General features: G+C 32.9%; 6 protein-coding genes and 1 pseudogene across 13 annotated transcripts; all 7 read right to left on the bottom strand.

Annotated features, from left to right (window-relative positions):
• Window positions 1-50,386: 50,386 nt before the first annotated feature.
• LOC112127611 lies at window positions 50,387-51,176 on the bottom strand (annotated as a pseudogene).
• Window positions 51,177-52,366: 1,190 nt separating this feature from the next.
• On the bottom strand, window positions 52,367-53,646 carry LOC106665156 (venom serine carboxypeptidase-like; the record flags this gene model as incomplete). Its single annotated transcript, XM_014391378.2, is given in 2 exon segments — window positions 52,367-52,851; window positions 52,854-53,646. Coding segments are annotated over 2 exon segments (1,278 nt in total), but the record flags the coding sequence as incomplete, so codon positions are not given.
• Window positions 53,647-55,991: 2,345 nt separating this feature from the next.
• Window positions 55,992-56,598, bottom strand: LOC106665212. Its single transcript, XM_014391473.1, has 3 exons — window positions 56,562-56,598; window positions 56,315-56,498; window positions 55,992-56,252 (listed from the first exon to the last, which is right to left on the bottom strand). The coding sequence occupies exons 1-3, from the start codon at window positions 56,568-56,570 to the stop codon at window positions 56,080-56,082; spliced, it is 366 nt and encodes a 121-aa protein (XP_014246959.1). The 5' UTR covers window positions 56,571-56,598; the 3' UTR covers window positions 55,992-56,079.
• A 2,449-nt stretch (window positions 56,599-59,047) lies between these two features.
• LOC106665210 lies at window positions 59,048-67,853 on the bottom strand. 2 transcript variants are annotated; one of them, XM_014391470.1, is made up of 3 exons: window positions 67,790-67,853; window positions 59,400-59,619; window positions 59,048-59,319 (listed from the first exon to the last, which is right to left on the bottom strand). In XM_014391470.1, the coding sequence occupies exons 1-3, from the start codon at window positions 67,829-67,831 to the stop codon at window positions 59,063-59,065; spliced, it is 519 nt and encodes a 172-aa protein (XP_014246956.1). In that variant the 5' UTR covers window positions 67,832-67,853; the 3' UTR covers window positions 59,048-59,062. The 2 variants fall into 2 exon arrangements, with proteins under 2 accessions (XP_014246956.1, XP_014246957.1); XM_014391471.1 differs by lacking the exon at window positions 67,790-67,853 and adding an exon at window positions 59,695-59,737.
• A 6,165-nt stretch (window positions 67,854-74,018) lies between these two features.
• Window positions 74,019-77,173, bottom strand: LOC106665301 (programmed cell death protein 6-like). The gene is made up of 4 exons (XM_014391628.2): window positions 76,946-77,173; window positions 76,761-76,867; window positions 74,339-74,607; window positions 74,019-74,268 (listed from the first exon to the last, which is right to left on the bottom strand). Exons 1-4 carry the CDS (start codon window positions 76,996-76,998, stop codon window positions 74,167-74,169), a joined length of 531 nt encoding a protein of 176 aa, XP_014247114.1. The 5' UTR covers window positions 76,999-77,173; the 3' UTR covers window positions 74,019-74,166.
• A 6,646-nt stretch (window positions 77,174-83,819) lies between these two features.
• LOC106665236 (protein kinase shaggy) lies at window positions 83,820-124,240 on the bottom strand. Of its 6 annotated transcripts, XM_014391512.2 has the most exons (12): window positions 123,993-124,240; window positions 123,688-123,777; window positions 123,169-123,392; window positions 123,056-123,094; window positions 93,554-93,744; window positions 92,515-92,598; window positions 92,339-92,449; window positions 92,007-92,244; window positions 91,536-91,729; window positions 88,563-88,749; window positions 88,244-88,452; window positions 87,908-88,121 (listed from the first exon to the last, which is right to left on the bottom strand). In XM_014391512.2, the coding sequence occupies exons 3-11, from the start codon at window positions 123,200-123,202 to the stop codon at window positions 88,247-88,249; spliced, it is 1,284 nt and encodes a 427-aa protein (XP_014246998.1). In that variant the 5' UTR covers window positions 123,203-123,392; window positions 123,688-123,777; window positions 123,993-124,240; the 3' UTR covers window positions 87,908-88,121; window positions 88,244-88,246. The 6 variants fall into 6 exon arrangements, with proteins under 6 accessions (XP_014246995.1, XP_014246998.1, XP_014246999.1 ...); XM_014391509.2 differs by lacking the exons at window positions 87,908-88,121; window positions 123,056-123,094; window positions 123,169-123,392; window positions 123,688-123,777; window positions 123,993-124,240 and adding exons at window positions 83,820-84,358; window positions 98,161-98,680; XM_014391513.2 differs by lacking the exons at window positions 123,056-123,094; window positions 123,169-123,392; window positions 123,688-123,777; window positions 123,993-124,240 and adding an exon at window positions 116,800-117,215.
• Window positions 124,241-125,082: 842 nt separating this feature from the next.
• On the bottom strand, window positions 125,083-142,893 carry LOC106665263. 2 transcript variants are annotated; one of them, XM_014391583.2, is made up of 18 exons: window positions 142,461-142,892; window positions 139,076-139,251; window positions 138,844-138,915; window positions 138,288-138,323; window positions 137,842-137,898; window positions 135,945-137,780; window positions 135,596-135,740; window positions 135,267-135,320; window positions 135,037-135,090; window positions 134,460-134,516; window positions 134,350-134,397; window positions 132,704-132,875; window positions 131,503-131,546; window positions 131,184-131,433; window positions 130,875-131,123; window positions 130,668-130,796; window positions 127,895-128,012; window positions 125,083-125,392 (listed from the first exon to the last, which is right to left on the bottom strand). In XM_014391583.2, exons 1-18 carry the CDS (start codon window positions 142,535-142,537, stop codon window positions 125,256-125,258), a joined length of 3,711 nt encoding a protein of 1,236 aa, XP_014247069.1. In that variant the 5' UTR covers window positions 142,538-142,892; the 3' UTR covers window positions 125,083-125,255. The 2 variants fall into 2 exon arrangements, with proteins under 2 accessions (XP_014247069.1, XP_024084562.1); XM_024228794.1 differs by having other exon boundaries at window positions 125,371-125,512; window positions 142,461-142,893.
• Between the last annotated feature and the right edge of the window lie 1,286 nt (window positions 142,894-144,179).

Raw genomic sequence — 144,179 nt, 5'->3', positions numbered from 1 at the left:
TTTTCCGAGTAAACTGTTTGAGAAACTTGGCTTTTGGGTTTCTGTGTACAATTCAAATTTTTCAGAACTGTAAACGTTCTGCGACTAAGATTGGTTATTTTCCAAGTTCGGCATTTGTGGCTGATAGCAACATCAATTTTTTTAGGTATTCAGCAAAGATATAATAAGTAATAGAATGTAAAGCAATTTAAATAATTTGAACAAAGCGGAATACTTTGTTATACAATGTTTATAATTTTTTTTTCCTTACCATAGGTATTAGCCATCAGCCAGATAGTTTGTTGCTTATTTGAGCTATACTTATTATACATAAATACATACGCGTACACACACATGTATATGTACACTTATACACACATACAGCTATTGCAGCAAATTAACATAATTTATATAATATATAAATACACAATTCAACACATATTCACATATATATACAAATTATACCTACATATGTACAAACGTGCATGTACATAAAAATACCTATTCACATATAGACACACTAATATACACCTGTATATATATTTACATAATATAATTTAATTTTGATTATTCATTCTGCAGATTATTATTTATATTTAATAATTGATATTGGAACATTTCTTTACATTTATTGTTTAATTTTTTCCTAATTCAAACCGCGATGTTACTAGCTTGTAAAAACGAATATACAGGGTGAATTGCTACTCGTGCTACAAACTTCTCCAGTAGATTCTTCACCCTAAAATGAACAAAAAAGTTCATATTGTCCATGGTCCGATTCTCAACCATTTCAGAGTAATTTCGCTTTTTATCNTGGCAAAAATGTATTCCGTCTTAGAATTCACACTAAAGTTCTGGATTTGATTAACATAACTTAGATTGTCTGTTAAGATGCATATTTTTTGTGAATCCACAGATTTACAATGCTCTAGTGCTCTGTGGAGAGCGACTCCTTCAGCAGTATAAATGCTGCAAGAATCAGGCAGAAGAAATATTTCCTTGTGCTCACTAAAGGTGTCATAAAAAGCACAACCCGTTTTTCCATCCAATACCGATCCATCAGTATAAATGAGTCGATGATCAAGAAATAAATCCTTTACATCAGCTTGAAACATATTTTGTGCCAGATAGGCCGTAAAGTGGGAATAGTCGTTGAGAATGCAGCAATTCGATTTATTTAAGATAGCCTCGTAATCCATGTCATACAATGGCATAGTTTTATTGGAATAAAGTCTGTATATGCTTGGGGCTAACTCGTGAAAGATATCCACTAGGAGTGGAGTTCTCTTCCTTTGCCAGTATCTGACAGTGAGAACTTTCTGAGATAAAAAGCACAGTTTGTCGAAGGACGGGCTTGCTTTACCGAAGAACTTGTATAAACACTTTGCAGCAAGTTTTTCCCTTCTAAAATTTAAGGGAGGTTCGCAGGATTCTGAAGACAATGCAGTGATAGGAGTGCTGGGGAGACACCCTAATATTCTACGTATGCATTTATTACGAAAATATCTAATCGTTTCAACTGTGAGTTAGAAGCCTGCGAATAAAAAATGGAGCCAAAATCAATTATAGAGCTGATTGTAGAACGATAAAAGTGCATGCCCACAAAGGGGTCTGCTCCCCATTTACTATTTGTGAAGCTGCATAAAACATTGAACATTTTTTCCGCTTGAATCAACATCTTCGTGATATGAGATTTCCACGAGAGCTTAGAGTCTAAGTTAAGGCCGAAAAATTTTATCTCCTTAACCACTGGAAAAGAAATTGTTCCAATGACCTCCGTGTGTCCAAGTCTTATCATATGCTCCTTGGATGTCCAAAAACAGCGATAGGATGGAATAACTATCTGAAAAGTCTAAGTTAATATCCAATATTAATTGCTCTTGAGCGTCGATTACTGACCTACCTTTTCTAAATCCACGTTGGCTTAATGGTAACTTGTCATTATGCTCCAGCCACCATTGAAGTCTATTTTTAATAATTCGTTCATATGTCTTTTGGACACAGGACATCAAAGCTATTGGACGGAAAGAAGAGGAGGTGTTAGGGGGTTTTCCGTTTTTATGGATTAATGTGATAATAGATCTTTTCTATTGCATGGGAATTGTACCTTCGAACCAGATATCGTTAAAGAGGTCTTTAAGCATATATTTATTTTTCGTGGGAAGAGAGTTTAGCATACTATAGTGGATTTGATCCAACCCTGGAGCACTGTTATTTGAAGATTTTAACGCCCATTCAAGTTCCTGTATTGTGAAAGGAGCCAATAAATTCTGAGTCTGAATGTCTGTTTCCGGACTTGAATTCATGGTCAGAAAATTGCATTCAAGAGGTGGACCAGGTGGATAAAGCCCATCAATAAACTCATCTATCCATGGGCCCTGAGAGATAGTGGGAGATGGGGGGTAAATAATTTTTATTTTTTTCCATATACAGGGTGAATTGCTACTCGTGCTACAAACTTCTCCAGTAGATTCTTCACCCTANAATCGATAAAAAGCGAAATTACTCTGAAATGGTTGAGAATCGGACCATGGACAATATGAACTTTTTTGTTCATTTTAGGGTGAAGAATCTACTGGAGAAGTTTGTAGCACGAGTAGCAATTCACCCTGTATAGGAAATTGAGGAGTTTCCTTGGAGAGAAGAGCAGAAGGAAATCCATGCCTCTCTTTTAGCTAACCTGATAATTTTTTGAGCCTTCTTTTCGAGTTTTTTGTATGCATCGTAATTTTCTCGAGAGGGGTTGCGGACAAAATTTTTATAAGCCTTTTTTCTGTTTTGAATGCTCTGATCGCACTCTGAATTCCACCAAGCTTTGCCACTCATCGTAGGTTTGGTTGGATTTTTTAGGGTAGGTATGCATTTTTCGCATGCTGTAAGAAGAGCTTGTTCAAAGACATTGTAGTTATCGTATCTAGACTTATTTGAGGCATGTGAGTCTTGCTCCAAGGTGGAACAAAATTTATCCCAATCAGCTTTCTTAATATTCCACTTCCTCAAACTTTTTATGAGCTTTACGCAATTTGGACCTGACAGAATAAATTGTATGGGTAAATGATGGGAAAGATAATGGCGGCCTTCAATCATTGTCGCCAATAAAAATATGTAGAATAATAAATAGAGAAATAGGGAAAATAGTAAACATAAAAAAAGTTGTTACGGTTTAATATATATCGAAGCGTTCAATGAGGAACAAGGTAGTAGGAAAATGCAAATTAAAAATTTAGAAAGTTTACCGGTAAATGTTGAAAGAATATAAATTTAACACCTTAAAAGGTGTAAATCCTTGCTGGGAGTTAAAGAGTGTACCGATGAAGAATTAAATAGTTCTAATGTCATAAGCATTCAATTTGGTTTTTATTGGGTTTTTAATCGAAAGTTCATAGGCTTCTCATTTCGTTTAGGTAAATATCAAAAATAATTACTAACACAATAACATCGCAACTTCTTAATCTATTAGGGCAAATAATAAATTAATTCGACAATATACGTGCAGACTAAATCCAACAATACAATTAAATATTAAAACGGCTGATGTATTTAAAAACATATACTAAGAGCTAAGCACAGTAATAAGGAAAAGTATGGAAGACAAAAACAGAAGCGAAACAAAAACAAAACTATGGAAGCAAACAAATGATTCACATTTACGTACTCTGAGAAACGTACGAAGTAAATTATGTGTGTAATAAATTAGGTGTAAAAAGTAGAAACATTACAGGAAATCTTCTGGGAGAAAATATTGACGGGCCGCCCCACATGAGAGAAACGGTGTAAATACAACCTGCGAGTGGCAGAAAAGTAAACGATCAGATAACAAACATTTAGAGACAATGGCCTAAATACACAACATATCTCACCCAAAGCCCTCAACAATTAAAAAAAGTTTAATGTTGTTTCTTGAGTTTAAAAAATGGACGCAGAGACATATCACATTTACCATCCCATACTCATTTACTGAATAAAAAAGCAAAACGTTAAGCAAAAACAAAATAATTAATTAACAGACCCGAACGAAAGTTCTCTCATCACATCAATACAAGCGTAGACTGTATAATAAAATTCAAATTAATACAGAACGTGCAAGTTGCTCAAACCTGCATTTAAAGCCGTGAAAGCTCCTCTGATACAAGCATATTGGAACTGCACAAACTTGTTGACGTTGATGTTTTTCATCAGAGATGAAACCATTAATTTTTTAAGCAATGCTAGCCTTGTGTTGGCACAATCTACTGTCAAATAGGTAACAATGGCTTGAACTAAGATATGTCCACAGAGAGTAAAGAATGCTCTCTTCTAATTCCGCCATGATAGATAAGTTTCTGGTCCAATTTTTTACCTTAAAAAAACTTTTTGGTTTGTTTTAAGATAAGAAATTGTTGAAAATAATGTCTAATTGACAATTCAAATCAATCCTGGGTGCTCCCGGCCGTTCCGGTCAGGGACGATCTCGACGTATCTGCCAAGTCGACTAGTCCGCTAACTACATTTAACCGAACTAAGTTCTTGGAATTAAATGAAATGCATTACATGCATTACGCCGGTTTCACCCCCTCTTGAAATACGGGTATAGAACCGTCGAGGGGGTGAAGTGGTTCTATACCCGTTTGTGCTTTCATGGTCGTTCCCACCGCAATGTAGGATTTGCACGGCGGATTGTATGCAATTTGGCACGCTCTTGAGAGGATGATGGCTGTGAATACCTAGTCTGCACCGACTCCCCTCAACGAGGTTACTGCTGTCCATTGCATGTTCTCCGTCGACCCTCCCGTTGTGCACTTGTTGGAGAAATACCATGAAGTGGAGCGTATTGGCAAAACGGTGGGTACATGCCGAATACCCACAAGAAAAATGACACAACTCAACAAAAAATTTTTTTCAGGATGGAAGTTTATTTTTTTCACTTATTACGGTTGTTAGCAATAAAGCCTGACTTAAGCCTAAACACAAAACTTTAAAAATCCAGCTATACTACCCCTAAAAGAACTACCAATTTTTGAGTTGTGACACGTTTTTTCCTATATTGGCTCTCAGTAGTTTAAGTTAGTTTGTTTACTCTAACGTTAATGGTGGTCAATGAATGACTGTAAGTGTATTAATTTTTTGTGGTAGTAACATGCAAGCCTAAAAAACAAACTTAACGTATGTAATAAGTTTTATCAATATTATTGTTGACCCAAATGTTCTTTCCTCCTGGAGTATTAGTTATTTCAAATACAAAAGTAATTATTGAAATAAGGTTTTTTTTAATTTTTTTAATTTTAAACGAGGGTTCGCAACAGCAGATGTCGTATAAACCCTCAGGGTGCCGGTGTTTTTGAAAAAAATCCCAACTATTGCAGGGCCGCTGGATTCGAACCCGGGACCTTTACCTTACAGTAATGAGCGCCGTGTCAACGCCTAAACCGCTGCAGCCACCGATGCCTCCTTTATTGATTATTAAAAATGTTGTAATGAAAAACGTTAAAACATTATGAAAAACCAATATTATAATTAAGAATTTTATTAAAATAAAAGAAATGAAGATAAAATAATTCACGAACACTCTAATTCAAGGCACGGTCTTGAAGAAAAAAGCAAATTCATTTGTCCTGACAAGCTTTCGACCTATTTTAAAGTCACATTACAACAAGCATATTAGTACAATTGAGTTAACAACTGTTTTTCATAATGTGAAAATATGACTCCGGCACAGTATAAAATCCTTAAGTTAACAAGAAAAAAACTTACGTAATTCGAAATGTGCTACTTTTCCTGATAAATTTTCACACCGATGCTTTTAAGCTCGAACAGGTACACTTTTCCTGTACCGTGACAGTACCTTCCCGCCAATTCAAAAGTGACACGCCTAGCAGCTAAGAGACCAGCTACAGTTGTGTTTTCCTGTCTTGCATCTCACACACCCGCATACTTAAAAACCTTAAACTTTTTGACTTGTGACATTTTTCTTCTGGATGTGCGATATGTCTGGAGGCTAAAGAAAAGGCGGACGTTGTGACTAGCCCCTGACACCACAACCTATACCCATAACTACCGCGATTTGGCTCTCTGACGCTAAAAATGCAATAAAAAACCTTGGAGGAAACAGGTTTGTTCTATTGTATATAATATTGATAGTTTTGTGTCCCTACATTTTCACAAAACCTACTCAACCTTATTGTTAGACGTAATGTAATCGGAAACGTAGAAATTTGCCAACACTGTCAATATTCGTTCATCGATAAATACGCAATTTCACACATTATTTACACGATTAACGAAAACGAACTGAGGGTATCAATAATCTCATTAGAACATGGATGACCCCAAACGTATTTTCAAATAAATCAAAGTGATCTTGAAATAACAACAATGCGGCATAAAAGTTTTACTCTTAACAATTTACTAATTTAGAAAAATAGGTATCTATTGTTGAAATAACAAATGGGTGGCAGCATGCAAAAGTATTTCAATCTATCAAGCCAGCAGACCAACAACTGAAGACGACAAAATGAAGAAACGAATGACCCAAAATCAAAAATAACACTATTTTAATCGCAGCAATATAAATTAATGATCAATTAATCAATATGAGGGCATACGTTGGACATTGCGGACGAGAGAACAAATGGAACAACACATTTTTACAAATTAATAAACTAAAATTTCATGTGCTATGCTGAGTTTCGAACACAGTTCCGTTAGCGCGTTGAAAACAAATTAGTCGGACGTCTATTCGGCTACCGGAGTCTCCCCAAAATTGCCTAATATCCTTTGAAAATATTCCCCTTGATGGACGACAATATAAGTCTTGTAAAAAGACTCACACGCAATGAGGTTAAAGTTAACGAAGTTAAGTTTGTAAAAGGAATAAACTCGTTAAAAAGTAGAAAAAGGAAAAGGGTTCTTTCTTCAATAAATTACTAAAAAACCATACGTAGCCAAATTTTAAGGATATACTAGAATAATGCGATGTACTAAAGTACCTTATTTTCCTTATTGTACATAGAAGAAGTAATACATTTTTTTTTACATAAGGTTAAAAGAAAAATAAACTTTTATTATTACTCCTTAAAACGATAACTGCTTGCTGCGAAATATGCCTATACATTTTATATCTGTCACAAACAAAATTAAACTTCTATTTTTGTTTGAAGTAGGTGTCTATCGACACTTTTCTTGTGTGGAAAAAAGTCAGCCAAGTGATGCTTTCAGACTTCGTTAAAATGTTGGATTCCAGCTGGGAATTGTTAAACCCCGTCTTTCTTTATTCTTATTTTAATCAGTATTGAAAAGTCGGCGGCTGAAGAGGGATGAGAACAAGGCCCGCCACGCCAAGGGTATTGTCGGCGCAAATGGACGCCTGTTCCTTTCAAACAAAGCTTTCTCGGCCCTGGCCGAATTCGATTTAAACAAAATTCGCAGGGCGACGAGATCCTACGATTACATACAAGGGTTATTTATCAAAAAGAGAAATGTGTAGGCAGGTATGAGAGGGAAAACGAAGAGGATCAATGGAGATTCATTTTACGAATTCAATGCGACTGAATTTATAAAAGTTTACCATTATTAAAGATTTATTCCCACGAATGTGATCATGAATACTAGTTCGTTGAAGAAATTTAAAACTCTTTGTTATTGTTGTTTGTACACGATAAAACGTGGAGAATATCAGAACAGATCAATTTTTTTTAAACGAGCAGAATCGTTTGGATACGGATATTTTTGATACATTCTTTGAAGGGATCAAATTTTCATTCATTAAAATCCGACAATTCAGATCTTATATTGTTAATAAAATATTTAATCAATTAATGAAACGTGCAATATTTTGTTATTTATACTTAAAATTTACAAACGTTATAGACATACAAATCTAAAGTTCTAAGTCTATACACAGGTCAAAATGATCGGAAACTAACTTCAGAATAATTTATTATAAATATATTTATAACCCATTACAGTTCGTGGTCCGATTGGGCAATTAACATTTTTCAATTAATTAATATTTATGAAAGGTATTGGTAGAGAGTCAGCGGGATTCGAACCCACGATCTTCGGCTAACTAAGCCGCTGCTCTACCATTTGAGCTATCGTGACTTCGATCCGCTCGGGCATTACTAACCAATAGCTTTCATAAATATTAATTAATTGAAAAATGTTAATTAGTCAATCGGACCACGAACTGTAATGGATTTAATAATTAAACTGAAATATATCTTCACGGAAGCTCTCTGTGACAATTTCATTCGTCGCGAGAATCGAATAGATTACACGACATTTGAAAAACGGCAAAAAGGAGGGAAAATTCGAGAGGTGAGGTTGAAATGGGAAGTTAGTGTCCGAGTGGATCGAATTCACGATAGCACAAGTGGTAGAATAGCGGCGTATCTGGCCGAAGATCGTGGGTTCGAATCCCGCTGACTTATTCTATCTCTACCAATACTTTTCATAAATATTAATTAATTGAAATATGTTTATAACGTTAATAAATTTTATATATTAATAACAAAACATTGCACTTTTCATTCATTTTCTGCTGAGTCAGAAAACAAAATTAGAAGGAATGAAATGCGATAAGGAAAAGAAAAGGACAGGAAAAAAAAGGCTGGTGATGGCTGATACGTGTATGTCATAGATATGTCATATTGACATATTGTTGGGCATAAATTGAGAATGCCTGTTAACTGTCCTACTCGGTTATTACTTTTCAATGAGGATTAATCACTTGATTTTCCCATTAATCATTGATAATCTTAATTCTTCACTATACCATTTTCACTGATAAACTCTCCAAGCTTACAAAATTTATCTTGTGGTCTCTAAAAGATAATGAACGGAAATTGAGTGCGAAGACAAAGGGTTAGGAGACAAAAGGGGGCCGGCTCTAGGATAGACCGACGACAATCTCCAGCTTGAAATAGAACATCTCAACGCACTTAGCCCATTCCGTCTGCCCTATTAACAGCTCACATCGTCATTTATTGAATCTATAAAAAAACAGGGAAAACATGTTAGATTCAGAATAAAAGCACACTTAACCCGTGGTTTTATTTATGTACGGTGTATTTTCAGCCATTTAAAATGACAGTTGTGAGTTACGCATTATGATTTTTTAAATTATGAAATAATAGAGTTAAAGTTTAAATAATTAAAATCTGCATAATTGTTTAAACTTTGTGATAGACTTGTATTTTAATATTTAAAACGCAAAATCGGCTTTGTACGGTGGCCCATTGTGGTGGACGGTCGAGAACATAATTTAAATTGAAAAGGAAGTTATTTTAGGAACTTTAATCCTTATTACAAACATCTACAAGACAGGGTACGATGAAAAAACTTTGTTCTGCGGCTTTCCGCCCTTAAATGAACTTCGTATGAATCTAACTCAGATGACAATAACCTTACGTTTGCGCTACGACGTGAAAAGTTCAACATGCAATATGAAATTTGTTCAAAGTTTAATATGAACCTCAATACCAGTTTATTTATATCGTAAACAATTAAAACCCGATAAATGTATATTATATGTTTATAGTAAAAAGGTTTCTTATATTGGAATTGATATATTTTTTATAAAGCATGTGAATTCGTATAAATAGTATTTTGATTTCAGTCAACAAGTCAGCAGATATTTTACATTCTTAGTGAAAATAGAGCCTCGGAAAACCACATAGGCCCAAATGTATTTTGTGAGATACTAAAAGCAAAATTAAAAAAAGAACTGTAATCTCGGTTTACTTAAAAATACAGCAACAATTCGGAAACGTATACAACTACGTGTGAAGCAAGCAAAAAAAAAATATATATTTGCAACAAAAAGGAATGAAAAACAACACACCCACTTACACAGAGTAAATCTACATACCACACACATAGATATTAAAGAAATTGAAGTTTTCCAGGAAAGGTTCATTAACAGTTTTCGGACACAATAGACAAATAATTAATAGGAGACAAGATCAATCTTTTCTATACTGGAAAAACGCCTCCACATGGGCACATTTCCCTCAAATACTGTTTGATCTATTTGACTCAAATTTTATACACGTGCTTGGGAATGAATATCGAACAATGGGAAACACAATTTGTTTAAGGCAAAAAGTTTTTATTCATAAGAATTTCAATTTTGGAAATAATGTCAATTTTGTCAAGCGTGAGAGAACTTGAAACTTTTTTTTCTTATTTTTAAGCCTATATACCCCCAAATCTTCCAAACATCTGTTTAGTGACTCCAAAAATTTATTATCAAAATTGGTTTATAACATTCTGAGAAAAGAATTATGCCTGAAAACGTAAATTTTTTTAGGAGAGGAACAGTAGAACCTGGCTACAATGTATTCTGAACTCAGTTTTCGTATTAACTTCTGCATCTATTTAGTTTTTCTTGAGGTGGGTGTAAAACAATTTGTTCAAATTTAAACTAGTTATCTGCCGGAATTAATTATTCTAGCCAAAATACTGTCAAAAATGACGTAAATGAAGCTCTAAAACGAAAAAGAATTTAGAAGATATGCAGGGTGAGGGGTCAATAACTGGGCCCCCTCTTTATTTGTGAATTTGTGTGCGTGGAACATTAATTTACTATTACAAGATAAATTAATAAATTGGTTTTTGGATGAAGAAATTGGAGACGATTTATTCTTTTTAAAAAATCACGTTCAAAAATAGGTTTTTGCGAATAACTTGAGAGTGGCTACTCCAAATTAAAATCCTTTTGTACGTTAAATTGAACGTCGAAAAATCCTTTTACAAAATGTACATTGATGAATATTTTGTCATTTGAAATGCTTAAGCTACCATTTGTATATCACTATCCTGGAAAGTTAGATTAAAATCTTTTGGCTTACGAGAAGCTATACAAAAAACAAAATTGAACTTTTTCGGTGTTTTCCCCAAAAATGTCATGTTAAAAAAAAGTAAATAGGGGAACAAAAGTTAGGCTCACCCTGTCCCTGTACGAGAACGCTGAAGGTGTATAAGCATATACATTCCTGTGAAGAGCTTTTTTTAAATATGTATAACACCAATTCGAATTAAATTTGGTATTACATTTTTTGGGCGAGGGCTCTTAACTCTTCCTCCAGCGCCATGTCAACGCCTAAACCGTTGCGGCCACCGACGCCCCATAATATGGTATTGATCACACAATAAAACATTTATGACTTTTATAATTTGTCTTTGTGATTTTTTAACATTTTTTCATTACATTCTGTAAACATTTGTATAAATGTTGGTAAATATTTATAGTTTTTTAATCAATTTTATCTTTTTAATTATTGTATTGTGTATATTATAAATTTTGTTTGTTTATTTTTAATTTTTTAATAGCCTTAAAAGATTCAAAATAAGGTCAAAGAGAAGGAAAAAAACGTGTTGATACAGAGGAAACGATTGATAATTCTCATACTCGCTTTTTCCGAAGCAATGAAAGCTTATTTTAATATTTAAAAAAATACATTCGGTGCTCAAAAAATTAGGTGAAACCAATGATAAACGGAGAAAATCATGAAGTATTTTTTTTTATAAAATAAAGAAATTTGCTTTTTCTGTTGTTTTACTTTTGGGTCTCCATGAGTTCAAAACAGTAGTAAAATTCTGCGACTCGAAAAGAAGAAAAACATCGTTTCTTAATATGTAAAAAATAAAGCCATTACAACATTGTGAGAGATAAAACGATATGTGCCGATTATAAGCAGTCCAAGGTTAATTTTTATTTTAGTTTATAACTTACCGTAGATACTCCTTTATTGTGGTTTAAATCACTGAACTCGAAGGAATTTTGTTCGGCGGCAGTCATTTAACAGATGACGGGCTTGCAGCAATCCGCTTTGATCTTCGAACCTTTTACGCCTGGGAATGTGAAAAAGCAAATTAAACTAGGTTTTATATCTAACCCCCTTTTTTTTTGTTTCGTTAAATGAGATCTTCAGAAAGAAACGCCATCTATTTCCTGCGAATGTCCGCCGTCACGCAGCCCTCCCAGTCAAAGAGGTTGTGAACAGACGACGATGAAATAATGGATAATAACGTCGTCGGTTTGATGTATTCACTTGATTATGCAATCGTGTTAGCATCAAACTACTTAGGTAATTGCTCCCTGGTGGTAATTCAGTGGGCATTCAATTGCAATCTTCAATTAAAACAGGATCATCTTGGATCACAGTTAAAACAAAATGACAAATTCGATCGATAATTTAAATTTGAGTGTGTGATTTCAGCCCAATTTATGAAAATCAACTAACGTTTTAATTAAAAAATATTTATATTTATTTTTTTACTTTAAGTTAGTTTTTTATTATTTTAATTTTAAGATCCTTGGACGAAGAACTACGAATAATCCTAGGACCGAGATCCGTCTTGACCGTCATTACCTCTTTGGACATACGGACTGGAACTGTGGGGTTCTGCCAATGAAATCCAGGACATCCATCAAATCCTTCCAATCAAAGCTCCTTACTATATCACTAACTTCACTATCCACAACGACCTCAACATTCCTTTTGTCAACTAACTGATCAGTTCCCGATTCTAAAAATTTCAGACCAACCTCTCGATCCATCCTAACCCTACTGCGCGAGCTTTCTCCACACATTCCCATCTCATGAACTCGCCAGTCGCGTTATTCAACTATGACCTTTAGTCCTTCTTGCCTCTTAATTCTTCACACCGAGTGCCAGCAGTCAGAGCATGTGTCCTCCGGGTGCAACGCTGGCATTAGTGTTACTGCTGTGACCGTGTGATAAGAAAAACGTAGAGATCACATTTTTAATATATACCAATCTGTATAGGCTACTGATAAATTAAAAAAAAATTAAGATAAACAACTAGTTATAACTTAAACAAAGCAAATATCATCTACTCATTCTTAAACGTGCCTTTTTCTTACTTACCCACCAATAAATCTATATCCAAAGAACCTCACTTCCTAAGCCTGCGGAAATTTGTCTCAATTATCATAACCCCTAAATTCACCAACCATTGAATGATGCCTTGATGGGAAAGATTCTTCTCTTACAGCGGTATTAAATACTTAATTCCCTTCATTAAATCCCTGAACTTTGTGTCCGAAATAAGCACTCCAGCCCAACAATGCCACTACGTTATAGACCTTATGTCTCCTCCTTTTAGGGGGGAAAAACCACAGTATTTCCCGGCTCTCTTTCCTGATATGGCGCGAGCGTCCAGTCGGGTATGGCATGCTGGGATGTTGTATAAATGCATCTTCCCTTATCCCTACTATTTTATCTTTCTTATTACTCTTTATCCTTCTCTTCTCACGACATTCAAGTCAATCATATTACTTTATTACCATAGTATTTGTTTGTTGTTGTTAATTCTACGATAAAACTAAAAACGGAACTTCGTCTTTATTTTCAACAGTACAAATTTTGAATTATATTAACAGTTCACTGTACGTTATTTATGGAATTTCTATATTTGATTGAGCTTGCTAAACACTCATTTATCAATAAACATATAATACTTTATGTTCTCTACTTCTTATACGCTAATTGAAGTACAACATGCAGTTAATAGTACCTAAAAAATGTAAGGAGTATAATGGTGATAGTAGATAATTTAATTGTAAAATGATTGCCTCGTTCATTGACAAAACTAAGAAATAACAATTTTATAACAGCATCGGAGACGGAGAACATTAATGTTGGAGTGAACAGAAAAGTCTTAACATAAGGCAACAAATGATTTTCTCTTTACTGAAAATTCGTAGCGGCGTTCTACCGTTACTAAGTTTATTTTTTCTTCTTTCAAGCTTTATTGAAAAGCATAAAAACCGATGAAAACCTCGTAAAAAGGTAGACCTCGAAAATATTCTGTTTAAAATTTTTTACCAATGACTACTAAAATGCGTTTAGATGCCCTGAAATTATTCACAGATTTCATCTGCTGTTTTTTTTTTCTTGAAAGCTGAATGGGAAAATAACGAGTCGTATGTTTTATTGCAAGAAATGTGATGTTTTTATTAAAATCTGTATTAGACTTATTATAAGACATTCCACTTGATTCTGAGCAAGGAATGTCTAGTATGATGGATATCTTTTCATTATTTCCTGCTTTTAAGATGAATATGGCTTTAAATTAACTGGATATATTATTAAGGTAATTTATTGCTTACAGCTGTCAACCGCATTTTTAATAATATGTATTTACGTATAGCCGACTTTAAGAATTTTGTTAACTTATTGATTTCAAATGTACACAAAAATAATAATGAAGCGATTTAGAGCAATAAAATACTTTACTTTTAACAAAATTGTTATTCAAAATATATCCAAATAATTTAGTGTTTCATTCACAGCGCATTAACCTCTGTCTTTTATATAGCAATCAATTATAAATAATATTTTAATAAATTTTTTCTTACTTTCAATGCGCAATGTATAGCAGAAGGGATTATGAGTTGCGAAAGGCTGGTATGCTCAGGTAAACTATCTCAAACAAACTTTGCGGTTAAGGAAGTAACCAAGTTTGAAGGGACTCGACTTAGATCCGATGGGAAAACTAAACTAATCAACACAAACACTTTTTTCACCAGGACAAAAATTGTTAACAACTTTAGGGTTTTGGGCGGGAAAACAGTTTTGTATTAAGAATTAATGGAGTAAACAATTTCGAAACATGCGATAGGGTAAATTGTATTAAAGTCATATCTCTTTAGCCTCAAAAATTATAAAGACCTTCATTGATTTTTAACATGGCCGTTTACAACTTTTATTTAATGTCATAATCTTAATTTCACTAAAAACGTATTTAGAATGTTATATTCTTGAAAATGTCATTTTACCCTAAAATATATTTTATTTTATATAATGTAATACTCATCCAATTATATGGGACTAATTTAATTACCAATTGTTTTGAATTTTTATATTTCTGTACTTTAATTTCTCAAATAATGTTAATATGGAGAACTTTACAATTAATTCTAATAAACTTAGTTGGTAACATTAAATTGCTATTATAGTACATAGAGCAAACAAAATAATGAGTTTTTTACCTTTTATTAACAGATATAAGCAAATACCTCATTAAACACATTTATTATCAAATGGTAAATAAGGACAGGTTTTCTTTCGCAAATTGCAATTTATTTTATTACCTTTTCCTCTGAAAGCATACTTAAAAGAAGCTTGTTTTTATATATTTCACTTTTCACAAATTAAATACAAAACTAGTTTTAAAAAATTTTCATGTACTTTTAACCATTCCTCTCTATTTTATATGCCGTAGGCCATGTGTGAAAAAAATAGACAAAGCGTTTTCAAAAGCGTATAGAATAAAAATGATTACATTTTTTTTGTCTTTGATACCTAAATGCCTCAGGTCCAATTGGTCAGGGACAAATACGGCAGTTTATACTTACATCTCTGCCCCAGGGTACTTGAATTTTTTAAAAACCTCGGAGGGTTTTATTTAAGAGATAAAAACATTTGCAAATCTGTATCCGAGAATTTCAACAATTGTCTGTTCTTTATTTTCAGTTTTTTAGCCAACCAAAACATAGGAGACAATTTTGAAGAATCTGTCAATGTATAATAAAGCATCTAACGGCAATGGTGTGCAAGTATCAAATCATTTGAAACAAAGCCTCCTTTTTCTGTCTATACGTAATGACCTGTAAAACCCCTAAATACCTTTCAGGGAGCTGGGATGAAGGCGCTAACGTGGTTACTTAATTTTTAACTGAAATTGCCTGAAAACGAGGAAAAATGTAATTACCAGTCAAAGTTAACTTATATCTCGGTTTAATGTTCGCTTTATTGCCATTAGTGATAAAATGTTCGCTCCGCGCTTTAAAAAGTCATTAAGGACGATTTGACACATATTAATTTATGATTGTATAACGGCAACAATAATCAGGAAAATGACGGGTATTCTTTTCATTAAAATATGACCCTTAAGGAGCAATTTTAAACCAGCGTTTTCTCAGCAGTGTAAATTCTTATGAAAATCAATAGTCTGCATAGATTTGTCATTTTTTTAACGGACTGCTTTCCCTAAATAGCTGAAAATTATTAATTAATTAAACAATTATTTAGTACGGCTTTAACTCACCGTATTAAACGGCGTACTTGTACGACAGTTCGAGCTTGACCGTTCAAAAATGCTGGTTTAATCTACGCACGGCGCCGTGGCAGAAAATTCGTCAAATCTTTCTTTTATGACGCTTTTTTTGTACAAAATTTGTACTGTATGTGGAGATGCAACAAACAAATCATACATATAATCTTGAATAAAATAAGCATACATTGCATACTGCATCAATGTAAGCTTACAAAAGCATGTATACAAACATTTTTATGAACCTAACTTTAATATTTTCTTGGTAGATCTAATTGATAGACATAAATACTACTGGTCTCAATAATTATAACTATTAACTTTTTGATGAAATAACACTTTTAAGATATTATTATACTGCATTACGAAAAGGCGCACGTTTAAATTTTTATTTACAGTTTTTCTTGATTTGTAATTTACAGCTTAGTAAATTAGTTTTACAACAGTATGTAATTACACTGTGTTAAATGATGTAATACTTATTTGAAGACCTTTTTAGAATTTTTCTTTTAACCCTTTGATTGAATCAATAGTTATGTATCATGCATCCTGTTCGGAGTGACGCCATCTAGACACTAATTTTAAAATATAAAAACGGCGGAAAAGTCAACTATAAAAAAATGTCTTCGAACGAGGTGAGGGATGCTTAAAATATGCGGCTTCCCCTGTATAAATACAAACGGAATACATTTGGCCTTTGTGAAAGTAATGATCCGCCGTACTAGAGGGCATCCTTGTATACATTTCATCATCTCACTTATATTCTCATCCCTCGGGGTACGATATAAACCATTTATTAAGTCCTTTTGTTTCAAGTTCGATACAAGTTGCTTTTAGCCAGTTTATAATGTCGCTTTTCCGACTAAACAGTACATAGTTCTCGTATGATTATTTCAGTACGGATTGAAACGTTCAAGTTCATTAAATAAAACTGAAACCTGATTTGTCATAAAATAGTGAATTTCTATTTTATAACATGCATATATTATACAATATTTCCGATATATTCTCATATATATATGTGAGATAGAAAATGTTTGTCCCAACCTTTCCACCTGGTTAATTTTTTTATTTTCTCAGCTCGTGATGGAGATGGAAATATCCGTAAAAATCGACTGGACAGTGTAAGCTGAACTCAGATGGGTTAGAGGTAAGAAATTCGATCTTAGACATTAGTCAATGTCCAGGAGCTGACAGGTTCGTAACGTATAGACAGTACCTCTTTATTTTCGACCTATTACTTGTCCTCCTTTCACACTATTGGCGACAAGAACCTATTGTTAGGTAAAACTTAATTCCTAACAAACGACTTAATTATTATGTTACGGTTCTAAATATTATATTTTTTTGAAAAACCTGGGGTACCAAAAGTTGAGACATTTCAGTCCCCCTGTTAAAACCTTTTATAACTGTTTAAACGATGGGGTACACGATATTCCGACATCGGCCTTCTTAGTAATCACATGCAATAATTTGATTACTTACAAATTAAATATTACCACATAAAACACAAATAATACTATATTACAATACTATATATTTCAAATTACATATACACATTATATATATTACACGCCAACAACACGCCACTACATTTATGTCCAGGGCTCATTCCTTCTCGCTCTCGGTAAGGGGCTTTGACACGGCAATCTTCTACCCGATGCGACACACTGAGCAACCTTCCTCTACAAACGGGATACCTACACTGGTTTTGACCAAAAAGCAAGAGTCCGGGTGTCAGACAGCTCTGGCGGATCTTCAATCGGGTTAGCACGATCCTTTCCTTTCTTTTCAGACTATTGTCTGTTATGATCGTACAGTGTCAGTGCTGCAAATACGTTTTATTTTGTATGTTCTCACTGTTTTGTACGTTATGCTTAGTTCATTATTTGATTATTTTAATGTGATTTAAATACGATAACAGATATAAATAATGTATGGAATGTAGGTTTTTTTTTTTTTTTTTTTTTTTTTTTTTTTTTTTTTTTTTTTTTTTCCCGTTATGAACTATGCATATTAGCCATGTGACAATTCATATATGTGTGTTCAAATTTTTGGGGGGTTATTGTGAAAAAAGGGCCAGAGGCGACGGTGGGAATCGAACCCACGACCGCGGCCTGAGAGTCTCTCATGCTAACCACTCGGCTACCGCGGTCCTCATGGAATGTAGTTAAAAAACATCAAAAATTCAATTGTTATAATCAGCACAATAATAATTGAAAAACAAAAGCTTTATTTGATTCCCATTGAGAGGCGCTTAGAAAAGCCACGAATGCTTTCTCATTTTTTTCGCACGTAACAATATTGCTGACACAAAACGTTTTATAAACAGGCCTATTCCTTTTTGTCGATTGTTGCATTTACAGTAAGTATAGCTTGTGTAATGGTTGTTCATTTAACTTCCTATGTACTACTTACTGTTTAACCACGTGACTACTTTCTTTTTTGACGTGATGGAGGATCATTCGGATGCGTGTTAACAGTTGGAAGATAAGAGGTTTAACGAGGGTGGAAATGGTGGAATTTAATTTATAAATTTGGATTCTTTAGAGTGCTTGAACAAATGAAAATGTTAAGATAGGTTTGATCTTTTTGAAATATACAGATCGATTCTTAAATAATAGGTCAAATTTTAGAGGGTGTGTCTACACTAAAAATAGTACAAAAAAGGGTTTCGTTTTAATCCCTTGTCATGTTCTATATAATAAGGCTGATATGTCTTATTTTGAGGCTTCTCCTTACCACTTGAATTTTTCCATAAAAATAGGCATTTATTTTACATCCTATATAAATTTTAACACACCTCTATAAGCTGATTACATTTGCATTAGGAAAAGTTTTACAATTTTATTTGTTTTGTATTTGCACTATTTCTGTTTCAAATTAAATGAAACAAGAACCTCGTATGTTATGTTTTTGTTTCAATCGCTTATGGAAAAGGGTTTAATACAAATACACAAATACCAATGTTTTGGAGAAGCTCATGTTTAAAAAAACTACAAAATCATAAATATCATTCTTATTATCGTGAATGAAATAGTTCTGAAGAGAAAATTTTTAAATTTCATTTTAGGTGTAGAAACATCCTCTGAAGTTTATTACATTACTCTTGGATCACCACGTACATAGAGATGAGCATTTTCCCAATAATCTTGGATTGCTGAGTTCGTATTACTTGGTTGTCGGGTAGACCTGAGTAGTGAAGTAGTTCGTACGACATTGTGTTGCGTATTTTATAGTTTATCGGCCAAGTAATGAGGAGAAATTACATTATTTAACCTTTAATATTTTTCGAACAGAAAGGTTTCACTTCTTGGCAATGAATGTCCGAGATAGTATCAGACTATGGTCTGCAGTAATAATAAGGGAAGTCTAATTTGTAAAATGGTAAATATTTCATATTTATATTTAGATGCCTTAATATATATTTCTATTTTTTATGCAAGTCAAAAAACAACATTTGTTTTAATGTGCTCACGTTTCTTTAAATTCAATGTAGTTGTGCTAGTAAATATGTAGTGTTATTCGAGTTTACCAATAGACAAGCAAATGTTTTGGCGTCACTTGTTGAGATTTCTATAAAGGAAACTGCGTTTAAAATGAAATATTATCCTTATCAACTTTACGAATTATACAGTCTTTCGGGCCTAAAACCTCACTGGAAAATGCATTTATTTCGTTTTCCAAAATTTGATATATCCAGGTTCGCAGAATAAAAACCTATTGTGACGTATCAAAAGTTTGCGCTACATCCGGAAATAAGAATTTAGATTCAGCAGCACTTTTTATTTCTATGTTTCAATTTGAAACTGTTGTTGAAGAGCGAGAGTACAAAAAAATTAAAACAATAAATTAAAAAAAGCTTAAGTCTATTTTCTTCGTAAATAGCTTTAAAAAAGCAAAATAATTTTATATTTACTTTTTTATAAACAAATTCAGGATCATACTCGATGGAAATCTGTAATGCGCTTACTTCATTGGTTTTCTAGATGGATAACTTCGATATGAAGCGGCTGACTGGCAGCAATTTCACCATTGATTTCTCAAAGACCAGTAAAACCTGCCAGCTCCTTTTTGAAAAACGGTCTTCCATATAAGTGATAAACCTCGATAAGGAATAAAATAAGCTTAAATTCAGTATGGCCAAGAATAGTGGCTAGTAAAAGGCAAAAATTTTCTATACAAATATTTTTTCCTGTTAAACGCAAATTTGCTATTATTGAAATGCAGCTTTTTGTCTTATTTAAAGAGTTTGAACATGTGGGTCAGTACTAAAACGATCATATACGTGCACTACGTAGATTATTCGTAAAACAGACTTTATAAGCTGGTATTTGTATCGAACATGAAAGAACAGGATTTAACAAAATGGTTTTTAACATACCCCGACTGATGAGAATATAATTAAAATGAAATGTATACAGGGATGCCCTTTTGTATGCGGGATCATGCCAAATGAATACCGTTGTGATTTATTGAGAGGAAGCCGCATATTTTAAGCATCTTCATCTCGTTCGAAGACGTTTGTTTATACTTGATTTTTTTTTGCCGTTTTTATTATTTAAAATTAATTTCTCGATGGCTTCTCTCCGCTTCTTTTTTAAAATAGGATGTACATATTCAATTTAATCGAATGGCTCTAGGAACATTTAAAACATTTTCTAAGTGAGCTCTCAAACAAGTTTACTTCATTATAGAATGTACTTACAGAATTTTGTAAAATTAATGTTACCATGTTGTTATTTACAATTAACTACTTAAGTGTAGGGTTTATGCCGGAACTTTTACATTTAGGATATTTTTAGCGGATCAGAAAGAATTTTTTACGTTATTTTATTTATTGCTATTTGTACAAAATAAATATAGAAATAAACAATGGGGTGTGAGCATGAAGGGTCCACATCGTAGCACATTTTTCATAAAAGATATGTGTAAATAAACAATAAAAATAAATGTGTGTTTTTTTACAAAATAACAAAATAATACTTGTAATGGCATGATCTAGTCGTCTGCCAGTTGACCCTTACATATTTACATTCAAATAAAACTTAAATTAACATACAAATTATAAACTTAACATAAAATTATCTCTGCAATTCAGCGCATCTACAATATATCTATACAAACTAAACCAATCTTTCCCATTTAACAGTTCTATATATTCATGTAATGTCAAACGACATCTGTGGAACCAAATTAACCTAACGTTCTCCAAAGTTGGACAAACTGCCAAAAAATGAAGCAAATCTTCCACAGTTTTTAGTTTACATATATAGCATACTTGGTCTCTTTCCTCCGGCCAAGGCTTAAAATTTAAATATAATAATTGGCCTCTCGCGCGAAAAACAACCTTGATCAAATTCCAGTTGTATTCCTTATACAAGTAATTGTTGTCCCCAAGATCGAAGTTCAATTTCTTGTATATTAAATGGTATGTAGAACAATGCACTTTTCTTAAACATTCTTCTTTATGAGGAGTTTCTACTGCCTGCAATAATTGTACTGCCCAAATTTTGAAATCTTTCGCACCTAACTAGAGAACTACAGTTCAGTCCGGAAGACAACACTTCTAATTCTTTAAACCAAAAAATGTTTTTTTTTATTATCTCCTGAGCAAGAAGGTAGGGCAAACGATCTTGTTTCAGGCCCAAAACCCGCTGTATATAATTTAAATGACTCCTCAACGTATACACAAACAAAAGGCTTAAGCCTAATTCCAAATAAAGAAAATAATTTGATGTATAATAGGGAGCGCCAAACAACTTCTTAATAAAAAATCAAAGAAGTTTTTCTACCACTTCATACTGATGGTAGCCCCATACTTGTGACGCATAACACATCGTAGCCCGAGAGACGGAATTAAAAACTTTAAATTTACTTTTTAGAGGAACATCTCCTCTATTGAGAATACCGTTCCAGGTTATATTCAATCCTTGTTTAGCAACCCTAAGTTTATTGGCCAAATGCATATTGAAGGAAAGTAGAGGAGTCAACGTTACACCTACATATTTGTACTCTTTTACTACCTCTATTCTTTCAATAAATGTGTGTTATAAACCAAGTCAATCTAATAAAATGTTAAATTATTTTCAACCCACTCGAACTTTACTACTTATGTTATAAATAACTGCATGAAACGAATTTTACAAATAAGTGAGGTATCATAGAAACAACTTAAAAATGTTAAAGGAAACGTTAAAACAAAATAATTATGGATCAAAACGGAATAGTATATAAAATGCGGAGTGAATGTGGTAACACATACGTAGGAAAGAAAATTCAATTTTTTAAAATAGAATTAATCAGCAAAAAGTTATAAAAAAAAAGAGAGCATGTTTAGCACAACGTATAGTTGAAACTAAACATATTGCGTTATGTAAATTATGATAATGTAAAAAGAACGTAAGAATAATAAATTATATTGCTTACAAAATACAGCAGCAATGTAAATGTCAAGAAAGACAATTACAATCTTAGTGATCGATACAAAAGCATAATAAATAGTTGCAGAAGATACGTTTTTTTAAATATCGCAACGCAATATAAGAATGGCTTATAAACAACTTATATGTAAACAAGTGGAAGATAAAAGATATGGAAAACAGAATGTAAGACGACACATCATCAGATGAGCATTCTATTGTAGAAATAATTATGTTAATTGTGACATAAATGTACAAGTGTAAAAGTAATTAACATGTTGATAAATGAAGAGGGGCTTAGCTCCAAATGCATCCATTTTAATACAAAGAAAAAATACTGGAGTTTTTCAATAATGTCACTAATGGATGTAATCAATGGATAAATGCAGTTACCATTTAGGTTCATTTTCCTTGTTTATTTTCCGGCCGATTTTAATGTTTTTAGCAACCTGAATACAACGTTTGTACCATATTGATGCTATATTTATTTTTGTTTTTAAAATTACCAGGAATTAAATTAACATTGAAATTAAAATAACATAAAATCGTACAAGAGAAAAGTGACAACATGTCTTGTGGCGGACCACTTGCAAGTGCTGTTTATGTAACTTAATTTATTGTAAAAATTTCTTCACCTTTTATTTTCACTCAATGAACTAAACCTTACATTTAAATGTTTAGTTAGAATTGTTTTAAAACAATGCCAATTTGCGGTTCGAAGCGGTCTTTTTTGGCTTTTTATAAAATATGCTCAGCATTACATACTATAATAAAGGTGAAACTATTTTTTCAAGGTGAGTTGTACTGAGTATTATAATGTGATATAAAATCTGCAAAGTCTTTTGTGAGAATCTGTTATTTTGAATTTACTATTTTTATTACTTACTTTACGACATGAATTACATACTAATAATGAAGTTGTAGAATAAAGATAATTATGTTTACTTAATTTTTAATTGAAATTAGTCAAAAACGAGAAAAATATAATTACAAGTCCAAATTTAATGATCGATTTATCGTTACAAGCGATAAAATGTACTTTTCGAGCTATTAACATTCGTTAAGGACGCTTTGGAGTATTTTAATTTACAATCGTACAGCAATAATCGGGAAAATGCCGGGAAATTTTTCTTTAAAATATGACTCTTAACATATCGTTTTAACCAGAATTGTACAAAAAGGTAGCGTTTTTAACCGTAAATTCTAATCACAAGCATTAGTTAGCATGTTTTCAAATTTTTAACAGACCGTATACTGCAGCGTGATATTCAATTATTAATTGCTAGAAGTCTATAAATTTATTCAATGTAATTGTACGTCAATTGAACGGCGTTTGTGTTCGACAGTACGAGCCTGGCCTCTAGGCGTTGCTGGTAAAGTATAGCCGAGGCGCCGTAAACAAAATTCATTCAGTACGAAAAAAAATCTTCAGTAAAGTTCAGTAAGAAAATCTTTCCATTCTTCTACAGTTGAATTATGATTGTAAAAAACACAGACTCTTAGAGCACTGGGTACATACCATTTTGAACACCAACCCAATTTCGATTTGAACAATCCGAAAATATTACACACAGTACAAAACAAACATAAACGTAACTTTTTAGAAATGGTTTACATCAACAAAGAAAAACAGAGCATCAATTACAGAACAGACACATGTAAACTCAGCCGCAGCTACGCTAATATCATAAATCAAATTCAAAATCGATATCACACAAAACATGTAAAACAATCATTACACTCCACATATCAAACAATTCTAAATAGTCTAAATCCTCAACAATTTACCGCTCCTTTCCCTAATAATCCTGTCTATCCTGAAATGTTAACTAGACCTGGACGACAAACCATTACCATATTTCTTCTCTTTTTTTTCCATTGTCGCTCCCTTTCAACTCAAAGAAGTCGATTCCTCATAGAAAAACGAATTTCTATCCATACTTCCTTACCCAATCTTTCAAAATCAAACATATATTAACAAAAAAACATTAATATCTCATTAACATACGACACAAAATACACACTTTGAGTAAGTATAAATACTTTGATTACTTTGATGTTTTTCTAAACCTACATCATTGATGCGGTCTATCTCACGATCTCTATAATCAGAATTAACGATCACTAAATACTGCATACTAGATAGCACAATTACATGGAATCCACATAGAAGGTAAAAAAGACAGGAACTTAAAAACAGAAATGGACTGCTCAGACACCTCTGACCTACAAATCAAGACTAAGCATACACAACAAATACTCGTCAGACCGATTTGAACTTACGGAGTCGAAATGTGGGGCTCGACCATATCAGATAGCAGTAAATAAAATCAATTACAAACAGATGTATCTCCTGAATTTTTAATGTCATATCATAAATATTTGAAACGCTTTTTAATAATATCAATAAAATAACACACTTGTCTATAGATGAATGGTAACCAATAAGAAAAGAAAAAGCAGAATTCGTAAAATTAATTAATTTTAATTTAACTACTTAACGATTTCCCAGGCGGATGTAAGGAAAAGATTTACAAAGTGAGAAAATAAATTTAAAAGTTAAAGAGAAGCGGATTAACTGCCCAATAAGATCGCACAGTTACTAAACAAAACTCCTTCAGATGGCCGGTTTAATTGATCGAACCGTCTCCAAGTAGTATTCAAAAATAACATAATGCCGAAAGAATCGTTGAAGATTTATAATCCACTGAATCCAACATCTACCGTAATGCGGTTGCTGAATGCCGGAGCGATTTTTAAAATAACTGCCTACAAGCCCTTATCGACAGTTTAATGGAGCGATGTATCAGTCGGTAGGTACGGGAAGTATGCCGTTTTAGCTTGCACAATGGGGACAAGCGTAATAATTTAAAGCTCATCTCTGATCCTAGAACGAGAGAAATTGGAAAATCTGGATTATAACAAAGCGTTTTGATTCGATTGTTCAAATCGAGAGCCATAAAACTATTAGCCTTTTTGATTAACGGCCCTGCGCCGTTTTACACAGGAGAATCTTGTTTTACACAGCGCTTTGTCTTCATTAGAGGTTACCTCCTTAATGACTGAAATGTCAATTCAAATTGTTTATTATTTGGGTAAAAAATTTATTATTTGTGTTTATAAAGGAAACGCATAAATAAATAAAAAATTCAAAGAAGTGGATTTGGTAAATCAGCTTAGGCAAAGAGTAAGATTTGGGTTACACACATTGAATCAATCCGTTCATACCCTTTACCTAAAAAAAACCTCATTATTTATTAATAATTGTTATACTCAGTTGAACAAATTAACTTACAAATTTAAAAAGTCTGACATAAGATAAACCTTAAAAAAAATAGTTTTTAAAATAAACTTCCAATCTACAAAACTTTGCCTTTAAATTCTAAACTTTTCCGATCTGATAGAAATATTCTCTTTGTTTAAATTGAGAGAGAGGAGTGTATTTTATAGACGTGCACTATTTTGGCTCCGTACCGGTTAAAATTCCTTCAGCATACAACTAACTGTGTATTTTATTTAAAAATATTTTTATATTCAAAAATACTATTTTATATTCAAGAGTTTAAGAATAATGGGATTATGATGATTTTTTTGATTTTAAGCTTGATATATTTTTTTAATGTAAAAAAATTATCTTAAACTTTAATAAATTATAATATATTTATTAACGCCTTTATAATTATTGTGTTACCAGCATATACGTTTTTCCGATAGTTTAAATATATTTGATAATCAATTCAGGCAAAAACTGGATGCCTGCGTGTTTAAAATATCCTTTTCTCCAACAAAGTAAAATTCAATCAATTACTAACATTTCAAATATTTCTCATTTTAAGTACTTAAATTAAATGAAGCAATAATAAACAAAAGTTATTGTTATTTGTTAAATAAACAATTTTCAACGTGTTTCAACAACGAAGCATTTTTTTAATTCCGGAAAAGGGCGTATCAGTATTTTTGAAGGTCGTAGTTGGTACACAGCAGTGAATTAGGCCTTTGCTAATAAATCAGCCTGAGCTTCTGGTTCTGTTAATTAGGGCGCTCCAAAGGGACTGACAGCCTACCAGAATTAAACGCTGACTACGAACCGCCAGGTTTTTACAGTGAAGCTTTTTAATTCTCTACAAGGGAGTTCACAGATCTTTAAATAATTGAAATCGTTAGCGAGGGCTTTATCAACGTGTAATTAGTGATTGTCAAGATTTTGTGATAGATTAATGACAAGCATACTAAGCTATTTTTAATTAAAAAAATAAATATTAAAAAATCTAAGCTATACAAATCACTAATCAAAATCAACCAAATTTTAAAGATTTAAACTTAAGAAAGTAAAACTCAAAATTTTGACTACTATTTCGTAATTAGTTCTACATTAATTCATATTTTCTCTTTTTACAACACTATTTATTTTTATACTATAAGTAAAATTGTTGACATGTACAAATTAAGAAAAAAAATTAAAAAACTAAGACAAAATCTGAATCTATGCGGCATTAGGGTATGAAGAATTACCCCGTGGTGACTCTTCTACTAGTGCCTACGTCCTACGACTCGCTGCCCACCAGGTCTCGAGGCCACATTCGCTTCAACCTCCTTGGAGGATTATTGGGGATAGCTCAGGATGTTAGGTTTAAAATTAAAGGATTAGGGCGTAATGAAAGGAAGTTGTGGAATTTTATGTGTCGGGATTTTATGACATCTGTGATAAAAGGCATTTTAAGGGGGTGGTTTAGGCATTGACACAGCTCTCATCACTGTAAGGTAAAGGTCCCCGGTTCGAATCCAGCGGCCCTGAATTCGAACACGACATACTTACGGATAGTATTTTTTCAAAAACACCGACTTCCTGAGGGTTATATGACCTCTGTTGTTGTCAACCATGTAAAAAAAAAAAAAAAAACAGGTCATTGTGTGGGTAGGTACGTAGAAGGGAGCGTTTATTTTGAATTAAGACACCTGGATGCGATGATAATTAGAATGTTTGGTGGAACCCCACAGTTCAATGCCGTCTGTTCAAATTGGTTGTCTTGTATATCAGTGTTTGTTCTGAAGCGTCAGTTTTTATCGTTTGTCTAGGAATCGTAAGATTGTTTTGTAGCGTCTAGTCAATTACTGCTTTTTCAGCCTTGTATGGGGATTCCAAGTTAGTTTTTTGTCGATGTGCAGCCCAAGGTAGCGGACGTAGTTAACTATAGGAAGAGATATTTAAAGGTTATATGTTGGCTTTTATCTACATTTATTTTTATACACGACTTTTTTAGCCAAAGTTTTAGTTTGGTTAGGTGAGCCTGTAATGGGCGATGTGAGAAGATGAAATTTTTATTTGATGATAGGATAGCAGTATTATCCGCAAAAGTATGAATGGAGGTGTCAGGATGGGTAGGGAAGTCAACAGAACATGATGAATAAAGGATCGGACCGAGCGGGACTCCGGCGATAACAGTAGTCAGAGCAAGATGTTCCCAGGCTGATCTGAAATAAGTAGTCAATATGATCGGAATATGAGGAAGTAGGTGAAGGGAACGATGCTGTTGAGCTTCCTCAGCAAACCCTATCGAAGGCTTGAGCCGCTTCCAGGAAAGCACCCGAGCAGTACTGTTTCAGCCCAAGAGAGGAAGAGATAGCGTCCACAACACGGTGGTATTGCGGATTTTGCTTTTTCAAATAGAAACTGTATTGCTAAATAAAATTATACAACCTTGTTATTTAAATGGGCTAGTTAAACTCAATTGAAAACAAAGTCACGGCCATCGTCTCGTAATTTTTATTACGTTTTAGCAACAGTTGAAAGATTTAATAAACAAGTACTTTTATTTCAGTAAATGATATTTTAATTATAAACTACCTGCGTACTTCTTTTGTTACTTTGTATCTCGGATGTATCTTAAATTATGTTTTTTCATAGTAATAATATTTTAATGAATTTGGTCATAAATTAAATATACCAGATTACTTTTGAAAGTGTATACATACTTGTAGCGACGTACTTTAATTAAGAATAATTTATTATGAAAAAACAGTTAATTTTTGATAAATGACTTTATAGGTAAAAAGATTCTTCATTACGCATTACATATCCAACCATTCATCAGTATTTTTTTAATCAAAGCTGAATTTTCTACAAAGCAGAATCTTGTCTATACTCCATAGATACATTCTGTTTTTACATCAGAGTACGATACATTGCTCATGTTTTCATGGTTCCGATTTTGTAAACTCAATATGAAAAAAAACAAAAAACAATGGCACAGACAGCTGGAAAACCCTAGCTATATATAGTGTGTAGTAAACTGGAGCGATTATACTCAAACTTGCCGCACCCATGATTATGATCTAAGCGGCCTTTGGAAAAAAAAGTATGGCACATAAACGAAACAACAAAGATTCGTTCTATAACCTAAACATTTTAGTACGTCCAGTTTCATGTACAATTATCTTGTATTAATAAAACGGATTTTACATTTTTTATTTGTTTAACATTTTTTATCTAAATCATTAATTCACTACTTTCGTGGTTCGCTTGACCAATTAATATATGACAATTAATTAAGGTTTTTAGTTGAGATGAAAAAAGCTAATGGCACGAGTGGGATTCGAACCCACGATCTTCGGCTAGATACGCCGCTGCTCTACCACCTGAGCTATCGTGACCTCGATCCACTCGGACATCAACTCCCATCTCAACTCCACCTTATGAGTTTTCCCTCCTTTTGCCTCATTTTATCAAAAGCTTAACGAAATGTTTGTACATTATGACGCGGTACAAAAACTACTTGTTTATCTTAATTTAACCGTGGGAAAATACTAGTTTTTTTATGATGTCGATTTTTTATATGTAGTTTTAGTTTTGAACTTTCAAAGAAGCTTGTATTCACCTCTATTGACACATACTCTTTGTTGGGTGTAAAACAAAACGTTGAATGAAAACGTCGGTCAAAAAATTTAAACCATATTTAAGAAGTTGTAATGATCGGAACTTTCAGTTTTCAGCACGACTAGATGCTTCATTTATCAATTTTAATTTCGTGCCAAAAGTTTTATTGTTTTGACGTTCGCTGTTAATTGCAAGGGTTCATTTTATAGATACTTTTATTAGTTAGTATGACTGTATTCATATGACCCTTTCAACGAATAGGCTTGCACTGGAGAACAAAATGTCATAAACTAACGAAAGAAGGATTATATAAGGCATAGATTATGGATATTAAGTGAAATGATAATGATCCATCGGACGGTTTGGGACAAAAAATTACATTTTATTTTCAACCTGCTGAGAAACGGCTTTTGACCTGCGTATAAAAGCTGCTACGATGTAATAAAAAGGAATATTTATTATTTAAGCTTGTTTAATTACAATGTTTATACAAACAAAGCAAATTGAATTTGTTAATTAATGATCTGACAGAAGGGTTTGCTTTTTTGTAATATCTATTTTTTGTCAATCTGAAATTTATAAAAGTCATAGGTTACAAATGTAAATTATTGTTCGCTGTACAATTTGACTACTTTTTTGTCGGCTGGCTACCAAGGCGATTGCCAGCACCTTGCGTTTTTTAGATTTTAGTATTTATTTACGTTCTTTTAGAACGAATGGAATGACTCTCCTGACATCTTTCTAATAGAACTTCTGGGACTTGAATTCTACTCGTAATGTTTTTCGCCCCTCTACAGTGGTGAAAAGGCTGTGAAACGATCCATATCACGCACATCCGACCGGCAGTTTCACTTCTTTTAATTTTTCGATCATTGTGGCCCAGCATGTCTGCCAATCTTGCAAGCATAAATTTTTGATGCTCGCCGGGCTCACAGGGGTCTCCGTGTCATGTGGCATTTTTGCTGTTCGTTTGGTAGCCAGGTAGGCATTCTCATTACCTTCTACGCCTTATTTTCTCCGTTTATTTATTCTAATTTTGTCTTGTATTGCCAGGATGAGTGGATCCATGTTCAATTATTTGACTATTATTTAGTAAGATTGTAATATTTGTTGTTTAAATTCTCGTACACTCTGAGACTTGGTACGATTTAAAAGAGAAAGAGAGAGGAGAAATTTAATACTGGGGTTAAAAAGCGTAGAAGGGCAGTGGGGCGTATGTCATAAAAAGCAGCGCACAATCATGATTTCACAGTAATGAAATAAAAAGTTATGACGTTAACATTTCTCAAATCATGTTTTGCCGGATGATTTCGAATCGGATTCGTGCAAAAATTATCAAATAATTCATATGGATATTAATTTTAAATAATTATAATAAAAATACACCTAAGATTCAAAATACAATAAAACAAATTGCAAAGTTGAGTTTGTTTGTGTAATGCGAAATATTTATATCGTGAATATGAGGTTTTTAAAAATATAAGTATGTTTTTCTATTTAGACATAAATCTTGACTGCTTTCAACAATTTTATATTTATAATTTAGAAAATCATCGTTTTCAAGATTTATACTTACGATTTTTTTGTTTTCATGGTTTTATAAATTCCTAATATTAAAAATAATAACTAATTGTAAGGAGGAATGGATAAATAAATTAACAGTTATTGTTTTATAATTTTTGGTCATATATCTCCGGATAGAAGATCTATTAAGGGAAGTAACAAAACAAACAGAGTAAGCTCTTTAACAAATATTATCCTTCCCGACCTAATACCACTTCAAGTCTTTACATTAAGACTTAACTCGAGCTGGTAAATTACATATTATCTTCATATACTGTAATTGCCTTTATTCAAGAACAACTTGTGTTTGACTGGAGACTCTTTGTCTTAAGGATTCCTTTCAATTTGCACTGTAGGGATAACAATTATTTATGACTGATTTGTTTCCGCAACTTTATTAATTGTTACAATCTCCTTTTCCAGGGGTTCGAGTTAACAGGATACTTCTAAAATCAATTCGAAGGTAAGAAAATCACCATTGTTTTAAAATTAACTTCGCCAGTTAGAATTTGTGATTATTTAAAATAATGTTACTTTATTAAAAGAAAAAGTAATACATTTTTTCGAAATTAATTTTGTATGGATCATTGCCGTACTCAGAAGGTGAGACTGTTTTACATTTGCGGAATTAATGTTTGATATAAACATAAATAATCAATGAATGGTACTGATACATGAAAGAATATATTTTTATGTCATGTAATTATTTTGCTTGCCTTTGCTTTATCTATCACGCCTTCCACCCTTCATACATGTTATGTACGTTAATATTTATTATTTAAGAAAATTGACTATTTACTTTTAATTCGTAGGTTCATGCTGCTATTATTGTTATTAATTTCAATAGCTACATAATAGCTTAATAATAGTGTCGTGTTAAATTTAATTTAAAAGACATTTTTAAGTACGTAATTATTCAATTCACTAGTTTCGTGGTCCGCTTGATCAATTAATTAAGGTTTTTAGTTGAGATAAAAAAGTCAATGGCACGAGTGGGATTCGAACCCACGATCTTCGGCTAGATACGCCGCTGCTCTACCACTTGAGCTATCGTGACATCGATCCACTCGGACACCAACTTCCCATCTCAACCACACCTTTCGAATTTTCCCTCCTTTTTGCCATTTTTCATGCCATAAGTACGTACTTACCTTTATTTTTCCATTTGGCTCACTCTTCACAGTTGCTGAAATACAGTACTGTTCTGTCTATCTATCTAGACGTAAATAAACTTTTTAATCTGAAAGTTAGGAAAGAAAAAAAAATAAAGAGAGGAAATGAAAAAGACAAAGGAACATTATAAAAACGGATCGAAAAATGAATTAATCCATTAATTTTTTTTATCTTGTTACCCACGGAACGACACAAAGAATTACACTTTCATAAATGGTTTTTATTTATTAACATGGATCGATTGCTTGTCTTTGGCTGTTTTGAATTTAAACTAAACAAAAATCAACAAACATTAAAAAACGCCCAGTTCCCACTTTTAGTGTTCTATGAAACTGAACATATAAGTTATTTTTGTTAAGTGTTAACATGCCGTTTTTTCATATTTCGTGTTTTTTGTTTAGTTTTAAGTCTTAACACCTGAACAGGGGAGCCGGCAGCACTCGAAATCGATTCATGTAAATAAATAAAAAATACTATGTATGAAAGTGTGTTTTTGGTTGTCTCCGTCTGTGGAATTGGGTGGATAATGAGATAAAAAATACATGTTTAATAATACCCTACTGAAGAAAAATAGGAATAACATATTAACAAATTATGATAATACAGTTTTTTATAATCCATTAAATGCTTCCTAAGTGCGTTTCTAGAAAATTTGCAATTAAAATTATTTTCTTTTTGGCAATTATTCATTTAAAAATAAAAAAAATTGCTATCAAGCGACTACCTGTTCTCCTAGAGAGCTAAACTAAGAGGTGGAATATAATTTTTGACATTACTATTTCTGTTCGTGAAACAGGGCTCCTGTTTAAAGAAAGTAACTCATTTCCGACTTTAAAAGGCTAACGACGGTCTGAGGGAAATAATCCGGTTTACTCTAGAGCTAAAATTAATGAACGAACCTCCATCGTTACTTTGTAAAACAGGAAATTGAACGACGATTTTTACAAGGCGACTAGATTGACAACATGTTTCGATCAGAGATTTCTCTACAAGAAGAGGGATTGTTCAAGTACATTCCATAGAATCAAATCTCAATAAGGTTTCCCAGTGTTTACAGCAATAGCAATCCCAATGATCTCGCAAGATGTGATTCTGGAGAAGCGGTAGTAAAGATAATTAATTATCTTAAATACTTAAATAATTGAATGGGGGTTTGGAGGGTAAATAGAAAAAGTGGGTCAACCGAACATTCAACGTAAACTATATAATTTGTGGACGCTGATAGAATGGAGAAAACCATTTTAATCTATTGCAAAATTGGCTAAAAAGCTTCTTCTTGAAATGGTTTTTCATTAACAACTGTGGCGTTAATAAAAATAAATATATGTATTTATATTACTTTACACCGTCTACTTGATGACCCTTTTAAAAGCCATTTTTATTTGAGTCTATATTCTTTTAACGAACGTGACGATCTTAAGTCTGCACCTAGGGCTTTACGCTTTCGACACCGAACTTGAACAATCGAAGTGTCGTATACATACAATGATACTCTGCGCCTGGATTACTCTAGTACTATTATTCCCGCTGCTCCATTCAAGCTCACGTTGCAGCTGGGCCGCCTTAACCGATTATGCTCGCTACTTACAGCATTGGAGGCCATGATGCCCCAAAATGAGGGGGCACTATGTACACTCCCATGCTTCCCGATGTATCTCATCTTTCGAGAGGCAACATCTGGGTGAGAGCATTGGGGGGATATGGGCATTTGTGTCATGTTTAATGAAACACCTCTTTTCTGGCCGGACAGTGCTCTCATGCGCGCACCCTGTAGTCTATAAGCAATCAACAAGTAAAATGTTGGAAATATTCCTATTCAATAACGAAAAGAGATTCGGATCCTCTGTGTGGATAAAACGAAGTAGGAAGATTCTGTTAAGAATGGCCGAGAGCCACAACTGATCCAAGATCATCCCCCTCAAGGATTAAGACCCAGACTGTGAAGTTCACCAATTCAGGATGCGTACCACATCCCGGGTCGATCCAGTTTACCCTTTCTCTTTAACCATCCTTCACATTATATATCAAAGAAAGATATTTTTGATAGGGCGATCCGCCAAAAATAACAAAATAACACATCATCGGCATATATCGGAGACATTTTATAAAAGTGCCCCTACAGTAGTATCCAAATCAAGAGATAGCGGCAGATTGTCTACTTACAATGAAAAAACAATAGGACTCAAAAGGGCTCCTTGTTTGAACCGGGTCTAACATCCTGAGACCATTTCTCCCCTCTGAAATGGAAGTTATCAACTATGAAAGACTGTAAATTAAGATTATTATGTATTGTATTCATTAAATGTGATAAGCAATAATCAAGGATGTTTTTGGTATAAAACATACCTTGGTTGATCCGCCCAATCTTTTCTAAATATGAAATTTATCTTATAAAACTCTCTTATCACACATAATTCAGTTTTTGTACCTAATTAAATACATTTTATTATTTAAATCTTAATGAAATACTGTCATGAAGAATTAATACTTAAACAATTGAGAAAAAAGAGAAACAAGCTTTTTTAACAAAACTTTGATTAAAGGTTTACATCTGTAATAACTCATTAAACCATTCGTATAAAACCGTGCTAGTGCGCAGTTTGGTGAAAATGACCCAGAAGTTGAATGGCGTTGAAGACCCAACACAAGAATACAACAATGAGGGTGGAATAGAAACGGTGAGGACAATTAGAAAGGGGTGAGAGTGGAGTGGCCCAATTATAAATGTCTACAAGGGTAGAAATAAATCGTATTGCTGCAACTTTACCCTTTGGTCTTTCTGCTTCACTTTTTCTTCCCTCTCGACTCCCTTTCGGTCGCAAGAAGAGAAACTTTGCAACCCCTTACAACGCTCGAGCATCCCTTTCTAACCACTTTTCACCCGTCACTAACTTTCTCCTATCCTTTCTGGTATAAAGGCAAAAGTATTTATTTAAGTTTGAGGGCAAAATAGGATGTCACTAAATGTAAACAAATTATAACTTACCTAACAAAGCGCAAAATGTCAAAAATATGGCTAATTTATAATTATTGACTATTTTGATCAAAATTGACCTAATTTTGACAACTAACTTGTATTACGTTTCTCTATTAAATACTTTAAAATTGGTGTTTTTCAATAAAATAGTGTAATAAAATAGTACTACTGAAGAAGACTAACACATAACCTAAATCTCGAAAAATTTAAGGCATGGAGGAGTTGAACCCTTAGACGAGAAATTTTTATTTTTTATTCTTCCCACAAATTTGTTAAATCATTAAAATTAATGTTGTTTTCATTCATACAAATTAAAAAATTGTGTAGTAAAACATAAAAATTGGAAATTTTGCGCGAAATAAACGTAGTGTAAAAAACACTAAAAAACGTCCTTACCACGATTTTAATAACTGTCTTTGTTTCATTACATTGGAAGTTATCAAAAAAATGTAATTGCTCGGGAATTATGAGAAACTTAGAATGATGAAGCAATGAATTTTTTTCATTGCGGTAACAGTTGTATGTATTTTTCTATCTATGTTTGCTTGGTTTGTAGTTTAATTTTATTATCATGTATTTGATCACTAATACACCCTTGTCTTTACATAACATTTTAAAAATATAAAAAAATTGTTAAACTTTGATTCAAAACGTGTATTTACCGTCAAGATTTACGTTTAATGCTGGGAACTGCAGTAGCCGCCTATTGCGTACCACGCTAGCGATTCTTGGTTCGAATTCCAGCCAAGCCCGTGGCTTTTTAATTGATAATGACATATGATATGAAATATATATGGTAAATGGTTTCGCCTCTCGTCTGCGACACCCAACGCGTAATTAGACGATAAACCGTCCTGTGTGACAAGAATTACTTTATTTACGTAAACTCAATTACTGTGTTTCTCCAATATACAGTTTCTGTCTGTTTTAGTCTTGAATGATCTTACGTGATCAGCGATGACAAAGCAGTGCCAATTTTATTTAACCGTTTAGCGGTTTAACTTGAATTTAATTTTATCACGGTGTTTATTGTAATTTGTCAAAGTCAATAATTTGTCCTTTGTTAGTGGCTTGCCCAGTTACTTCTGTTACTTTCTCCTTTTTGGTTCAAACGTCTTTAATAGAGAGTAACGAATCGTACGAATCGCGATTATTTGCAATTAGTGGAGGATTATCGATCTTGTCAGGACTTCAAATAGCACGGCAAGCCAAAACCACCTCGTCCTCAATTGCAAGTCGTTGCGAGCAAAACCTCATCAACAAGAACTTTATGTATTTACATGTACGGGTTTTCATTCGTATCAAAACCACCTGGACGGTATTCGTTTAAATGATCTATTATAATATTTTATGAAAATATAATTAATTTATAATCGACAAAATATGACAATCTTACATCATCTTACATGTACAAATCTTACATAAATATCTCTTTAAAACGTAAATGCTAGACTATAAAATAAATAAAATTATTAAATATTGTATAACAATTTTTTAAGCTTAAATTGTCAACACTATCTTTATGAGATTACTCCATCAGCATTACTCTGAATAATATGCCGTCAACAGTCTAAAATCGAAAACGGACAGACACTAGATGATTTATTTTGTTCCTACTGCTATTAGTAACAAGCCCGGTAAAACAAAGTTGAATTCTCCCGAGATCCGAGGAAATAAATCACCATGATTACGACTTTTGTTCTGCTCCATCGCAGCATAGGCCATCGTGTAAATTAATAAATATTTAAAGCATGTGGTGTAATGTACAAACAGTAGTCCTAGCCTGAGAATGGGTAACATTTTAAATAAACCATAGTTTTAATTATTCAGAAATCGTGAGATGCGGTCTGGTGTGATAGGTTTCAGAAAAACATTTTCTTTATCGTGCTAACGTTTCGATCTTTATTGAGATCATCTTCAGGGCCTGGGATTTACAAACATTGTTTACATTTAACAAGTACATTTAGGATGTTGAAAAGTGAATTTATACAATGCAAAATATATTTTTTATATTCAATCAAAGTATTTCTATTCAAGATTCAAGATGATCTCAATAAAGATCGAAACGTTGGCACGATAAAGAAAATGTTTTTCTGAAACCTATCACACCAGACCGCATCTCACGATTTCTGAATAATTATCGATTAACGGTCACTAATCACCACACATAGTTTTAATCTACATGAATCTACTTGCAATCCCTTCTCATGGAAGGTTATCGTTATTAGTACTGTAATATTTTTAATTTATGCATACTGAGTGGTTTCCAGCAGCAACTCTTATGAAAGCATTACAAAATTCATCACAAAAAAGGGCTAAATAGATCAGATTGATTTTGATCATATCATATTCTATGTAATTAACAAATAGTTTAAAAAAAGTGAATGAACAGCAAAAAGTATAACACGGAGAGACCGGCGATGACCTCAGGTGTTTGTCAACTCAACTCTAATTTGTATGTGACTCGTGATCACCTGACCAGAGTCACTCAACTCCAATGGACTACTTAAATGCTCCGTTTCGTGCCCACCACTGATCGCGTAGTGACTACCCTTTGGGTACCGACCTTTTGCAAACCTCCCTAGAGGGCCATACTTTGGTAGTGGCAGTATATTTCTTGAGCTTTTTTTTTTTCGAAAGATTCTCGAACGCCCAAAGGACACAAGAAGTGTGTTGCTTAGACTTTTACATATTTTCATTCTAATTGTTCAATTCAGTCAATACAGTAATCTTTACACAATTAATTATTAATTAGTTGCACACTTAATTAGATATAAAAATAGACTTTTCACTGCATTTGTAAATAACTAAAGAATGATAGGATTTACCAAAAATTTGGATAGAGAAGAAAGTTACGATTACAATAAAAAGTTTATAAATTAAATCCCATTCGTTCAATAACAAATCTTTTAAAACAAGTTCCTGGAAAGTTTTCCTTCTTAAAAAATAGTCTTTTAATATATATATTAACAAATCAGTAGTGTAAAAATCCATCAATTTTTATAAAAGATTTAAAATATAAATTTTAACCCAATTCATTTGCTAATTTTTTAAGCCTAACATTAGATAATATTGACCCCTTTTTGAATCGTATTTCTACGTTACCGCCTGCGGTCAATATTTAAAAAAATCTTAGTTCAGATTTTATTTCACTTACAGTATATTAATAATACTTACTCTTTTTCGTTATTTGCATAAGAATAATGAGTTGGAATAAGAAATCTGTTATCTTGAGCAACAATATTTAACCTTTGATGTTTAATAAAAGACATGACCATTCATTTTTTTGCTGCCTACTTTATTGTAAAATTAAGTAATCTAAGTACCCGGCTCTAATTACTCGGCCACCTAAGTTCAAGTTAAACAAGGAATTTATTATAGAAATATTGTGTAGCACATTGTACATGTCAAATGAAAGCCAGTTTATTAATAAAATTACTCGGAATAAGCTTAGAAGGATTCACTAATTTTCGTGGTCCGCTTGACCAATTAATATATTTCAATTAATTTAGGTTTTTAGTTGAGATAAAAAAAGTCAGTGTCACGAGCGGGATTCGAACCCACGATCTTCGGCTAGATACGCCACTGCTCTACCACTTGAGCTATCGTGACCAAGTGGTAGAGCAGCGGCGTATCTAGCCGAAGATCGTGGGTTCGAATCCCGCTCGTGACACTGACATTTTTAACTCAAGTAAAAACCTTAAAATGACTATAAAGCTGCCCTATATTTTATTGATTTTTTATATCCAATACTATTATAAATTGACGTTAAGTTATGAATATGTAAAAATCCAATAATAAAGTAATGTGGTATTAATTGGTAAGATTGATTCCTTAGAGAGATAAATAAATTTAATTGAATGAAAGGTTACATATTGTAGAGAAGTCCACTGGTATGTACTGTTAATTTTACTGATGGAATAGATTTTAAAACTAGAAAACAATGTAAACAATGTTTTAGAGGATATACAAATGTAATTCACACTGAAGAGAACTCATGTCATAATGTCAAAAACATTCTGTTAATCAAGAAAATTCCATGCTGCAGTATATTGTTCAACAACCTACAGTACAAGTGATAGAATTGCAAGTAAACAAAAAAATTAAATATTATTTAAAAAATATATAATGATAAATTTATTGCGTTCCCAGATTTAGAGGTAATCACCCTTGATAATTTTGGTAGTTTCAGATATTCAAAAAGACATATAAGAAGTATGTTTGTTGTACAGGTTGAAAGAAACTGAAAGAATTCTTATATTTTCTTGGAAAACTGTGTTGAGAAGGAAAACACGGTCAATCATGACGGTGTTTTTTAAAGTAATCACAGGCTAAATAATGATTTTAAGTCGGTGTTTTGAAAGGGAAAAGTGGTTGCATCAATTTATCAACGTCCACTTCTGCCATCTATCGCCATCTAACTTGTTATTCAACCTTGTGCGCACAATCACGCCGAGAATATGAAAGAAAAGTCGGCATTAAACTTTCCGAGAAGGGCTGTGAAGACGTTATAAATTTCGGTCCTAATGAACCGGTCGACGTGCTCCCGAACTTACACTTTCGATCGTAATTCTGGCAGTTTGTCTGTGAAATATAAGTTAACTCATGGGAAATAAATTTCTACTCCTCCACGGCGAACTTCGAATACCGCCTCCTTCCCATGTAAATCTAGAGCTTCGTCCAAAACAACTTTGACGATGTCGCCTGATTGAAAAATTCAGTTATCGTTAAATGAAATTTTTATAACATATAAGTTTGTACTAATGTTTTAAAACACATGCCTTTTTTAGTTTTTAAAAATATTAAATATTGTAAAACATTATTATTTACAAATAATAATCCGTCCTCTCTAATAAACCTAGTTTGCTTACCCTTTCTGTTTTTGATATAACTGTATTAATCCAATCATGTTCTGTTATTATTTTATTGAAAATAATAAATATTCAAAAGCGCAATAAAGTTGTTTAAATGACAAAACGTGACTAACAGACGAGAACAAGAAGGACACATAGTTTGGGGTGACCAACAACGACTAAACTAAAGTTATCTAGAGACCGGATTTTTATGCAGTAAAATTGCCAAAATATGCTATAAAAATATGCAGTTAAAAGCCCTGGAAACGAAAAAATATGCAGTAGTAATACGTAAAAACATGATACGCAGTAAGCCAGTAGTTTTACTATCAGTAACTTTAAACAGAAATATAGGTAATTAAACGAAATATATATTACAACTCTTTAAAACTAACAATAATAAAAATTCACAAGTATTTAGAGTTTACTTACATTTAACCAAAATATTTTCTAACTTACATAATTAAATTATATATTTTATGCTATTTGAGTATAATTATTGTTAATAATCTCTAATTCTCTTCCTTGAAATTGTGCCTAAGGCCACTTAAAATTTGTTTATAGACAAAAAAGACCGTTCTACTACAAGGAAGTGATATGTGCAAATTTAGAAAACTTAACATCCAAGGATCTGACATGTCACTTATTTTGGTGTCTTTTTCTCCTAGAAGAACATTATTTATTGTTAAGTCCATTACAGTTCGTGGTCCGATTGACAAATTTACTTTTTTCAATTAATTAATCTTTATGAAAGGTATTGGATGAGAGTAAAAGAATTAACAAAGAACAGTGAGTTTTGATAAATGTTAAAAATTTTACAAACTTGGAATTTTCTATTAAACCTGAGACTTTGTTTAAACTTTAGGCTGAATCCAAAACATTTTTTTTTAAATTGACGAATAACTTCACAGTATATTTCCCAATGTTCCGCATAAAAGAATGCCGTAGTTAATCACGTGCCCCACCTTGTGAGCACAGGTGTGGGAGGTTAAGATTCATTCATCAATTCCTTTTAAACCACAATGCGAAAAGATCTTTTTGCCTTGGTTAATTAGTGAATTTAATTCGGGAAAAGAATCGCGAACCTTTTCGGCAACTCGATTTAGCGCGTGGGCATGGATTAAGTTTTTATAAAATATTTTTATTGTGTTCCCAGCCTTAACCATGAAGGGGCCGCATCTGTCAAAAGCAACAAAACCCGATTTTCTATTTCGAGATCAGTGGGAAAGATTTTTAAACTGGAATTAATAAAACGGCAGACTGTGCCGTGATTTGCTTTATCTAGTAATTTTGACACCAAAAGAAATGGGCAGCCAGCTTTGTGAGAATTCAACTTTCCTATTAAAAGGTTACCAACATAATTACCACTAACGTCTGTGGTTTCATCAACAAAAAGATGTACTGTAGTTGTCGCCAATGTATTCAATCAGTTTATTCAATGTGTTTTTGTAACAAATATTTAAGTAATTTTTGCGGAGCGTGCTCTCATCCGGGATTCGCTAACGTAGAAAGAAATTCGTTGAGAACCGAATTGTTGAGTATGAAAAACGTAATATCGGCTGAAATCAATGCCAGACACAAATTTTCGGGAAAAGGTTTCTCTTTGATGCTGATTGAGTGTTTACGAAATTTGTTATGCTTCTCCCGAAAACCAATATAATATTTTAAATATTTTGCGAAATGCGATTTCCTTCAAATATGCGATATTGTTCAAATATGCAATTTTATGCACAAATAGCTCTATAAAATTTAACCTACGGCTTTCTAGATACTTGATTCGGATAGATAATTGATTTCCTCGTATGTGGTGGCAAACAAAATATACAACTGCATAAAAATCCGGACTCTATCATCAAGTCGACCGCAAAAAATCATATTACTATTGTCGCGCGTTGGCCGGGTATAATTAGAGGGGGCCGAGTTGATGAGGCTTGGATCTGTATGGATACCTTGAATATTTTGTATTCAATTTGTTCCAATCAACTATTAATTAACCTAGAATTATAACTACACATTATTTAGTTTTAATTGTGTTAATCTGTATGCACTGATATTTTTGAAATACAACTATAAACAGTCTTGGAATTGCAAAAATTTGTTTTTGTTTATATCGGAAAATTGCCTAATTAATTAATTAATTTAATTTAATTTTATTATTTTGCATGCAATAAATTTGATTTGATATATTTTTTTAAATGTTTATTTACCCTTTTTAATGGACGTAAAAATTTTAATTTTTTTGTGTTGTACTCATTTTGGGGAAATCGAATTGGGGACTACCTGATGGGCTGCTATGCTATTGTTGTTTTAGTTGGTCGTTTCTGGTCATTCTGTTCTATGTATTCTCATTGAGTTTTGCCTGTCACATGTGTTTTCCTATTTCAAAATCTAGAGTGGTAGGTTTGCAGTTAGTCCCTTACCCTGTTTATTACCGTGACCAACCCAGCAATGATATTCCAACCAGGTTGATTAGGAATGGCCAAACGTTAAGAACATCTCCCATTATCCCTAAAACAGCAAACCGCAAAATAATATCCTACAGCTATTATTGCTGCATTTTGGTAGTTTCAGGTTCAACTATTCTGCCCTCATACAATTAGCCGGTGACGTGCTTTTTTGAATTTCGATATCTTCATTGGCGGTATGGGCTAGTGCCTCACTGTGCTTATAACCGTGAGCAAGTAAGCAAGGATAGTCAAGCCAGTTTGAACGAAAACGACCAAACTACGGGTTCTTTATTCCGCAAACTTCATAATAACATTTCCCATTATGATTGCTTTAGTTTGGTCGTTTCTGGTCCGTCTACTTATTCCATCCCTGTCACTGGTCGGTTTGTGTTGGTGCCTCTTTCTTTCTGAGTTTTTGTGTTTTTCGAGAAAAAAATTGGACATTATGCCGTTAAATCGCATTTTCCCAGCTATTTCATAATTTATTCGCAGTTTTGACTCTTTTTTCGGAAAGAGCGATAAATTTTTTTAGAACTACACCATTTTTATTTCTTCGCGACACGCTTAAACGTCATTTATAACAAAGAAAATGTAAAGCATATCAGAAACCGGAATGTTAACAGGAATCCAAAAATTGGCATCTTTTTTACAATTAATCTTAGAGGCTGTCGAACCACACGAAATTTTTTTATTTAATAACATGTAATGATGTATGCGTTACTGTGATTGATACTTCCTTTGTAGAAGAAACGCTTCAAAGGTGAAAAAACGTGGTCTCGGTTGTGGGAAGGGGTGGAAATAATTTATCATGTTCGCATTCCTTTCCTTCCTTTAAGAAAAAATGCCAATTAAACAAAATAAACAATAATGTAGTCAGGATAAAATTTGTTCGAACTGCCTTCCCCTGTTCGTGATGCACAACCTTGCTTGTTTCCGAACAGCTCCCACACTAACTGAGATGTTTAAATTCTTGTTAAGTTTTTGAGCTGTAGCAACTATTCTTTTCTTTAACTCTTCTTCGCTGTTGACCTGTACCTTGTAGACTTTGTGTTTGAGAAAACCCCATACGAAGGAGTCTAATCAGTTCCCAGGGTGGATAGGACGAGATGGTACCATTGCATGGCCACCGAGGTGCCCTGATCTTAACCCTACTTTGATCATAAGGTACGAGTTTCAAACATTTTATCAAAAGCGGACCAGTAGATTTCCAGATTACTTCTTACATACAAGCAAAATTTCTCTTTTTCTTATATTAATTAGTTTCGATTTTTTATAAAATTTTAATCTACATCGAAAATAGATTTTTACATTAAGGATACAAACAGGTTTTTCATGATAGATATTTAATAATTTGTTCTGTCCGAAATATTATATAATTATTTATGAATAAAGTGCACTGATCTTGCAGTTAAAGTTTTCAAAATGAACAATGAAAACCTCGAAATGTACGAAAAGAAGCAAAAAAACTCCCATTTAACATAGTACATTTTTTATTTACCTAATAAAATTAATTATTGTTCTAAACATTTTTTATGATTGATTGTTTATTTTATAATCAAAAGATTATATCCGTTTATAAATCCAATATTTATAAATATACATTTAAATTTTTGAATTAATTTTAAAAATATACATCTAGAGTAAAAACATTTACGTTGTGAAATTTAATATAAATTTAAGATATATTTTTTCTCATTTTCCTTACGGTAATTAATGTTTATTTGGTTTCAAAACGTTTTGTAGTTCGAAATAAATTTAGAAACAATTCATCGATGACCCGCTTTACACACGGAATTACAGTTTAGACCCTTGCCTCAGGACTGTTAAAAAAATTTGGCCATCGGTTTTCGGTTCCGGTAGTCCCGTAGCCACCTCTCTAAACATTAATTACTACGAAATTAACTTCATGTCTTAGGTGGTTTTGCTTTACTCCTAAGCCGAAGAAGTGATGAGAGCGATCTCGTCCCGAATGAAGTGAGAGAAATACGCAAGTGATGGAACAGAGCACGTCGACAGATGTCGAACATAACATATTTCTTAGAAGATTTAGGAATTGGAAGTTGAAAACTTTGACGAAGCGCATTATGAAAATATTTTATCCTCAATCCGTTTGTTAAATGCTATAAGCCCATAAAAATTAAGTATTTTCACGTTGTTTTTATGAAAAATAAATAAAAAATAGGAAAAATGCAATTTTGTGCAGTAAACCGTAAAAACGTGCTATTTTGTGCAAAATAAGAATATTCTAAAAAAATTTCCATTCCATGATTGGAATTTCTGTCGTGGTTTCATTGCAATATGAGTGACAAATTAAAATTTAAATTCAATTGCGCGAGAATACGGTTTTTATTTATTACCAACAAAATATTTTAATTATATTTTCAGTTTCATAACTTAGTTAACTGCTACAAAAATCAGATCGAAAACAATCGTTTTCGGATTTATAGAAGTCAAAAAGGGAGTGCAACCGTGAAGATCCTTCCCGGGGCAAAAGGGGTTAACGGAATTTTGAGGATTCACAACACTGGGTCGTTGTTCTTTTTCCTTCTCTTTACATATTTATGACACCCCGTTAAATGTTTTCCGTCTCATGTTTCTTACCCGCGTTTTTCCCCAAACTTTTTTCCCCCCTCTCGAGTTGTACACAATAGGTCAGAACAATAAAAGGCAAGTCAGGAAGGGACAAAAGCTTGAACAACGGAACGTTTTCACTTAGTACTTTTATAACAATGAGGACAGACGTTAATTTCGTCGTGGAAACAGTTTCACCGCCCGTGTGTCATACAGTCGTTCGACCGTTAAATTACAACTGAACAAAGTCGGCTTCAAAGATTCTTTTCGGCTAAGAATTACGGAGAAAGATTCCTGTCTCTTGTATTGTTATGCGTATGTACATACTTATTATATTTTAATGAATAATAACAAGTACAAAATATTCCATACTGTTCAAACAATTTGATTCATACGAGGTTATTTCCTCTACTATTTTTGAACTGTAGTATTTTGTACTTTTTTATTATTCTTTAAAATATAATGAGTGTGCATATACGATAACAATGATTAATTATCTGGCAACTAAATTTAAATTTTTTTTTAATTTTTTTTTTTTGCCTTATGATCTTTGCATATTAGCCATGACGAATTCTTATATATGTTGTTCAAATTGGGGGTTATCGGGAAAAAAGGGCCAGAGGCGACGGTGTGAATCGAACCCACGACCGCGGCGTGAGAGTCTCTCATGCTAACCACTCGGCTACCCAATTTATTTAATACAAATTTATTATTGTTTAGATTAAATTAAAAAAACATTGGTTAATTAGGCCAGGAAGGAAGCCACCGGAACAACCAGAAAACTGAATAAATTGGATGAGCGTGAACGCATCTGTCTTAAGATTAGCAAAATTAATTAGAGGGTCCGGTGTGAAAATCGTGTAAGTAGCAGATTATTATTGGCGATGCAAAGTAATGCAAAATCGAAATATTTTCGTTCTTTAAAATCAACAATAGTTTACTCTTCTTTATTAAATTTGCAAGTTGCAACAGAGAGTAAAGTATGTCGCGGCTGGCTCAGAATGTTTTCATTGTCGTGAAAGAGCCGTATAAAATGCAACGTCAAAACGAAAAGGCAACACGTAATTTAATAAAAGGGATGTTTATAAAGTCATAAAAACTAGTAGTTGCATTTTATTGACTGAAAGTTGACGGATTACTGGCTTGGTCTATATTTGTTTTTGATGAGTTCTTAGTTTTCTTTTGTTGACTTGTACTTTTGCAAACAAGGTGTTTGTTTATTGAAGCTACTTCATTGATTTGTTTTGTTTTATTATATTTCGATTGCATTTCGGGTCATTTCACAACATTTCCTCTACACGCTGTGTTCAGCCGACATATTTTTGATTTATCTCACTGTTCCCGAAGACCTATCTATTGATTCTTTTAAAATTTATTAAATAACCAGAAAGATTCGTGCGGTTTTTCATTTGTTATTGTTTTAATACAGTTATTCTATATTTCTATTTACATCACCGTATAACAACTCCGGTGTGATTTGAAGAAATTGTTGAGATTTTTTTCTTTCGGTACCATAATAGTAATAAAATAGCACTTTATTTCCGAAATGAAGGTGAAATACAAAAAAAAGTATATAAATATTTACAGCTTGGAATTGGAAAAAAACGATAAAAAATATTTTAAATTAGTGATTAATTTGTATGTCGAATATTATAAAGTAACTCTTGCCGATGGCCCTTCTACCATCCTAATGCATGCGGTTTGATCCACCAAGTTTTGGAATCATTAAGAATCCATTTTTTGATGTTCCGTTTTTTTGTAGCAAGTGCTTGGCCACAGTAGGGTTAGGGTCCTAGAAAATTCATATTTATTCCTTTTTTTTGCCAAAATGTCTACTTTCTCATTGCCTTTGTCCTGAATGCCTACGCCCGTCAATGGATGGTGAATGTCGTCACTGACTTCTTCTGCCTGGGCTTCTAACACAACTAACAAAAAAAAAAAAAAAAAAAAAAAAACGTGTGATTGAATTGCTGTACTAGAAAGTATCTATAATACCACGCAGTGTATGCACGTTTAATGAGTCGTCGGTAATAGTAGTCGAGCAAGATGAATGAGCTTGGGATTCATTAAGCTTGGAAGTACCCAGTTAACGCTCGAGGAAATCGGCAAGAACGTCCAGTCCGAATAAGTCCTATGTTGCCAAATAATGCAATACGTCTTCTCGTTATAGCGAGAGCACGGGGTAATTTTACGCTTCTTCTTCAGGGAGTAGTTGAGATATAAAAGTTCCTCTTCCAATTTGAACAGCCATCTTGATTGGGTGATTCATATTGATGACGATATGGCACTGGTCATAGCTCTTTCTTATGATTATCGCCGATTTTAAAATGTATTTGAGGGCGTCGGTGGCAGCAACAGTTTAGGCGTTGACATGGCGCTCATCACTGTAAAAATTAAGTAAAGGTCCTGGGTTCGAATGCAGGACAACTGTATTCGAACCCGACATACTTACAAAGATTTTTATCTTTTTAAACCCCCTAGGATTTATATTACCTCGTAGTTGAAATACCCTCTTAAAAACGAAAAAATTTATAAAGTATATATATTGTATACATATATACACATAAAGTATATATAAACACACATGTATATATTTACTGGGATGCCATTCACCTTGCAGTACTTACTAAGAAGCTCTAGTCAAAATTGTGCGGCTTGCCAGCAATAAGAAATGACAGCAACATCATCTGTAAAAAATAAGTTTGAGGGGATCTCTATGAGAATTTCATTAAATTTAAAAAAGGTTTTAATATATAATTCTATTGTTAAAGAGTGATATAAATTAAATCTTAATTAATCGAATTGTAAAATAAAACATCAAATGGATATTCTTATGATCATTTACTTCGAAAAACCCAACATATTATTGTTTTTATTTTGCATATATGTATTTCTAAATTCTTATCATTAAAATTTCATTTTATAGATATTAAATTAGCTGACAAATAAATTAAGAAGTTACTATTACGTTACGTACAAACACAATGTATCATATATGAATGACCTATTTCATATGGAAGCAAATGTAGTTTCTTTTATGGTGTAAAGGTAAACGAACTGTTAACACATTTTGCAAAAGGAAGTGTACCATAGATGATATCGACATTAAACGCTTGTTCTTACCGTTTTATACTTAGAAACAATATCTTACGTTATATAGAACATAACATTTATTTAAAAACACCATGTGTTTTTACCACCAATCAGATAAGTACTATTAAAAATGTATTTGATGTACAGTAATACCAGAAGTATTTAAATTTGCTAAGTGAACAATGAAGAGGAATGCATGTACGGGATATATTTGACTGTTCTGCATTTTGCATTTGGTCAACCGGTAATTTATACAACAAATTATGTTTATTGTCAGTAAATATTTCTTCTTAGAAAACTTTGCTTTATTTGTTTAAATAAATAATAGTTCTGTATTTTTTATTTATTTTTACGATTTACCATCTCTTGGATTCTTTATTCCAATTTATATTGGAAGATTTTGTTTATTTTTACCCCTTTTTTATTAGAGATTATTATCGTAATAAAAAGTTTAATTTAGATTCACTTGACTTACGTCTTGAAGAGGGGAATTTGAAGGGAGGCTTTAATAGCCGCTAACAAGTAGAGCTTTAGAGACGAGAGATCTTAAAGAATTAAGAGGATGGTCGTTCTAAAGGCGGATGCTTGTGGTGTCAAAAGAAAACCAGCCTCCTTTACAAACCTTTGAAAAACCGGTTTATGACGTGTAACCAGCCATTCCTTCCACCTTCATTTGGCTCTTATTTCCTCAGCACTTCCCCTAAGGGCTTTTCTCAAAAATTTACCAACATCGTTCTTTTTATTCGTTTTCCCTTCATTGGACAAGCGGGATTTCATTTTTGTTAACGTAAGTAGGACAAGGAATGGTGAAATATTGGAATGTAATCGTATTAAATCAAATAAACCTAAAGTAGGTTTTTTTGATAAGTATGAGAAATTAAGAATATATTTTTCGTTTGAAAATCATAAAGAGACTACCTACAAAAACACGTTTATTTTCAAAAAATGCATTTCCTTGAAAAATTTTCAAAGAAAGTTATTAATTATATCTCATTAATACAATAGAGAAATCAAACTTTTGTCTAAAATGTGTGTTCGAAATAAAGCCCGGATTTATATGCAATAAAAATCCTGAAGTATGCCGCACAACATACACTAAATAAACTTTAAATAAGCAATATTATACGTACTAAAATACCCACAAATATACCATAAATTTCAACTGAAGATATTAAAATACCCAGATGAATATCAAAGACACCGGTGCAGCAAATGGACTATATGACTCTTCAATTAAATTTTTTTGAAATAATTTCGATACCTGTTGTTCTATTTCTTTTTTATTTTCAATAGTACATCTATATGGTCTTTTACTACAATATTTATCTATCAATAGATCAATATGTGTTTCATAACCCTTCACCATGCCTACGTCATATTTATCCTTAGCAAACAGTGATTTATATTTGTATATTAATTTATCTATTTCCGATCGTTGCTGAATGTCCAGATGATTGACGAAAACATTAAAATTGGCTACTTTTATGTGTTCGTTAAAATTGATTTTATATTCCTTATTTATTTCATTTCTAGGTTTGGTTAGGATATCCGCATCTCCATTATTTTGTGTATTTTGTTTGTTTTTTCAATGTTGTTACCTGACAATACAGGAATTATGTTTTTATTTCTGGGAGTTTCATTCTCTTTCTCGACTCCTTTCGTGAGATTGAGGGTTTTTTGTGTAATTTCCATCTTTTCGTTTTGAACTAGGTTAAAATTTTCTATACAGTCTAATCCAATTAAGAAATTATAATCAAAACTTTCTTCATCTACCACGAAAACCTTAACGTTCTTTTCAATATCAAAAATCTTAATCTTTAAGGTTACTAGTCCAATAGTTTTCTTCACACCATCAATCGTTTTTAAGTTTGCAATTTTTGTTTGTTTGCTATTTTTATTATTACTATTAATTGTTTTTTTTTCAAGTATAACAATTTGGAATTTATTAAGGAAACATTTGAACCTGAATCATATAAATCTTAAAATTTCTAAAGTATCATTTAATAGCAATTTAATATTGATTAATGGTAGAATTGCAAGTTTTTTGGATCCATATCACTTAATTCTGTGTTCAATTCAGAATTATTAACATTATCTGTTCTTTTTTTGTGCCGTACTACTTTTGTCTTCGAACCAATATAAGGATTCTGGAAGATAACGAATACCTTTGTTTCTTTGTTCACAAATTCTGAACGGTTTGCCCCTTCCATTTTTTTTCCTCTAGTTTCATTTTCCAAACAAGCTATTCTCTTTTCCGAATTCTTCTTTTGTACTAAATGTTCTAATCATTTTATGGTATTATATAAATCAGTAATTTCTTTCAATTTATTTTTATCAATTTTGTCGGATATAAAATTTGGTAGTCTTGTAGCGATTAGGTCAATCAAAGCTGGTTTATTCGTTGATTTATTTACTTCCAATAAAAGCCTTTCTTTTTTCAAGGCGCATTCTAACAACGAGCCCTTGATGTATTTGAATAATATTGCATACCTGACTGGCGACCACCCTTTGTCTGAGTTAGTTTCACAAAAATTGTCTCTTCACATGGACAATTCCGAGTTTATAGTATGTTTTATAAGCATGGAACTGTACCAGTCAAGACACGACTCCTCTAAAAATAACCTTAGGACTTCAATTTTCTTGATATCTTTTTCTATTCCCAAACGAGTACATTCACTTTCATAAATATTCATCCATTGGGATACGTTTGAGATTTTTTTTGAGAATATTTCTATGACCAATTTTTCTTACAACGTTTTTATGTTATGACCTTTAGAAATATCTTTCTTTTGTTCTGAAAAACTTTCCAGGATTCTTGTTAACGCTTCTTCTGAGATTCCAGCAATAGAAGCCTCTTGTTTTATTGGTATTGTTGGTGTAATCTCCTCTAATATATAATCCATAAATTGCATATTCCCATTTGCATCTACGTAAACATTACTTCTCTCTTTTGTTAATGAAATCCATACCTGTTTCTTATCGTTTCTCCTTTGTAGAGTATTTTTTACTTTTTGGTAAGTTTGCGTTTCCGTAATCGCCTTATGCATTTTTTTGAACGAGAAAGGTCCGCCCGTCGACTGCTGTAATCGAGGATATACAAATTTCATTTATTTTTTAGTCATTTCCAGCTTTTACCACAAACTCAAATCTTAATTTTTCCATTCTTTTCGCAGAATTGTTGTTTTATAATGTGTAATTTAAAGAAAATGCACAACCTTATTAGGCGTTTGGGGTATGAAATAATAAGCCAAATTGTGTTGCTATAACAAACGGCAATTAGAGCTATCATTTGTATTAGATTTTCAACACTTTAACAATGCACTCCTAATTTCTTATCTACTCTAACCTCCCTCTTAACAATCGAGTGCGCGACAAATTTCAAAATTAGTTTAAACAAATATAAATGTGCTTAAAAGAAGTATGACGTTAATATGTAATGTCGACTTTCTTTTACATATATATATATAAATTATTACTTATATTATAGTTTCATGAATTCTTGTTAAAAGTCGTGTATAAATGAGCAATCTAATTTTAATTCGGTAGTTACAATCTCCAGACTTGAAATGCAAATTAATTAAACAGTCAATTATATTTCCGTACAATTTATTGTATATTTTAATATGATTTTAATATTGTAAATTCACAAAATAATATGATAAAGTAATGAAAAATATAAGTTGCCTTATTTACATGTTTATGTGATATAAAGTGTATATTTTTATATGACTCACTCAGCAAATTTTGATATATAAAGGGCTATGAAGTGCATAGTGCACAAATTCAAGTATATCCTAACAAACAAAACATACTAACTACTTATCGATCTATTCTACATGATACAAAATTAAGGGGAATGGAAGAAAGAAACCAAAAAAAATGTACTTGTAGGTACTTTTATTTAAACATAATTGCCAAATGCATTTTAGTAGTTTTTACACAATAATACATAAAATTTTAAAACGAAACCGTTTTATATTTCGGAGACAGGATTGTGAACAAATCTTGAGACTTCTGACTGTCTACGGATCCTGTTTTTTCATACAATATATTACTAACAACAAAGTATCTTTGCGGTTTTTACGTCACGTTGCTCACCTCAACAGTAAAGTAGTTAGTTAAAATGACGGTAATATTCTTTTATGGCGTTGATAGATTAATCCGATTACTCGGAACATTTCACGGCCTTCGGAGGACAGTTCAAAAATGGAGAAACGTCAATGACAACATCTATCACAGTTTTATAAAAATGTTTATGGCGGTAATGTTGATTGTTATAAAAAGATAGTAGGGAAAAAATATTAACACATCTACATTTTAATTACTTTATTGCATGATTTAAATACTTATTTTTAAAATGCATTATTATAAGTGAACCTGGAAATCATATCAAGGGCCCACAAAGGCTGGTCCATGGGGACCATGTGTCCGGCGTCGCGCACGAGGACTTGTGTGAGTCCTTTGGCGGTTTTGCTGTAGCCTGCCAATTCTCCGTTGACCTTCCACAGTTTCCTCTTCGCCTGCTTAAATTCATCTGCTCCCGACCATTTCACGTTGTTAAGAAAATTGGAGGTCATAGGATAGGGGACGATGATGTCTAGTTGGCCGTTGTAGATGAGAACCTTGTATTTCTCAACTAGAACTTCAAACCACGGTTTGATCGATTGCATGACGTCGGATTTTAAGAACTTTCGCACCTTCTTTCCATCGTGGAATGGTAGAGCCCCGACGTGAATGGATCTCCTCACTACGTCTTTTTGAAGGTATTCTCCCAAATTGCCGTATGGAGTGTAGTCTTTGTTGTGTAAGAAGTTAAAATAAAATTCGTAACCGGTGAATTATAAAACAAACTTTTGTAAGGTGACAAGTCTCCGTTTAATAATAGCACGTCGAAGGCTTCAAATGCCGCGTCGTACTTTTGTTGCTTGATCAAGCTGACGATGTTGTTTTGTAAATTGATGAACTGGTCCCGGCCATTTAAGTCGAGTAAACCCAGTTGGAACAGATAATCACCGTAATCTATCATATTTTCAGGATCGCAAAGTCCGTTTCCTATGGCAATTCCTTTCAAGTTGATTTTTTCCTCTGCCATTGGATTGTTGGTATGAATGGCATAAGCGAGTGCAGGGACGTATTTGCCCGCGTACGACTCCCCGGTGACGAAAAAGTCGTTGTTCTTGTAATCTGGAAATAATTGAAAAAATTGTCTAACAGCCTCGTAAAGATTCTTTCCCACGTCGACTTCGTTCCTGGCGTACCCGGCATCGTCGTCTGTAAAGCTGAAACCCGTCCCGACGGGATTGTCGATGTAAATGACGTTCAAGACCTGAGACCAGTAGTATTTTCTCGACCGTAGTCCTCTCTCGGGACGAACGTAGAACGGGCCGTGTTCGTCGAACAGACCGAAAAGAGAAGAACCCCCAGGTCCTCCCTGCAGCCAGACGATGACGGGAGCGTTTTTCGAGTTATGTTCCGCAGGAAAAAAACAGAAAAACATACTCGAATTGTACTTCGGATCGACTGTAAAAAAGCCCGAGTAACTTTCGACTTTAGCAATCCGTGCTACTTTTGCCGCCAACTGTCCTCCTTCAATATCTCCTTTGTTGATGTACTTGGTCACAAATACGGTTCGCCGTGATTAGCCGACCCTTTGTACTTAAAAGATTCAACAACATTACAACAAATCGCAAGGGCAGATAAAAGCAAACTAGTCGAACTGAATTCCCTCCGAGAAAATCTGACATTTCTGACAAGTAGGGTAGTCATATCAAACAAAACATTTATAAAAGAACTTATCGCAATTTAATGCACTTTCAGCATTGTATGTATATGAACATAAATATTAAAATAATTCAATTCTCTAACAAAAAATAAGAAACAATTTTGTACCATTGACTCATTATCACAATATATGAAATTAGAGAAAATTGTCCAGTATAAGCCTATTATTAATACCCACTCTCGTTCTCTCTCTCTCTCTCTCTCTCTCTCTCTCTCTCTCTCTCCTATATAGAGTGAAGTTTCTATAAAATACATGGCTTTTTATTTGTACGCTGTTTACATTTTTGTAAAACTAAGTATTTCGATTATTTGAATATTTTTTATTATTTTTTTAATCTAACTTTAACGTACAGCAATCAATTGAAATTATCGAGTTCTGGCGGAAAAAAAGGAATATCCCCGGAACGAATTTTGAGTTTCAGATATCAATTATTTTTAAAAATGGAAAGGGCTCAAACTGTGTTAAAAAAATATTCGTTATAGAGATATTGATGTTAATGAAAATGATAATTCTGGTTTTTTTTATGGAAAACTCGAGTTTATCTATAAAACGGGCGTATTTTCTGAACCCTGGGCCAATAACAGATTTGGACACGCCTCCAAAAGTCTGATTAAAGTTCCATTAAGAAAAAAGTTGAAAATTGTTAAATGGATTCCAATTTTAAATCGGCAATATATTTCGGTTGGGTTGTAGCACATATGGGTGTGGAGAGAAATGTGGAGCTAATAGCCAATGAGACTTTATGCTCTACAGTCCTACCAATCAGGTACACCACTCATGTCTGATAGACAATGGAATGAAGAATGGCAGAATTGTGAAAATGACGCTAAAACGAAACTTTTCTTTCCTACCATTGGAACACGACAGCGAACCATTTTCGAACTGCCCTACAAAACGACGCAAATACTCGGCGGTCATTAATAAAAGCCTATGTCCATCGCCTAGCTCCACCTAATAGACAGCCCAGCCTTACGATGTTCAAACCACCTTGTTGAACACATAATTCTGCTCTGCCCCCTGTTGGATCAAGTAAGGACTTCGCTGGTCAGGAGAGTGGTTCTTCAAGGCGAGTGGTGACCTCCAACCGACTTCACTTTTTGTATAAAAAAAAATAAATCTGCATACTCACCCCACGTTTATTATTTTTATTTACCATTTCTAAGGCGACTTCATGTTCTCAAGGAATCGAGAGTCCGCTTCATTTGTTGCTTCGATCGGCTTTGATATGCTATTGTTATGACTGTAGTTTACTATTTCATTCATTTATACGAACAAAAATATCTTCTATTTTTCTCTCCCTTTCTTTTAATTATATGAATGCAGTCACTGCTAAAATTTCATTTATTTATATACATATAAATTTTTTATCTATAATGTGATAAGGAGCACTTACTACTAGGTGCTGTTGGAAAGAAAAACCCAGGAGACAGAACCAACCGACAGCTACCAGAACACCCACCTAATGGAAGCATACTTCGTTTTACAATAAATCAGGCAACATAAAAATAAAACGCCATATCCTTTATAAAACCATGGTAGAGTATATAGTGCAAAATTGCAGAATGATCTTTAAGTTATTTTTACTCAGGGTATTCCAGCTATTATCATTATTTAGAAAACATGTTAAAAATATGATTTCTTTGCTAATTACATGCCCCTTAGTTTATCTTGTTGTCCATAAAAAATATCGGATATAATTCTTTTTCTTCGACGATTTTTTTTAAACGAAACATCTTTTCTTGCTAACTAGTTATTAATTCTTGTGAATTGAGGTAAAATGTAAATATCGGATATAGTTAATTATCAACATTAACACTTATATTACAGTTAATTAAGGTTTTTAGTTGAGATAAAAAAGTCAATGGCACGAGCGGGATTCGAACCCACGATCTTCGGCTAGAGGGTTGAGATGGGAAGTTAGTTTCCGAGTGGATCGAGGTCACGATAGCTCAAGTGGAAGAGCAGCGGCGTATCTAGCCAAAGATCGTGGGTTCGAATCCCGCTCGTGCCAATGCCTTTTTTATCTCAACTAAAAACCTTAATTAACTGTAATATATTAATTGGTCAAGCGGACCACGAAATTAGTGAATTATCACTTATAATTGTGTCTGTTTTTCTCTGGTTTTTCTCCTTTCAGTTTAAAATAATTTTTGAAGTTCTGGGTGTATAAATAAAAATATTATGTTATAAGTGTATTAATGTAATAAATAGTTTATTTTATAAATAGCAAGGATTATTTACATAAGGATTAACAAATGTCAATCATTATTTGCGATTCTAGTTCTACAAAACCCTGTCTTGAGTGCCGGGTTCTTCGATTGGGACTTTTTCGCCCAGGGAGCTTTTGAGGAGATTCGCATTATCGTCATTCTGAGTGAGCAAGACGAAAGGAGTTTCCTGACCCTGCCCTGGTACTACAAACCCTTCAAATTGTGACTGAGTTCGGTTGTCCGGTCCTAGCGATAGAGCAAACAAAAATTGTTAAACGTTCGGTAAAAATGTCGGATGTGATACTCACTGAGAACGTTGGTCAAGAAAGAAGTAACACCCTGTATAATAGGCCGAATGAAAGACACCAAAAGGTTTCCAATTGAGCCATCCGCTTGCCTGGCGGACGGAACCGTAATTTGTTCTTCACTTATCCCTGCTGGAATCGCTAAGCAGACCCCTAGGCAAATGCCAATCACCACGCAAGCACTGAACTGCGTTCGAGAGATCATCAGTTAAAAAAATTTAATGTTTTACAAAATAGTTGGAATACTTACTCGTTGCATTTCTGATGTTTAAAAGCTGCTGTCGATGTTAATTTGACATAGGCTAAAATGGCTAACTGCTTATATACCTACCCGAGATTATAAAAACCGTTAACACTTTCAATTTTCCATTCAGAAGAAAGTTAACCGTTATTCAAAGTTTCCCTATTTAAATAGCACTTTATATATTAATACTTTAATAATTCGTTTTCTATTTACTAACCAAGATAACTTTTTAACCTCGTAATCAATCGTTCGAAATTTTTGTACATATAAAATTACTTTCCGCACTATTTTATTTTTTTTTATGTTCGACAAAATTGACTAATCCCTTTTTCTACAGTTGACGAACATTTACAAATGAGTGGGCTGTATCATTATTGCTGAGAAACATTTTCTATTAATATCCTAGTAGAAACAAAAAGTTATATGTAAAGCTTAATGATTATTCAGAAATCGTGAGATGTGGTCTGGTGTGACGTAGGTTTCAAAAAAGCATTTTCTTTATACTGCCAACGTTTCGATCTTTATTGAGATCATCTTCAGGCCTCAAAGTTTGTTTTCTGCGTAAGTGTGCCATTCTTGCGTGTCGAGTTGAGAGTGAAGTAATTCTTAATCCATATTTGCTTAGTGGTCATAATTGACCATAGTAATTATTCCAAATAATTATTCTTTTTATCTAAAGTTTTTAGCTGTGATGAAAATTTAGTGTATCCCGGTCGTGACACTAATTTTCCATCTCAACCAAAAGCCTTCGATAAGAAGAATAATTAATTGGAGTAATTCTTAATGTGAAACTAAACAATAAGTATATAGTAAATAGCAAATATACAAGAAGTCTTTTTCTTTCAATAAGCATCCCAGTAACTCGATAATTCGTACTGATGTGTGAATTAGGAATGATTACGAATTGCAGAAATTTTTGAAATATCGCTATTACGAATAATCCAGCGCAAAAAAGGATAAAATATGTAATAAAATAAACTAATGAAAAATTGAAGGAGTTTGAAAAATCTTAAAATGTTAACTTACAATTTAAGTGCATATTTAACAAATCTTTAAAAATTAACAAATAAATACAAAGAGAAAAGCTAAAGGCATGATTGGTTCCTACTGGCATCTAGAAACAGAAAACACACTACTGAACCTGACGAATAAGAAAATTATTCACCGAAAATTACGAATTATAAAACATTTAAATATCTTTGAAAAAGAAAACTTATACGAATAAGCGAGGATATATGTACTGGGTATTTTAGGAATAACCGCGATTTCTCCAAGACGCAAACAAAAGCCCATTTGTAATTATGTGGGGTTCGAATCCAGCGGCACTGAATTATAATTGTTATAATAAGACTTTTACGCTAATTACAAGCTTAAGTGTAGGCTTGAGTTATCTGAGGGTTCTGTTTTTACGAGGGATTTCAATACCAGGTGAACCATCGGAGTGCTGGTGTTTTTGAAAAAAGCCCATTTGTAAGTATGTCGGGTTCGAATGCAGGGCTGCTGGATTCGAACCCGGGACCTTTACCTAAAATAGTGATGAATACCGTGTCAACGACTTAACCGTTGCGGCCACCAATGCATATCATTAATGTAACAAAGCAAAAACAAAAGAAACAGAGTTGTTTGTGCCATGAGAGACTCCAGAAGTAATGGGCTGGAGAAAGAATGGGAGCTTAATTACAGTACGATTTTTAAGTTTGTTAAGTTTCAAATTGGTTTGAGTGATAATTTAAAATTATATATATTCCAACTACACATTTTTTTTACGAGGGTTCGCAACAGCAGAGGTTATATCAACCCTCGGAGTACCGGTGTTTTTTGAAAAAAAGTCCATTTGTAAGTTTGTCGGGTTCGAATGCAGGGCCGCTGGATTCGAACCCGGGACCTTTACCTTACAGTGATGAGCGCCGTGTCAACGCCTAAACCGTTGCGGCCACCGACGCCCCTACCAACTACCAACTACATATTCTAAATATAACTATATTCCCAAACCCTTACATAAATATTTCAAAATTTGCGCAATTTATGAATAAGAACAGAAAATTAATAGGTTGACTTTATTGTCTGGAGTGTAGTTCAGTTGCTGTATATTTACAAATGTATCCAAAAGTATGTGTATTTGTGTGTGTGTCTGTGTGTCTGTGTCTGTGAGTCTCTTTGAGTAAGATAGTGAGGAAGAAATTAAGAGAAAAAGATACAAGCAGAGAGGCAAAGATTGAAAGGGAAAAGTGAGTATGAGTAATATACTACATATTAGATACATAATAAAAAATTAATAACTTTGTTTAAAAAGATTTGTTATAATAGAAGAGTAAGTATAATTTACTCGGATATTCGTCTGTTTCGAAAGGTATTTCGGATTGTTCTATTGATTTTAAATAAGCACATCATTTTATTTGCAACATTGATTTTTTTTTTTTATTGTAAAAATATAAAAACAAAAATATATATTACAACTTTAATAAATAATTTATCTTATAAATACTGAAAAATTAGTAATTTTTGTATCATCGCAAATTGACGGATTTCTTCCTTCTTTTCGATTCGATTTCGTCTTCTTGTAGATCATGTTCGAACTTTCCGTCTTCCTCTGATGCGTCCAAGTCTTGAGTTGGTGTCGTGATACGTCTATTGTTTATTAGCATGTAAGGAGTATTCGCACCCGGGATCTGGACTATGTAAGCTTCCAGGTCAGATTCTGTAGTTCTAATAGACGGGTTGTAAAATGACGGCCTGGTCGATAACGTTGCAGAAAGGTTTGTGTCTATAAAATTAAAATTTCAACATTTTTATATATATATATATATATATATCAAAGTAAATTTGAAGAATTGTAGATGTTACTTTGAAGGCCGACGGTAAGAGCGTTGGTAAGACCTGTTGCGATATTCGTAATGAGAGGGCCGAGGATAGTGCCGACCAGTGGTACCAGAGCAGTACCAAGGGTGCCCAGAAGTCCTCCGGCTGGTCTCTGCCTCACTATGACAACGTCGTTTTCATCCAATTCGACCGGAATAGCCAGGGATGCACCGACGAAGGCTAACACCAACGCATAATTTCTAATCTACAAAAACAACAATTATGCTTAATAATAAAAACATTTCTTTTAAATCTTTTATGATATATGCTTGCTGCTCACTTGGACCATTCCGCGCTAATAAATTCTCCGTATGTCTTGCGTTAAACTGTGACGGACGCAAACGGAAGTCACCTTTTTATACTGACAATTTCAACATTCCGTTATGTGCTTAATAATTAAGTAAATGTCATTATGCAACAATTAGATAAATTAAAATGTCAAGTATTTAACATAAATATGCCCAAATTATTATTACAATATGAAAGTAACCTATGTTATTTTTAACCCTGTAACGACTAAAATGTGAAAGGTGCCACGATTCAGATGATAATTGTATGTAGAAACTGGAACGTTCATTTTCTTTGTAAAGATCTTCGTGAGTATAAAACAAACATTATATCTTTGAGAGTTGTAGAGCCTAAAATAAATAAAAATCTGTAATTTTCAGGCACTGTTAACAAACGTGCACTAAAATAAAACTTCAATTGTTCTTAGACTGTTAGACTTTGATCTCCTCGGTCTCTCTATGGTTGGTTCTATCTATCCAGTAAAACCAATAAAAAGGACGTACACCCGCATAAATGCACAGACCAATCGCTGAATAGGGAGGATCGGTAGACGTCACCACAATGCTTCACTCATAGAAATAATGTGAACTTGGGGTGAGTGGGTCGATTCATTTTTGTGAAGGTTTGCTCTTACAGGTTTTGTTGTTTACAACTATCCGGATCCCCTGCATATCTCTGAACCCTCCCGCCTTCTTATTTAAACATTGTCCTGAAACAATATTTGGATAACTATTATTAGGTAATTTGTAACATTGTAGTTGCGTTGACACGGCGCCGATGGTTCGAATCCAGATCCTTGCATTCTTACCAGACAAACTTACAAATGTTTGTTGTTGTTATTTTAAAATCATCGTCATCCTGAGCTTGACATGACCTCTGCTGTTGCGAACCCTCGTAAAATAATGTGGTTACAGTACTGTGTAAAGTGAACGGGCACGGAGCTGGTTTCCAAGTATCAAAAAGATGGTGTCCATAGAGGAAGTCTAAATTATGTCTTCAGAAAGAATCTTAGAGCTTTTTCAATATGTTCATATGGATTACACTACCTGGGCTCCGTACCAAACGAGTAATTCAATTGCGTTTTTTAATATAGTTAATTTGGAAACAGAATACTGCTCTCTGGCCGCGGGAGTACCGCAGGGCAGTGTGCTCGGACCAATCCTCTTCATCCTTTATACTGCAGATATTCCCACTAAACCTACCACCCTACTTGCAGCCTTCGCCGATGATACAGCCGTACTATCTTCCAATTCTGATCCTGCGGTTGCTTCGGAAGATCTGCAGGAACATATCTCATGTATAGCAGATTGGTGTAGACAATGGAAAATGAAGATAAACGAAAGCAAGAGCGTCCATGTCACATTTACACTCCGAAGCAAACCTCCTCTCACTATATACTACAATAACGTCCCCATCCCCAAATCCGACTGCGATCGCTACCTTGGGTTCCACCTAGATTCACGACTTACGTGGAATCAACATACACGACTGACACGACAAAACCTAAACAGACGGTATGGTCTACTGCACAGACTTATAGGACGACAGTCTAAACTATCGACAAAAAACAAACTTACAATTTACAAAACATTACTACAACCGATTTGGACGTACGGGATAGAACTGTGGGGAACCGCTAAACCTTCCAATATCCAACGCCTCCAATCCTTTCAATCTAAAGTCCTCAGATCCATTGTAAATGCTCCTTATTATGTCTCCAATGCTACCCTCCACAACGACCTTCAAATTCCTTATATCCAAAAATTTATTCCCCAAAAATTTACCAATTTTCACAAAAAACTTTCCCACCATCCAAATAGTCTTGCCCAAGCCCTGTCCTATAGAACCCATCCCTACAACCCCATAAGGTGTCTTAAGAGGAAATGGCCCGCGACCTCCTTTCCGAGTGTACTGTAAAAAAAAACAAAGCGAAGAGGGAGGATAGCACTGACTATTTTCTCCCCTCAATGTAAATAGTTGTACATATATAGTTGTTCATGTATCCGCAAATTACATATTGTAAATAATAATTACAGATTGTAATAAAAAATAAAAAAAATAAAAAATTTGGAAACAAACGAAATGTCAGTATTTTCCACGACTGAGGACCGTACAGCATCTGCTTGGCTACTGTGATTTTTTTTTTCGACATGTTTTGTAAAATTACATTTAGGTGTCAGTGATAGCCAAGATATTTAAATTCGTTAACCACCTCTATATACCGATTCGAGATTTTATTAGCGATAAAAATCAATTCACCCCATCTTACAATCATATCTACCATTATTTTTTATTTGATTTTATTATTTGACAAGTTTCATATTGGTAGATTTTTTACAATATATAATGTATTGTGCTTTATTTCTAGTACACGAGACCTACTGTCAATCAAAACACCTTTATGATGATCAAAATTATTATTTATTGTCTTTACGATTTTTACGTTCAACTGTGGTCAAATTTGTTTTAATTTGACTTTTAGTTGATCAAGTAGTCATTTATATTTCTGCAGAGCTAACTTTTTGGTAAAGTACGAACTAATACAAAGATAAACGTCTTCACCTTTTGTATCTTCTTTTTTTAATCATGATCAAATGTTAGTTTATTTCAAATTAAATAGTAAAACTCCGGAAAATTTTCTAATTCTGCCCTTTGCTAAAAGGAAACTGATTAGCCGTGACACGGTTAGCTTGAAGCTCCGGGTTTGTAATGGCATCATCGACATCCTTGAAAATAAGCACCTACGAAAGTTTTTTCAGCTCTCCCGGGCCAAGTAGACGCCTCGTAAACTTCCTGGTCAGAAGTGCAAGACGGCTGGCAATCGTGATTCCGACACGATGTACGGGCACGGTTGAAATCAGAAGATTACATCAACTGTTATGCACAAAATAAAATTAAAAATGCTGGAAACGATGCAGTTTTCCCATGATTGATTTTTTTTTCTTGTGTAAGTATTATTTATATGGTGGATAGTTTATGTATTTGTCGGCCGAAAAAGCTACTCGCTTCTCTTAAAGCTTTAAAAAACATCCCAGTTCTTATTTCATAATTCAAATTCTTAACTTCTTTGAGAATAATTTTTCAAAGTGTCTTGTCCTTTTATTTTTTTCCACTATTCTATTCAATTGGCATTTATCTTGTGAAATTGCAAATAGTTCGAAAATGAAACGAAAACGTATGTGATGGGTCGATTAACGGAATTTTCCTAAGCTAAAAACGGCCTTTAATGTTTGAATGTTACGATTAGAATGTCCATGAGCGGGTCGCTAATTGCATAAGGGCTTAACGACTTAATAAACATGGGTTGACGCCCTAGGAATTTGCTTTCGTCTATAGCGAACCGTCTAGCTTTTATCTCATCCTCCTTTCACTCCTTTTATCTATGGGATTTTCCCCAAAAGAATCGAAGATATTAATAAAAGTAAGTAAAGCTGGGCCCAATGTATTTGCCGTTGAATAATCTTTTTGGACGTTCTAATCCCTTACTGGTTGTCTCAAAAATCATCGCTTGTATTAGAGAAACTAAGTTTGCCGCCTCACAAAAATAGTGGGAAACCAAACTGAAAATTCATCGGTCATTTTAACAAATACAAAAAGAACAAAATATCATCAGAATCTACTATGAACTATGTCTTGATAATAACTTGATACTTTGCCAATTCTCACGGATTTCTATGCCAAACCCTTAACAGCACTTTGCCAATGTTGGAACGTTAAATGGAGATACACGGAAAACGCAGAGGCACCTATGAATTACATGGACAAAGGTTGATTCCAAAATTCATTTCATTTTTAAAAAAATGTTTTATGCGCATACTTATAAATATTTTGTTTGGCGTAGTTACTTTTTACATATTTGGGATCATAAGTTCAAGTAACACGTAAGTTTAAGGTAATGGTGAATATGATGAATAAAAATTGAAATTAACATTTCAATAAACAAATCCGAAGGAATAACATTAGAAGTCGGATAAAAACTATTTGTCCAAAACTAAATCAGTATACTTTTCTTTTCTTATTTAATGGTTAAATTAATTAAATATTTGTTAATAAACACTATTGGGTGTATTCGTTACATACCCATACAAAAACGCGAATTAAAATACTGGGAAATAATAAGCTTTCGATAAAATATGTACTTGGGGTTGTGAAAGCAACATGATTTGGCATAAATCCGTAACACTTAAGCCGACCCGTCCTGGGTCAAATCATTAAACAAGATTCCACTGGAAAAATAGTTCAAGTTCAAAGATATGTCTGTTTAGGATGTTGATGATATCAGGCCACATTTATTATTATTATTGTGAATAAATACTGTTATTTATTGTGGTCTGATGACATCGACCTCCTAAACAGAGTATTAAAACTAAGTCCACAATACCCTCCCCTCTATATCGGATCCAAAGATATGTTTTACCAAACTATTTCTACTTTCTTAACTCAAGTCTGGAAAACAAAGTACATACTACATAAAAACTGAACATTAACATGACAATGGGATTTGGAGAAGAAGCATAAAGGCGCATATTGGACAAAATAGTTGGAGAAATAGTCAAAAATCTGTAGTTTGATTCTTTTTGACATTTTGTATTGTACATCGTTGCGGTTTTCATCTGTTAGTCAAAATACATACTAAATAAAAACTCAATATTAACGTAGACAATGGGTTTTGGAGAACAAGCATAAAGGCGCATATTGGACAAAATAGTTGGAGAAATAGTGAGCACTTATAATTTGATTCTAATTGTCCCGGTTTTCATCTGTCAGCCGCCATTAGGCATTTTCTCCTTCTTCAGTTGGGTTTTTTAGTCAAATAAAGTCAATAATAGTCAAAGTTACCCTCAATTTAAAGCAAACTTACTTTGATTAACGCTGTTATAGATTAAGTTTATTACACATGAAGGGAATTTCAAATAGTTAATCTATATAAAACGGATTCGATTTAATGAAAACCACACAACGCGAAATCATCTGTCAGACCAAAACAGCAAGGATGAACAGATCAAAATGATCAGAACCTATAAAGTTACAGGCCCTGCAGCTCCCAAGATGAAATCATGCAAAAGTCAAAAAGAATAATTACTTATTACAACAAGTTTCAACAAAAGCAGCTCTTTTTTTGATCAAAACAACCAATTCGAAACAATAAAAAACCGTAAAAATTTATTTTTCAGCAATACACATACTTAATCGTAATGGAATGTTGACTTTTGTCGTCTTGTCTTTTCATCAAAGATTATGGACTTCAGGAGAGTACTTTAAGAGCCTCACCAAAGCGAATCCCGAGGGATCGTGTACTCGAGCGAAGCATGTTGTAGACGACTCATTACGAGCACTCGAGGATCGTCCTAACGAGAAGGTGTTCCGGCTTGGCCAAGAATCCGACCGAGGGTAAGCAGCTCTTTCTGAAGTACGGGAGGTGGGATTCCCAGCTTACAGTACAGGCCTAAGACTGTGATAGTACGGTATGGTGATAAGGATACTAGGAAGAAGGGTTTGTACTCCCCAGGCACTGCAACCTTCTAGCTTATTGTACCTTCCTAGTTCCTTAGTTCAGTGCAATAGACTCACTTCTTAGAAGTATCAGGTCATTGACTGTCGCTGCTACAATTTCATTCCCTAAGTTTTTTCGTATGTTAGGTTGAATCTCCATTGAGCTGTTGGTTCGCATTCGAAGATGATATGGGTGGCCTTTTTCATCCTACTTATTACATAATCTGCAGATGGGATCTTCGTTGTATATGCCCTTGTTGTGTAGATGTTTTCTCAGATGTCAGTAACCGATTAGTACTCATTCCTCTGAGTTTAGCCCTCTCCAGTTGCAGCAGTGATTTTGCCAGTCTTGGTGAGGGTTGTTTCATCATAAGTTTACTGTGTCTAGCACCGCTAGAGTTTACCCACTTTTCCTTTTGCTTCGTTTGGATTCATACTGCGATGGAGGATTCTGTTATCCCAAGTATAGGTTCGGGGCCTATGTATGGTCTTGCAGATCCTCCTCTGGCCAGTCTGTCTGCTTTCTCGTTACCCAAAATTCCTCTTTGCCCTGGCACCCAAGATATCATCAGGTTGTTGTGTTTCCCCAGGTTTTGGAAATTTTGGATGCATTCACTGACTAATTTTGATGTAATTCTTTTACATGCTAATGCTTTAATAACTGCTTGACTATGAGATCTTATGAGGATTTTTTTGTCAGTGTAACCTCTTTTAAGATTTTCCAGGGCACAAGCATTGATGGCATGTATTTCTGCTTGAAAGACCGAAGTGTACTTCCCTAATGAGTTTGAGTGCTCATGTTTTGGGCTTGTACAGTAAATGCCCGATCCGGTTCCTTCGTTTGTTTTGGGGCCATCTGTATACCATATCATTGTGTCTGATGCTCTCCTGTGTTCTTTCCTCTATAGTCCGTTGAGACTTTGTAGGATGTTGTGAAGATTGTTTCCGGGATCATATAGTCAGTCCCCATTTCAAATAATGGGTGTCTGATTTTGTTAATTATAATTGTACGCCAGAATTGTTTAATTCCTATCCAATTTAATTGTTTTTGGAGCCTAAATGAGCATTTCCTAGCCTCTCCTTATATGAATATTTCCAGTGGAGGTTTAGCAGTTTCTAGTGCACTTGTAGGGGTTGTTCTCATTGCCCCTGTGATACGTAGGTTTTGCTATTCTTTATATGCTGCGTAATGTGAGTAACTGCTTTTTGTTGAGCTTTGGTCCACCAGATTAAGACTGTGATAGTAGAGCCTATCGAGTTTCTCAGGCGCGTTTTCCGGGCCGAGGAGTAAGCATCTCCATAGAAGATACTTGAACAAAGAAGCGAGTCAAACATTTTTAACATGGTCTCCCTGTCCGCGCACCACCTAAAGTGACCAATAAATTTCAACATTGCAATGGTTTTCCTGCTCTGGAACTCGACGGTTCACGGGATTCAAGGACATTCAAAGAGACCGGGAGATCCCCCTCCATAGATAATTGTATGTTGTATGTGTAGTGTTTTGTGCACAGTGATGATGATGATGAATGGAGGATACTAGGCTCCCCTTTTGCTCCCCGGACACTACAGCCTTCTGGCTTATAATACCTTCCTCCTTCCCTAGTTCAGCGCAATCGACTCAATTATTCTTCTCAAAAGTACTAGGTTATTGACTGTCGCTGCTACAATTTCATTCCATAGGTTTGTTTCTGTATGTTGGGTTAAATCTCCATTCAGCCGTTGCTGCATCAGCAGTCTGCAGATAAGATCATTATATATGCCCATGTTATTAGATGTTTTCTCAGTTGCCAGTGACCGGTTAATGGTCCTATCCTCTTCTGAGTCTGGCCCTCTGCAACTGCAGCAGTGAGCCAGTCTTGGTGAGGTGTTTAGGGATGGTTAGGGTATATATTACGGTGTAAAGAATGAATTATTTAAAAAAATTAATTATGTAGAAAACCCACAAGTACAAACACAAGATACTAGCGGAGTCTTCTCACCCACGGACCCAAAAAGCTGCTGGTTTCATTTGGCTCATAGACCGTAAGGTTGAATTACACGTTCGTAGAGGCGGTAGCCCTAGGGTTTTTATAGTGTTAATGTACTTGTGCCTAAGGATTATTATTATTTTGTCTTTGGAGTTTAAACCAACTGATTTTATACCTTGTTTATATCAATATCATTGCACAATTGAAACATAAAAAAATCCATCATTATGTTCATCTTATTTCTTGAAGAGTCCTGTTTAATTGATTATATTATTTTCGAATCTGTTAATAGAATTTACTGTGTTGGTACATATTAACAGGTTATGACTATGATTAGTATTGTAAAAGCCAACATTTTTATACATTTACTGATTGATTTTCAAAGTTATTGCTAGTTAAATTATAGAGTCGTGACGAAACTTCCTCTGTCTATATCAGTCGAGTATCGTACTTTGGTAATACTTTTATTGCAAACCTGCATTTACCCATGGTAATACTTTGGCTTCCAGTTAGGTTAAAATGTTAATTTTGAGATCAGTCACGCAAGGTCATGAATATACTAGTTTCACCGCATCCGAACGTGAATGGTATTCTTTTCGTTGAGATGATACAGTGTGTTGGTCTTACTTTAGGCCAAAGGTCGAGACGTGGCATTTCAACTGGTATCATCCAGCACTCCCACCCGTTTCGAATCCTGTGCAAACTATGCATTTAGTCACCTGATACAAAAACCCGATGTAGGTGTGCGCCGGACTGAATTTCACCACGTTGATTTATCCGGTCTGAAAGTCATCCCGACTTCGAACGCGGCACTGTTATGAAAAATCCCCTCAGAAGAAAAATTTATTATCGTCAGATTATAAGAGGGCATAATTTAATCCCTGGGGGTTAGAGGGCAATGTTTCCACGAGTTCTTTCCACCAATACTTCCATCCTGGTAAATCGTACCATTTATATTTCGTTGCGTATCCCATTTTGGATTCCATATAAAGCGTGTCCCACTTTCGATGAAAAAGAATGAATTTACCCCAAAAAACGTTCTAAACTTCAAGCTGTCTTTGATCTGTTGTTGTAATTTTAATAATTCAGATATCGAAAAAGATCATAAGTTAAAACTTTAAATAAATAAATATTATATTTTATTGTGTCTATGCTCACTGGTTTCGTCCGACAGAAACCTTTCGGCATTTCGGCATTTTTAGCGTTTAAGACATATTCATATACATATTTGAATGACACAAAAGAAAAAGTAGAATTACCAATGCTGAAACCCGTCTGACAACTGAACCAGCTGGGATATAGAGACCTAAATGGTCGATAATGTCCAAATTACAAATTCATCAACCTGCAGACCACTTGGAGAAATCTCACAACAAATTATGTTGTTTAATATGTAATAATGTTTGGTCGTCCCTGATCCTTTTAAGCAGGTTTTGTCCGTCAGTCGAGGTTCGGCATTTTTACGATGAGAACCTATGTAAAGGACATACATACGACAAAACGCGCAGGCCAACCACTCACCACGATGTTTCACAATGATCAATAACAATAAACAAAATAAAGTTTGTTTGTTTGTTTGTTTTTTTAGAAAAATAAGAATTTACTAAATGCATTCTGGATTTTAAAATTTGAATTTTCTCTATCGAAAATGAGTTTTTTAAATAATAAAGTCCTGTATATTAACAAAGTTAAACTTATCGTTTCTTTACTTTTAAATTATGCCAGGATATGTATAAAATATCATGTTACAATAACATTTATTTACAATTTTTTCTAGTACTGTTTTACCTTTATCGTTACGAATGTCGTTTATCTTTCATAGTTTTACATTAAAATTAAATTTAAAGAAACTTAAATTTTTATATATTCTAAACTACGTGAGAAATAATTTTAGAAAACTGAAATGTTTCAAGTCTTTATGTCTAATGATAGGATTTCTGTACAATTTTTCTTGGTGTACAAATTCCCTGATATTAGTAATAACAACACATCATCATGATTAAACGCACCATTTGAAAAAACAAACAGACACATAAAACTATGTGTGTCACGTCATTTTCCATTTGTGAATTCTATTATCCTGACACATTACAGATTCACAGGTCATCCTTTAAATTTGCATAGCCGAATCCATTTCTTTCCAGGCGAACAATACAAAATGCAATATCCTCCGCATAGTGCATGCCTGTTTAATTAGACTTTATGCCCATTGGAATTATTAATAAAGGCTGGAAATACAGAAAGGCCTGAAGGGCCGACCACGCACTCTTTGTTATGAATATGTGAAATGATGATGCAATACGATGATGACCTCCACTGACACAATCTTTGACCCACAAACAAAACGTTTTACATATAACATAGCCGTCTACAACATATCACGACCTCGCCAACTGTTAGAAGTGATTCAGATTCGTTTAACAGAGACAGACATGATCGGCACTTCATGAAAACCTATAAGATGAGATATATTCTATAAGTGAAAAATAAATCCGAGCTTTAGGTAAAAATTACGTTTTTTTTACATGCAGGGTTGGGTGTGAAAAGTTTGTACTCATAAAAACTATATAATCACCAAGTTCAATAAATCATAAAATATTTTAAAAAATTTCACGGCTGATCTTGGCAATTTTATGTGTTAAATATGGATTTAATAAGAAATTAGGACTTATTTTGTTCTCTCAACAAGTCATAGCAACATTTACCCTAATTGCTTTCTTAGTTATTTTTGTAATGACCAAAGTTTATGCAAAAGTTTCAATATGTACTAAATTAACAATCTGTAATTAAGAAAATATTAGTTAATTTATTTTCTATTATAAAATTTCTAATGTTTACCTATGATGATGATGATGGATACTAGGAAGTGAGGTGTATTGTACTTTCCTAGTTCCCTAGTTCAGTGCAATCAACGCAATCCTTCAGAGGTTTTTTTTGTTTTCTAGGTTATGTCTTCATTGATTTGAAAATGATATGGGTAGCTGTTTCTTCCTTCTCATTGCATAAGCTGCAAATGGGATCATCGGTGAATATAGGTAGATGTTTTCTCAGATGCCAATGAACGTTAATAGTCCTAACACTCCTCTCAGTCTGGCCCTCTCCAACCGTAACACCACTTCCATAACTTCTCCTGAGAAAATGTTGCGGGGATATATCGCTTTCCTGTTCTTTTCCAAACCCTCTCTCGGCCAGCAGAAGACCTCAAACAAAACCTTGACTCATTCAAAAACCAGTTTTTAGTCCAATCTAGGGCAATTGATGAGATTTCTTAGAAAACTTAACCAAGCTGTTTTTTGCCTTGTCAGACGTCCTGGACCAGTAGTAGGCCTTCTCGCGCGTAATCCAGCTTCTGAAAGTCTTCATCTAACAGTGTGTAAACTGACATTAACATTTCTAAGTAGTTGGAAGTCGTCACTTGATCTCAACAACGGTAGAATGATTATAAGTAGAATACTACCATACTCAATTACAGAGTATATTCAAAGCAATAAAATGATCATCTTGGTAGTGATGGAAGATCCTTTGGACAGTTGTTCTTGGAATGTTAAGTACTGCTTGACTTATTCCATCTTCCAACAATGCTCTGATTCTAGCTGAATCTGTATCACTTAAAGCCATTACTCATACAAATTTGAAACTTTAAAAGGCTACAACAATAAAACCTCCGGAATGTTAGAAAGAAGCTTTACAGACCAGCAAAGAAGATTTATTTACAAAATCCAACTGTAAACACAAATGGGAGATTTTTTCTATGTTTTATTTACCTCTAATCCTTTAAAAAGGACCAAATATTGTTGTAAGATAATTAATGATTATTCAGATATTGTGAGATCCGGTCTGGTGTGATGTAGGTTTTAGAAAAACATTTTCTTTATCGTGCCAATATTTCGGTTTTTATTGAGATCATCTTCAGGGCCTGGGACGATCGAATAATCATTGACTAACGGTCACTAAACACTACACATTTCTACAAGATAATTAATGTTGGAATGTCCAAAATCAAATTGAAAATATTAAAGGTGGAGCAAAAATTATTGCCTGCGATATGAAGGGTATAAACACTTCAAGTCTGAATACAGATCAGTACATGGACCCCTCTTGGGGAGCCGAAGGCAAAATGTCCAAAACAATGCATTAAATGTTTAAAGTTATCAAATTGCTCAATAAGGGCGTCATGGAGCTGGTGGAAGATGGAACAACAGGAGAAGATGACCGAGAACAATCCTGAGGTTTTTTGATGGTGTAGCAGAAGAACATTAGGTGATTGAAAATGGTAAACAGAAGGATAGGAAGTTGGTAAGGATTGGAGGAAGGAACTATCCAAACACCAGCCTTTCAGCCCATTTTAAGCCGCCCAGGAGCTAGTAAAATTCTTACAATTGGAACTTGCAAGTCATAAGATGGGAAGGAAAGGTAAATTTGAGAGTCATCTACATAAAGGTGATGGAAGCAATTTATGCATTTAGGGCAGTCATTATTATTTTTATTTTATATTTTAATTGGGTTTGCAACAGTAGACATCAAATGGATGGAGAGAGTGCCGGGGTTTTGGAAACAAAAGCCCATTCTCAGGGCGACTGAGATATTAACCTGGGATCCTTAACAGTGATGTCTGAATTTTCCATTGCAACCATCAGTGCATATCATTAATGTAACAAAAACAAGGAAGCAGAGGTGCTTGGGCCATGAGGGACTCCAGAAGTGATGGACTAGGGAAAGAATGTACTTTATCTGGGATAGAGTCTGATAGGAACGATTGAAACCAGTGGAGGACACACAAAATACAATCAGGAAGGTGACTCAAGCCCAAATGGTGAAAGGTTTCGAGTAAAACCTGTTGATGTCAACCTGCATTTTGAGTTGTCAGGAAAATGATGTAGGTTTATGGTTAGAAAATGAAAACAACTAAATAAATTATTTAAAACATTTTTTCTTAATTAAAATACCCCCATCACTCTCAATACACTTTTCCCAATGTGATGACAACTTCTCTGAATAGGATTTTGGGTCTTTACATCAAATTCTGTAAACGCATTTTCTAACAACTTTTGATCAATAAATTTTTTATATTGTAAAACGTTGCCCAGGTACCTCTCTAAATTTTTTTCTGCCATTGCCCCAGACTTCATTAATGTTATTGGCCATTTGGGCATCATTCCGAACAAGTTTAAACTCATAAAACGAAATTATGCAAAAATCATATGTTGATATCTTACTAAAGACTGAATTATTCCCAAGCGATGATATGAAATCTTGCTGAGGTAAACAACCATTTTTGTTTCAAAAAGGTTAAAAAGTGTTGGCATTTGTACAAAAGAATAATCATTCAAACAAAAACAGTTTAATATACAGAGGGGTAATTGAAAGAAAATATGAAAACCTGCATTATTTTCTGGTCAACCCAATACATAGTCAACAAACATATAAAGTAAATTAATTCTACTTTTTATCTAAGGTCTTAATTGAGATGAAAAAGCTAGTGTCACGAGTGGGATTCGAACCCATGAACATTGTCTCAATACACCACTGCTCTAACCACTTGAACTACGTGACTTTGTCTCAATACACCACTGCTCTAACCACTTGAACTACGTGACTTTGTCTCAATACACCACTGCTCTAACCACTTGAACTACGTGACTTTGATCTGCTCGACCTCCAACTCCTCATCTCAACCTACACCTTTTTAATTTTCCCTCTTTTTGCTATATTGCAAATGTCATTTAATCATGATTCGATTTCATACTAAACTAATAATGATACAAAATGGCTCTCTGTAGACTTAGGATCGGACATACTAGACTGACCCATGGCCATCTCATGGCAGGGAATCACCACCTATCTGCACGGTATGTAATGAGGAATTGACGATAAAACACATACTTACCACATGTTACTGTCATATCACACAAAGAACAGAATTCGAACTGTATGAGATGCTGGGCAATAGTGTCTCTCTTTAAATTTCTAGAAAGAACAGAGCTGATAAAAGAAATAGTAAAGTAGAATTGAGATCGATGGGAGGGGGGCTTGAGGACTTGTGTGTGGGGGTGCTCTTTTGTGGATGGTTCGGTGGGGATGCTTGGCAGATCAGATGGGTAAGCACCTCGGGCAGGTTTGGCCCCGGGTCTGTTGGGAGGGGGGATGTGGACTTTTCCATAATGCAACAAATGTGATGTAAATGGTTTTGGTCCGCATCCTACAAAAAATGCCCATATTATAAGAGAGGACGAATCCTCAAAAAGACGAGTGCTTGCACATCCTACTGATGGCAGCGATGGCTGTCTCTTTGGATGTTGTTCCCTGGCAGGCCCTTCCTTTCCTTCTTCACATTCAATATCTGACAGTGATACCAACTTTTAATTAAATATCAAGAAGCCGGCCTAAATGACCCATAGTGGTTGAAGGCCATTTAATAATAATAATAATAAATATATTAATGACAGACAGACTAACATTGTATGCAACTTTATTCCACAACCAAATCCATTATGAACATAATCGTGTGTTTATAATCATTTTCTTATACCGGTCTATCTTCAAATTTCGTTTCTTATTTGGAAATTTAAACCACAGAATGTTTAATCATGGGGTCAATAAGGATTTTAGGAAGCTTGGACTCGGGTAATAAATAGCCATTTTTATTAACTATTAAAACCCATCACACAAACAAAAATGCCAAATTGTACAAATTTAATTCCAGTGCAAAATTTGTTTCAGATTATTTAAAATAAATCTAGCCAACAGCAATTTAGCTCAAACTTGATTTAAAAAATTAATTAATTACAAACAAGCCAAAGTGGAAATGTAAAGTAGCTTATTCAAGACAATAAAAGGCAAAAGATTAAATAGATCATTCAAAAATAAAATATAACAAGTTTATTTTTGTTCATCTCAGGAGTATATAATACAGGGGAATGTGAAAAATAAGTAGAAAAAGTATCTTCTTCTTCAATTTTGTTGAATGCTGTAATGTTTTGAAACAAGACTGAGCAATTATCCTACTACGATTTTATACTGAAGACCATTTCCACAAATTGTTCATAATGTAGTTGAATAATACCATCCATATCTGTGTCGTATTTTTTAAAAGAATCAGTCAGCGTCTGTACAAAAAAAAAAATTATTAAAACATATATAACAGATAATATTAGGTTTAATTGAAATTATACTCACATGTAAAAGCACACAGCACTGAATAAAATCGTCGAAGAGGATTGTACCTTTACCGAACCTGTCAAATTTGGCTACTATCGTGTCAACAGTAGCGACTGAAAGACGGTAGCCAAAAGTGTTGAGGGCAGACGTTAGCTCGCTTTTATCTATGTTGCCAGATCCATCTCGATCAAAAGAACGGAAGCAATTCTGCCAGTCAGTGACATAACGCCACAGTGCACCGAAATCTTCAAAGTTAATCGTTCCTTTCTTATGTTTATCAAACATACCTAAAGACAAATATTTATACAAAATATTTTTTTTACATAATATTTCTGTTATTTAAAAAATACATTCATAAGTGTTGAATGTAATTATGTATATGGGGCATTCTGTGACCTTCAATTAAATGAAGCAACATGGTAAAAAATTGTCCATATGATCCCCTTAGGGATGGAATTTCAAAAAATACATTCTTAGCAACTATCCATGTCATTACAGGAATGTGCTGTCAAAATTTTAGCCCTTTAGATCCAGCGGTTTGATATGACAGATATGAAAACACAAGGAAAAAAAAATAGATCCAGCGGTTTAGTATGAAACTGTTTTATATATAGAATGTTTTATTATTATTATAATTATTATTATACTATGTTTATAACACTAAATTTATTTCTAAGATAGGTAGGGGTACAAAGGGTACATGTACTAGTTTTTTTAAAGGCAAAAAACCACTGAGGTTCATTCACTGCCTTGAAAGTAAGTTGTTAGCCGCAAAACATGGGAGTCATCTCCCTGGCGACTTCTGGCTTTCTATATAACATTTGAATGTGAAAAATTATATTTTGTCTATTAGGCAGGATTCATAGAGGAATCCAAATAGTTTCTCGATGTTGTCACCTAGTATTGTTTTTATATTATTTGTGAGTTTGAATCTATTTCTTAGGTCTGTGTATTTTTTGCATGTTATTAAAACATGTTTAACATTGATTATTTTTCTGCAATCTGGACACACTGAAGCAGCTCCCGGGACATCAAGTGACCATGCACACAATATTAATAGTGCCCTATCTTCAATCTAGCCTGGGTTTTCGTAAGGATGTGTCCCACTCTTTGACAGAATCCTTAATTTCCCAAAGTTTGTTATTTGCCCCTCAATTTCCCATTGTGACCATATAACTTTTTTTAGACAATGAATTAAAATCTTCATCAGGTACTTCAATTATTTTATGTCCTTCTGTTATAGCTTTCATTGCTGCGCCGTCAGCTTCTTCATTCCCGATCATGCCACTATGACCCGGCATGCATAAGAAGCACACGGACTGATTTTTAAATTTGTTTGGTATCATAAAAAGAATATCTTGTACTTTAGGATTGGTCATGATGAGGTTTTTAAGGGTGCAGATGGCAGAGAGAGAATCGGAACAAACTATTACATCAGGGGACTTGTAGTCTCCCACGCTGAGACATTTATTTATGGCTAGTAGTTAAGCTGTAAAATTACTACAGACAGTTGGCAAAGAAAGTTGTTACAGACAAACGTGGCACCAAAGCCATCATTTTCTTTTGACCCATCTGTAAATACTAAATTACGCAGAAAACAAACACTTTGAGTGAGTAGAAATACTTTGATTGAATATAAAAAATATTTTTTTGCATTGTATAAATTAACCTTTTTATCCTACATGTATTTGATAAATTTAATGTTTGTAAATCCCAGGCCCTGAAGATGATTTCAATAAAAATCGAACGTTGGCACGATAAAGAAAATGTTGTTTGAAACCTACATCACACCAGACCGCCGCATCTCACGATTTCCGAATAATCATTGACTAATGGTTACTAATCTCCACATGTAAATACTAAAGTTGAGCCCTTATAAGAGCTTATTAATTTAAAGAATTCTCTATACACGTAGACTCTATAAATATATGAGTACCTTTACAATAAATTTAAAAAACATCTTCACTTTGGTTAATGAGTTTGCTGTTAAACTACTGACAAGAACTTTGTTTGAAGAATTTGCAAACCATTTAGCATGATTTCACAAGTTTATTGTTGAAATTCAATCTGTCAATGCTAAATTTAATATTACAATGATCTAAATAGACAATTTTAGAATGTGTGGTGATTAGTGACCGTTAATCGATAATTATTCAGAAATCGTGACATGCGGTCTGGTGTGATGTAGGTTTCAGAAAAACATTTTCTTTATCGTGCCAACGTTTCGATCTTTATTGAGATCATCTTCAGGGCCNCAATTACACAGAAGACAAACACTTTGAGCCCTGAAGATGATCTCAATAAAGATCGAAACGTTGGCACGATAAAGAAAATGTTTTTCTGAAACCTACATCAGAAAAACCTACCAGACCGCATCTCACGATTTCTGAACAATTTTAGAATGTTTTCTCTTATAAAATAGCACAAAATTGTTTTTTACCTATCATAAGCCTGACTGTCTCCGGATTGAAAGGAGCCCACGTGCCGTTGGAAAGAGCCTGTTGAAGTTCTGTTGAAGATATATTTCCACTCCGGTCCTTGTCAACCCTGAAAGGACACAAAGAAAAAAATATTTAAAACCGAATTCTACAAAAAAAAAGTAGAAATAAAAAGGAATCAACTTACTTTTGAAAAATATCCCAGAGGAACTGTTGATTCTGTTGCTGGTATTGGGCCATTTCTGTTGTTTTTCTGTCCACAATTCAGTCTTTCCAATCCGAGAGACGAAACCACAAAAACAGGACGCCAAAATGGTACAAAGATTGAAATTAACCTTCTCTTAATGGGTTGACTCTTGACGTTAATACACGTCAGATTTCTATTCTAAGACACGTCATTCTTGGAAAAAGTTATTACAAACAGATATCCTTACTGACCCTCTTATTACGCATTGCACAATGCACAAATGACTAACGGTGACTAATGATTACTGACCGACATAATTATATCCATACAACACTAAAAACCAACTAATAGTGGACACATAATATTTATCAGCTTTATTTATTAAAATTTCCAGTGCCAGCAGGAATTCCCACAACTGGATAGTCAACATAGCATACTATATATCTACAGTTCTCCCCAGTACCCAGAAGAGGCACTTTAATTGATCTTTTAAAGGTGCCAAGACTCCGTGACCAAATCTGTCTCGTTATTCATTGAAAACGTTGGCTGTTTGGTGGGTGGTAGCTGACTGAACATATCTAGTTTGTTTGGTAGGTGGTAGCTGACTGAACATATCTAGTTTGTTTGGTGGGTGGTAGCTGACTGAACATATCTAGTTTGTTTGGTGGGTGGTAGCTGACTGAACATATCTAGTATGTTTGGTGGGTGGTAGCTGACTGAACATATCTAGTTTGTTTGGTGGGTGGTAATGTAAGGTTTGACTTCTGACATTTCTATTAAGCACAGTAATATTAAAGGAAGAAAGGATATCAGGAGCATCAATGGTATTATGAAAGATTTTCCATACAAAACAATACTGACTAGAATTCATGGTATTTTCTTTATGGTAACGAGACGAGGCCTAATAAGATAACCTCACATATTATGAAGTAGTACTTTAGATTTATAATCTGAATACTTAACCTTTTTAAAGGGTTTTTGAGGGTTGATCCTCCACTGAGACATCACTGATCCTCCCTATAGCTTACAACCATACTTTGGAAAGTGCTATTCCTTATCAAACTGAGCACTTTCCTTGGTGCCTCTTTGTGAAACTCCTTGGGTATGAGAAACATTCAATGCATTGTGGCTGTGCCGTAAATATTCTGATGCTTTACAGTCACAGTGATATGTGCCGATGTCTCTGGTTTCTCCTGACAGAGCTGGCAGGTTTTTGTCTCATCCTTGCCCATCTTCTTAAGGTGATAGATAGTGGCCAGTATAGAGGGCTATAATTCTCCTCAAATCCTGCCTACTAAGAGAGTTGTTCTTTCACCTTCCATTTTGAGATTTCTCAGCTCGCCTCATACCTAGTGTTTGAATTTTTCTTTCTCAATCCATTTTACAATTACCATTTTATAATAGATAGATTAATACTGTATTTCAGCAATAGCTACTACAGGGGGGAGCCAAATGGCAAAATAAATATATATACATCATTAAAGATATCTTCCAACTTAAATTGACATGACACTGTTTACAAAAGTAACTAATAATAATAATAATAATAATAATAATAATAATAATTACATGGCACTTAACTTATAATTACAAAATTATACGATGCAGCAATAAAACATCATTCATTTACAATAAAAGCTCTCAATTTAAGTGCTTCATAAACAAAATTGAACACATCAATTGCCTGGTTTCTTGCTTCAAATTTTAGCAAGAACTCAAGTTTTTCTAAATTGTTACTATTTACACCTGTATCTATGTACTTCTTTAAATAAAAGGATCTTCGCGGTTGGTAAACTGGACAATTTAAAAATATATGTTCCAAGTTCTCCTCTTCAAACAATTTACACAAAGAGCACATTGATTGTGTGTCAATTACATATTTGAGCCCATTTACAAAAAAATTGATTTCCTTAGCACTAGACAGCCTTAGTTGTATCTTTGCTATTTATTGACAAATTTAGTTGTAAATAATTTTCATATTTGTACAAGGAGCTGATTTTTCTATAAAAAGGGTTAAATTTTGAGTTTAGCATCTTTTCTATGTCTATTGAGTAAAGATTATTTTTCCACTTCGACAAAATACTTTCTTTTTCGCATTTTAGACGTTCAGGGTCGTAAACATCTTGTTACAACCTATACCAATCAGTAACTTTTGCAATTGAAAGAACCAGTCCCTATAATTTACTTCTAAATCACATGCTGATGAATGAACTGCACGGCCATTTTATAGTACAAAAATATATTTATTATTATGCAGAATGTTTCTTGGTAGTAAAACCTGTATGCTATCTAGTGTTATATGTATTACACATGTGTTGTGAGATTAAACAGATAATGCCACTGTCTTTGTAATATTTTTGTTCATGGACTATTGTTCTTAACATACCAAAAAGGAAGGAAAATTCAAAAGGTGAGGTTGGGATGGGAAGTTAGTGTCCGAGTGGATCGAAGTCACGATAGCTCAAGTGGAAAAGCAGCAGCGTATTTAGCCAAAGGTTGTGGGTTCGAATCCCGCTTGTGACACTGACTTTTTTTATCCCAACCAATACCTTAAACAGTTAAGAGTTCTTAACATATTTTTAATGTACACTTCATCTTTGAACAATTGGTATTCAGTAGCAATTGCAGTGAGACTATTGTAGGTTTGGACAAACATTAGTCGTTTTACATACATATTCTTTTAAATGTATAGTAAAAAGTTTTTGCAAGCACCATTCCCTTGTTTTGCTTGACAAAAACATGTATATTATCAATGTTGTTTAGGCTACATGAATATCTGTTAGTATATTTCTCCATCACAAACAGGGTTAGGTTAGGTTATTAGTTGTTGGCCTCCCATATTTTTCCTACCAATGTTAGTCTATTTTACAATTTACAATATTGTCTAGCGCTCTTTATTAAGCTTAAGATTTTTACAATCCCATATTTTTCTTAAGAGCAACTGATATCCTCCAGGTCTTGGTTCTTCCTCAACCAAGAGAAGTTATCTATGCCTTCATACCAACAGAGGACATGATGCACCGTTTCTTCTTCTTGACAATATCTGCACATTGGTGTTTCTCTAATACACATGCCTCCAAAGTTTGCAATGTCTAGTCAGAAGTTCATTAATTTTTTAGATGTCCTTTAATGAACGTTTGTGCATATTTCCATGCTGGAAAGCGTTCTCATCGAACCAAGGACTTATTCTTAACCCAGTGTGATGGTTTGGCATGCCATAGTAGGGTTCAGAGCTGATAGGCATCCTGACTGAACTTTCCTTGGCCAACTTTCTGCATCCTCATTGCCCCTCTGCCCTTTATGTCCTGGTACCCATTACCTGACAGCACTTTAATGCAATCCCAAATGATTCAGGGTCAAGACCAAATTGTAGGTTCATCATCCCGCAGCCATATGAAGAAATCTCGCAACTTGTGTATGTTGTTGAAGATTCCTCTGAATGATTTCTAAGTGTTTGAAAAAATATTGAACTGTTATATTACATATTATCAGTTGTGAAATTTTGTCGTTTTTAATCACTTAGGGATTTAAAAGATGAACTAGAGGGGCATCGGTGACTGCGACAGTTAAAGCGTTAACACAACACTCATTACCGTAGGATAAAGGTCCCAGATTTGAATTCAGCAGCCATGAATTCACGCCCAACATATGTAAAAATGAGCTTTTTTAAAAACAATTAAGGTTTTTAGTTGAGATAAAAAAGTCAATGGCACGAGCGGGATTCGAACCCACGATCTTCGGCTAGATACGCCGCTGCTCTACCACTTGAGCTATTGTGACCTCGATCCACTTGGACACTAACTTCCCATCTCAACCCCACCTTTTGAATTTTCCCTCCTTTTTGCCATTTTTTTAAAAACACGCACCCCAGGGGTAAAATGTCTCAAGTTGCTCACCTCCATACAAGAAAAAAAAATTATATAATACTCCTTATTAATAAGTTAGATTTTACACTTTTAACTTAGGTTTGTTGAGAGATTTGGTACTTCTAAATATTACCAAATGACAAAACATGACTGACAGTCCAAAATCATGAGAGTAGTCAGGCCATAATGTTTGGGTTCATAACACGTCTTTTTTAAATTTTACTGAATACTTAATGCTAAATCCTTTAAAAAAACCGTTTTCATCAAACTGATATTAGAATTGTACGCTTGGACAAACAATACTTTCACCCATTAATATTTAAGTACATATTAACATGTAAAGTTATTAATACTTGACTTTTAATTAATTCTAAATATTTGTGGAGCACTTCATCTTCATCCAAAATCAAAAAATGTCAATAGGGCCTTAAGAAAAAACAAAAACAAGATACGATCAAATTATTTTTATTCTTGTTTGTCATATTATCTAACACAACTATTTTTTTAATCATATATTAATTCTTAAAATGTATTAAGTATTTCTATAATAACCATAATAATAACCATATTTTTGTTAAAAATCTGTATTGAAGATACTTTAAAAGACAGAAAATATTTCGTTCATTTAGTACCTAGTGTGGTAAGACAGTTACTTTTGAATATTTACACTGCTTTTAATTATAAAATAATTAAAGAAAATTAACATTAAAAAAATTATTGGAGCATTTTTTTTCTCAAAATTAACCCATGATAGTAATGCTTTATACAAAGTGCATAAATGGGGAGGGGGGACTTCATAAATACATGGTGTTTTTTTGTCAGTGAGACTGGCAATTGTAACTATATATACACATAATATACTAAAATGACACTTTAGCTTTTAATTTAATTATCAATTTTTTTTACAAATTTGACAGAAAATACTTAAAATTATTGCTACAAAAATGAAAATTCTTAAGCTTTGTTTTCTGTTTAATTACCCCCAAAGAAAAAGTTGCGACGGACATTCTTTTATAATCTCTAATTTACAGGGATGTTTTATTTATACAATTTGGTCACTGGCTTGGTATAGTAAAAATCTATTCCTTTTTCTTGACTTATAATATGCAACTGGCTAATAAGGCGGAAATAAAATTATAATAAATTATCTACTGCTCCTAGAAAATAATTAAAAACAAATATTACACAAATTTATAAAGCTATATCTAAAATCTGATATACTTTGCTTTGTAAATATTACTTATTAAACTACCTTTTTTACATTGAGATGATGTTTAAAAAAAAAAAGAAAAAAAGCTTTTTGTTTTTTCTTACTGCTTGAGCATTGAGGTATACTTTTAATAAAAATTGTGTTTCATATTTATACACATTTTCATTATTTTTTTTATAAACTAAAATGGAAAATACATGGTTAACCTTATCAGCCATTTTTTTTTACCATTCTATTTAGAAGCAAATAGTAAAAAGCTTTTATTTTTGTTTACTTCATGCTAAAAAGAGAGAATTGTCAAATAATAAAAAGCAAAGTGAGCCTTCTGATGGATTTCATTACAAATATTACATCTGTTTTGGTACCAACAGGAACAGCTTTCTAATTTCCCTATGGGAATGAAAATTTACTTCATTAAGTGTCGCTGTGCATAGGTAATTTTCAATATCAATTGTAAACCTAGTTTAGGAAGAAAAACTATAACTTGAGTGTATATACATTACATCTAACAAGACCCGTTTAAATTTTAGTACTCAAAACAAAATTGATATGTCTGAATGTTTATTTTGGTGACAAGGTGTACTGTTGGTGTTTAATGTATTTTATTTACAAATTATAATCCGACTAGCAAATATTTAAAACAGTTTTTGGATATGTAACTAATTTTTATATTAACATTTTTATATGCAATGGAATTAAGGATCTTATAAAAGATTTATGAGAATTTTGCCATTGAATGCACACATTACACACTCAGTTAAAAAGCAGTGCTTTGTTTAATCCATCAAAACACTCTCACTCTGCTGTATAAAATAAAAAGGAAAAATTATACATATTCACACATATATATGTATATATATTGTTTGTAATGAATCTTCTATTTTTCAAGTAAATATTCTGTATATTATGTGTATCTTATCATTATAATTAATTTTGTACAATTATTAACATTTCTCAAAAATGAAACATTTGCCTACGTCGAAATTTTTTTTAAATTTTATTATTTTTTTTTTTAGATACAAAAAGGCAATCCAAATATATTCAAAATCATAACAAATAAAAATATATAATAATAAATATTGCTGTTATAATAATAAAGAAAATATAATTTCAAATTCAAAACAATACCTCTGAATTGAATGTATATAAAACATATAAGAAAAACAAGAACATCACTCATTAAAAAAAAAATTAAATATAACAAAAATTGAAGGAAACACAAGCTTTCAAGGAACTCATAATGGAGGAAAAAACCTTGTGATGTAATTTTCTTTTTTTTTAACAGTGCAAAAATGAAAAAGAAACAGAAAGAAAATCCTCACAAAGTTTGTCACATACACTGTAATGTAATGTGTGTAATAAAAACTTGTGAATCAATCAATTTTATCATTAACTTCTACACGGTTCGCATTTAAATCTTATTAAAATTTCAGTTATTCTTGTTTTCCTTTATAAAGGACAGTCGAGCAAAAAACTTACGAGTGATTGTAGAAAAACGTTTTTATATTTACAATTACAATCACTACTATAGGATCCACTAGGTTTTTATCTTATTTTTTTCTCTTCTTTTAAGATAGGAATCAGTTTTTGTTTGTTCATACATTTCTTATGTATACATTTCATTTTTTTAATTGGGAAGTCAAAAAATTTGAAAAGCCACTTTTATAAGTTTTTTAAAAAGTTTTTTCTTAATTTATCTGTTAAAGAATTTTTTTTAAAAGAAACTTTACAATTATTTAAGCCGATTTGCACTTCTGTGCATTTTGCTGTGCAATTGTGCCCCTAAAGGGCCTACAGCAATGGTTCAGATTGCTATTAATCCCTCAATTTCATCTTAAGAACGCTTAGTCAATTTTTTTTTTAAATTATACTTAAGAACGAAGAAAATTTCCTATAATCACACTTACTTTTTTATGTCAAGGGCTTTAAAAAAAAAAAAAAAATCAATTCACCTTAACAATTTAAATTTAAAAAATAATTAAAACCACATAAATTCACATATAAATAGGTGTTTTGTAAATATATATATATTTTTTATATACGAATGTATATATAAAACAACAGTCTACAAATCCATTCTTATTCTTAAACAGATCTGTAAACATTTAGGTTTTTGTTTTAAAAACAATTAAAATGTGACATCTAATAATAATTGTTTCACAGTATTTTTATTTTAACTTTTTTCTTCTTAAATATATATACATATACATATACTACTTATGTACATATAAATATATATATATTTATTTAAAGGGGAAGGTCTGTACAAAATGAGGCTATGTTTGGTTACCACCACTAGCTCGTTGCATCATTGTGACAGCTTGAAGATCACGCCAACTACAACAAAATACATTTTGAAAATAAATGGTACTTCCTTCTTTTTAATTCATGGGGAAGAAATAATAACAAATATGAGATGAATGGTTCAGGTTGAAACATTTTTCTACTTTTGCATTCATAAGGAAATTATAACAAGCAATTCACAGGATATAAAACATATTTTATGATATAAAAATATGCCTGAAAAAGCTTCATTTCTACCACAAGGAAGTTTTCTAAACCGGTCTGCTCTACAATTACGAAAACCTCTTTCTTTTTTTTTTTGTTCATATTGCAAAAACAAATAATAAGCAAGTGTTTTATTCCTATACAACTTATTTGAATGTTTTATGTTTTCACAATTTTTTTTAGAAAAAGAAGTATATATTTTTATTTGATTTTAAACAGGAAAAATATTTTATAAATTGATGTTGTTTTTCTTGTTGTTGCTTCTTCTTTTGTAAAGGTAGGGCGGTTTTCCTTATGTTGTATAAAATACAACATATTTTATTAAAATTATTTTTTTAACCTTCATCCAATCGCAGACCGCAGATTGGCCACATTTTTTTCATTTTGGCGCGCACTACCCCCTAAAGTGCTGAGAATGGCTGACGAATGGCAGGTATTCTCAGGTATTGTTTTTTTTTCCACTAATGGGTTTCAAAATTGACAGATGTTGATTTGATGGCCTAAGTACCGTCTCATGAATGCAAACGGAAATATTTTTACAACACTTGAATAAAGATTCAATTACATGTCATGTTTCTTTATTATTCGCTATTATTTTCAATTATTAATGTCTTTAATCAACAAGTGTATGTACATCAATTTGTGTATAGTAATGTATATTGTATTGTATTGTATTTGTATTGTACATACAAAAAATCCAAATTTTTGATCAGAAATAAAAATTCAGTGACAGGTGGCTACAACTTAGGATGCCAATATGACAAAACGTTGATTTGTATGACTCTGAAGAAGAAAGCTGTTGTGATCCTGTCGGTCATCCACTATGCTGATACAATTGAGGGTGTCAAAAAAACTACTCATGTCATCGACTACAATTTTACTTCTTTTTTTTTTAATTGGAACAACACAAAAATAAAAAGAAACTTGAGGATCTGAAAATTAATAACACATTTTCATTCCTTAGAGTTTCCTATTTTATTACAACTTTATTTTCTTACTTAGTACTTGCAAGTTTTGGAGTTTTATTTTAATTATCTGTGATTTTTGTAGTTACCCAATAATTTTTTTTGATAAAAATGTGCTTGTGAAATTGTGTTAGAATAAATTTATCCTAATTATTATGATGCGCGACAAGAAACGATCATACTGCCATCCAAGCGAGTGGGAACGGGATACCAGACAGTGCGAGCAGATGAAGGTTAATTTAAGAAAAAAGACTGCAACGCTTTTGGGGCTCTGTTTCTCTGAAGCAGCTTTTTTTGATACTGGTATTTGTCATAAATTAAAGGAACCCCAAAATATATTGCAATCCTTTTTTAAATACAGAATTATTATAAAATATGCTTAATAAAATGCAAGATAAACAAAACCACCCTACATTTACATATTAGCATGTTTAGGTAAAAACAATTAATCATCAAGCAGGAAGATTTCTTTTTCAATTGACAAAAAAACACATTAAAAAAATAAACAATTAGCATCAATCAATAAAAAAATAATCTGTTATCCTCAATAGAAACTTTTTATCCAAATTAGCTTTATAATTTGTGATTTACATTTAACCTAGATATATCTTTAAAATTTTAAATCATGTTAAGAATCCAAATTGACATAAATAAAAATTATTCTAGCTGGTTTTTCTCCTAAAAAATATTAAATACCGCTTACACGTTCGCCACACTTACTGGAAATTATATGAAAAAAAAATTATACGGTACTATTCAAAGAAATTATTTATTCACCTTTAGTTACTTAGGAATACATAGAATTGCAATACTCTGTATGCCAAAACTTTTTTTCAAAACATTAGTTAGGCGGTCAATAGGATTCGCATTCACTCGTTCAACACGATTCCGAAGAACAATTTATATAATGTTTTTCAATTAATTAATCTTTATATAAGGTATTGGTTGAGATAAAAAAGTCAAGTCTCACAAGCGGGATTCAAACCCAAGACCCTTGGCTAAAAACGCCGCTAAAAGGTTTTAGTTGAGATAAAAAAGTCAGTGTCATGAGCGGGATTCGAACCCACGACCCTTGGCTAAAAATGCCGCTGCTCTACCACTTGAGCTATCATGAATTCAATCCACTCGGGAACAAACTTCTCATCTCAACCCCACCTTTTGAATTTTCCCTCCTTTTTGCAATTTTTCAATTTTATCTCAACCAATACCTTATATAAAGATTAATTAATTGAAAAACGCTATTCGGTCAATTGGACCACAAACTATAACGAATTTGTGTAATGTTATCAATAGTAATCTTTTCTGTATTTCAAATGCAGTAGTTTTTTTTCTCTGTGTGTAATGAGAAATCTTCTAAAGTGAAACCCTTCTACAATGAACAAGCAAGTGGAAAGTGTTTTTGACTGTAAATGAGGGGTGGCCATTCATGAGAGGGTAATTTTAACAAATTAAGAAAAATTCTAACAAAGACAAAATGTGTATATAATACTATATATTTTTTCAATGATTGTATTGCAAAGATAAAATATATTTATTATTATATAACATATATATTCAGTTTTTTACACTTATATAGTCATATTATGCTTGCACATTATTCTGCATGGGGGAGGGATAAGCTTCACCAATCGGTATCAATTGAGTTCGAGCAGAAGGGCAACAATTTTTGTTTGCCACCAAGGAGGAGAAACTTTCAATGATACAAAGTAAAATTATTTTGCAAAAAATAATTTTAAAAAAAGGCAGTCAAAACTTGAACAATTCCTCCGTTAAAGAGAAATGTTTTAACAGGCCTTACGAAGAAAATTATGCATGTACTTTGGAACTTTGCTAAAAAGGTATAAGTTAGAAAAGGACTAATTTGTTAAAAGTTGTACCAACACGAAATTTAAAGAAAAAACTTCTTTATTGTTTCTCAGTAAAACGATTTTTTGTGCCTACCTTCTTAAAACTTTTTTTACATTAATAAAAATTCAACTGATACTAACAATTTATTTATTTAACTTTACATTAAGAACAATAACTCAATAAGTTTGTACATATTTTCGGTTTATAACCATAAAAATTCCGTTATAAAAGGATTTAAATTGTATAAAAGCCTTCTTTTGTGCCGAGGAAAGCAAAAAATTGTCCATTAAGAGGGTTTTCACTGTATGTTTTAATAATGTCTGTCTTAGCATGTATATGTGTACCAAATTTTACTTTAAAGAAAACACTTCATCAAATGTGACAGAAAATTTATTTACCTCTAGTTTTCATACAATTTACATTTTTAAAATTACTGATAATTTTTCTATTCTACGTTTATCAGCGTATTGGTTCAGCACTTTTTTCTTTTCCTTTTTTTTAATTGAAAAATTATAATCATGATTGATATAAGATTTTAAAAAACATTTAAATAATAATAAAACACAATAGTTAAACAATATTTATTTATTTAAAATTTTTTACATTTAAATAAAAATTTCCTCGCATCATTGTTAAAATTAATTTATTCCATTTTTTTTTCTACAAAGGAGAACCCATTTTTTCAGCTATTAGATGATACCGATAGTTTATATATATAAAAGATAATTTTACAGTGTTCCTTCTCTTTATAGTCATAAGTTACGCACTGTAAATTAAATCTAAAAAATAAAGAAAAAAGTGTAATATTAAAATAAATCCTTTTGTATGAATGAAAATAAAAACTAGTATACATGTATTTATTTATTTTTTTAAATGAATATTAAATTCTTTCTGAACTTACAATTCATGCCATATCAGTGGCTGCTGGTTGGGGTTGTGTCCCTTCTGGCGTCAATTCTGAAGCAGGTGGTTGTTCTGGCTGATCAGTTGTGGCATTGGCGCTTGCAACTTGAGAAACTGTACCACTGCCTCCGACGCCTTCAGACGGCGTGTTACCTGCCTGTGATCTCGGTACAAGAATCGAGTTCAGATTAGGTTGAATGCTCAACTCTGGAATGATAAAAAATTAATATTAACTATTAAATATTGAACTTCTAGCCGTCGGTATTCATACGTCAGTATGTTCATAACATTAAGACGGATAAGAAGCCCTTGCTTACCATGTTCAGTGAAGTTGAATAACGGAGGTAACGGCCGACCATTTGGCAAGAGTGTATTTGCTTCTCGTAATTCATCGAAAAATGGTTCAGCACAAGCTTGCAGTGGTGTGATTCTTAATGAAGGTGTGTACTCTAAGAGCCTAGAAACAAGGTCAATTGCTTCGGGTGGCGTTCTTGATCTAAACACCTGAAATATAAAATAATAATTAATATTATTATTAAAACACTCAAAACACTCTCTTCAATCATATTTTGGCGAAATTATCTGGAAGAAAATTGTTATTAAATATATCTTGTTTAATTCTTAGAACTGCAACAAGAAATTAAATATTTTCATAGTCATTGTGTTCCAATGTTTAAACATTAAAAAAAATTGACAGCCAGCAAAACTTTGTTGGTCTGCAAATTTGAAGAGTACACTCAAACAGGTGTGCAGAAGTGGGTTTGAAAATTAGAGTCATTGATGATAACAAATATAAAAGGGGCAAATTGTGTTTCAATTTCAATCAGTCTGTAACAGTTGTTCCTTAAACAATACAACTAAATAATTATTACCAGTGACAATGGATAAGATTCGAAAAGAAGAAACTGGAAAATTCACCATGTCTCGAACTTGGGCTCTTTCTCAACTTCCATAACTGCATTTTTGGAAAAGATAGAACACATCTTTAATTAACATTTGAAAATTTTTTTTAAATTAGCTGCACTCTTAACAAAACTGGATGAAAACAATCTACCACACCCACTCTATTCCTAACCTTGTTTAACTTACCATTTCATGCACTGGAAGCAAACAAAAAATGGGATAAAGACTTTTTTACAATCAAAATACAAGTGGAACAACCAGGAAACCAGCTGGCCTGGTTATTAACCATCGTTGAGGATACAACTGAAAATATGCCGACTAAAATACAGGCTCTCTCTCTCCCTAATCCAAACTTCAGTACTCAGAACATTATAGTAATCTGACTAGAAAAAATTCAAGAAGTGAGAATTTTAAAATTTTAAAGTAAAAGAATAAAACATTGTTTGGGGAATGGTGACGGAAAAGAAGGGAGAGGCAAGATGGAGGGTGTGTGTGTGTGTGTGTGTGTGTGTGTGTGTGTGTGTGTGTGTGTGTGTGTGTGTGAGAGAGAGAGAGAGAGAGAGCGAGAGAGAGAGAGAGAAAGAGAGAGAGAGAGAGAGAGAGAGAGAAAAAAAGAGTGAGAGAGAGCATAATCATAAGAAAGACAAGGACCGGCTAAGACTATGAATTTTTGAGAATTTCTTTAATTCAGCAAATCCCTTACATCCCTTCACTACTGAAAAATGAAATGTTAGATCGTTCTACATTTTTCTAGTGTTGAGTATAATTACCAAGGGGAAACGGAAATTGTACTATACCTATGAAATTAGGAAGAAGATATATGTACAATGAATCCTATACGTAAGGTAAAAATACAAACTATTATCACACATGTAGGAAAAACCGCAGAATAAATTAAAAATTTACGCCCCATAAGAAGGGGGAAAAAAGAAAAAAAGAGAGACCTCTATATTGTAGTTTGTGATGTAGTTTTCATCGGTCATGGTCTACCTATTCTCAATTGTTTTTCTCAGAAGAGTTTTGGTAATTTAACATCTTCTGTGGACAAACTGTGGGACATTCAATAAAGGTTATGTCCATTTTTTTTAGATTTTTTTGGCATATAAAAATAAGCCTACAAGATGAATGGAGGCAATCAAGGTAAAATTTTTTAAATTCCAATAAAAAATTAAAATAGTAATGTCAAAACAAGTCATCTCCAAGTTGAAAATAAAGTTTTCCCCACAAAATCCAGTGGAAAAACACCTTGTCATTAATTTAAAAAAAAAAAGTGCACAATATTCCAATTATGTATCAACTAATAGTAAAACAACAACTAATTAAAACAATAGAAATTTTTTCAACTAAAAATGAATAATTTATCATAGTTCATTATTTGAGTAAAACAATAGAAATTTTTTCAATTAAAAATGAATAATTTATCAGAGTTCATCAAAATAATAAAAACAGTATCATGATACACTTTGAAGTGTGAGTTAAAAGAAATGTGTTCTTTTTTTACTCAATATAATAATTTTCACGATTTTAATTAAGACTGCTGAACTGTAAATAGAAAAGTCTAAACATGTAAAGAAAGATAGTACTTTTATGAGATTCTTGTCCCCTTTTACATAACATCTCTAATGTTATTGCTTGCATTTCTTCATGCAGTTTTTTGTTTTGTTTTATTTATCAGATAAGATAGTTAGTACCACAAAATAACCATGATAACTACCAGAAGCGTAATTAATACCAAATATTTCAATATTTTTTTTACAAATACAAAATATGCATCAATAATACACAGAATTCAACCCATTTCCAGTTTAGTTGCAACAAATGCGCGCTTATATAATTAAAAAAATAATTTATCTCCACAAAATAACAAAAAAGCATTGCCAAATTGTGTACTCAGTTAAAAATAGCCATAAAAAACTAAATTACACGATTGTTAGAATGAATGTCCAGCGGATCATCTTGAAATATGAAGGTATAGGGGGGGATAGAAAAATAAATAACAGAGGGATGCTTTCTTGCTTTTGTTGCACGCCGTCAAATGACTTACTCTAATTTTTTGGTGGTCGGTTGTGTTCGAGTTGACAGACATTTGCTGCAGCATGAACTGCAATTAAAACAATTGGCTAAATTATTAAAAAGGACAAGAACTCTCTAACTATCTTCGTTGAGATGAAGTCCTTAGACAATGGCTGATCCTAAGTTTATTTTATGTTTGTAAAAAAACCTGATTAAAACCCTCTTTTAATTTTATTGATTGATCTAACCATTATTAGATTGTTTTAGAAGGGGGAAAATTAAAAGCAAAGCAGTTCAAGCTGAACTTGTTTATTATCAAAAGGACATATTTAAATTGTTTTTAGAAAGCAAAGTAACTTTTAAAAGAAAATTACCTTTTGCCAGGGGTGCGACCTGATTTGAGGGAATTTGAACTCCGTATAGTTTGGATTCATTTCCCTTATTTGTTCCCTTGTTGGCGTTCCGAGGACCTTAATGATCTCGACTAGCTGATCAACACCAGAATCACCTGGGAAAATTGGTTGGCCCAAGAGAAGTTCAGCCAAGACACAGCCTGCACTCCACACATCTAAAGAAAATTTTTGTTAGTATACACACAAGTGAAAAGAATACAGCCTTTATGCTGCATAGAATGACCCAAATATTTTTTTCAACAAAGACAGGCAAGGCTATATGAGATTCTATTTATATCTGCATGCAATGGAATCCATATTTTTTTATACCTTGCGGAATAACTTCCAAGTTGTTCATTTAAGCGTTTCAATCAACACACATTTATAGTAAACTGCTATTATTTTATCATCCAATAACTAATTATTAATATATTATTTAAAAAAATATTTTACCGATTTTTGTTGTGTAGTCTATTGCGCCAAATATAAGCTCTGGGGCCCTGTAGTATCGAGAGCAAATGTACGAAACATTTGGTTCACCTTTGACAAGATGTTTTGCAGAACCAAAATCACAAAGCTTTAGAACACCTGTTTCAGGATGTAAGAGAAGATTTTGAGGCTTAATATCTCTATGGCATATGCCGAGTGAATGAATGTAACCAAGACTCCTCATTAATTGGTACATGTACAGCTGAAAAGAGAAAAGAAAATACAGCCGTGGTGATGTTTTAAAAATATTTCATATAAATAAAATTATACTGTCAGGAGAAAGAAAAAAAATTCACCTTAATAAAACTAATGGGGACCGTTTGTCTAGATTTACTGTAGTGTCTTGAAACTTTGTACACGGTTTCAGGTATATATTCAAGCACTAAATTCAAGTATACCTCATCCTTCTGAAAAATGAACGAAAGTAGTATATTAATAGTGAGCAATTTATGTTTAAATTGAAAATACTTACCTTTTCACCACCTGAATAGAAGAAATATTTTAACTTGACTATATTACAGTGTTCTAAACGCCTCATAATCTGAAGTTCTCGATTCTGAAATAAGTAACACATTTTTAAGAAAATTAAATAATTAAGAACTAAGATACATCATATTTTTATTCAAAAATGTATTATTTATAGGTGAGTCAAATATAATTTTTAATTTTTCTAATAAATTTATTTCCATTGAATTGAAATAAAACCGTTTACAGTTGCAGAAGTCAAATTTGACCTACAAATCTATATAATAAGTGAATTAATTGATGGTGCAGAGTTTGTAAAAATTCAAAATTACAAAGAGAACAAGTTTCACTGCAACTATCTATTGTGAACAGCAGGGCTCTACAACCACTATTTCGGCTGATTTTACAAAGCACATTCATAAACCTTCAAAAACAAACTTGTTTTTGTTTTTTTTAATTAAGTGTGAATCGCCACACAGACTCAAGAAATTTGGAAAAGTGAAAAGAGCATGGAGAGAAGTTGTGCAAGAGTTCACCATGCAGCCCACTGATTACTGCCTGAAAAAATGTCGTATTTCTTTGGATTTACTGATAATCTAAACACATTAAGACAGTGAGTAGAGATGACGCCCTGCTTTGGAAAATTTATCATAGAGTAATATTTCAACACACAATTGAAAATATAAAACAAATTTAATTTTAAATCGTGTAACAGTCATTATTAGTTTTCACTCACCCTAATAATATATAACTTTATTAAAAGTGCATTTGAAATGTTTTCTTATGGGTTAATTTTAAAAAAAAATTGTGCTAATCAAATTTTCAGACACAACAAAGGTACTACTTAAATTTCTGACGTTGCCAGAGAACAAACCAATCAACACAAAGTTTAATACATATATAACAAAAACTCAATTACAAAATGTATGATTATGATCCATCCTTGTTGAACAAACCACTTAACAATCTATTGTGATTTCATATTCACTTTTTTTTTTTTTTTGGTTAATTTCTCCGATGGCTGTCACAAGAGTGTAGTTAGTTACCTTAAACCGTTTATCCTGAAGAACTTTTTTGATTGCAACCATTTCATTGGTCTCACAAAGCTTTGCTTGGTAAACAACTCCGAAACTTCCATTTCCAATGACCTTTGTGTCCATATAGGACACCTCTAAAGGTCTGTCAGGGCCCCTCCCCGGTGTTGCTACTACAGTTGTCACCTTATCACCATCTTTACCTGTAAAAAAGTCATTCCAATTATTGAAAAATGTGTTCATTGAGAAATATACTGTATAATTTTGTTTGCAATGATGATTTTATATTGTTCTTTAAACAAACAAAAACAAGTTTAATAAATTTTTTCAAACAATAAAAATAATATAAACAAGCCAAAAGTAAGCGATAAAATTATAGCACCAAATAACTTTTTCCCACTTTTATTGCAAAATTAGGTGCTTATTCTTTACTCTTAAAAATAAGAACAAATTTTTTTCAAACTTTTCCTCAATTTTACTTTTTTTTATTTAATCACTAACAGAAAAACATTAGGAATGAATATACAAAGTAATACACCTTTGAATAAGCAGTAAGTACAGATAACTAACCATTGAAGCAAATAAAGATGCATAATAACAGTAGCAAATTAAAATGCTTATATCTGAATTAAAATGTGTTGATTAAAACAGTATTTTTTATTATATCCATGACATTTTTGATGTCTTTGAACAAATAAGTTGCAAAAAGGGAGATTTAACGGGAAATGAAAGGTATAAGAGTGCTGACTCGTAACTATAAAAACATAAAGCATAATCATAAAAAATTAAATTCTGGATAATACTATTAATTACATGCATTAAGGTAAGGTACAATTAAAGCATTTTAAAAAGTGCAAAAAAGAAGATAAGAGGGTTGCATTAAACAAATAACACAACTTTGCACAAGAACATCGAAACAATTACACAAACTTTATATTAAAAAAAGGCATTTATTAGAGGCATCATTAAATATTAATTTTGTCTGTAAGTAATTTTTATAATGATAAAAATTGTTTTAAAAAATAAATTCATTCCAATGTGCATTAGCATGTCTTTCTGCCAGAAATCTGTTCGGTGTTTAGACAGTTAAAGGTGTGTTAATTATTTGTAAAAGCAGGTTCAAAAGTTAGAAAGAAAAAATTAAACAAAAAAGTAAATTTGAGTGGTTTTAACCAAAAATGTTATTTCATTTCATATTAATTTGTTTGTTGTTTTTTACATAAAATTGGAGAAAAAAAATTAAAAGCTGAATTCAAGTTTAAAAAAAGGTGGAATTGAGGAAAAATTAATAAACAATAAATTAATAAGGAGATAAAGGAAATGAATATAGAGTTGTTGAAATTGTATGATAAAAATGGAATTGCAAAGGTTAATCTCTTTATCAATTAAAAAATATAAATCATTGAAGCTTCTAGCTAATAGGAATATAAAAAAAATCTAACTAATAAACCCTTCAATCACTTGCACAGCTTTAATAATAATATGCTTAATATAAAAGAACAATAATATCAAGAGAGAAATAGGAAATATATTTACATTAAAATTATGGAGTAACTTATAAAAAAAAATTCCTATTCCATAAAAAGGAATTAACTATTGAAAGTAGTTTATAGACAGATCAGGTCTGTTTTCAGTTAGTCATAGTTCCCGATCCAAAATTAAACTTTTCCAATTGGACCTGTTCAATGTCCAAGTTGAATACCATTGATAACATAAATATTATACTGACAAGAGGAAAGAAAATATACTGAATACACACACCTAAAAAGAAACATCTCCCGATTTGGTAATGGCTGTAATTAATTATCCTTAACAATGCCAGAATTTACACATGAACTAAGAATTTTATTTCTTTGATCTAAAATTGACACAATTCGTCACTTAATTCTATTCTTAAATTTTAAATGTGATGAAAGTTAATACTTATATCTCTTTTGTTGTTGTTTTATGACACTATTAACACGAACATGCCTTTTAATTTTTTCCAGTGAAATAAGATATTTTTTCAATGATAGCAAACACGAGACAACAGTTCTTATTTTTCAAGAGTTGTAAATTTTATGACTTCAAAGCAAGTATTAGCCAACTGAGATAAAAAGGCCTGAGTGTGACTTTTTTTAAACTTTATTCACAATGTACAAATTCTGATTCTTTAAAGATAAATCGCACTGATGAAAAAATTCTTCTATCCATAAATTAAAATTAAAAAAAAAATGAATATTAAAAGCCACATTTCTTAATATTGTTAAAGAAAAAAGTATAAACACGAGTTACTACTTATTTACTACTTTAATCTTATTTTAGCAATTAAATTCAAAAATATAATATAAAGCGTTGACATACATTTTCCAAGGTAACACAAAACTGATAACGGTTTTGTGTTTACTTAAAAAATTTATCACATGATTATTAAAGAAGTGATTATAAATCCCTTACCTAATTTAGGAAAGCTAAGCTATTATGTAAAAAAACGGATGCGTCAAGATGATACATTAGCAAACTTAACACTCTTTACACCTTCAGGAAAACTGACATTGACAAAACGAGAATAGCTTACTTATTAGATGAATGAGTGAAGAAAATAAACTATTTTATTCACCAGGCCATTATTTCCTATTTTGTAAACATAAATGTTGAAATCTATAATGGGTAGTACGTGGATGCAGACAAATAAATCACAATTTTTCCTCTCTAATTAATTAAAATGTTTTCCAAAAGATAATCGCATAATAATTAAAAATTAAATTCAGGGATTTTTTTATGAGATGCATAAAAACTGATAAATGATTTTAATCTTTTTAAATCTAAATAAACTTAAGATAACATTTTTAAAACTATTTGGACTGAGTTGTTCTATTTGAAATAATTTTCCATTGGGCTTGCGATATTTTCATCTGTGATCTCAACAATTGGTGCTCAAATCGATACTGACTTTTTTTTTTTTAAGTGAATACAGTGAGTACCCCTCTGAAAAATATTGGTTAAGGCCATTTCTATGATATTTTTATTTATATATTTGCCCTTAAATAAAAACGATGTAGCACAATTTACCGCAGTTAGAAAATAATATGAAATAATCCTTTTTTTCCAAATTAAAGCTCACAGTAGAGTAACAAAACGTAGTTTTCCCCCTAGACTTTATTTTTTTTTTTCACAATTTTTGTAGGTCATATGACGAAGTTAATTAAAATTCTCAAAATACATAATTTGGACTATGATAAGGCAAGTTGAATTTTTTTAATGAAATTGAACTGTTTTTGCTCTTAATTTTGTAAAATACTTGGCTTTGTGTGTTTTTGAATGTGTGGATGTGAGAGTGAATGAGTGAGTGAAAGAATGCATGCAGTGAGTGTGTGTGCAAGTTTGTCTGTTTTTTTGAGTGAGTGAGTCTTGTGTGTTTTTATGGTAGTGTAAGTGTTGTGTGTGAGCGTTTGAGTGAATGGTGAGCATGTTTTATATGTGTATTTGTGCGTGCGCGCGTGTGTGTATGAGTGTGTGTTGTTTGAGTGAGTGAGCGTTGTGTGCGTTTTTGTTGTGTAAGAGCGTTTATTTTAGTGAGTTGTGCGCGCGTGTGTATGTGTTAGTTTTTGAGTGAATGAGAGTGCGTTTGTGGTGTGCGTTTGAATCGCGTACATGCGTGCTTCTGCGGTCCATGCGTGATTTTCGTTCTTTAAATTCCTTTAACGTAAAAGTGTAAAAGTAAATTCTTTACAACCATGGAAAAATTAAGTTTCTAAACGAAACAATACTGTTCGAAGAGAAAAAATTTCTTCAAAAATTTTTAAGTGCTCGTTTGACACGTTTTTCGGCACGATCAACGCGCAATTTCAGATAAACTTCAAGTGCAGGAACGATAGAATTTTATCACGTTATCCCAAAAGCGTAGAAAAGAGCAAGGAAGCGAAATCGTTCAAATTCAAATCGTTCGAATGAAAAATTGCGATTAATTTTAATCTGGCGTGATGATAATAAACATATTAAAATATATAAGCGAGATAAAAAAAATGACACGAACGATTAGTGTTTTATACTGACAATAGTTGCATTTAACAACAAAAAAAACTTAATTTGGCTGACAATTTATGTTAGAACAAGAAAGGAACAAGACAACAATGGCGGAATGAAATTTCCTTCTTAATTAATTTTTAATTTTGATTTGGTGAAAATCTCCGGTTATTGTACAGTGTCAAAAGAATTTTAAATTATTTCTATTTTTTCTATTGCAGGCATCAAGATTCCACGTGAAATGTCAATCCATCGATAATGGATGTTACTGGTTAATGTGCATTTTGGTTTTTTAAACAGGGTCCGAGGAAAATTGTAGGTTATTTAAAAACCCAAAAGAAGGGAGTGAGTGAGTGAGTGAATGTGTGTGTGTGTGTGTGTGTGTGTGTGTGTGTGCGTTTTTTTGAGTGGTTGGTGAGCGTGCTTTTTCCTGTTATTTGTACGTATTAAAAGAATTTTCAATGATTTCGATTTTTTTATTGCAGGCATCAAGATTTCACGTGAAATGTTAATCCATCGATTGTGGATGTTACTGGTTAGTAAATTTTGGTTTTTTAAACATGACTTTAAACAGGACACGTTACTTTTTGTTTGCCCTCATATAAGAAACTTACGAAGTTTGTGTTTGATAGATTTTAAAAAAGACTGAACGGAAAAGTTCGGCGTTTTCTCCGAAGAGGAGGCGTTCTGATGGGGTCTCCTGTTGGCACCCATCTGTACACGTACGTGCACTCCCAAAACAGTCGCACAACACAGAGCCCAAACCCCACCCTGAAAAGTCAGACCAGTCTAAATCTAGTCTTCGTCCCGAGAAGTAAAACGATTCCAGACGGGCTAAACTACAACGACTGGGGGAAAGAGAGACAAGTTTTCTAGTTCCTTGCCACCGCCAGGTTCACCTTGCGTCCCTTCAATCCTCCCTCTTCCTCACTCCCCACCCATGGAATACGGCCGATCAGAGAAAAGGATAAACCTCGACTAACAACAAACAAACAATTTTCCTTATCGTTACTTTAAAGATAAGACCGAGAGCTAATTTTTTCTCCTTAAACACGCTTTAACGAATATTAAAACCCCTCTAATACCCAAAATCCTCCTGAGGGATTGATGCGCGTTTTACAACTCACAAGAAATCGTAAAATCGTTACTTATAAAAGATCCAAGGTTAAATATTGAGACGCAATATTTTAAAATAAGACGTCAATAGAATTCCAATCGATCAATCGAATTCCAGAGGTACAACTCCAGCTATGCTCTCGCTAAAACACTGCGCAAATTATGAGAGTTAAGGAACAAAAAAACTTCATATACTATTTTTTAATATTAATATAATCGGCAACTTGACCCGACGTTCTAAAGATTCAAGTATAGATATAAAAAATTATCTAAGGAAATATAATTTGTGTTTCTTAGTGACCTGTTGTTTCATAATTTGTTGAAGTCGTGAGGACCGGTCAATGATGAGGTAGTTTAGAAAAACACTTTTTTCATTTTTATTTATTTATTTTTTTTTTTTAAAACCAACGTTCCGACTTTTTATTCCGGTCATCTTCAAGGCCTTGGGTAAATTACAAAACATATGTTGATTGGGAAAAATACAATTTAAGATGTAAATATAAATTATGAACCACCTCCACAAAGTGTGGTGCTATTCTTGTGGTGTCTACTGGTTTTGTGTGAAAGTCTGAAACGTGAATTTCTATACTGCTGTTTTTATACGATTGTGACGGGGTGGGAGACGCGGTAAATCTGGGAAATTTTCTTTGATCATAGGCGGTTTTATTTATCTCAAACTAAGTCGAGAAAGGGGTTTTTCTGGATTGGATTTTTATTCAATATTGGAAAGTAAATTTTTATTAAGTACGATAACGAAGTACAGGGAAATATAAAACTAAAGTCCAAGTGAAAAATGGCAAAAAGGAGCGAAAATTCAAAAGGTGGGGTTGAGATGGGAAGTTAGTGCCCGAGGGGATCGAAGTCGCGATAGCTCAAGTGGTAGAGTAGCGGCGTATCAAGCCGAAGGTCGTGGGTTCGAATCCCGCTCGTGACACTGACTTTTTATCTCAACTTAAAAACCTTAATTAATTGAATAAAATTAAAGTTTAATAGTTTATTTGCTTTATGATGTTGGCGTAGCTACGGCTGAGTTTGCATGTTCTGTTCTGTAATTAATGCTGTGTGTGTCTCTGTTAATGTAAACCATTTATAGAAAGTTGCGTTTGTATTTGTTTTTTTCTTTGTTTAGTAGTATTTTGTCGAAATCAAAGTTGTGTATTTCTCAAATTGGTGTGTGGCTAATGCTGCAGTGGTTTTTGTTGTTTTACAGTCATAGATATGTTGTTTTTTCCATTTTTCTAGATATTGCTATGCAATTCCAATGTATGTTGCTGGACACTTCATACAATTAATTTTACAATTTACATCGGATTTCTAGACTGTTGGTGTTGGATCTTTGGCTTTGGAAAAAAGTGTATGCACTGTTTTATGATTTTTAAAAGCTATTTTAATGTGTTCTGAGCAGAGAAATTTACTTAATTAGTGTGACAATGTGTGAACGAATGGAATGGACATGTGTATTGGTTTGTCTTTGAATGATTGTGTTGTGTACTGTGGAGAATGTTGTTTTGTGTAGTGCTGGGCTATAATTCTTCATGATTCTGTTGATTATGTCGTTATGTAAGATTTGTTTGAATATTGTTTAGGTGAAAGGATTATGACTTAAGAGATATGATTCTGTGTAATGACCCTTTAGCCGTGTTATTGTGTGGGGTTGATGTATAATTGAGGTAGCGATTCATTGGTTTTTGGTACCAATTTGTAATTAGTGAGCCATCTGTCTTATTATTACGAGTATGTCTAGGAATATTTTATTTTCTGTTTCGACTTCTTGTGTGAAATGTGGATGAAAGTTGTTAAATGGATTAAATACAAAGGTTATATCCATTATATTTAGTGGTCTGATTGACCAAATTACTGCTTTCAAATAATTAATCTGTTTATGTAAGGTTTTGTTTGAAATAAAAAAGTATGTGTCACGAGCGGGATTCGAACCCACGACCTTCGGCTCAATGCACGGTCACGATAGCTCAAGTGGTTAGAACAGGGCGTATTGAGCCGAAGATCGTGGGTTCGAATCCCGCTCGTGACACATACTTTTCCATTCCAATCAAAACCTTACATAAACAGATTAATTGAAGCAATTGGTAAATATAATTTTTCTACACAGAAGTCGAAATTGAATATGTGACATTGAAATCATGTAAACAACCGTTTGTCGATTGTCGATCAGGGTAGAAAACACTAATATTTCAAAATAAAATCGACGGTCAATAAAAATTCGAATGATTCACAGAATGCTTTAATAATTTGTAAGTTGACAGGTAAAAATATTTCACAAACGCTTCCTGCCCAGTTTCAGTGTTCTCAAAATTTCGGGGTGTCTACCGGAAAGCGACTGGCTAGATGAAACAGAGCAAAATGAGATCCGACTGACCCTGATCGAGTGATCTAAATTTTGACATTTTTATCCAAAATATATTAATTAATTGATTCCCTTATCAAAATTTACGACCTAGTTAATCGAAAACAGCGGGACAAGTTTTAGATATGTTAGTTATATAAATATCAACGTTTTACGTTTTTTCCGATAAAGAATTGTAAAGATATAATACTTCCTATAACTCTTGTCAGTGATAACAGTTTGATTTGCATTTCCCCTGCGAGTGATCCTTCACTGACGTTTAATAATGACAAATGGTACAGATACACTGTCAAAATTAACGTACAACCTTACAAAATCAAATCAGAAACGTTTCCGGGAGGCAAGATCTCTGACCTGAATATTCATCGATTCCACCTACCCTTTGTTTCCACATCATTCAGACAAAAGACAAGGGTAAAAAAACCTCCAAAAGGTCAATCGGTGTTCCAAGCCCTTCTGTGTATACTTTAAGAAATAAATAGAAGGCTATTTTTTTAAGTTTGGATATGGTTCGAGTGTGGGGGATTCATTCGAACCCCTCGATTCTTTACAGCGATATGATCTATGATTACCTAAATATTTGATCAGACTAAAATAATTTTATTTATTTTTTCACTTTCTGTGTTTAAATTCACAATTAATGGTGCTTTCAGGCTGGGAAGTGGTTTTCGTTAACGAAGAACATAGAACACGTTGATTATTGCAAAGTGCACTCAGTACGTTTAGGGACTGGTACTCAGGGAGATAGGTTCCGTCCTAAATCAATACCGGAAGTACGGGCGACTTGGACGCTGCCCCTCCCGTTTGTGGTATTTTTACTTCGAAAAGAACAAATAAATCCGCTGATTATAAGGACACGCGGTGTGGAACAAACTGCAAAAAGCCTACAACTATGCAGCGATAATTTCTCAGCGCGCGCCAAAGGAGGTTAACACAACCGGCTGAAAAAACAATAACAAATATAAAGAAAAGTTTGACAATCCAATAGAAAACCATTTTTTTTAAGAATATCAATACCAGTTGGCCGAAATGAGAAAATCTGTTTATAAGAGGGCAGTGTTGTCTGTCAAAGGCAAGATGATGACAAATGCAACTGCATAGACTCTAGCATATACTTCATAAGTAGTGATTTCTAATTTAATTTTTTTTTCAGCAGAGGAAATATCATAATTAGACAAACAATGTTTATATGCTACAAGCATACTCAACAGGACAAAAGACCAGAAGGACAAATTAAGAGAAATGATGGAGTGAGTGCGGTGTTCATCAATCCTTTTTAAAAAGATAGTTCCTACCACAGTAAGATCACACTTACTGCGAGTAGGAACTATCTTTTCAAAAAGAATCGGACAAATTAAGAGTGTATTTTTTGTCAGCGGTTTAATCGGAGTGATCGACCGGCCAATCCTAGCTATTGGACTGCTGCCATATTTTATCATTGTTTATTCTCTTAATTTACACGGCCACTGTAAATTTGACCGGGACTTAGGCGATTCTAAATTAGGCCAATTTCGATCTAATTCTCAGGCCACACAATGATTTTGTTAAATCGTAATCGAAAAGTGAATTTTTAAAGTCAGAAAGAAAGCCTGTAGGATGAGATAATACTCTTTTAAGGATTACGACTCCTTAATCCTTTTATACGCCGCTTGATAAAATAGACTGTGTAAACCCAACGGACAAAACAACTACGTGCAAATAATTTTTTAAAATTTAAAGATACCGTTAAAAAAGCAACCATAACACTCGCCTTATTTTCTCATTAAGTTTATTTTACCTTTGTGTTCACATTTTACTACTGTTTCCACAGAAACCAAAATTACTAAAAATAGTTTTGTATAGCCAAGACATCGTTCAAAAGGCGAAAAATTAGATTTTTAATCATTTGACCAACCACACGAGTGAATCAACTGCAACAATTGCACGTATCGGTTCAACAAGCACCAAGCCTTAGTGTAGGACTATTGTAATGTTCGCGTATGGGTACGTCTTTTATTTCTATATTGTTATGTGTATTTTATTTCTATATTGTTATATGTGTATTTTATAATTAATATTGTTGTGCTCGTAATATGGTCTTTATTAGAATAATGTTGTCTATTCGTGTTTATACGTATTTCTATACTTATGTATTTATCCGGTTTGCCAATATTTTAATGCTTATATGTACATGTATATGAGACAGAACGATAGACAGAGACGAGAGAAAAAGAGAGAAAGAGAAAGAGAGAGAGGGGGAGGGGGGAGCGAAAGCGAGAGAGAGAGAGAGAGAGAGAGAGAGAGAGAGAGAGAGAGAGAGAGAGAAAAAGAGAGCGACAGCGAAAGAAAGAAAGAGAGAGAGAGAGAGAGAGAGAGAGAGCGACAGCGAAAGAAAGAAAGAAAGAGAGAGAGAGAGAGAGAGAGAGAGAGGGAGAGAGAGAGGGAGAGAGAGAGGGAGAGAGAGAGAGAGGAGTGTATGAGAGGGATAGCTAAAGGTAGACAGAGAAAGAAAGAGTGAGAAAGCGAGAGAGAGAGAGAATCGAGAAGAGTGTATGAGAGGGATAGCTAAAGGTAGACAGAGAAAGAAAGAGTGAGAAAGTGAGAGAGAAACTACCTCCTTGTAAAAACGTTCTTAACTTCCACTTCATGTTTAAAATTCTATTCTGGCTGGACCTAATGCCTTTCCTAATAGCCAATCCGAATTGGCAGCGACTCACCACACGCAGAGTAATGACAAGCTCCTGTCATTAGCCTATTATTGTCCGAACTAATTGTTTTTTAGCATTCGGGCCCACACTTCAACTCAATTTACATCAAACTAAGGTTTATATTATTTGAAACAAGAGATGAATTCTTAAAACAAATATTTTAAGGAGGTAATTCATCTATTTTAGAAAGAATAGACGTAGAAAGAATAAATATGTACAACACTAATAACTTTATAATTTATTAGCTTAAGACTGTGTTATCTTTGCCAGCCATAATTCAAGACGCGTTTTAAAGTATAAAAACTTATATAGAGGAAATTTTCTTTGAAATCTTTGAAATATATCGGTATGCAGCTTACGAACAATATCCTTTTTTGTTATGACATCGATAAAAAATAAATTTATAGTAAATAATATCTCTTTTTATATATATTTTTTTTCTGTTAGATCTCTCTTTCGTATGAATAATTCTTTCTGGCTAAAATTTCACTTGGTTTACATTTATTGATCTTCAAAGACTTTGGCTCAGAAAAAACGTCAAACGTAGGAAAAAATTTTTAAGAACAGGATGAATTAGATATTAAATAAAAGAGAAGAAAATTAGATAGTATATAAAAATATCAGCACTTCTAGCGTATAAAATAATTGCTCAAGAGCGAACAAAAGATGAATAAACCTAAGTTTTCATTCGTGATATATCCCTGGCCCAACGGTAATCCCCATAGTTAATACTAGATTCATGAAAAGGTATCGCTTCATCAAAACTGCGACAAACTTTTATTGCAATCAATTAAAAAAAGAGGTCGTTTCAATTTTATTTTTATTACTTAACCGACGTCGGTTATATTTTCCTGAGTTGTGCACAAGAGTTGACGGTCTAGTCTAACCCATCCGCCGTACGATAATGAAAAGTTTTTATTCCATTTGAGTTTATCTTTTTTTTCTCCTCGGCTAGCGGCTTTCACGGATAAACTACCTTCAATAGATATTGTCGACGTTTTGATTTGTAAAATTGAATTTTTGATTATTAATCTTCCTATGACCCGGATTTCTTCCTTTTTACACGTTTAACCGTATATGCTGTGAACAAGTAGGCCAATGGGCAGAGGGCGTATCCTGTCCTATAGAGTGGGTCATGCGCGTTTCCCCGACAATAAAACCATGAATGGATACAAATTTGGCCCTATCAAATACGGGTTTAAAAAAAAAGTCCCCCTTAATTCAATCAGTGAGAACAGAAATTGATTTACAATCAATTATTAATTGTTATTCAGATATCGTGAGATGCCGTCGGGTCTACCCGACCGCATCTCACGATATCTGAATAACTATCGATTAACGGTCACTAATCTCTACACATCAATTATTAAATTGAGATAAACCGAGGTGAAAATTTTCCTCTAATTATCGTTACTTTCCTAATCACTAGACCCCTTTTTAAGTGATTAATGAAATAGTTACATTAATTCACTGAAAACATTTTCAATAATATAGCATTTTGCTCTTGATCATAAACGGACCTAAACTGAGAATGAGACTCACCAAGTCACAAACTGACGAATCACACGAGTCAATGAACCATTAGACTCAGTCACAAGTTAACGTACACATGTCTGATAGTGTCAGCTAGCTAAGTCACAAATGTACGTATCACACCTCTGGGAGTTAAACCCCCAGCTTACAAATGAGCATATCTCAAGTGCGAATCAGTCCCACAAGTCACAAATGGTACAATCACACGACCAAGGCGTTACACTCTCTAAGTCACAAATGGACGTACCGCATGTTTGATCATTTCAGCTGGCTAAGTTACAAATGTATCACGCCTGTGGTAATTAACCTCCCAAGTCACGAAGAATTTCAAGCGCGATTCAGACTCAAGAAGTCATAAACGGACAAATAACACTTTGATTCTTTTAGACTCACGAAATAAACGTAGAGCAAATCTGATAATCACAACTGGACGTATCACACCTGCGGTAGTTATCTATCACGAATGGACCTCACACAGGGTCACAAGAGGACGTCAGACTCACAAGTAGCAAAATGTGATAAGTCAACGTCACAAAGCCACAAAAGGACGTACAAGCGTGAGACTTCCATTTGAAACGTTTTTCAGCTTACAGCACGCAAGACTTGTGAATTCTTATCACGAAGGTGTGAGATGTTATACGTAATTTCTTGATTTAACTGAGGACGGCCTACTTAATTACTGACAATAATGTTTTTATTCTAAATAACTAAATGATAATTTGCATAACATAGTGAGACTTTCAAAAAGAAAAAAAATGACCTAAGTCAATTTTTACGTGTGATTTTAGGGATGAACCTACAATTGCTCCAGATGTTCAAAAGTTACATCATAATTAAATTAATTTAACATCATTTAACAAACAATTATAAATAATATAAATTCACATATTCAAAATGTGTAAAATAGTGGATGTTTCTGTAAATTGGGTTGGCTGTGTTTGGGATGAACAGAAGTGACAACCCGATCTTTCTAAAAAGCTTTCAACGATCCAGATTTCGAGCCTACAGCTCATCATCAGGTTGAAGGAGCTCTACGACCTGATGATGAGCTGTAGGCTCGATATCCGGATCATTGAAAACAACTTACTGTGAGAAAGATTGAACAGCACACTCAGCCCACCATTTATCTTTTCTATTAGTGAAAAACCGATGGTTTTCAAATTACGACTGAAATCTTAGGGGAAAACAAAACGGTTTAACAACCCCTTAAGAATTATTCTCGATCTGGCAACTAATTTCCGTCAGGAGTTGGTCGATTTCCAGTTCCTGGTAAATGAAACATGAAATGAAGGTCGCTATCGGGCCATGCACTTCTTCCTAAAATAGTCCATATCTCCACTTGGAAAAAGGACGCTTCCCGGAGAGAAAGATCCCTTTATGCGCAATCGATACAGCATGCCAAGTTGTTAGTTTATCACTTAACCATATTCCAAAAATACAAAATAAAATAAAAATTCCGAAAGTTATTTTCGAGGGCCAAGATTTCTTTTGAAAAAATTTCTCTTTACCGAAACAACATTCAGAGGAAATAAGAGTAAACTGTAATTTGTTATGCCAGAAAACCTTTTCAAATTAAAATTGGCCAGACAAGTTAAAAGTTTTCTGACGTAGAAACGTTGCTAAAAATCCCTTTTAAGACTGATGGAAATTTAAAATTTTAAAAAAATGATTGCAATTCTTGATAACGTAATCGACTGTCTGACCGTTCGACTACAGACAAATAGATTATTTTTTGCTCACTGTAAATTAATAAAGGCCTAGATAGTACGATTAGATATTTTTATAACAGCTCAGAATCACCACGTGACTCACAAATGTAAATCGAGTCGCGAAGCCCGACCCGAAATAGATTTATCGATTGCAAGCAATCGTCTACAACCTCTTTTCCTTTTCTTATTCTTACATAGAGAATAAAAATAGAATTACACCCTTAAAACGGTCGAAAGTTGATATTTATTTTTAATTGTCCCTATCGTTCCATTTTAAAATCAATAAAGGGTAGACACACTACTCGAGACGTTGAAAGCATCGAGTCATAATTCGATCAGACGAAACGATATTCTGAGCCTGCAGAGCAAACTACATCTGCTCGACTAATAATTTTTGGCGTATCAACCAAATTCAACAGACAATTCATCAATGGACAAATGATTTTTCAAAATCAGCAAATACCTTGCCGATAGAATTACGTTAAAAAGAAGAACAAAAATCTTATGTTTTTAGATGAGCTTCAGCCAGAAATACAATAAATGCACACTCAGCTTACATATTTTTAAAAAAAATTCATGCCTGCCAGCAACCATTTCTAAAAAAGTGATTATCTGAAAGAAACGGATTTCCGCTTAATTAGAATCCTGGGAATACATCAAATAATGAAAAAAAGAGGTACAAAAATCAATTTCGGCTACAAGAAGGGTAAAACGTACAGTCTAAGTTGTAGCAAATATTCAACCAGGAATCGGCGTCACTCGTTTTACATAAATCTAATCAACAGAAAAATATTATCCAGAAAGGTTTTCACAAACAATAAATGTACATTATCGAACGATAGAAGCTCCACAAGTTAAAGATACACGCCGCATGACAGCAGCACCAAACTAAAGCACGAGGACCAAACAGCAGCATATTTCAACACTCCCAGGATAAAAGCATGCTGCATGTATAACAGTTTTATTCTTCAAATATGTCAAAAATCAAAATTATCTATAAAAAAATTTATGAAACTCAAATTCTGGCTAGATCTAACTAGTTTGTCACGACAGAAGAAAATGTCTAAAAGTGTTGTAATTCCTTATATAATTGAATGGTTTTTTTGTACTATCTATCACTCAAATTGATAAAAGTTATCTATTGTATTATATTATAAGAAAATCTGTTGTTTGATTAAATTAATTTTTATCATTGCTTGAGTCGAAAATCAATCGCTGGACTGGTACTCGAAAAATTCACCCATTTGAACTTTAAAGAGAACAAGGAAAATTAATTTTAAACGAGTTTAGAAATTAACCCCTCCCCAAACCACCAAAAAATCTGTTATCTTATTAGCTAAAATTTTAAAATAGCGCGTGAAATAAATCAGGTCAATGTAAAAGGCCGGCTGGTCCTGATTTCCCAGAGGCGGAACTATTCAGTTTCTAGGTTCAACCTATTTAATATCAATTCCCTGTTGAACTTCAGACGAAAAAAAAAGGAATTGTAGTAATATATTTACATGATTTAAATACTAAAATGGTACAATTTTTACTACAATGATCAAAATAAAAAAGTCAAATTCAAATTTTATGAATAGTTTGCAAGACGTAGCAAGGAAGTCTGACATGATAAAACTTTCTGAAGTCATTAAAAAAATGTAATACATAACAGCATAATTTTTCTAGCCAAAAAAATGGTACATCGATCCTTATGTCCATTCAGTCCCCCAAATATAAGGAAAGAAAACTTCCTTTTTAAATTTGCAATAAGTTATTTGGTTTGTAAATTTTTAATATAATTGGACAAGAGAAAAATATAAAAACTTACATTACAGAGAAAATGCAAAACTTGAAACGAAATTGTAATGTGAATGAAACATTTCCACTAAAAAAATAATATTGCAAAAATTACTGAGGCGTGGAAAAGAATAGATAAAAAATATTTTTTTAATAAAAGAAAGACAAGAACAACCCTAGAAAAACATAATCATAACAATTAAAATCTAATACATAGTTTGCACAACTCAAGATTGTTCGGAAGTGTAAATCGTAAAAATAAACATTAATTATAAAAATTTCCATAGACTGCAGATACATAACTTTTATGAACCAACTATCATGATGAAAAAATGTATTCTTATATTACATTAGTTTTATTAGTACATTCATGGCCTGTACGTTCCATTTTATACTTTCAAAATTGGGAGGGACTTAGATGGTATTAAAATCAATTAAAATTGAATAAGCCATTTTTTATAAGATGTTTAATAATTACAAAAAAATCCCTCTATTTACCCTAAGCTCTTTGATCAGAGTATTATATATTTCGGCCAATATAGACAAATCAATTATTGATCAACCATTAGGACAATAATAATAATAATAAACAATAATAAGAAGGCGATTTCTATCAAAATGACTGCATTGTTCACTAGTTTCTTAAGATTCCTTTTGTAAACAAGGATGAAAGAAAGATAATAAAATTTCCATGAGAAGATACAATTCAATCAGTAGTTATAATCTGATACAATGAAACTTCGGACATGACCCAAATCCTAAGATTATAAAATTTAAAAATTTTCAATCAATAAATAATATATATTAACAACATGGTACTTAAAATATACGTACAATAAATAATTAAATCGCCCAGTTATAGACAAAAGTTGCAATGTTCTAAATCAAGAATAAACTTGAAATAAAGGAACAAAACACATGTCCAACAACTAATGTAAACGTCTAATTTAGTAACCCCACGATTCATTCCTCGAAATGGTTTTTAAAATTTGTAATACTTTTAAAAGTTCCTTTGCCGGCTTAATTGCCATGGAAATAGAACGGGACGGGCAAGAGAAAATTACTTAAGTATAACTATTCCACAGCCAGAACACACATGTACCACGTATTATCTGGCGATTGGTAACATTAGCCACATCCACTTGGAATCAACTTTTAAAAAAGTAGATAGTATTTTTTATTGTTAATACGAACTTTGTCAGCCAACTCGTAAGGATGAGATTGTGCCTACGTAACGCTAAGGTATCACTCAATTTGTACGCTCATTTGAGGCAAACAAATCACTCGTGGGATACTCCATTTATGACTACAAGAGCCGAAACGACACACACGTGAGATACTTGACTGCGTGAGTGGAAGGCATCACAAAGGCTGTTCACTCAATAGAGATTCCTTGAGGCAAATTAATCACATATGAGATACTTCCAGTTGTGACTACAAGAGGCAAAGGAGAGATCACACAGGTTGAAGAAAACATAAACATGTGAGTTACATCCATTCGAGACTACGAGAGGCATAGGAGTGATCACACTCAATTGAGAACCTTTGAAGAAAACTTAAACATGTGAGTTACGTCCATTTGTGACTACGAGAGGCAAAGGAGTGATCACACTCAATTGAGAACCTTTGAACAAAATTTAAACATGTGAGTTACATCCATTTGTGACTACGGGAGGCAAAGGAGTGATCACACTCAATTGAGAACATTTGAAAAAAATTTAAACATGTTAGTTACATCCATTTGTGACTACGGGAGGCAAAGGAGTGATCACACTCAATTGAGAACCTTTGAAAAAAATTTAAACATGTCAGTTACTTCCATTTGTGAATACGAGAGGCAAAGAAGTGATCACACTCAATTGAGAACCTTTGAAAAAAATTTAAACATGTGAGTTACTTCCATTTGTGAATACGAGAGGCAAAGGAGTGATCACACTCAATTGAGAACCTTTGAAAAAAAGTTACTTCCATTTGTGACTATTTGTGACTACGAGAGGCAAAGGAGTGATCACACTCAATTGAAAACCTTTGGAAAAAATTTAAACATGTCAGTTACTTGCATTTGTGAATACGAGAGGCAAAGAAGTGATCACATTCAATTGAGAACCTTTGAAGAAAAATTAAACATGTGAGATACGTCCATTTGTGACTACGAGAGCAGAATGTATCACATAACTTGTACTTCATTAGAGAAATCTTGATGCAAACGTATCACATGTGAGTTACGTCGATTTGTAATTATGAAGTGGAAGATATCACACAAGTGGTACACTGAATAAAGACCTTGGAGCAAAAGTATCGCAGGTGAGACTTTCATTTGTATGGATTCCACTATGAGAGGCTAAAGTATCACACACGTTCTATACTCCACAGAAATTCCTTAAGGCAAACGTCATACGTGAGATTGTAACTACGTGAAGTATATTTCAGGTGAGGTCACATGGGATGTCTATTAGTGATCTAGTGAAGCAAATGTATCACAATTTTTAATGTTTCCATTTGTAACTGTGAGATGCGAAGGTATCACACGTCTGATACGTTTATTAATGACCCAGTGAAGCAAAATTACCATAAATGATAAAAACTTGTACTTTCCGGATTAACAATTATTCTTAATTTTTCAACAATCAAAATACTCTACATAAAATATATTTACAAAAACAGTTTGGGTTGAAAATTTCGTCGCTTAATAATTACAATAATATATTATTTTATTATTTTCCCAACTGCAATCGCGTTTATAGTTTTGTACTTTTTTATAAGAAAGCGACAGGGAAGAGGAAACGTTTTAACGATTCTTTACGACCATACCTCATATACTAGGTCTTTCTTATCTCAATTCTGCCAAACGTTGTCTTACAGCCTAAACACAATTTTTTTCTCAATTTCTACAATTTTTAATTTGCGTAAAGCCTTCATATTTTAAGCCATCATGGTCGCTTATGTAATTGTTTTTCTGACTTATTTGCCCAATTTTTATTTTACCAATAGTTAGTGTAAAGGAAAAACGTAAATTTAACAAATAAGAAAGTGGTTCCTTTTAACAATATAGCTTAAATTGAATATACCTCTTCATCGTGCCAGCGTTTCGATCTTTATTGAGATCATCTTCAGGGCTCAATAAAGATCGAAACGTTGGCACGATAAACAAAATGTTTTTCTGAAACCTACATCACACCAGACCGCATCTCACTATTTCTGAATAATTATCGATTAACGGTCACTAATCACCACACATACCTCTTCGGTTTAAATCAAGTACTAAGATTTAAAAAAAAAAATAGCGAATTTCTCATTGATTTTTTAAAAATTGCATATAACACTAATGTCTTAAAAAACGGGCAATATTTAATATAATACCAGTTTGTATTGTTGGCTAAAACAATAACTAATTAAGAAATGTTCTGAATCCATAAATTGTAAGAATTAATTAATTATACCCGTTTCGAAATGTGAGTCATACAGTATTTCTTTTTTCTAACAGGTAACTTTTCTCACACATTACTGTTTTATTGATACCATAAAAAAAACTGCAAGAATAAAACAATATTTTTTCAGCCAAAATTTAAAAACTTTAGTCAAGAGGATTTAATTTTTTTAAATATTTAACTCCCAGTACAGGTCAATTTAACTCTTACTGAATTGAGAATTTTTGATCGAAATATCGGCTGATTAAACACAAATAACAGTTATCTCCCATAATACCGTTAGGCGAGAAATGATCACAGGAGTGTCCAAACATAATGATAATAATTATTGTGTAATAAACACGACTTTTGTAATTTAAAATGAAAAATTTAAACGAACTTGAATTATTTTTATGTAAAAAAATCCATATAAATAAAATATATGATACAGTTAATACTGCAATATAAACGTTTGTTTTGTTGAACATTTTTAAAAATTCTAATAAAAATAGGGTTTTTTTTGCAATTAAAATAATTCTTAATTTTTCTCTTTTACCCTGTAAATTCATAAAATGTTAGAATACTATTGACCGCAGAATTAAACCAACTGTGTGAGAGAACAACTTGTTACTTATCAGATCAGATGAATCACTGCACCAACTATTTGCTTTATTAGTGCGCAGTTAATTTTTTAAATATACGTAGGGTTGTATTGGCAATTGGAAACAAGCCAAATTTTGATTAGTTTCGTCCAAATTCTTTCGTTCAATTGAGGCAGAAAAAGCATTAATTGGCGTCTTTTTGTACGATTGTTAACGTTGAACAAATGTCACACAGCCTGTTATACCCTGTTATAAAAAAATAATTCATAATAGAAAGAAAAAAAAACAATAAACAATCAAGGTATTCTACTGACGTTTACATAATGATAAAGCATGCAAAGATCTTAGTAATCGATTTTTTAAAATATACAATATGAAAATAGTGCTGATTCTACAAAAATCCACATATTAATATGAAAACTTTGTTTTTTAAAAGAAATGGAGGACTTTTTTTTTATATAATTGCAGTTTGTATAAGCCTTCCATAGGATTTTAATTTACCATTAGATTAATTGAATTGTCTACAGGATTCTAGTAGGATAGGATCCTAAGATTACATTTTTTTTAAACTAAATATTAAAATAAACTTTTCTGCTAAATCGCATCAACCTTTTATCCATTTATTATGAATTTTATTATGAAGATATTTTCCAAATAATTTCACTCAAGGCCACATACAACACGAGATAAAACTATAAAACTACAAACCCACGGGTAATTTCACCTGAATTTACTAAATTTATTAGATAAGCTACTGTGAATAACAGTTACAGTGTGTGTACAAAGGGGAAAGAAAATAAAAGAAAGAGGACAGGCGATTAGATTTCACGGTGCAACAAAACAAATCTGTATTGTTTTGACAGTTATGTCAACAGTCGGAAAGGAAATCCATCGTCTGAAGATAAAGAGGAACGGAAAAGTTTAAAGGAAACCAAATTAACGTTCCGATTTCAGGGTGGTCGTGTGAGGGTGCACGTGTGCACCTTTAGGACAACTGGAATCACCTCTCCGCACCCTTTCAGCCTAGAAACTGTTCCAAAGAAACGAAGCAATTCAAGACAAAATATGATATTTCGATATAGCACTACAATCTCTCTGTGCACAAAACCAATTCATTTTATGGTTAAATAATTTTTTTAGCGTTATATGTCACTATATGGTGAAGACCGTTTTCAATTTATGAGAAGGTATAAGCATCTGTATGTAAGTTGTGGACAATGACGGTTGTCATTTATTAAAATCGTTTATTCACAAGTGGTTTTCAACTTTGAAAAGCTGAGGGTTTAATGCAAGTTGTCTCCTAAGCAAAAATTGTGAAGTGAAGCAATTTTGAAAGTCATAATTTCACAACAACAAAGTTTCTGTTAATATGGCTATAATTTTCTAAACAAATAAAGAAAACAAATCTATAAAAAATTCCAACGAAATTCGAAGTCAACAAATTTGTCGAATTTATATTCGACAAATTTGTTGACTTCGAATAAAGTCATAATTTGAAATATAAGCCTTCATATTGTACAAATATGGAATGCCACATATACAGTATCGAGTAAGTGACAAGTGCTGTGGGATTTCTAGACTAATTTAAATTAAAAATATTTTANAGTAAAAAATAATTTATTAAATTATCAAAAGGCCAATTTGAAAGGCATTGTTACTTAAACAAATTATTAAGACTATATGAACAGTTTCAGCAATTTTAAACTTTTTTAATTCAACAGTAATTTTTAACAACAACAATGTAATCGAATATGAAGTTATACTTAACACGTACTGCATTTCACCAACAAATTTAAAGAACTCAACAGCAGGGGCTGTCGAATTTGAAAGTCATACATTAATGAATAAATTATGGCCAAAAAATATGAACAGTCCACTTGAAAATCGAGTAAGTGAAAAGGTCCGTCGAATTTCAAGCCTAATATAGACCAAAAATATTTTAGAATATCTACTCTGCTTTAATTTCTGAAACGAAAACTCAACATGAAGCTGTCAATTTCAAAGCCATAATTCGAATTACAACCTTTAAATATTATATGAATTGAGTGTTCAGAACACGGAATGTCGAATTTCAACGTTATAATTTAGAAGAAAACTATATTTAAGTAAACATAATTTATCAAAAGGCCAATTTGAAAGGCAGTGATGCAAAAACGAATACAGGAAGTTATAATTTTTAATAAACAACTGCAATGCAGTCGAATTTGAAGTTTAACGCATACAACATTAACCCACAAATTTAAAGAAGTCAATAGTGGCTATCGAATTTAAACGCCATAAACGGAAGAATAAAATATAGTAAAAAAATATAGTCAACTTTAAACTCGAGCAGCTGAAAAGAGCCTAAAATAAATCCAAAAATATTTTAAATGTTTACTCCACTTTAATTTCTCAAACGAATGCTCAAAGCGAGGGTGACAATTTGAAAGCCATAATCGAGAAGAATACGAATGAACAATCAGCTGTCATTTTCCGAATGGTCATCTATCGACAGATCAGACAGTGCTGTCAAATTTGAAAGTAACAACCTGAATATAAATGTGGGGTATGGATAAACATCACGTACTCATTTCTCTACGATAATCACAACAGGAATGCCTTAATTTAAAGACTTTTTTTTATAGAAATGATAAATGGTGGAGTATGTAATTTTACACAGGAAATTGTGAAGACAAAACATGACTGTCGTATTTTTTAAGGGTCAATTTAAACAACCAGGGATTTTAAATTTAAAAGTATTTTTTAAATGGGAAACACTTTTTTTAATATGTATAATCTTTGTAGAACGTCATTCATGAATGGTAAAGTAAAAGTATATAGTATTTTGTCCTGAAGAACTAATTTCTGTAATGACAAATTATTTGTAGTTTTTTTTCATGAAGTGGCTTTTAAATAAAATTTACCTAGTTTCTTTCTAATTTTTTGTTTTATATTTGATGCCAAAACTATATTTTGAAAGTTGGCCTGTGTTAATTGTTAATTTTTGTTTATTTTAGCAATCGGAAAGGAATGCGAGTTGGTGAAGAAATTGGTGTTCACAAGAGTGAATCGTAGTTCTGGTGAAACCGTTCCGCTGCCCTAATGGAAAGCGATGCCCACCAAAAGATCCCTCCCAAAATCGGACACGGTTCCGCCCTCGAAGGCGGCCAAAGCCAAAGGCGAATTTTCGCCTCCAGAAACTTTACAACGAATACCGAATAAAAATTGAAAATCCTTCATTTTTTTTTTTTTTAATTTTCGAGACGAAATGAGAAATGGGACCGGGCAAAGGCGTTCGTAACGGGACGTTTTACAATATCGAAAATATGGAAACGGGCGAGGGCGGGTTGGAAGCGATATCCGACGACGTAGGCGTCTTTAAAATACCGCATAGTTTTCAGGGGCGAAACTCGCCAAGATTCCGGGTAAATCGTAAAAAATCGATCAGGCCGAAAGGGGTTGCAACCCCGGTGGGGGTGGAGGATTTTCATTTCGAGAAACTCGACCCGCCAGAAGGTTTCCTTAACGTCTCCTCGCCGTCGGGTCGTTTAATGAAAGGAGAAAGCTCAGAAGAAAATCAAGGGTCTCGGTGGGGAAAAAAATAAAAGGATGAATTTTTTTTTCAAGGGTCAAAAATCAACGAGTGGAAAATAAAAATATCCTAGAATTTAGAAAAAGAGCGGTAAACTGCTTTTGAAATAAAATAAGAAAAAGGTGGATGCGAGTGAAGAATGAAGGTTAGAATATCGGGCAGCAGGCGGTTTTAAAAGGTTCCATATTTCCTCAAATGGTAAAATTGTGGGTTTTCCATCCCAGATCGACTTTCTTTCTCGTTAATCGTCAGCGCTTTCCCATCCCGCCGCCAGTTCTGGCCGGGGGTTGGGAAATGTGTTGAAGACGAGGATCTATTAATTAAAAAAAAAAGAAACTAAAAAAATATAAATTCCATATTTCCTCTCGTTAAGAAATAAAATAATAGAGAAAACGTTGAATTTGATTATAGATCTCGGTTGAGTAACTGCACTTACTACTTATTTTCATGTTCCCTAATGGTGGAATAGGAGGTTGCTTGTTACCCTCTGCGAAGGACGTAGTCCTAGGACGTGTAGTCATTTCTGCTTTCGTAGATCGTCAAAATACGTCCACGTCATAGGATTTTCCAAATCACATAATTAATCTGGTCGATTCGTAAAATGCGAAAAACACAGGGCACAGCACACACACAGGTCCGGCTGGAAGGGAAATCGGGAGCCCGAGAGAGCGAGTTAACCCAACGACTCCCTGATTACAAAAAACCGTGTTCCGGATGAACGCCCGAGGCGGACTCGACCCACAACATCCATCAAACTCCGGACCGGAAACGTCGCGAAAACCACGGCCGCCAGACTTATTTACAAAGTCATATTTGACGAAAATCCCTCGGACTCAGAAACCACCCATCATTCACTTCTCTGGGGACGAAATTTCAGAGGTTCAGACATTGACCTGTTCGGTTAAGTTCGTGGCCAATGGGAACGCTCTCGGGAAGAAACGATCTCTCACGAGGCTGACGTCAACCTGGCAACATAACTTTTACGTTCTAGCCAATGCTCAAGAGATTTCAATAACGATTCACTTTTTTACTGATTAACGTCCGTTCCTCCACATCCACCCGTTCATCAGAGATGATTATTTTATTTCTTTTTTCACTCATAAGTCGAGGCACGACGAGCGATTTTATACTTTGGCCATACAGGTTTTCCCGCCGAAATACAAATCCACATCACTCACTTCATCAATCATCCCCAACCTGCGCCGACAAAATTTTATATCAGCCACTGCCCAACGATTCACTCCTTGAAACAATCTAACTTTTTTCTATACATTTTTATCAATTTTACTATATTTGTTTATTTATTATCTAGCTAATAATTACAAAGAACATTTAAAAAATGAAAAACATTGAAATATTAAATACTGACAATAATCAAACTATTAACATATAATTCAGAAGATCTGAAACAGAAGAAATGTCATCCTCCCCAATTAAGAATGGGCCATGCGAGGTTGACAGACTCTTATTTAAGGAAGAAAGGGGTGATTTGATTTATAAAAGGTTTAATTTGACTGAAAAATGCTACAAGTTTATGAATTAATTAATAATTTATTAAATAATAATAGTGATGATTTATTTCAATTTACATTTTCACCTTCACAGGAGGGTAACGAAAAGGTGGACAAGGCGGCTAAGCTCGGGATGTCCCAACCCCTGGAACTTACCACTGCTATCTGGCCCACAGAATCAATAATAAGCATGATTAAAAGAAGGTGGAGCATCAATGGGCCAGATTGACAGAGAATCTCTCGCATATCAAGAGCTCTGTCGATGGGTGGCCCTCGGAGGATCAGACTTGTAGAAGAAGGGTCATCCTTACCCGATTAAGAATAGGCCTTGCAAGGTTGACACACAGACTCTTACTTTTGGGCCGAAAGGTTTAATTTGGATGAATAAATGGTTAATTTGGTTGAAAAAAAGAGTGATTTGATTTATAAAAGGTTTAATATGACTGAAAAATGCTACAAGTTTATGAATTTATTAATAATTTATTAAATAATAATAGTGATAATTTATTTCAATTTACACTTTCAGCTTCACAGGTAGGTCTGGAGAGTGATGAAAAGGTGGGTAAGCCCTAGACTTCCCAACCTCTGAACCTAACCACCGGCCCACAGACGCTAAGAATGCAATAAAAAGCATAATTAAAAGAAAGTGGCAGAAGACAGAGAAGATCTCACGTATCAGCACTGACAATGGGTGGCCCTCAGAGGATCAGACACGTAGAAGAATAATAAAAATAAAAGTGGGGACAAATGTCCACCTAGCTGTACACTAGAAGTTACAATAATTTACAGTTACAAGAATTTCCACTTTGGACTACTTGACTGCTAGAAAATTAAGATACAACCATTCTAAAATATCTTCTTCTAGACCAGAATCCATAAAGTTTGTTGGTTAGAATATTATGAGTAAATCAGTCAATTATAACAAAACACATTATTGTATTTATAATATATAATATTGTATTTTGTTACACAACAAACGCCCTAATTAATAATAATAAAAATAATAATTAAAAAACAGAATAATCACCCACATTATTGTGTCAATTATGAATTCCAAAGTTAAGTCAGCAAGCACCCAATGACTAACTCCTTAAAACAACCTAACTTCTTTTCTATACATTTTAATCAATTTTGCTATTTTGGGCTTTGTCTGTTCTATAAATATCCAAGTCAGGCAAAGAAATAAAAGTTTGAGTATATCAATTTCAACATTTAAAAAATAAATGAAACGATCATTAAAAAAAATTCAAGAACTCCAATGTTAATTCATCAATCCCCATGATGCGCAACATGCAAGTTTTGCTGACACACCAACAATTAGTCAAGTCTGCTCAACAATCTAATGAATATGTTATAAGCAATCTTATTATGTTTTGTTTTATATATTTTATAAATTATCAGATTTCTATCTGATGCGCCTCATGCAAGTGTGAGTCCTACTTTTGCTGACGCACTAACAATTTTTCAGCATCTGCACAACATGCCAAATAATGGGTTGTTATAATAAATTTTTTTATTTCTGGTTTTTCGAATGAAATGCTTGTACAGATTATAAAAAAAGTCTAATATTTTAAATATTGCATAGTTAATTTTGATTATTTATCCAAAAATTTCACAAACTTAATTTCTTTACAAATAAATACAGGTTACAACAAGTATAAAATCATATTTTGATTATTGCACCTTCAATTTTTTTTGTAATTTTTTTATTTAATTTTTTTTTAATGGAACGATCACTCATTAATAATAAATAATAGTAATAATAAATAGTGAAATATTTTATCATACCTTGAAAAAATGAAACAACTCTAGGTTGTAAAGGAATTATACATTTTGATTATTATTCGTTGAATTTAAAAATAATAATAATAACATATCATTCTGACTGTGAAACATATCAACTGTCACACTTTGCAACCCTTTAAGCAAAGGATCAATCTTTTGAGTGATTTAAAGGAGTTACTGGGTTTCCAGTGTTTGTTTCGAAGAGCACTTTTCAGCTTTCTCAAATTTATTATAATTTATAATGAGATAGGCCTTTTCCCAAATTGTTATACCATTGAATGTTTGTCTGCTAGTGTTTGAATGAGTTGTGCGTGCAAGATTTTTTTTTCTCTCAGGAATTTTTGAGGCTGCCGGAGCGAATAAATGAAATAGAAGAAAATACAAATTGTGGGGTAATAAACTCTAATGCCCAAAATCGCAAATTGCAATTTAAATAAGAAAGATAGCTATAAAAAAAAAATTTAAAAGAGAGAGAGAGAAAGAGAAAGGATAAAGGAAAAGAAGTGTATTGGGTTTATTTTTATTATTGTTAAGTAACATTAGTTAATTATCATATTTAAATGGAAGAAAGAAGGATAATGATGAGCCTATACTCATGCTGAGACTGTTACTAGTCTGACTCCATTATTATTATTATTATTATTAGCCATACAAGCCTATGAGAATTGTTTAAATTATGGAACAAAAATTCGTAATTCTAATTCTAAGAACAGGAATAAATTTTATAATTTAAAATGGGATTATGTATACATTTGGCCTTACAAATTAAGAATTTTAAAAGGATAAATTAAAGCTTTGGATGACAAAAGGATAGACTAGTTTATGAGTGAATGTTTGGAGTCAGAGCTTTATAGCTAACCTAGGGTAGAAGTGATTAGTGACCATTAATCGATATCTGAATGACTAGGGTAGAAGGTTGGATGTTAGGGCGTAAAATGACCTTAGCCGTTAAAACGCCTTTAAAAATTAATAATAAAATTAAAAATTGATATTCCATTGTGTCTGAAAAAATTAAACAACTGTAAAGCTAAATTAATACTACAATTCACTCTTTCTATAAAATTTGAATATGTATATTATCAATAGAAAAATTAATTGAAATGATCATGCAGATTCATAATAAGTATACTCATTTATGATATAAAAAAAATGAAAACTATCATCGCTAATTGATTAATGATGGATCGAATTCTACCTTCACTGATATGCAAACAATTTAAAGCAGCAACCGTTATGATTCTCTACTCAAAACAATCTGAAATATCTTCTATACATTATAATCCATTCCAGGTTCATATCCTGGCCAAGCCCATGAAATTTTAATTGAGAGCCAGCAGGTAGTTGGATGGTAAACCATCATGTATGACAATTTTTTTTTTTTACTTTTCAATCAATTTTAACATTTTTGGTGTTGTCAATTCTATAAATATAAAGTATTGTAATTGTAGTAGTACAATGTCGTCAACATAGGCACAAATGTGTTCTGTCCTCCTACTCTAGTATTACCCATTTTTTAACATTATCTATTATCATTACTATTTTTTTTCCATAATACATAACAAAAAATACAATTCTTTAGAAAATGAACAAATTTGTCTTTTATTTTGAAGAACAAATTAATGAAATACAAATGTTATGTAAGTTTTATCAGACAGCATTTAATAATTTTTATTGTGCTTTTTTGTCAATAAAAGTCTAATTTATCGTTCAGTTTATCAATTGCGAGACAAATTTTAACTGTGTGTAAATATTCAGTATATTTTAAGTTCATTTCTTTTTTAATAATTATTTTCTACTAGGGCATAATTAATAATTGTGGAAATTCTTTGTTGGGTGCGTAGAGAATAAACAAGAAATCTTCATTTTAATGCTAATTTGTTTATTAATTTAAGTCAGTATTGATTAATCACCGAGAACAAGTTAAATATCACTCACATCGTTCTTCTTGAATTCTTTAGCAAATTTAAATAAACTTACGACTGAAGGTTTTAAAAATTCGATATCTTAACATCGAGATTACAAATTTTATTCAGTTATAAATATTTGTAAAAAGTAAACATAGATTAAAGTTGTATGCTGTTTTGGTATCCCTGGAGAAAATTAGGCCTTAAAAATAAATCTTTAACACTGCATACAACAGAAATAAATTAAGTGAGTTGACATAAGACTGTGTAGGTGTGAATTGACCTCAACCATTAAAATATTTCTCATCATAATCCAAGAGTTTCATTTAATTGTTTTATGTATAAAACAATATTGAAGAACAAACAAAAATTTGTAGTAGTTGCATTTACATAAACTATATTAGATTCCTAAGATTAAATTTAAATTTTGTTTTATGGATCAGAAACCTATAACAAAGCCCATTATGGTTTCACTTCTTTTTTAGATCAACGTGGATACATTTTGTGTAGATTTGGATGGAGACGTGGCTTAAGTATGCTCAAGGTTTGATGAAAGCTCATCAAATAAAAACGTTAACAATTTTGGCCCATTTAACTTTTGCATAGTAAAACTCAAAATAAGTTGCACGTCCAGCACATGTTATTACCTATAATCATCTTGTAGCTGAAGTGTATGGAGAAAAATGCAAAACAAATAAAATATTTGACCAGTTGAAGTATTCAGTCCATTTTCCCATGGAATGTCCAACCAATGACTCTTCATTTTGTCGAAGGGAGATAAATCAAATGATGCGGAAGTAATTAAGGACCTGCAAACACTTAATGTTAGTGTTGCAGTGCAAATTTCCAGAAAATAGTATTTTATTTAATTTTGTGAACAATAAAAACTTAAGGAATTAGTATTGATTTTAAACAATTTCTTTTAATGATATGTTTATTTGGGAAATAAGTTAATGTTATTGAAACTCTTCAGTGGTGTTTGTCTTTATTTAAATTTAATTGTGGTTTTATTTATTAATATGAAGTAGCATGATTTTTTTTTGCTATTTTAAGAGATTGGACAAACCTGACTTCAATTTTCATTCATTATGGCTATGAAGAGTCACTATATTTCAATTACACACTTATTACAATATATATTTATCATGGAAAATATGCGAGCTTGTTTTTATTATTATTTTTTATTTGTGACTTGAAAGTTGGTGTAAAATTTATAATTGATAATGTTAGATGGGACAGTTATCGAAGTGAAACCATAAGGTTTTCATTTTTAGCCTGTTGCTTAGAAACGCTTTAAAGATTTTGCATCGTTTGTGTCCTATTTAAATATTAACTTTGGCCAATTTATAAATTGCAAAACTATTTGTCAAATTCACTAATTTTAAACACAAATTACCTTCATAATTTAAAATGGTGATTTCCTCTTACTATAATGAGTGTATCTATGATTTTATATATTTTAATTAAATTAATCATTTTATTTGTTAAGTTTCTTTAACAAAATTGCATTGGATAATATTGTTAGAATGGTTTTACTTACTGTCTGAATCTAGTAGCGCATTGGGATTAATGGGATTTCCTAAAATAAATATAAATGTTATTACTGTTCGCCTAATTGAAATGCTGCGAGCAATGAATGGAAAAAAATATTACCAGAGCTACCCTCCTTCTCGTTGGTAAAGTTCATGTAGCATCTCCCTAACTCATCTGACCCGCCACCAGTTGGCCTCTTCGGGTCGTATCTCAACGATGAAGATGTCTTCGCTTTAAGTATGCTAGACCGACTCGACGACTTTAACTGCGGATCATCCTTATTCTTTTCTCTTTCATCGGTCCCCCTTCCGGAGACGCTGATCTTCTTAGAAAAAGAAATTTTGCTGCAATAATAACTAACGATGATGCTAGTGTAATTAGCAGTACCAAATATTTATTGTTGTATTAATAATTGTTTCATTTATAAATAGGGGGTAAATTCAATGTGTAATGTTCGATTTATTGACCAATAGAGGATTTATGAATACATAAATTTGTTTCATTTTCTGAGATAAACCTGCTCAACTGTAATCGTATTTTTTTTTCTTTCAGGTTGGTTGAGATAAGTTTTGGATAATGACACTGACTTACTTGTAAAACTCTAGGTGTATGTTCTAAAAATAAAATTGTAAATTTTACCTGAAAGTTAATTCCCACTTGTTAAAATTTAGGTCAGTGGCACCTGACCGTGAGAGGAGCCAGAATTCTTGTGCCTTGAGAGCACAACACCTTAAAAGAACACAGTAAGACAAAATTCATATTCCATTGGAGGTGTCATAATATTCAAATTTTTAATTGAACCTAGATTAACGGCAAAATACAGGGGAAACCATTTCAGGGAAAAATGTGCAAGTCAAATTTAATTTGATTGCTAGCTAAATTCCCTGAAATCGTTATATAAAATGATAGTAAAATAAAAGTATTAGTAAGTGTAATAAATTTACCAATTATAATTTTGATAGCATATGGCCAGAATTTCTTAATAGAAATTTATTCCGAAATGAAGTATGTATATGTCGACTGTTGCACTTTTTGCCCGATGATTTGCTCGAAGTATTGGAAAATCCTTAATTGACAGTACAAAAATCAGAGTTAATATTTTTTAACTTTCTGTTTTTTTGCTTAAATTAAAACAAAATCAAACCAAAACAAAAGGAGTAATTTAGAATTTATTTGGCCAATGAATTTGAACATATGATTGTATAGGATTTGCTAGAAATCTTAAATCATATTAGAAACTGAGAATAAATTTTTTATGACATCATCCTTGTGAAAGAAGTAAACTCATAAATTCCAAATTTTAAAATCATTCTTTGAAATTAATAGATTTTGAAAAGGATTGAATAAAATTCTTTTATAGTTGTGTTTTCTCACTGATACTTCAATTTTAGACAATAAGCAATTTTGTTGTGCTGTCTTTAAATCCTTTGATAATAAGATAAAATTTAATCAACTTTAATTTTATTAAATAATTGTCATACAGATGGGATCAATTTCTGACTATCCATTGGGTGTTGTGGACAAGGGATCAAACCACTTTACAATCCATTTTTCATATTATAATCAGTTTAAAAACCATTAGCTCTTCCGGGATTCAAAGCCAGAATCGGCTCCAGAATCCACTAATTATTAATATTAAATTTCAAACTAAATTTTTTTAAGCAATATTTTTTTTCCAGAATATGCATAATAAGTACTATGCGTAGCATGATTTCATTTTTTCCCTTTTCTTTAACTGCACAAATAACCTTTTTTCTACTAAGTAGTAGTTCAAAAGAATACCTCCTCATAAATTAAAAAAAAATCTTTTTCATGTAAGCGCAATGGCAAACTGTCAATCTGGTCTTGTGACATGGATTTAAGATAAATTGCCACAAAGTAATAAAATTATATTTCAACTTCAATATAAAAGGATTGTTTAGTAATAATAATAAAAATATATTTTCAATAACAAATATAATTTTATTATAAGGTATATCAATTTAAATGAATGCGAGAAGCAAATATACATAACTATAATATAAATATTATGTGTTAAAGAAATAAATCAACCATGACTAGAACATTTATTCCATTTTACAAATATTATGTACAAGTAAAAAATATAAAACAAAATATTTTCCTTAATTTACAATAATACAATTGCAAACACGAAGGGCCACTCTTTCCCAGGAGGCCCGTCACCACTGATGTGCAGGGCTGTGTTTCTATGTAAGAGGTATAGCACCATCAATGTAATCGATGAATTCATTGTACTCTGACAACGGGAGTACCGTGAACGATAACAACGAATCTTGAATCCATCCTAGGTTTACAGGTATTACACGGTATTCCAAACACAGGCCTACAAGGAAAATTACTTTTCTTTAGACAATCTCATACTCTTCGAAAGATTTGAGCTTGTAGCTTGATATTGAGTCATAGATCCAATATGGACTAACGAGAATCAACTTGTGATGACCATCTGTAAGTCAGATACACTCTCATATTCCTTCATAATGTTAAACTTTGTAGCATGGAACATGCATCACTAAAAATTAATTGGAAAACGTTAACCTGCTTGATTTATTTTGATAATTTGCAAAAAAAATTATGGAATGACATCAGAAGAAAACTAATCTATTACAAACTAGTGTCGCATGTAACATGACATTTTCAAACTAAGAAATATCACACTTATTAATAATTTAAATAATTCCAACTTCATAAACATCAAGAGCATCTTATTAAATATTTAAAACATTGAGTTCAAAGGAACTACATTAATAATTATATTGTTGTAAAAATTTTGTGTGTGTGTGTGAATGTATGTAAGTAAAGTGATTTACAAGTGTATGAATGTTCATACTTAAGCATATGAATGAATATATAGGTTGTATAGTTTTTAGTATACATGTAGAATCTTTATGAATGACTGGCCACTTTGCATCTATCACAGTCAAGCCAGCAAGTACTGCCTGGCGTGTAATAAGCAATTTGCAGAAACCCTTTTATGAAATTTTACAAAACTTAAGTTTAAAGATGTTTGGAATAAATTTAAACCAGTAATCGTATTTTTGCAAAAATGAGATAAATGTGTGGTGAGTAGTGACCATTAGTCGATATTTATTTATAAATCGTGAGATGCGGTCTAGTGTGATGTACATTTCAGAAAAACATTTTCTTTATCGTGCCAACGTTTCGATCTTTATTGAGATCATCTTCAGGGCCTGGGATTTACAAACATTGTTTACATTTAACAAATACATGCAGGAAGTGGAAAAAAGTGAATTTATACAATACAAAATATATTTTTTATATTCAATAAAAGTATTTCTACTCACTCAGTGTTTGTCTTCTGTGTAATTGTGCCATTCTTGCGTGTCATGCTGAGAGTGCCAGTGAGATATTGCTGTTTTAACATGACATGCAAGAATGGCACAATTACAAAGAAGACAAACACTGTGAGTGAGTAGAAATACTTTGATTGAATATAAAAAATATATTTTGGATTGTATAAATTCACTTTTTTCCACATCTTACGTGTATTTGTTAAATTTAAACAATGTTTGTAAATCCCAGGCCCTGAAGATGATCTCAATAAAGATCGAAACTTATTAAATTCACTAGTTTCGTGGTCCGCTTGACCAAGTAATATCTTACAATTAATTTAGGTTTTTAGTTTAGATAAAAAAGTTAATGGTAAGAGCGGGATTCGAACCCACAAAGGGTGTATTCGAGGTCACGATAGCTCAAATGGTAGAGCAGCGGCGTATCTAGCCGAAGATCATGGGTTCGAATCCCGCTCGTGCCATTAACTTTTTTATCTCAACTAAAAACCGTAATTAATTGAAAGATCGAAACGTTGGCATGATAAAGAAAATGTTTTTCTGAAACCTACATCTCATGATTTCTGAATAATTAATGATATGAATACTTCAACAACATATTTGATGGATTACATACTTCATATTCAAACAAAAATAACAAAACATTAAAATAGCAAATAAAAAACAAAAATGATATTAGATTGAAAGTGATTATTGATTCATTCATACATGTATTCAGCAGTCATAATTGACCATATTAATTAAATTAATTATACTTTTATATAGGGTCTTGGTTGAGATGAAAAAGCTTGTGTTGCAAACAGGATTGGAACCCCAACCTTGGCTTCGTGAGTTCGAATCCTGTTTGCAACACTAGTTTTTTCATTTCAATCAAGACCTTTTATAAAAAGTGTAATTAATTTAAATTGTTTATTGAGTTAGATTCTGTATGTAAAACTCCAAAATATTGTAGTTTATTCAAAACACTAAACTGATAGGAAAGTTACCGGACTATTAAGCAAATTGTCAAATAATTTTACTAATCTTTTGAATAATATGTGGTGTTTAATTAAGCTAAAACTAAGATTATTTGGAGATCGTGAGATGCGGTCTGGTGGTGTGACATAAGTTTAGAAAAGCATTTTCTTTATCGCGCCAACATTTCGATATTGAGATCATCTTCAGGGCCTGGGATTTATAAATATTTTTTAAATGATACAAATATATGTAGGAAAAAATGAATTTATACAATGATAGAAATTTTAGACTCAATCAAAGTATTTGTACTCACTATAAATTCATTTTTTCTCATCCTACATGTATTTGTTTAATTTAAACAATATTTATAAATCCCAGGCCCTGAAGATGATCTCAATATCGAAACGTTGGCACGATAAAGAAAATGTTTTTCTAAACCTACTTCACACCAGACTGCATCTTTTGAGTAATGTTTTAGTCTTAACAAATTAAAATGAATTCTTGTTGAATGATTAAATAAGATGTTAAAATAATAAAAACATTTTTTTTATAACACTTACTTATGTACTTAAAATCTGGTTCTGACTCCGGGTCAACTATACAAACTCTCGTCATGTCCAGATCAGTAGCATCGCTGAGCTCTTCTATCACCACTGCACCACAAAGCTTTACAAGTGCCTGAGACAGTAAATTAAGAGCCCTTTACAATTTATTATTGCTTTATTATTTAGAAGCTTTGCGTGTTTATAAACAATAATAGCAATTTTAATAATTATTAAATCTACAACTGACATTAATAAATTATTTTATATAATATAAGGACTTTTTGTCATTGCGAACTAGTAAAGCAAAGATTCATTATCTCAGATCGTCCTGATATTTTTGATAATGTGAAACATGTGTTTCTGCATTTTGCGAAGATTACGCTTCTTTACAAAAGGACACACAGAAAAGGCAGAGACCAATCATTGAAAATAGTAAAATGTCAAAAAGTATCTGTAGATGAAACTAGCAACAAAAGCTGACCAGGATGATAAGAAAATTTTCAAGCAATATGGTAAAACATATTTCTATCACAGCAAATTTTTTTTTTTTTTAACATTTCCGAAAATTCTTAACAAGTTCAAAAAAAAGTGTATATAGATGTAGTGTAGATTATATTGTATACAACTCCTGAACTTGTTGTTATCAACATTTAATTTGTCTACCAGGCATAGGGTAAAATGCGACCACAAACATACACATCACTGATACAAGCACACTATCATTATACACACCCAAGAACTTTTCCCACAGCATGTGTTGGGAGTGGTGGACTTGAATAATACCCCACCCTTATATCCCAGCGCTGCTGCACTGCTGAAGGGCCATATCTTGATACAGGAGATCTGAATGTGGGATGGAGGCGCACATGAAAGTTTCGGCATGCAGTGATTCTCCAACCTGCATGAACTGCATGATGCCCACTCTAGCATATGCCCTGCCCTCCTGCAGGAAAAGGAAATTCAAAAATTGAAAACTATGGAGAGGCATTCCTACCGGGAGGCCAGGGCGATAGTGATTGTCAGTAGTCAGGGAGGGGGGACAGGAAGTTCCCTCCCTATGCTCAGGCAACATCTCATCCCGCCCTGGTACTAACTACACAATGGAAAGCAAAAACAAATGGTGTAACCACGACATCTAAACCCACCAACAAATTGGAGGAGGCTACCATCTCCCCTGCAATCATTGTCAGGGTCAAGGAGGTTTCAACCCCCCCCCCCAGAGAGAACATGAATGTCCTCCTCTCAAACATTGCTGGTGGGGGATAAAACAGTATTTATATGTCGCTAAGGAAATGGCATGGCACTTTGCGGCCAAGTCAAGATATGTGGCTTCCAGCTTTTGTAGAACAAAAACCAAGACAGAAGAGAAGGAAGTATATAACCGTCCACAGATGGTCGAAGAGTTGGAGGCTGTGTTGGGGTGCGCCCTGAATTCAAGCTCCGAGTGCGAGGGTATCCCATATGAAATGGCTCATCTTTACAGACGGGTCAAAACTGACGAAGATATGGCATGTGCCATGTATTGCGAGGATATGTCCACCTCATGGTCGTTCCTGCCACACTGTAGCATTAACACGGCAGAAATGTATGCAATTTGGCATGCCCTTGGGCTGATTCAAGACGATGTTGGCATTCTTAGTCTGCACCAACTCCCTCAGTGCAGTTTGTGACAGGTTTTCTGTCAACTACTCATAGTGCTTTTGTCGGAGAGATACCAGCAACCGGAGCATCTCAGCAAAATGAAGGTTGTTGTCTGAGTACCTGGACATCTGGAGGGTAATGATAAATGGACAAGGCAGGTAAGACCAGGACGACCCAACCTCCGGACTTAACCACCATGGTCCGGCCCTCTGATGCTACAAATACAGTAAAAAACATTATAGGAAAGTGGCAACATTTATGGGCTGGGTCAACAGAGAAGCACTCTCATATCAAGAGCACTGTCAATGGGTGGTCCTCAGAGATTCTGACTCGTAGAAGTGACATCCCCACCCAATTAAAAATAGGCCATGCGAGGGTGATACATGGATACTTAATTCTTGGGCCAAGGCCTGCATCTGTGTCCAGATGCAAAGAAAAATTGCTTTATGTACTCCACCTAATTGAAGGTTGTAATTCCTTGGCTCCATACAGAGAGCGCACAGGAATGCCACTCAATTTGAGAATTGTGCTTGAGCATGGCAGTGAGTATTTGGTTACCCTGTTCTGATTCTTGGAGGAAACAGTGTTAAAAGAAGTGTTATATAATGTTATGGTAATAATAGTTGTGTACACCTAGTTTTTGTTGAGATTGAACGTATTAAGATAGTTAAGTATAAGATAGCAGAATATTGAGTACCCCATCACCCCTCAATTAGGTTAGTTGTATAATATGTGTAAAAAAAAGATGATTGAAGAATACCAAGTACTCCACCACCCTAATTAATGAATGGTATGTAAATAGGAGTGAATGTATTTAAGAATGAACAGGGTACAAATGGGTTTGGAACGTTGTGTTGGGTGCTAAATTGACTTAGCTGTTGACAACACCCCCCCCCCCCTTGAGCCCAACCTCAGTGACTAGATGGATAAGACTGGTCTGCCCCCTGGACTGCCATAACCCGGGGAGGGTGATTCTCAATTCTGTGAGCAGTTTACTGTAAATAGTACAGCGGGAATTGCCAATGGACTATGGGAAGGATTTGAGCCTATATAAATCCAAATCAAAATTTAATTGTTTAAAAATAATGTTCATTTAAAAAAGAGTAAAATGATTAATTAAAAGTTTTAATATATAATATAATCATACCTTGATTTCCTCGCTTTGTGGATATTTAAATTGATCCCAAATGTGGATTACAAAACCTTTAAATAGCTGTTCTCTATAGCCAGATTCCATACAGCTAAGAGGCCCTGGAGCCTGAATAATGTATCTCAGCTAAAAAAAGGAAATGAAGAATGTTAAAATAACATACAAGAGTTTAATACAAGTAAAATAAAATAAAAATATGTGTACTGTTGGAAGAAGGCGGTCACAGGACATACAGTCATAAATCCATTTTATCGTTACGATCGGGATCCTTAAAGCAATAGCCATGAGCAATTTATATGTTTTTATCTTATCGAAGTCTTTGTTGCTGACAATAAGATGTGTTGTTCTTTCATCGCAAGTCTTAGAGAAAACGCCTTTCACCATTTTGGCGAATTCCATGACTTTTGCCTTTTCCGTCGCTTCAAGTCCAGTTTGCACAAAGGTGAGAGTGGTCTGCATAAAGCAAAGGATATTAGAAATGATCAAGCGCAATTTAAACAATAAATCCCATACCCTGTAGACTCCACGTTTAAATTCATGCGGGTCATTGATTATCTTTACGTTTGGACGTGATCTTGGGTCAAACCTGTGCAAGTATTCCTTATTTATGGCAGGAATAGTGTTTAAATTAATTTTCTTTATTATGCTCAATGAAGGTTTCATAAGCGTGATCACTCTTCTGCCCTTATACGGCTTGACGGCTATGCTAGTTTTCAGATCAGTGTTCTGAGATTCATTGGAAATCAGAGATTCTTCATCCTCCCTTAAAAATAAATATTAAAATATTATTTTACAAAGAAAGTAGAATACATCACAAAGTTAGACAACTTACACAGAACTATCAGATTTCTGCATGTCCATTTCTAGTTCTCCCTCCTAAAATCAGAATTTAAATAACAGATTAAATAACTTGTTATAATTGATATAATCAGCCTTAAATGTGATTTTCTATTCAAAAATCAAGAATAGGGCCAATTTAGCCAATTAAGTTTATTACCTACTTTTGATATTAATGCTTTATTAAGAGCAAAACAAGGTAATAAATTATTAATTAAATTTCAATTGCTAAATGATTTGGTGAATTTTCTTTCATACCATCAAAATTAAAAATATTTTATAAACTCATGAATTTCTGATCTCGTTTAATCTGGTTTACATTAAAATAAGTATGTTGTATTTAATATAGATAAAAATATATACCATTTGAAATAGATGTCTGGTTTCCAGTTTTTGCACATACATTATATTTTCACTCTAAAGATAGGGAAACTCCTGTTACCTTAAAAACATCCCAACTTTCACTACCTCTTCTGCACATACTCATACACATATTGCCCTCCGGCCTGACTAGTACGGTTTTCCTGAGACTCCAACTCAGCATATCTCTATAATAAGAGCAAGATGAGAGGGGGGTCAACCATGAATCTGTCATGGATAACTGAAACTGCGATCAGGGAGTCACTACAGAAGAGATAGGCAGAGCCTCCTTCATCTCGTATCACCCCGTTTGTATGCCAGATTGCATACAACTCTGCTGTTGCAATACCTTGGAAGGAGCCAAAGGTAGCGAGCCAATGTTATAAATGGCAGAGGCCACACCATCGCCGGTCTTAGACCCATTGGTAAAGATGAGGCAAAAACTGGCAAACCCATCAGGAACACAGTTAGAAATGTGGTGGTGTACATGATCTGGCAAGTGCTGTTTATGATATTTTTTATATGTGATACTATTATATCAATTACACATAAAATATGAATAGAAAATATAATATGGTAAATCAAGTAGTTAATAACAATTTTGCTATTAAACAAAAATGAAAATAGATGTGATATTGGTTCATAAAACTTAAGTGTTGTTATGTGGTGGATATATTGTATGTGAAAATATGTGTTGTTATGTGGTATAAGAAAATCATAATTCCTTTTGATAAAAATAATTTATTGTGTCGCCTTATGTAATAAACAAGTGTATTTGCAAATCTCAAACCGTTTTCAGTAAAAATTAGATAGGACTTTGTAATAATAAAAATCACCTCTGCGTGAAGAAAGTCCATTTCAAGTTGCCTTTTGATTTTTACGTTTTTCTGTTTGTCACAAATTTTTATAAGATCCCGCTGGCTAACTACCTTCATGTCCATTATATTTGAATCATCGAGTTTTTTGACTTCACTATGAGTCAAGGGTGTAACTTCCTGGCAGATCAAGCTAAAATGGATGTTTAGATTAGAAAATTTACTTTATGGATGAACTAGCTAATTGGAGTACTGAAGGTGTCTATCTATTTTTTTTTATTATAAGAATAAAAAAATAAATAATTCCAATGTTTATTATTTTTTATCAAGTTTAATTGTACATATACTCAATTAATTAACCACAATTTTTCATTTTGAAAAAATATCGTATAATTAATTGAGTATAAATAAATAATATTGGGTTAGTGCAAAATTAATGAATGTTTTGAAAATTGGTTTTATTTTTGCAGGTGCCTATCATGTAAACAAAGCTAAATCCTCAATCTAGTTTATGGATTATAATAAATACTTTTAACTGTTATCTTTTATACAAAACATTTTCTTTTACATTGAATTTTGTAAGAGCGAGGCTGTTCGCTAAATTTATTTGTATGAATTTAAACTTAGGCGAAGTGCGGCTCAAAGCGCTCATAACATCAATACAATTTGGGAGAAGGGAAGCAGTAGTGAATGCATGGTGAGTTTCAAAGATTTTGTGTTGGAGATTTCGACCTCAAAGACAGAGAAAGTCGCAGTAGGCCTTCCGTTATGGATGTCGACCAACTCAAAATGTTTATTGAAGAAAATTCCTTTAAAGCAACACAGGAAATTGTGAAAGAGCTTAGTGTTGAACACTCAACTATTTTTCACTATCTGGAGCAAATTGGTAAAGTAAAGAAACTCGACAAGAGGGTACCACACAAACTAATCCAAGCCCAATGAAATTGGCGATTTGAAATTTGCACGTCTCTTCTCTTGTGCCACCAAAATGAGCCATTTCTTGATTGAAACAATATGTGCGATGAGAAATGAATTCTGTGTGATAACAGGAGGCATAAGGTCAGTGGTTGGACAAAGATGAAGCCCAAAACACTTCCTGAATCTGCACCAAAAAAGGTTATGGTGACTGGTGGTGTACGTCTGGGGTTGTTCTCTATAATTTCCTGAATTAAGGTGAAACTATCACAGCAAAGAAATATTGCCAAGAAATTGACAAAATGCATGGGAAACTGCAACGTCTTTGTCCAGGAACATGTTAAAGCTAGGCTTCATGTCACAATGCCAACCCTGCGGAAACTTAAGGACTTATGATCTGAAACCTTACCGCACTCTCCATATTCACTCAACCTCTCATCTACAGACTTCTTTTTTTAGACATTTTGATAATTTCTTGAGGGATAAAATTTTTAGGGAATGTGGTGCAGCTAAAAACCTCTTTCAAGTCTTTATTGTAAGTTGAAATAAATATTTTTGTCAGTGGAATAAAAGCGCTTATTACACGTTGCAAAGATATATAGATTGTGAGGGGAAATATTTCGAATAAATTTTCTTTATTAAAAAAAAAATATATATACTAAAAAAACATGCCTTTACAAAACCTGCATTAATTTTCCACCAGCCCAATAATGAAACTAGTTCAAAATGTAAGTTAACAATGGCTTACTCACCCAGTTGTCAATAAAGAAGCTGGAGTTGAATTTCTTCTTTTAGAAGTACTAAAATCAAAACAAAAAAATTAATCATCATATTGTAGTTGAAAATAGCAGTGAAAATTTACCCCACGTGCAAGCCTTCTTCTGTTTGAACTCCAACAGACATATTATTTTCAACCTCCCTGTACAAAAATTAAAGCAAATTTATAAAGTAATATTAACATACCATACAACATGTGATGATTAGTGACCGTTAATCGATAATTATTCAGAAATCGTGAAAAACAGACTGCATCTCACGATTTCTGAATAATAGCATACAATATATTATAATCATTATTAACAATACAATTATAATTATGTATATGGTGTTTGTAATTATTAAGGGGAACATAGTGGCCGAATTGTTAGGCTATCTGATTTTGTATTTGTTATCGTAGTGCCTTTTACACTTTCCCTAACTTGTGTCAGTGGCGATTCTATCCAACTGGCAAATCAAGTTTGCTTGATGGTTAAAAACTGATGTTTGTGATCCTTGTAGAACAACAGGCCGGTTTATATCTCTTTCCAGTTTTCTTCACAGTAAATAAAACATCAATATTATTTCTAGTTGGTGTTGTAAATATGCAAGTCTAGTTGTTCAAGTCAACAGCATTTTTCGCTACAAAATGGACAAAATAAAGTGAAAGGTATGAAACAAACCTTCCCCATTCTTGGGCCCTCAGCAGAGATTCAATATTTATTAAATCTGTCTTCCTGAAATAGAAATAAATAAACACTGTAAGACTTAATGAGATTTTAAAAACAGCATTTTTTATAGTAATACCCAAACCAGCTTCACCTCCCCATTAAATTGATGAAACAATCTACTTTTTTTTTTCAATTTTAATAAATACATTATGACAATAAATGAAAAAGATAATAAAGCATACCTTTCATGTTCTTGTACCACTTGAAAAGAATTTATATAGACAAGATCAGACCTCCTGAAACATTATTTTGCTTTTCACAATTTCATTTATAGAACAGGTAAAACATGAATGTACTGCACATGCATTAATGTACATAATAATAATTGTTATAAAACTGAAAATGAGAATTAATCAAATTTGAAATTTTGTGGATTATAAATTGGAATTTGGAAGGTGCGAAAATTAAAATTTGCAAATGAACGATATGTTGAATGAAGTTGCTCATCAGCCCATAAAATAAATCAGTTGTACAAATATCAGTATCATAAAAATAAATATTAAAAACATACCCAAGTGTGCTTCGAGTTTTTGAAATAGGTCCTTTAAACTGGAAAGGACATTTCTTTGAGAATGGGCAGAACCTACTTTTTGATTGTTGTTCCACAAATGGTGTTTTTTGTAATAAAGATTCTGCTTGCTGAGGCGAATTCTCATCTGTAACGTCAACAAATAATAGATCTTGTAATTTGTCGAAGACGCATGAGGATTCACTTGAGACGTCCCCGCCTATATCGCATGCAATTTCAAGCTGTTTGAAAATTTTGCAATCTTCCTGGTCAAGAAACTCTGAATCGCCTTTGGGCAGGAATTTGCTTTTTCTATAATCATCTTCGTCACTTGAAATATTATAGTACTCACCCATTTTACTTTTTTCGTTATCCTGTTTATCGTTCACTGATATAATATCCACCTGCAGTAATCCTGAATTCTGATTTGGTTCACTAAACTCTTCATTTTTCAAAGTTTCTTCACTACAGGGATCAGGAGATGTAGGGGTTGACAGGGGCTCAGCCGGTTGATTTAATGTCTCTTTCACTTCTTTAAATTCCACTTTTTCTTCAGTTTCAATGTTGTTTCCATTTTCCTTGGTCGAAGTGTTGGCTTCTTTCATCTCTTCTGCTTCATCCGAACTCGAGTCGAGGTCAATTATATCAGACTGTTCTGTACGTTTCTCTAACACATTTTCTGTCTTTTTAGAGGCAGACTGAAGAGAAAAATATTCTCTTTCATAATCTTCAGTCTCTAAGTCTGAATATGGAATGTCTTCAGAATTTGGAGGGGATGAAGAACGTGCCAACGGTTCATCACCATCATCAGAACTTTCATAAGAAGTTTTTTGAAAAACTTCATTTTCTGATAGAGAAGAGGAACTATAAGTATCTAATCCTCTGGAAGCAAGCAGAGCTTTGATGCCGGTCAGTTGTTCTTTTTGGTAATGTGGTTTAGGAAGTGCAATTTTTTTTTCATCATCAGTGCTGGTACTAGAATTGCTACTGCATTCATCAAACTCCTGCTCTGCTGATGCTAAGTTCTCTCTCTGCTGGTTTTCTTGATATTTATCTATCAATTGATTAGTCAACGCAGATTGTGATGGATCACAAACTTGATTCATTTTATTAGAGGGAAGTGCCTCAGTTTTACAGCTTTTTTCATTCACACTATCACAATTTTCTGTGAAAAGATTTGTATTATGTGAGAATTTTTCAGAATCCTTTACAATGATAATGCGCTCTTCTTTATGCTGTTTTTTGCAGTATTCCAGTTCACTGCCATCATCATGACATTCCATTGTATAATAAATACTGTTATTTATCTGCTTAGGAAATCCACTTAAAGATTCTCTGTCTTTAGAATGCAGTCCAGAAGAAATCAACTGATGTGATTGTCCATCATGAGAAACTTCATAATGTATATTTAATTCTTGATTCTTAATCAGATTTGAACAGTTTTGAGGAAAGATAGCCATTGTTGCTTTATTGCAAAATGTTTTGATTTCCGGCATCTGACAAAAAAAATTAGCTGTAGATTTCCCAGTATGATTATTCAGGTTGATACTTGAAACTTCAGTACACTTGTCGAGTTTAAATTTTCTGTAATACTTTGCTTCCATCACGATCCTTCTTCTTTCTAAGTAAAAATCAAAATAAGAAGCAGGACCGTTTTGACCATCAGTATTTAAAGATTTCTCACAACACTCCTTATAAACACTTTTTATGTCAAGTGAATTTTTTAACTTTGAAGTTTGAGGAATATTTCTTGATAAGTTCTGATAGCAAGTGCTAATTGCTTTAACTGGTTTGTTCATTTTTTTAGAATTACTTATTTTCTCAGGTTTTTTCTCTACTTTTTTGGAAAGATTTTCTAATCGGTTTGAACTTCTAAGCATTTGTTGATCATCAGTAATTTGTCCAATTACAGGATTGCTGTTTTCTTTTGCTTTAACCGTGTCTTTTCCTATCAAAGTGGAAACAATGATCCTTTTCTTTTTTTTTGGATAATAAAACCGTGCCTCATCGTTTCCACTTAGTCTTGGTGATTTTCTTAACTCAACAGGAAAGTCATAGGACTCAAATGATAAGCGGCGTTTCTGTGGTCTCTCAAGCATAGTCTTATTTTTATTGTCCAATTCATTTTTAGTTAGTCTCTGGCCTTGGCTGGTTTGAGAAGCCTTATTATTTTCCTTGCGTTTTGGAGCTAAAATAAAAACTTGTATTACTTTTCATTCAAATGCAAAAAAAAGTTTCATAATATTCACCTTTGTAATTAGTTTCATCCAATGATGCTTTTCTCTTCTTAGCTTCACTTTTTGAATCTAAAAATAAATAATGATGATTAATCAAAGGTTTAGATTTCCACCATAGCAAAAAAATCCATCTATTTTATATAACGATCAATCTGTCAATTTAGTAATAAAAGAATTTGATGCTGTTATTATTCGCTTAATTGAATTAAATCTACAATAGTTTTGTCAAGCTGAATTGAAGAGCTAAATAATTATATTATTAATAATAATAATTAAATATATCATTTAGGGCATGAAATTATCTTAGCTGTTAAAACGCCCTTAAAAATTAATAATATTAATAGTAAAACTTATGTTAAACAAATTCCTAGACAAAAAAATTCTAGTTGCTGCAGTTATTTTGCCATCCCTAATTTAATTTAATATTAATATATTATAAATAATAATGAATTTAATACCTAGACTCCTGTTCAAAATTCCTTTTGAGTTTGGTCCTAAAATGAATAAATACATTAACATTTTCATTACTTTTTTGTCATGATTAACAAATTTATTCCTCACACACATGCATCATTTAAACTTAGAATACACTTAAATGTAGAATAATGAATAAAAAATTGACAGGTTTTCTTGGATCCTTTGTTAGAAATCTGTGACAAACTGGAGCGTCTTACAAAAATATCGGTAAATTTCTGAGAGGTTTGGTGGGAAATGAAAAAAGCATACGAGGTAGCAAAAACTAGATGTTCCACCATCCTGAACTTCGGAGTTGGCCTACTGACACTAATAGTTGAATCAATCAGTTATTGAAATGGATTACTGGATTGGCAAAGATCAAATACAATAGCGCAAGATTCTCTAATTGAGAACTATCAAAACACGAGGTGGAAAACACGTGAGAAGTGGCAACAGTCAACCCTTAGACGGTTCTCAGTTTACTTTTTAAACAAATATTTATACTATTTTTGAACTATTATATTTTGTATATACATATTACTTTTGCAATATTCTTACCTTGTTTGGCTTTTGTGGGCTGCACCACTTTATCAGATGAAGGCACAGTGATAGTTATTCCATTACTAGGACCTACAATTTAAATTGAAATCATGAGTGTTGTACATTTTTGTAAATTTATACAAAATTTTATATTAACTTAAATTAGGCTTTAAGAAGTAATACACAAAAAAGAAAAAAATAATTCCAAACAAAAATTATCTTAAAAATGTTAAAAATTAATATTCATTACCAGTTAATTGGTGGGTTTTTAGAAGATTTTTTACATTGATTAATCGCCTCAATGAATACGGTGTGTAGAGTTCTGGGATGAGAATGTTGCATTCTGGACACCTTCTATTAGTGACGCAGGCAGGGCATAAAAAGTGGCCACAAGGCGGTGTTGACAGCAATTCATTATTTTTATAGCTGAAATTTAAGAATAAACATGATAATTAGTTTAAAAATGCTACTATTCAGTTCACTTTATACAAATAGGCTTTTTATACTACAGCTTTTTTTGCAAGTAAATTCTGTATTTTGTCAAAATCATAGCCACTATTTGATTAAAGTTGATTTCTTAATTTAAAAACAAGTAATTCAGATCAAGCCAGTAACATGAAGTTTTGATAAAATAAAAATATAAAAAAAGAATAACCTGTGATAATATATTAATACATATATTATTTATGGTTTTGCAATGGACACCCATTGTGAAAAAACAATTTTTTAAATGGCCTTATGAACTTCACATATTAGTCGAGGAACGTGGTTGATCAAATCCAAAGTGTATTCTTTTTTTGAGGGAAAGGGAAGTCCTTGAAAAAAAGGAAAGTGGGAATCGAACCCACGCCGTGGCACAGGATCTAGAGCCGAGAGTCTATCACACTGACCACTCGGCTCCAACAGTCCCCCTACTGACAATTTTTATTAAATAATTGTTCGATATACCATATAAAAACAAAACATAGGCAAAACTTTAATAATCCAAGGAAGTATTGTATTCTTATATCAAGATTTTTGACATAAGCGCCCTCGAAAACTTGGAGCAGCTGAAGGAGGCAGGCCGCCTTGAAATACATTCCATCAAAAATCTCAATGTTTTAGTTGCTCCAGTTTCACCTACCATCTTCACTAGAAAATGCTAAAATTCACTTTAAAAAAATCTGTATTTTGGTCGTTATTGCTCATCCTGGTCTGCCCATCCTCAATATGTTGGTCAGACCCAAGACTGAAGATGGCAAAAAGCTGAAACACATTTGACAGACTAATGTTCACGAACTTACAATCACAAATCAACCCACAAATTAAAAATTATATTGTTAATTCTTTGAAAATGAAAAATATCATTTCTAAAGATATAAGATTTCTAAAAATAGGCACTGAGTTGTACATTGTAAGCAGTAGATAATGATGATTTTGCTTGACAAGTCAAGGCCTGACTATCAAATATGAATATTGAAGTTATTAGAATGTTTGACATTGCTTTGACATTTCCAAAATTCATGGTATAGTAGCAGAACACATGGGGTTTAACAGCAATCAGCAGTTAAGATGTGATAGTGAGATCTAAAATGTTCAATATTGTTTGGTAGTAAATTGTAGTTTGTTCAACATTAATCAAGTATGAAAACAATTTAAAATCTTTATTCAATTTCAGTCAGACTTACACATTTTTTATTACCTACCACCCTCCCAAAGTAATGGCAACTTCTCTAAACCTACCTCTACCTCTAATTTAGAGTCTTTATTATTAAAAAATTCTGTAAACGCATTTTCTAACAATTTTTGATCAACTAATTTTTAGTTGTAAAATGTTGTCTAGGTGTTGAAAAAAATGGTAGTCGGTAGGCGAGTGGTATGGAAAATGGGGAGGGTGAGGCAGAACCTCATAACCAACAGCCAACAGTTTTCATCGTGTTGATATATGTGAGGAGATATGTAGCCGAGCGTTGGGTAACAGAATCAGCCTTTTCCAAATGAACAAAAATGGCTTCATTAATGTCCATTTCTGATGCATTGCTTCAATTTGAGAGCAATACATTTCGGCATTGATTGATTCACAAGGATTCAAGAAGCTTTCATAACAGCCCAAATAAAGCCCACCAGTGACCATCACCATTTTTTGGATGAATTGGGAGCTTTGGAAAATGTGGTGCTTGTCCTTTGTCGAGCCACTGTCCAAATCGTTTGCTGTTATCGTAGAAAATCCACTTTTCATCACAAGTGACTAATTCTTTCCAGAAAAGGTTTGTTTCTGTTTCAGCAAAGAAGTGTTTCGCAAACTTCTAAAGATAATTATTTGGCGGACAATTAATTGCATGAGGAACCCAACTTTCAAGCTTTTTCATCTTTCCAATTGCCATAAGGTGGTCGCGAAGGTCGATTTGCTAACTGAACGATTCTCAGAAAGTTCTATCATAGTTGTTCTGCGATTTTCATAAACTTCAATATCAAAAATCCTTCCATGACCTTCTTTGCCTCAAGGCTAAAGTCTCCTCAAAATTTTCTAAACCATATCTGAATGGTGCTCTCACTTACACTGCCACCACTCCAGATTTAGTTAATGTTTCTGAATGTTTGGACACCATTATGACAAATTTTAACTTGTAAAACAAAACTACGAATAAAATATATAATCAGTGTTATTTATAAATATCAAAATGATATATCTATGAAGCCAAAGCAGACTCTACACTCTAAATATGAAAATCACTGAAATAATCCACTATATATTGTTAAGGAGTTTTAGCACTAGAATACTGTAATAATGTTTGAATCCTGCTCATGTCATTGACTTTTTTATCTCAACTAAAAATCTTAATTAATTGTGATATATTAATTGGTCAAGCGGACCACGAAATTAGTGAATTTTTTGTAATAATGTTGGATCGAATTGAAAATTAGTATAGAGGACAAGTCGAAGGTCAAATGAACACCTGCGAGTTTTCTACTGCAGTAAATAAAGAAGTGACTGATTTTATTATTCAAACATATTGAACATAAAAGGCTCATCTTTTTTGATAATTAGTCATTTGTATGTTTATTCGAATATGGTACGTGTAGCAAAAATAATTTTCATTGTACTTCATTTTTTATACTGACTATGAATTTATATGCTGTAATGTTTTTCATTAGATAATTAGATGTTTAGGGGTTAGATAATTAGATGTAATTAGTTTTATGAATTCAAATTTTAAAGTTTTTCTAGGCTTAGGCTAACATGTTATGGACTAAATTTTGGTTATGATCCTAATCCTAAATTAAATGTCGACATTGCACACATTTAATAATTGTAAAATTGAGCGTTTATAAGATGTGGAAATAAGAATAAATTACAAGTTTTGAAAGATTGTTTACATAAAATACAAATTGCATGTATATTTGTCGATATTTTTTAAACATATTTTAAATGGCAAGGCTTGGGGATACAAAATTTATTCGATCCAACTAGGCTTAATAGTTTTCTGTGTATCTACGCGATATTGGGAACAAGTCAGCAAAATGGGCTTCGGCTGTCAAAATTGACCAGGAAACTGGAAATGGTGGGATTTGTTAGAATGTGCGTTCGCCAAATTTTGCAAAGGCCATTTTCCCACGATAATCGGCATTATTGTATCAAAATAAATTATACGTACCATTTCACGCAAACAGCAATCCTATCGACGCTATCACCGAAAGAGTCACTCGAAGCCCGGTTTGCCTGGCTCATCATTGAAAAACTGGTAAAATTATCAAAACCTAATGGGTAAACTATAAAAGCACGACTTTTAGACGGTTGTTATTTACAACTGAAAGCCTATCTCCCAGAGGAAAGCATCTCGCCTGACTTATTTGAATGTCCGGTAGGTAACAATAAGTGTAGCCTCAAAGCGGTAAAACAAATAGCTGTAAACAAAAATCGGTTATTTGGATTGTGACGTTTTCCAAGTCGGGACCAATTTTAAATGACATTAGTAAACAAAAAACGGAAACTTTTGGACAAAAAGATATGCAACAGGCTGGCAAATCGATTCGTGAAATGAAGCGATAGGCCTCGTGAACGTCAATTGCGAGGTGCAGCTACCAGCTGGCGTTACTGAATCGACGAAGTGTACCTGAAAGCAGGAAATCTCTCTTGAAAGCAGACAGCCAGCAGCATAATTTTATTTCGTGTTTTTGTTATAGATTAACAGCAGATGTCATTGTGTTGCTTTACAAACAACTCCAAAGCGGACATTTATGGGTTTTGTTAATCACATTTACGGTTGAAGTATTTTATGAAGTGTCACTTTAGGCAGGAAGTTTACCCATAGGTACTTAAACGGAAAACTCGACAATTGCAGATTTTTATGGTATTATTAATGTTTAGATTGACAACTGGTTTAGTATAACTACCCGCCGAAAGTGTAGCTGAAAGATTGTTTAATTTCATGTTCTCTCTCTTCTGTCACCCAATAGAAAGATTTCTTAATTTGTGTTTTTATTATAGACTAATAGATAATATATGTTGATGGTTACTATTATAGCAAAAGAGATATTAGCCAGACCAATTTTTAAGGTTTTTTTATTATAGAGTACCACTAGCGTAGCCGAGTTGCTTCATGAAAGTGTAGCTTAGGCGGGAAAGCGCACTCGTACGTAGACGTCAAACTCAGCAATCTCAACAATTTATACATTGCATTACTTATGGTTAGAGTGACAATCCTCAAATAATTTGTTGTAATCAGAAATTTGCAAATGGTAATAACATATTGTTAAAAAATTACGGTAGGGATTCTCTAATTTACATTTTTATTGTAGAAAAACAGCTAATTTATGGTGTTCAGTTGTAAGATGAAATAACCTCTGAAAGCTTGAGAGTAATATCGTCAACCACCCAAAGTTTTATGATGGTTTTTCTATAAGCGCTATTGTTGCTGAATTATACACTGAAAGCTTGATTAATTTCATATTTTCTTTTAAGTCAAACAATAGACAAATTTCTTAATTTGTGTTCTTATTATAGAATAATAGTTATGGTTGCTATTATAGCAAAAGCAGACATTGTTAGCCAACCAAATTTTTAAGATGTTTGTATTAGAGAGTAGCTGATTGACTTTATGAAAGTTAAATTTAAGCAGAAAAACACTTGAACGCAAATGTCAAACCCAGTAACTGCAACAATTTATACATTGCATTTTTATCATTAGAGAAACAATCCTCAAATTACACATTGTANATAGAGAGAGAGAGAAATAATTCTCTAATGTACATTTTTACTGTAGAGCAACAGCTAATGCATATCATTGAGTGGTAGATATAAAGAGTCTGAAAGTTTGAGAGCAAATATTGACAACCATCAAATTTTTAAGGTGTTTTTACAGTAAATGCTGGTA

This window comes from Cimex lectularius, unplaced genomic scaffold, assembly GCF_000648675.2.
Source record: "Cimex lectularius strain Harlan isolate CLEC.00 unplaced genomic scaffold, Clec_2.1 scaffold298, whole genome shotgun sequence".
Taxonomy (NCBI): Eukaryota; Metazoa; Arthropoda; class Insecta; order Hemiptera; family Cimicidae; genus Cimex; species Cimex lectularius.
This window is presented reverse-complemented; position numbering and strand designations above follow the sequence as displayed.

Coding starts and splice junctions, on each gene's coding strand:
- LOC106665212 (XM_014391473.1), bottom strand. Junction 56,253..56,314: donor TTTCTTGACCAACGTTCTCA/GTGAGTATCACA, acceptor CTCTATCGCTAG/GACCGGACAACCGAACTCAG.
- LOC106665236 (XM_014391509.2), bottom strand. CDS start 98,260: ATGGGTGCCAACAGGAGACCCCATCAGAACGCCTCCTCTTCGGAGAAA. Junction 92,599..93,553: donor TTCAGGATAAACGGTTTAAG/GTAACTAACTAC, acceptor TACTTATTTCAG/AATCGAGAACTTCAGATTAT. Junction 88,453..88,562: donor ATTCAACTTCACTGAACATG/GTAAGCAAGGGC, acceptor TTATCATTCCAG/AGTTGAGCATTCAACCTAAT.
- LOC106665301 (XM_014391628.2), bottom strand. CDS start 76,998: ATGGCCCAATACCAGCAACAGAATCAACAGTTCCTCTGGGATATTTTT. Junction 76,868..76,945: donor CTCTGGGATATTTTTCAAAA/GTAAGTTGATTC, acceptor GTGTCCTTTCAG/GGTTGACAAGGACCGGAGTG. Junction 74,269..74,338: donor AGTGCTGTGTGCTTTTACAT/GTGAGTATAATT, acceptor TTTTTTGTACAG/ACGCTGACTGATTCTTTTAA.
- LOC106665210 (XM_014391470.1), bottom strand. CDS start 67,831: ATGATACCAGTTGAAATGCCACGTCTCGACCTTTGGCCTAAA. Junction 59,620..67,789: donor GTCTCGACCTTTGGCCTAAA/GTAAGACCAACA, acceptor TTGTTTTTGTAG/ATTAGAAATTATGCGTTGGT. Junction 59,320..59,399: donor TCTTACCGTCGGCCTTCAAA/GTAACATCTACA, acceptor TTAATTTTATAG/ACACAAACCTTTCTGCAACG.
- LOC106665263 (XM_014391583.2), bottom strand. CDS start 142,537: ATGATGAGCCAGGCAAACCGGGCTTCGAGTGACTCTTTCGGTGATAGC. Junction 131,434..131,502: donor CAGAAATCTGATAGTTCTGT/GTAAGTTGTCTA, acceptor TTTATTTTTAAG/GGAGGATGAAGAATCTCTGA. Junction 125,393..127,894: donor ACCAGATTTTAAGTACATAA/GTAAGTGTTATA, acceptor TTTTCCTTGTAG/GCCTGTGTTTGGAATACCGT.